The 136,260-nt window shown below is 59.0% G+C and overlaps 2 protein-coding genes and 2 non-coding genes across 9 annotated transcripts; 1 reads left to right on the top strand and 3 right to left on the bottom strand.

Moving 5' to 3' along the window:
• Positions 1–18,029: 18,029 nt before the first annotated feature.
• On the bottom strand, positions 18,030–41,897 carry DNAAF5 (dynein axonemal assembly factor 5). The gene is made up of 13 exons (XM_025274499.3): positions 41,235–41,897; positions 40,379–40,563; positions 36,938–37,062; positions 36,431–36,549; positions 33,216–33,448; positions 32,452–32,664; positions 30,940–31,083; positions 29,598–29,766; positions 28,449–28,596; positions 24,420–24,570; positions 23,444–23,600; positions 21,920–22,111; positions 18,030–19,085 (listed from the first exon to the last, which is right to left on the bottom strand). The coding sequence occupies exons 1-13, from the start codon at positions 41,851–41,853 to the stop codon at positions 18,949–18,951; spliced, it is 2,592 nt and encodes an 863-aa protein (XP_025130284.3). The 5' UTR covers positions 41,854–41,897; the 3' UTR covers positions 18,030–18,948.
• Positions 41,898–50,223: 8,326 nt separating this feature from the next.
• PRKAR1B (protein kinase cAMP-dependent type I regulatory subunit beta) lies at positions 50,224–122,613 on the top strand. The gene is made up of 11 exons (XM_006078700.4): positions 50,224–50,376; positions 51,018–51,212; positions 63,338–63,508; positions 66,535–66,626; positions 91,574–91,635; positions 92,303–92,349; positions 100,059–100,217; positions 104,908–104,968; positions 110,086–110,207; positions 121,213–121,294; positions 121,446–122,613. The coding sequence occupies exons 2-11, from the start codon at positions 51,036–51,038 to the stop codon at positions 121,616–121,618; spliced, it is 1,146 nt and encodes a 381-aa protein (XP_006078762.1). The 5' UTR covers positions 50,224–50,376; positions 51,018–51,035; the 3' UTR covers positions 121,619–122,613.
• LOC102395637 lies at positions 67,955–72,010 on the bottom strand. Of its 6 annotated transcripts, none has more exons than XR_006548423.2 (6): positions 71,880–72,003; positions 71,163–71,340; positions 70,694–70,920; positions 69,500–69,997; positions 68,464–69,361; positions 67,955–68,198 (listed from the first exon to the last, which is right to left on the bottom strand). It is a non-coding gene; the product is annotated as an uncharacterized LOC102395637 (transcript). The 6 variants fall into 6 exon arrangements; XR_006548422.2 differs by having other exon boundaries at positions 68,464–69,797; positions 69,875–69,997; XR_006548420.2 differs by having other exon boundaries at positions 68,464–69,733; positions 69,875–69,997.
• On the bottom strand, positions 84,038–84,109 carry TRNAW-CCA. Its single transcript has one exon. It is a non-coding gene; the product is annotated as a tRNA-Trp (tRNA).
• Positions 122,614–136,260: the final 13,647 nt, after the last annotated feature.

Raw genomic sequence — 136,260 nt, 5'->3', positions numbered from 1 at the left:
CCAGTTGCAAGGGCTATTTTAATGAGAACGTATTTATTACAGTAATGGCAGTGGGCTAATGCAGTGTTAGCTGGCCGTCCTTGTAGGCTTTATTAAGAGAAAAGATGGCCTTTTTCTTCTCTTATTTTACTAACTCAGCACAGGGGCTGTGACTTTAGGTGAGGTCGCAGGAAGTCACATCCCCGGTATAAATTTTACAGATGCCTTTTTATAAGCAGGTTAGGTGGTCAGCAGGAGCAGTGCAGAGAGAGGAGAGAAGGTTGTGTTTTTTGTGTTTTGTTTTGAGTGTCGCCTGGGAGGGCCGAGCGGGAGTGGGGTGTAAAGCAGGGGGAGGAGTGGATTGAGGAGAATAAGTATCCGGATTAAGTCTAGGCCTGCCAGTTGTCCACAGTAGCTACCGGCCACATGTAATTACTATCACTGGAGATGTGGCTAGTTGAAATTGAGGTGAGCTGTGCATTGTATAAAACACTCAGAATTTTGAAGACTGAAGTATGAAAAAGAAGGTAAAATATCTCATTTAAAAATATTGCTTATTTGTCAAGTTGTGATATTTTGGATTTTGCTGTTTAGTCGCTTAGTCGAGTCTGACTCTTTGTGACCCCACAGACTGTAGGCCACCAGGCTCCTCTGTCCATGAGATTCTCCAGGCAAGAGTACTGGAGTGGATTGCTATTTCCTTCTCCAGAGAATCTTCCTGACACAGGGATCAAACCCTTGTCTCCAGCTTGGCAGGTGGATTCTTTACCACTGAGCCACCAGGGAAACCCAATATTTTGGATATGTTGGTTAAATAAAACATCTGTTGTTCACTCACTCAGTCGTGTCCAACTCTTTGGGACACCATGGACTGTAGCACACCAGGCTTCCCTATCCTTCATTATCTCCTGGAGTTTTCTCAAACTCATGTCCATTGAGTCAATGATACTATCCAACCATCTCATTCTCTGTCACAATATCAAATTAATTTCATCTGTTTCTCTGAGTTTTTAGTGCAGCTTCTAGAAGATGCGAGGTGTCATAGGTGGCACGCATGGTGTCCCTAGCGGACAGCGGTGTAGACGTCGGGGGCACTTTTGGATAAGGATTCCACATGGAAGGCAGGCCACAGCATCCATCTTTTTCCTCCCGATAATTACAAAACCACCAAGGCCAATTTACAAGAAGAAAAAATATTTCACCAGCAACAACAGACAGGGAAGGATGCAAACCCACATGCCATAAGGCCAAAGGAGGGGAAAAGGTGCTGGTGGGGCTCTGTGGAACCCCCAGTACCTAATGAAAGGGAGCTCGCAAAATCCTGAGGGTCCTGACAGGTAAGCCCCCACCCGTCAGGTCAGAGGGAGAGAGTAGAAGGCCCTGCTTCCCATCCTGGGCCCCGCCCCTACTGCCCTCAGCCTCGTGCTCACCATGCAGACCTCCAGGCTGGGGAGCGGGGAGCGCAGCGTAGGGGTGGGGGACAGGAAAATGTTCCCAGCCTAAAACAACGGAAACACTCCACAGTGAAAGAGAAAACAGGCGGCCCCTGAGGGCGGAAGCAGCGCTGACAGCCCCCACCTCAGGCCCCAGCGATGGGGGAACGCAGGACTCCGCTCCTTTCTCCTCCAACTGGTGGGGGTGGGCTGTGGAACCAGGGACAGATCCCTGGTGGAAGGAGGCCGAAACCGGGGACAGAGCCCCTGGTGCCAACTCAGGCACACGCCTTGAGGTCTTCCCTGGAGGGACTGTGTCCCCCTTGCGGCTTGTCTAGTTGTGTTTCGGCTGGTGGGTATCAGCCTGTGGGCGTGAGGGAGCCCACCTTGCACCGCAGCTGCCCTGCGCCCTTCAGCGCAGCTGCAGAGGCCTGTAGAGCACCCAGCCCTGCTCCTCGGAGTCGAGGCCCAAGCTGGAGCAGGCTTCTCCGCGGGCGCTGTCGGGGGCCATGGGAGTCCTCCCCTCTCGCTGTGCTGGCCTTGTCTCCCCCGCTTTCCACTTTCCTCTGCAGGCCTCTTCCTCCAAGAAGTCTTCCCCACTCACCCCACCCACCTGTGTCTCCAGTGTGCCCACCTAGACAGCTCCTTGGGTGCTTACCCCCAGTCTCCCTTCTCTTGGGATTGCATTAAGTTAACGTGTTTACTGGGTGCCTACTGTGTGCCCATACTTAGTAGGGGCTGGGATCCACCACTGAAAATCAAATTTGCTGCCCACCTGATACCTATATTCCAGGGGGAAGAGCCATGTGTAACACGTGTGTTTGAGTATGTGTCTTATGCTCACAGAACAAGAATTCACAATTCAAAAAAGCAGAGGAACCAGAGATCAAATTGCCAACATCCACTGGATTATCAAAAAAGCAAGAGAGTTCCAGAAAAACATCTACTTCTCCTTTATTGATTATGCCAAAGCCTTTGACTGTGTGGATCACAACAAAATGTGGAAAATTCTTCAAGAGATGGGAATACCAGACCACCTTATCTGCCTCCTGAGAAATCTGTCTGCAGGTCAGGACGCAACAGTTAGAACTGGACATGGAGCAACAGACGGGTTCCAAATCGGGAAAGGAGTACGTCAAGGCTGTGTATTGTCACCCTGCTTATTTAACTTATATGCAGAGTACATCATGTGAAATGCCGGGCTGGATGAAACACAAGCTGGAATCAAGATTGCCACGAGAAATATCAGTAACCTCAGATATGCAGATGACACCACCATTATGGCAGAAAGTGAAGAAGAACTAAAGAGCCTCTTGATGAAAGAGGAGAGTGAAAAAGTTGGCTTAAAGCTCAACATTCAGAAAACTAAGATCATGGCATCTGGTCCCATCACTTCATGGCAAATAGATGGGGAATCAATGGAAACAGTGTCAGACTTTATTTTTTTGGGCTCCAAAATCACTACAGATGGTGACTGCAGCCATGAAATTAAAAGACGCTTGCTCCTTGGAAGAAAAGCTATGACCAACCTAGACAGCATATTAAAAAGCAGAGACATTACTTTGCCTACAGTGGTCCATTTAGTCAAAGCTATGGTTTTTCCAGTGGTCATGTATGGATGTGAGAGTTGGACTGTGAAGAAAGCTGAGCGCCGAAAGAATTGTTGCTTTTGAACTGTGGTGTTGGAGAAGACTCTTGAGAGTCCCTTGGACTGCAAGGAGATCCAACCAGTCCATCCTAAAGGAAATTGGTTCTGAATATTGACTGGAAGGAATGATGCTGAAGCTGAAACTCCAATACTTTGGCCATGTGATGTGAAGAAGTGACTCCTTTGATGCTGGAAAAGATTGAAGGAAGGAGGAGAAGGGGATGACAGAGGATGAGATGGTTGAGTGGCATCACTGACTCAATGGACATGACCTTGAGCAAGCTCCGGGAGTTGGTGATGGACAGGGAAGCCTGGTGTGCTGCAGTCCATGGGGTCGCAGATTTGGACAGGACTGAGTGACTGAACTGAACTGAAAAAAGCAAAACGGGTGGAAACACTGGTTTCTAGATGGGGAGGGGGGATGCTTCAGTCAGTGTGAGAGGATCACAGTGAGGGAAGTTGACCTGGAACCTTTATTCATTTTGATTTTTGGCCGTGCTGGGTCTTTGTTTCTATGCCGGCTTTCCTCTAGTTGCAGTGTGCGGGCTCCTCATTGCGGTGGCTCCCCTTGCTGCAGAGCGCGGGCTCTGAGGAGCACGGACTTCAGTAGTTGCAGCGTCTGGCTCCAGAGCAGAGGCTTCGTGGTTGTGGCGCTCGGGCTCAGTTGCTTGGGGGAGCTTCCTGGATCAGGGGTTGAACTCGTGTCTCCTGCATTGTCAGGCAGATTCTTTACCACTAAGCCACCAGGGAAGGCCCTGATGTCTTATAGTCAGATTAAGGGAGGGAAGAAACAGCTCCAAAAACAAAGCCAGTTCAGAAAACAGTGTTCACAGGGTCATATCTGTGCAGAGACCAGGGTGTGAAAGGTGCTCAGGAAATGATACACTGTAACTGAAAAAGGCAGCTTCTCTGATTCCATGTGTGTGTAGACACACACAGGACACAGAAAACTGTTGCCAGCGATTCTATCCAAGTAGGGGCATCGGGGCATCGTAGATTGTTTTCCTTTTCTTGCTTGAGTTTACCTGTATTTTGCACAAAATACTGGGAAATTTTTAGAAATTTTAAAAGTTTCTAAATGTTAAACTATGGAAAAAGTACAGACTTGTACTTTTCCAGTTGAGCTATTCCAAATCCTGAAAGATGATGCTGTGAAAGTGCTGCACTCAATATGCCAGCACATTTGGAAAACTCAGCAGTGGCCACAGGACTGGAAAAGGTCCGTTTTCATTCCAATCCCAAAGAAAGGCAATGCCAAAGAATGCTCAAACTACTGCACAATTGCACTCATCTCACATGCTAGAAAAGTAATGCTCAAAATTCTCCAAGCCAGGCTTCAGCAATATGTGAACTGTGAACTTCCTGATGTTCAAGCTGGTTTTAGAAAAGGCAGAGGAACCAGAGATTAAACTGCCAACATCCGCTGGATCATGGTAAAAGCAAGAGAGTTCCAGAAAAACATCTATTTCTGCTTTATTGACTATGTCAAAGCCTTTGACTGTGTGGATCACAATAAACTGTGGAAAATTCTGAAAGAGATGAGAATACCAGAACACCTGATCTGCCTCTTGAGAAATCTGTATGCAGGTCAGGAAGCAACAGTTAGAACTGGACATGGAACAACAAGTGGTTCCAAATAGGAAAAGGAGTACGTCAAGGCTGTATATTGTCACCCTGTTTATTTAACTTATATCCAGAGTACATCATGAGAAATGCTGGGCTGGAAGAAGCACAAGCTGGAATCAAGATTGCCGGGAGAAATATCAATAACCTCAAATATGCAGATGACACCACCCTTATGGCAGAAAGTGAAGAGGAACTCAAAAGCCTCTTGATGAAAGTGAAAGTGGAGAGTGAAAAAGTTGGCTTAAAGCTCAATATTCAGAAAATGAAGATCATGGCATCTGGTCCCACCACTTCATGGGAAATAGATGGGGAAACAGTGGAAACAGAGTCAGACTTTATTTTTTTGGGCTCCAAAATCACTGCAGATGGTGACTGCAGCCATGAAATTAAAAGATGCTTACTCCTTGGAAGGAAAGTTATGACCAACCTAGATAGCATATTGAAAAGCAGAGACATTACTTTGCCAACAAAGGTCCATCTAGTCAAGGCTATGGTTTTTCCTGTGGTCATGTATGGATGTGAGAGTTGGACTGTGAAGAAGGCTGAGTGCCCAAGAATTGATGCTTTTGAAGTGTGTTGGAGAAGACTCTTGAGAGTCCCTTGGACTGCAAGGAGATCCAACCAGTCATTCTGAAGGAGATCAGCCCTGGGATTTCTTTGGAAGGAATGATGCTAAAGCTGAAACTCCAGTACTTTGGCCACCTCATGCGAAGAGTTGACTCATTGGAAAAGACTCTGATGCTGGGAGGGATTGGGGGCAGGAGGAGAAGGGGACAACAGAGGATGAGATGGCTGGATGGCATCACTGACTCGATGGATGTGAGTCTGGGTGAACTCCGGGAGTTGGTGATGGACAGGGAGGCCTGGTGTACTGCGATTCATGGGGTCGCAAAGAGTCGGACACGACTGAGCAACTGATCTGATCTGTACTGTAGGATAATGACTTGTACTTTAGGATAATGACTCCATCCTAAATTAACAACTATGAATATCTTGCCATCCTTCCTCATTGAAATTTCATTTTTAAAGAAAAAATTTTAAAAATAAAACTAGATTCCAGATGAGTGACAACCCAAATGAGAAGGAGCACTAAGACATTGAAAGAAGAGACTGAAGGAAGCTGTTTTCCCAGGGTGGGGCAGCGTTTCTCAAACCTCCAAAGCACAGACCTTATGGCGAAACATTGATGGGTCTGACTCCATCAAAGTGAAAGATGTCTGTTCAGCAAAAGATACCGCGAACAAGTCATCGGTCAGATAACAGGTCAGAAGATATCTGCTGTCTTTAAAACAGACCAGGAGTTATGACTGGTTAGAATATACAAGAACCTCCTGCAACTCAGCAAAGGAAAGAGAAAGGCAAGAGGAAAATGGCAGAGAGTGGGAACAGGCAATGCACAGAGACAGGAACGTCAACGCATGACAGGGACACGAAGAGCTGCTGCAGCCCATTAGTAGCCAGTGAAATGCAAACGCAGGCAACTCCATACCACGCTACCCCCACCACACTGGCAGCAGTCAGACTGGACAGCAGCGAGCACGTGCGGGCCTGTGGAGGGTCCCTGGAGCAGTCAGGGTCCCAGAGACAGGAAGGAGGAGGTTGGGCACCGGGGACTGAGGGAGGGGGTGGGGTTAGTATTTAATGGAGACAGGGTCTCTGGGAAGGCGAGAAAGTTCTGGAGACAGACAGTGGTGATGGTTGCACAACGGCGTGAATGTTGTAGACACCTCTGAACTGGACACTGAGCAGCGGTTGAGATGGCAAATGTTACATGAACTTTAGTACAATTTGTGGCATCTGGAAAGCTACTTCCCATGGAAGAAATCCTCCCATTGATTATAGAATTCACCTGCTTGGGGGCTTCAGCGTGTCCCGAGGGGGAAGGGCAGCTTGAAAATAGGGCCCCGGGAAGCCGAGGCCACTCCAAGTGCGGGCACAGGCATCAGGTGTCCAGGCATCCAGGCTTGGGTGACCAGGCGTGAAGCTCCTGGGAGGTTTCAGCTTCCTGGGGGTCTCTCCTGCACCCTCTGCAGCCCTCACCCCCCTTTCTACCTCTGTACCTGGCCTCTGGAAACCACTAGCCTGCCCTCTTTTTCTAAAATTTTGTCATTTCAAAAATGTATAAATGGTATCCTATGGTGTGTCACCTTTTGAGGTTGGCTTTTTAAGCCCGGCAAAATTCCCTGGAGATTCACCCCTGTTCATGTGTTTATCAGTATCTGTATCGTTTTTAATGTAGAGGAGACTGCAAACGCAGCAGGGCTAATTGATGGGCGAAAACGTGAGTCCTTCTGTCCTGGTGAGCAGGAGGCCTTCCCTCCACCTGTCCCTAACAACATTTCTCTGGACTCGACTCTGCGGATGCCCTTCTTTCTTGCGGCAGGAAAACACACAGATGAACATACACCGCGCGCTGAGCAGCAGCGCTGTTCTGAAGCCATGACACCCCGACTCCAGCCTCACTCGCGTGACAGTGACGCCCCTGTAGCACCAGGGTCAGGACTTGTGGAGGGCTGTAGAAAGCGCCCACCTGCCTGGTAGCTGCAGGCATGTGCTGATGACTGGCTGTTTAGCGTCAGGCCCTTTGCATCTGTGCGTTTATCTCACATGCTCCCATGTCCACATGTCCATTCTTGAACGCCCGAAGCGCACTGGAAGCCATGGCAGGTGAGCCTCTCCTCCTCGGGGACTGAAATGGGGAGTCCCAGCAGGAGTCTTGAGTTCTGTTGTCATACAGCATCTGTTCCCGGGTCACTGTCATGAATTGCAAGGAGCGTCGCGCAGCCAGCTGCAGCCAGTCCATCCGCTTGTGGCCTCGTCAGAGGCCCTTCAAAGGCTGGAGAGAAGCACATAAAGCTCTGTCTTCGGGCAGACTGTCTCTCCGGTCTCATCCCTGATGAATTTCCAGACCAGAGGCGGGCACTCCTCTGTCAGCTCTGAGAGAGAAGCTTTGACGGCAGACCAGCATGCGAATGTCTTTTCTCTGAACACAACAAGGACAGGTTTCTTGTGGGGAGTATCTTAAGAGGCTTCTGCTTCCATTTCTGTAAAGTCAGAAATCTTGTTACTGCACGTTCTGAGGAAAGTGAAAGGCGAGCCAACCTTCCTTATGAAAAGCCCAGTATCAGGTAAGCAGGGCTCACCTTTATTCGCAGGGTTGTGTACACGGGCTCGGAGGCCATTTAGCAGCTAAGGTCTGTTCGTTTCCTTGGAAAGATCACTGACTGATGGAGCTTGCCAGACCCACCTTTGCACTAGCAGCAAACACGCAGACGGAAAGCACAGCTGGGTTTGTCTGTGGGCCAGATCCCAACGGTCTCGTTAAACTTCCCAGACGTCAAGAGGACGATCTGGGACTTCCCTGGTGGTCCAGTGGTTAATAATCTGCCTTCCGATGCAGGGGATGCCAGGGATGCCGGTTTGACCCCTGGTCAGGGAACTAGGACCCCATGTGCCGCGGGGCAGCTAGAGAGATGCCCGAGCACCACAGTGAAGAGCCTGCACGGCGCTCCTAAGACCCGATGCAGACAAAAAGAAAGGAGTAAATAAAAATTCAGAATTAGAAAATAAAAACTAATTAAAATAGGGCTTCCCTGGTGACCTAGTGGTTAAGAACCTGCCTTACAATGCAAGGGACACTGGTTCGATCCCTGGCCTGGAAAGACCCACATGCCACGGAGCAATTAAGCCCCTGTAGCCCAGGGATGGAGCCCACGTGGCTAGAGCCCGTCCCCACCACAAGAGGAGCCTCTGCAATGAGAAATGCACGCATCACAACAGCTGCACTTGACGGAACCAGAGAAAAGCCTGTGCAGCAAGCAGACCTACAGCCAAAAGCAGTGAATCTTAGAAAAAAGATTTGAAACTCCTTACTTCCAATCAAAGTAGCTAAGAGCTGCAACAACAGTGTTTTGGTCCCAAATTGTGCGGTTCTTAGGCAGCCCGTGGAAAGTCTCCTTGGGGTGAGAGGTGAAGGGTCAGCTCTCCTCTGTCAGGGCAGGAGGCACATTTCTTAGCATAGTCTTACTTCTGATCTCAGAATGTGGAAATGTCACTTTACTCAGCTCCATAGGGCATGAAGGGACGTGTCCCCGAGCTCACACAGCGGCCCCAGACTGTCTGTGGTCTTGGGGAGACAATGAAGTTGTGGCTGGTTTACAAGAACTTTCCTGTCACACCCGGGACTTGAGGTCAGTCCCCACCTGTGCCTTCCGCCCTGTCCATCTGAAAATCCAGATCAGATCCATGTGACTCTCCCCTTCAGACACTATACAAGCAGCCACACTGACGACCACAGTTTAGAAAACGTGTTTAAAAATTTTTACAAGCCCATAGGCCACGTTAACCCCATCACCCAGAGAGAGCTCTCACAAACGCTCTCCTGTCTATCCTGTCGCGCCCTGTGCACATGCATGTGTTTTTATTAACATAAAGTGCGCGCCCCGTATATGCCCTTTGGAGGTCTGCTCCTGCACCTCACACGCATGCCCCTGGACATTGGTCTCTGCCCACAGAGGTCTCAGTGCAGAGAAGAACTGAGCACAGGCAGCTTCTCTTCTCACCAAAGGCTTCATTGAAAGGGTTAGCGGAGAAGCACAGAAAGGCAGTGGGTGGGGACAGGAGATGAGAGCATTCAACAAATTTGGGGAAGTGTGGGCACAGGGAGCAGCATCCCAGAATAGGAGCGCTGCGCAGAGGCGGGGGCTTGTCTGTCCTGGTCTCTGAGGCTCAGGGCAGGTGGGGCTGGCACTGGGGATTACCCGAGGTCCAGGGATGAACAACTGTTCCCTCACAAACCCAGGCCACAGAACAGCTGGCAGCTGGCCTGGCGCCTCGGTCCCAAGGCCAGGCTTCTCTTCTTAGAGAAACCAAGCAGACTGCTTTTAGAGAGGGTGGGGCTCTTCCTGATAACACTGACCCTCAGACAGGACACTCCCTCAACCTTTCCATTTAGGAGAGAGGCCTGTCAAGGAAACTAAGTTACCTGGAGTAACTAAGTAAGTTCTGACCCCACTGAGTGATGAGAAAGATTCAGAGGCAATGGAACTCTCGTGCATTTCTGGTGGGACCATCAAGTGGTACAACTACTTTGGGAAAGAGGTCAGCAGTTTATTATAGAGTTAAACATACACTTAACAGGCCATCCAGTGATTCCGCCCTTCGGTATTTACTCAGGCGATATACAGATGTATGTTCACACAGAGGCTTGTAAATGAATGTCTTTAGCCATTATTCCAGAGAAGGCAATGGCAACCCACTCCAGTCCTCTTGCCTGGAAAATCCCATGGACGGAGGAGCCTGGTGGGCTGCAGTTCATGAGGTCGCTAAGAGTCGGACATGACTGAGCAACTTCACTTTCACTTTTCACTTTCATGCATTGGAGAAGGAAATGGCAACCCACTCCAGTGTTCTAGCCTGGAGAATCCCAGGGACGGTGGAGCCTGGTGGGCTGCCGTCTATGGGGTCACGACAGAGTCGGACACGACTGAAGCGACTTAGCAGCAGCAGCCGCTATTATTCAAAACTGAACTGGATAAACCCAAATGTCCCTCAGCTGATGAACAGATAAAAAACTATGATACAATGGGATATGACTCAGCAAGAAAAATGGAATGAACAACTGATACACACAAAAACACGGGTAAGTCTCAAAAACACACGCTGAGCATGACAATAAAGAAATGATACTGTAATCTATAATGACAGAAATCTGATCAGGAACTTCCCAGGACCTGTGTATGGGGTGGGGTTTGACTGGGAAGGGGACCAAGAAAACTTTGGGGAAATGTTCTATACCTTGACTGTGATGTGATTACACAGTTGTATGTATTTGTCAAAACTCATCAAAATACACACTTAAAAATGGGACCATTTCATTATATATAAATTGCTGCTGCTGCTAAGTCGCATCAGTCGTGTCCGACCCTGTGCGACCCCATAGACGGCAGCCCACCAGGCTCCCGCGTCCCTGGGATTCTCCAGGCAAGAACACTGGAGTGGGTTGCCATTTCCTTCTCCATTGTGTGACAGTGAAAAGTGAAAGTGAAGTCGCTCAGTCACATCCGACTCTTCGCAACCCCATGGACTGCAGCCTACCAGGCTCCTCCGTCCATGGGATTTTCCAGGCAAGAGTACTGAAGTGGCTTGCCATTGCCTTCTCCGTATATAAATTAAACCTCAGTAAAGTTTATTTATGGAAAAAGAGACTTAAAAGGTAAATGGTAAAAAATAAAAAGATCAATAAGATACTTAGAAAATAAAGTAAAAAAATTGTCTTAGGACACAGAAGAAATGACCCAAAAAGAAGAGGCAGAGGAGAAAAAATAGGTAAGAAATGATGGAATCGTGGGGGATGTGTCCAGGATGTTTACCTTCACATACACAGAAGTTCCAGAAGAAGAGAATAGAGAAAATGGAAAGAAAGTTCTTAAATACAAACAAAAAACTAGAAAATGGAAGGTCCCCTTGAGCACAGAGAAGGGTGAATGAATAAAAAGATCCCCATTTAGACCTGTTCTTGTGAAATGTCCGAGTATTAGGGATAGAGGTTTCAGAAGCATCTGAAGATAAAACTCGTGACTCCGCCAAAGGAATGACTATCAAACTGTCAACTGTGAGATAATGACAGAGCTGGGCCCTCAAAATGCTGAGGAAAAATTTGGGATCTAGAAACTGATGCCAAGTTATGAGTGCAAATTAAAAGCCTTTTTTAGATACAGAAAGACATCCCCTTCTGAGGACATGGTTAAAATGTACTTCAGCATATGAAGCTGGAACCAAGTACAGGGAAAGCAAGGGACTGGTGGGTCACGCGTGATGTCTGCCCAGACAGCCAGGCAGCAGGTCTGCACAGAGACTGGGGCTCGGAGACGGACAACTCCAGGGGAAAAGACAAGCTTTGGGAGCTTCTACAATCTACAAGCAAAGCACGAAAAAGCATTTTCAACCCATTCAAACTGTAAAGACCAATCCTGACAATACTCAAGCAAAAGTTTGGGTGATGGAAGGTGATGGAGGTGGGAGAGGCAGAGGAAAGGACAGGACCTGTCTTCCGTTGAGGGGAAAGAATACCATGCCATCCAAAGCTCTTGGGACAAGATACAGAGGTTTAAGGATTGTGTATTAATGCCACACAGGTACTCAAGGAAAACGTACAAGAATAACAGAATTATAATAAAAAGGTCATGGGAGGAGACATGAAGGGGTAGGGGAGAATATGTTCCCTACCCTCACCTGCTGTGGTCCTGATGGTCTGACTCACGCTGTATGTCTGATCTCACCTCTTACCGTCCTCCTCTCACTCATCTGTAAGCTCCTGTCCTGCCTCCTTGCTGTTCCTCCAAGTTGCCAAGTTTGTCCCTGCTCACGGCATTCATACCTGCCAAGCCAGTGGAGACAGGTTGGGCAGCAGAGATTCCACAGAAGGCCATCCACCCCAGCCGCTCTGAGACGCCAGGGTTAGCCCCAGTTCTGAAGGTCCCTTGCTCACCTGGCCCACGAGAGCAGTGAGTTCATCTTCACTCCCTGTATTTTGTATGGTATGGGGTTCCCATGTACTCTGTCTCATTTCTCAATGTCAACAGTGTTCTATCTTATACCGTCATCACTTGGTTAAGGTGTTTTGGTCAAGTTTCTCCACCATGAAGTTACTACTAATCCCTTTGTAATTAAAAAATATCTTGGGGGAGTTATTTGAGTAATAAGCTGTCTCAAAACTTTTGGCCGTTAATCTGAGGAATCATCGGTAGCTCTTGTTTGGGACAAGTATTACCGTGGTGTTTGCCTAATGTCGATTTTCTATTTCTCTCATTCCTACTACATCTATCGGAACATTGTTGTCTCCTTCCTCCCTCACTTATTCTTTTTTCTTTTTGGCTGCACCACATGGCTTGTGCGATCTTAGTTCCCCAACCAGGGATTGAACCCAGGCCCTCTGCAGTGCGAGTGTGGAGTTCTAGCCACTGGCCCACCCGAGAATTCTCTCTTTTATTTTTAATGTCACTAGGGACTCGTGGATATTTACATTATTCTGTAACTCACAACCCAACAGTTTTGCTATTAATTTTGCCAGTCACATGGTTCCAGCTTTGGCCACTAGGAGCTCCTCAGGTTGCCTCCTGAGTCCCCATCCTTTTTGGAGCCATTCCTTACTTTTCTGGCAATGCTCGGACTTTCCCTGACCTAGCCCTGGGATCAGTCACTTCTTCAAGAAGCCCAGGTATGTGTGTGGGTGGAGCCCTCTCTACCCCAGGCCCGAAGGCAGGAAAGAGGGTGTGGTGAGAAGGAAGGGCACTCCTGCCTCACCCACTTCTCCCGCCCTCTTTTTCCCTTCAGGAAGGATGCTGCTCACAGGTGCGGCGGGCTCTTCACGGACTGCGCCCCGCGGGCGCCTTGTCAGGACCCGCAGTTGTGTTTGGGTACAGAGCTTGTACTCGGAGGGGCACGGCTGGGTCTCAGCGCGTCACCGGAAGGGGACACTTGCCAGCTGACAACGGCATCCGTGAGCAGCACCGCCGCCCCGTCCCCTCCCAAATCTCGGGTGCTGGAGGACGGTGGGAGGGGAGCCCAGTCGGAGGGCTGGGAGTACAGTCCCTGTCGGCTCGAAGACGTTCTCACTGAGGCACAAACCTAGGACTTGAAGAATGCATTTCCCCCCAGGTCATTCTGGTAGTGCTTGTTTCAGTTCTGACGTTTTATCGGGCAAGTATCAAAACGTGCAGCTCAAACTGGCTTACGCTAAACACGTTTCAGCGACTCAACCGAAAAGACGTGGCTGGACCCCAGGTGCAGTTTGACGAGGCTTCTGGCTCCATTTCTCCTCAGAAAGCAACGGGGACATCATCCCTCCCTAACTGGAAGACCAGCCACTCAACACTGTAGACGTCAGCGCAGTGCGCCGCTAATCTGCAGTGTCCGGGCGGGGCCGCACCCAGGCGGGAGGGGGGGGGGGAGGGAGGGAGCGGCCGGGGTCACGTGATCCAGATACGGCCAATCAGGACTCCAGCCGCCGCCGGAACGCAATGACGCAGACGCCTCTGCGCCGCCGGCGCCCCCGATTGGCAGAGTCCGGGTCACGTGGCCGCGCCCTCGCCGCAAGGGCCGCTGGGAGGACCGCTGGCTGCGACTAGGGTGTCTGAGTCGCGGAGGCATTGGGGCCTTCGGTGCGGCGGGGCCGGGCGCACATGTGCAGGTCACGCGAGTGCGGGCCGGGGGCGCGGCGCCTGGCCGCCGGCGCGGATGCAGCGCCCGTCAGCGGTCGCCGTGTTGGTCGCACTTCTTTTTCAGGCGGCGGAGACGGCGCGCATCTGCCTGACGCGGAGCCGCGAGCGGGGGTGGGGGTGGGGGTGGGAGTGGCCGCGCACCCATCGTGAGGGCTGGGACCGCGGGTCCCAAACCCGTCAGCTCCCGCAGCTGTTCCGCAGCGAGCGTCACAGCGTCGCGTGCCCCGGGGCCGGAGGCCGGCCGTCGGGACCTCTGGGCTAAGGCGCAGCGGGCTGGAGAAACCTTGTCGCTGAGTTGTTGGGCGATACGGTTGTCCTGTAGGGATTTTATATGCCAAAGCGAAATTCCTAACTTTGGTTTCGTCATTAATTGTCATCAAGGATTTTAAGCCATGTGAAATGTTCACCGTTGTTTCTGAAAGGTTAATTCCACCTCGTTAATCACGGGAAGAGGTACAGGCTAAAGCACTTCCATGAGAGCCCATGAGAGGCGTTAGTTGCTAAAGGCGTCATCACACACGAAGACCAAGGTCACCAGGAGGGTCGTTTCCATTGGGTTTGCTTGCCACAGCCTTGGCAACTGGAGCCGGGCGAGCAGCGAGACCCATGTGTGCGCGCTTGTGAAACCCCAGGTACGCAAGGCCTCAGACAATTGATCCGGAGGATGAAGATCCCAACTCAAACGCCTGTCACTGGGAGGCTGGAAAAGGACCAGCGTTCTGCCCCAAACCCAGTCCCCCTACAGCAGTTTAAAAGGCCACTGTTGTCCCGTTTTACATTTGCCAGTCTCACCGCCTTTCTTCACTCTTAGCCAAAACGGTCAACTCAGTTTGTAAAGAATAGAAATATGAAGGAACTAATGTAACCCTAGAGGGTAGAAGCGCCATCAGTTAGGCAGGAGGAAGGCACCTAGGCTTCTGGATGGACTCTTCTGTCTAGCTGCCATTTGTTGTCAGCCAACCAGGGCACTGGTTGCCTCTTCAAATTATACTAAGACATTGAGAAAACTCCTAAGAACAACAGGACAGGTGCTTTTGCATTTGGGTTCCAGACCTGTGTCCCAGCCAGCTCCTGAAGCCATCACTGGGTTATAGGAAGAGTCACAGAAAAGCAGCTTAGACCACTGCGGGTTCAGGGCCAAAGGAGCGGGGCTGAGAGGGTAATGCTTGAATGGAGGCTACAGCCCCCTTGCTGAGATACCAATTGTCATATACTACAGCCCTGCCATTAACATTATAAATGACTCAAGTCTGGGAAACGAGGGGAAAAAGTGTATCCAAAGCCCATCACTCTAAGTACCACCCAGTAATTGCTCCTCTTGTCTGCATCACCCTTCTGGACATCACCGACTGTTTAGAGTTCTGGAAAAATCAGGAAGAAAGATTTATCTTTAGAGAGGATTTAATTTTCCAGGCTGGTTGTAAGGTAACTGGTAGTGGAGAGGCAAGCCTTTGGTAACACAGCACCATACTTCCTGTTCCTGCTTGGAGGCAGCCTCTGAGAGCACTTAGTCTTAAGCTTTTGACTTCCAAACTCAACCAATGATTGTTTCTAAAGTTTTGATACTTTCAGTTATGAAAACGTTCACACAAGATACACACACGTACACACACCAGTAGCGCAGAGAGGAACAGGTACCTAAACATCGGTCACTGATTCGGTGGTTAAGAGAGAACTGTGCAAGGACTTTGCCGTTCTAGAAGTCCAGCAAAAGATGCACTCCTCACACCTGGCTGGCTGCCGACTAAGGTCTGAGTGCGCCACCCGCCTCGCAGTGCTTGGCGCCTTTTGACTGCTGCCTTCTGTTGTGTGGACATACCACAGTTTATCCATTCATAACGTCAATGGACATTGGGTGATTTCCAGTTTGGGGCTGGAATAAAGCAGCTATGAACACTTGGGCACAAGTCTTTGCATTTTCATTTCTCAACGAGACAAGTTTTTGGTAAACGTTTTGCTTCATCCTGAACGTCCTTCCCCGGAATTCGGCTCTTTTTACACAGAAGAAACATGTGCTGACAAGAGCCAAGATAATCACCCACAGTCAATTTGAATTTCTGATTTGGCAGTTAAGTCTCAGCTGAGATATGCTTTCGACTAGTGAACACGTGCATAACAAAAGTAAATCCAAAGGTATCAAAGGGCACAGACCCAATTTCCACTCCAGTCCCTCAGCCCTACAGGTGTCCTCCTCAGATGGCACCACCCTTACCAATTTCTTTTGTAACCTTCTAGAAATGTCTTCTGCACATAAAGCATATATAAGCAGCTCCTTCTCTCGTTTCACATATGGTGCATTCATTTTTTCAAAAAATACTTCTCTGGCTGGCCCGGACCTCAGCTTGGCTCCATCTCTGATACCTGTTGCAGCACGTGGGATCCTGAGGTGCAGCGTGCGATCTCTTGGTTGCAGCACGTGGGATCCTGAGGTGCAGCGTGCGATCTCTTGGTTGCAGCACGTGGGATCCTGAGGTGCAGCGTGCGATCTCTTGGTTGCAGCACGTGGGATCCTGAGGTGCAGCGTGCGATCTCTTGGTTGCAGCACGTGGGATCTTGAGGTGCAGCGTGCGATCTCTTGGTTGCAGCACGTGGGATCTTGAGGTGCAGCGTGCGATCTCTTGGTTGCAGCACGTGGGATCTTGAGGTGCAGCGTGCGATCTCTTGGTTGCAGCACGTGGGGTCTTGAGGTGCAGCGTGCGATCTCTTGGTTGCAGCATGTGGGATCTCGTTCCCTGACCAGAGATTGAACCCAGGCTCTCTGCACTGGGAGTGCGGAGTCTCGGCCACTGGACCACCAGGGAAGTCCCTACATACACTGCGTTCTATACACAGTGTAGTGTTCCTTGCCTGTTACAATTTATTTCAGAAGTTAACCCCATACTGGCACATATTGGGCTGTCTCTGGCTGCTAAAAGGTAAGTGTTTCATCTTCAGCCAACCAACTCACCCCTAGAAGGATGTCGTATTTTCATGTAGGTCATGGAGAGGAGATTTTAAAAGGAAGTAAAACTTGTTTTTGAACCACAGCATGGGTTGAGGCAAATAGAAAAATTACCTTTAAGAAAATAACCTTTTGAACTTCTTAAATTCAGGAAATGAAACCTTGGGTTGAGCAAACATTTCCTAGATACAGCATCACCAGCACAATCCATAAAGGAACAAATATAAAAATGAGACTTCTGGGAATTTCCTGGTGCTCTAGTGGTTAAGCCGGCATTGTCACTGCAGAGGGCCCGGGCTCAATCCCTGGGTGGGGAACTAGAGGCCCACAAGCCATGGGGGGTGTTAGAAAAGGCTGCTGCCCCTTTATAGGCTAAGGCTGTGTCGGGTGTCCCGCCTGGCTGCACTGCTGCCTCTGCATGGTTCCCCGAGGACGCACAGAAGCAGAGGCGCAGCGCTGACGCCGCCACGGCAGCCGGGCTGGACAGCAGTGGGGGGCGCCCAGCCCCGGTGGCCTCATGGGAGGCGAGGGGTGGAGCATGCGGTGTCCTCCTAGCCAAACTCTCTGTTTACTTTTGGCTCCCGTGACACTGACTGACCAGAGCAGAAGATGGGGCTTCTTGCTGGACATCAAAACGTGTGCTCTCACGGCAGGAGTCCCCGGCCTGTCGTCTCTGATTCGGTAGGTCTGGACCGAGGCCAGATAACATGCATCTCTGACAGGTTCCAGGTGGTGCTGAGGAAGGACACGCAGAGGCAGCGGAAGGCAGCCGCAGAGCTGGAGGAAGACCATCCGAGGGACTCCGCCATGCCTGTAGCCATCAACCCAAATGGCCTTCAGAACCTGGGAGGGCACAGGAGCGGGTATCAGGAGTCGTGCTGCCTGGGCCACAGCGACCCCGGTCTGTGCTGCAGGCTCAGCTCTCAGCCGTTCTTCAGGCGGACCCCACTGGAGGGTAAGCCCTTGGAAGCCTTGCCGACGCCCTTGTCTTAACTTGTTTGGAGCGCCCGCCACCTGGTGTCCACACAGGGTACCTCAACGAGCAGTGAGTCCCGCCACCTCCGCCCCCCTCCCCAATCCAAAGGCCCAGGATTCTTGAGGCTGCTGTGAGGTTAAATCTGACGAAGAAATGAGTCTTAATTTCAGTTACCAAAACACACAAAAACAGGCGTACAGAATAATTGTAATAAATATTTTAAGTTATATTTTCAAATACCAAAGCATAAATGTTAATCTTTGATTTTTGGAAAAAATAGAGCATTTTCTTTTCTTGTGTTAACATAAATATTTGGCTTATGGAAATAATGCTTAAAATGAAATCTTTTAGGCACTTGGGGATAGAAAGTGCAGGAAAATATAACACAGTTTTACTGTACTGCTACGTACAAGAGCAACCAAAATTATATTTGATTAAATATCCTATTTTCAACACTGTCAGCATTACTGATCTAAGAGAAAATACTGTGACCAAATACAACCCACATAACATTTTAAAAGGGGAAGATTTTGTTGATAATAGTTCTTAAAGTTTCAAATTCTTTTCAGTCTCGTCACTGAGATATACAGTTTCACTAGACAGAACACAAAGAAGAAACATTTCATCTTCTTTTTTTTTTTTAAACAACATTTCTTTTTAATCACTTTGGCTTTTTCCTTTATAAACACTCAAGAACTTTCTTGGTGGGCATTTAAGCAAGAAAGAACCAATAACCCACAACTAGCAGCGCACATAGCCTAAAAAACACAGCGCGTGGATTAGGCTGCCACAATGAGCAGCTGACATTTCCTTTGAAGGCAGCTGTGGATTTCCGGCAGACCTCTTAATGGCCTGTATGAGTGAGACACAGAGATACAGAAGCCCCTCAGTGAAGCTATTTCACAAACTGCTGGGTGTGAGGAGCTGTCCCAGGGGGCACTGGGCAGGGGCTCGGGGATACATTCTTCCGCTGTCAAGGCTTGCTTGGGGGGGTCCTCCGCTGCGGGCAGACAGTGCCCTGTGACGAGACTCAGAGGCCACGAGTCCCAGCCCAGGTGAGGACGAGGGTTGCATGTCTGCCTCCCTCCAGCTGCTGCGCTGAGGCTCTGCCCCCAGGACTCTGGTCACTGGGCGGGCGGCAGGGCCTGTAGGTGCTGCAGGAGCTGCTCGCAGTAGGTGGGTGAGCGGTGCTTGTGGAGGACAGCCTCTGTCTCTTTCACCAGGAGGTCGGGGAAGAGGACGCTGCCTGCTTTGAGGGCCTCTGCAAAACAGGAACACGCTTTTATGGTGCCAGAAATAAATACTAAGCCAACCTTAGCTTCATATTAAAGTTACAACAGCCATAACGAGCAGGCTGCAGGGAAAGGGAAGTGATCGGGGGTAAGGAGGGCGTCGCATAATGATCATGTCAGTTCTCAAGAAGACGTAACCATCTTTATGTATGAGCCCCACATCAGAGTGTCACAGTATGCAAGGCAAAACTGGCAGCTGTGAGAAGTAGGTGGATCTACTGTTGTGCGGGAGACTCCCACACGCTCCTCTCAGAAAGGGGAGGAGCCAGCAGGCAGTCGGGCAAAGCAGAATCCAAGAGCACCAGTGATCAACTGCTATCTACAGACCGTCTCATCCAACACCAGCAGAACATACATTCCTCTCAGCTCCTACAGAACGTGTACGAAAACAGACCACGGCCAAAGCCGTGAGACACACCTTCACCAGGACTCCTATCATCCCTGCTCTCAGACCTCAGTGAGATTAAACTGAAGTCAGTAACAAAGAGATAACTGAAAAACTCCCAAATAGCTGTAGGTCATACAACACATCTCTAAATACCACAATGGTCAAAGAAGAAGTCTCAAGAGAAAACATATTTTTAACTAAATGAAAATACAACTTATTTGCAAATGATGCAGCCAACAAGGAACTAACTTCTAAAATGTATATATAAACAACCTGTACAAGTCAACTGCAAAACAATAAAATAACCCAATCAAATGTGGGCAGAAATTCTAAATAGACATTTCTCACCAACAAGCACATGAAACAATGCTGAACATCGCTGATTGTCAGAGAAGCAGAATCGAAACTGCAGGGAGGCACCGCATCGCACTGGCCAAATGGCCACCATTAAAAAGCCTTCAAGCAATAAATGCTGGAGAGGGCGTGGAAAAAAGGGAGCCCTCCTGTGCTGCTGTGCATGCGTGCTCAGTCATGTCCTTCTCTCTGCGCGGACCCATGGACTGCAGCCCGCCAGGCTCCTCTGTCCACGGGATTCTCCAGGCCAGAATACTAGAGCGGGTTGCCATTTCCTCCTCCAGGGGATCTTCCTGACCCAGAGATTGAATCTGCATGTCCTGCATTGGCAGGTGGATGCGCGCGCGCACACACATGCACATACACACACGCGCGCGTGCACACAGTGGACTATTATTCAGCCATAAAAAGATGAAATAGTGCCATCTGCAGTGACATGGATGGACCTAGAGACTGTACTATTAAGTCAGAGAAAGATACACATCACATGATATTGCTTACATGTGAAATCTAAAAAAAATTATACAAATGAACTTATTTGCAAATCAGAAACCGTATGGTTACTAGAAGGGAAGTGGGGAGGGATAACTTGGGAGACTGGGACCGACATGTACATGTTTATAGTCTTAAAATTAAAACAACCCAATTAAAAAATGTGCCAAAGACCTTAACAGACACCTCAGCAAAGAAGAGATATAGATGTAAGCATGTGAGAAGATGCCCCACATGGCATGTCCCTAGGGAGATGCAAATTAAAACAAGGAGCCCCAGTACACACCTGTCACAAAGGCCAGAGTCGGCGCGCCACCTGCTGGCAGGGTGTGGAACGACGGGGACTCTCACCTTGCAGGCGGCGCTGCAAAATGGTGCAGCCACTTGGGCGATTTCTTAAAAAACAAGCGTACTCTGGGGCTTCCCTGGTGGCTCAGCTGGTAAAGAGTCCGCCTGCAATGCAGGAGACCCTAGTTTGATTCCTAAGTTGGGAAGATCCGCTGGAGAAGGGGTAGGCTACCCACTCCAGTATTCCTGGGCTTCCCTGGTGGCTCAGCTGGTAAAGCATCTGCCTGCAATGTGGGAGACCTGGGTTCTATCCCTGGATTGGGAAGATCCCCCGCAGAAGGGAACGGCTACCCACTCCAGTATTCTGGCCTGGAAAAGTCCACTGACTATACAGTCCATGGTGTCACAGAGTCGGACACAACTGAATGACTTTCACTTTTCACTTTCAAACCATACTCTTACCATATGAGTCAGCAATCACAATCTTTGATATTTATCCAAAGGAGCTGAAAACTTACATTTGCAAAAAACCTGCACACAGATGTTTAGAGAAGCTTAATAATCATCACAATTTGGAAGCGATGAAGATGCCTCTGTAAAGTGATCAGTGAAGGTATAAATTAACTGGTTCTCTCTCAGACGAGGTATTAGCGCTAAAAAATGAGCCCTCACACCATGAAAAGGAACCTCAAGTGCCTATTGCCAAGTAAGAAGTCAACGTGAAAAGGCTTCATACCACATGATTTCAAGAATATGATGTTCTGGAAAAGGCAAACCACAGAGGCAGTGAAGACGCGTGGCTGCTAAAGTCCAGGAGGGACAGGGAGACAGACGAATGGGGGCGGCACCGAAGGCTTCCAGGGACTACGCGCGGCACCGCCACGTGGGATGCACGTCCAGACCAACACACGCGCGCGCCCAGTGATCCCGCCGCAACTGAGCGCTCGGCGACGGACGAGTCCCTGCAGGCTCGCTGACCGGGACACACATGCTGTCAGGTGGGGTGTCGGCCAGGCTGAGCGCGCGCCTGTGGGCAGTCTCTGCAGCCCTGCTCACGCTGTGGGGTCTGCAGGAACGGGGAGGGTGGCGTCCGGTCAGGAACCCCCGTGAGGACATGCGCTGGCTCCTGGTACAAAGCGAGACCACCGGTCCATTCGCAGCTGCTGCCGCTGTGAGCAGTTTGCAAGTCACCCCAAACAAGTCACCTCTTGTTACCTTGAGAGCTGCAGTGCCGGCCAGTGGCCCCTGTGTGGCCGGCCCATGTGGGGACAAGGCTCTTACCCAGAACCGCGTCCTGGACGGCGCGCTCCGGGTCGTCGAGGTACACGAGGAGCTCGCGGTACAGGTGCCGGACGCTGCTCTGGTAGCAGCACTTCGAGGTCTCGCTCTGGATGCGCTGCAGCCAGGTGACCAGAGTGGAGGTGGCTGCCAGCCTCACGTCGTCAGAAACGTCGTCCAGGCGTTTTATGAGTTCTGGGGGCGGGAGCAGAGACAAGAGCGTGAGCAGAGGTTCCGGAGCCGGTGTGCACAGCTAAGCTCCCAGCACCCATCCCAGGAAACTGACCCGCGGGTGCTGGGGAAGGGGTGTCCTGGGACCCTCAGCTGCTCTGGCCCAGGGGTGGACTCCATGGACACCGTGTGGAGGCATGACTGGCCGGCCTGGGAGTCTGCGCCCTCTGACCCGTAGGGTGGCCTTGAGGTTCGCCCAGCTCCGAGATGCTCAGGCTCAGTCATTCACAGGCGTCATGCCCCAGCTGCCCCATTTTCCCTGCCGCGTAGATGGCACAGGAAGGGCGTGTGCTGACCCTGCTCTCTGCCCACAGTAGCTCTGAGGATGGAGAGGAGGGCTGGTGACATGATGGCCACCATCATGGATGTTTCTATTGAGTCTCCGGGACCAGATGTCCTGGGGGAACAGTTCTTCCCGAGGGGCAGGAACGCTTCCCGTGAACGGGAGAGACTCTTATCAATGGGTGCTTTTCCCTCAGAGCCCACACGAGATGCCGGCCCCACGACCGGCGTCTTCTAGAGACTCAGCTCCGCCCCCCAGGTGCTCCCAGGGTTTCAGTGCTCCCATTTGCACTTTCCTCAACTTGTTTTTTTCACTTTCTATGAAAGTTCATTCTGAAACGTGCAGCAGGTTCCAAGACAACACTGGTTCTAAGCTGTCGGCAGGGAATCAGACGTTCACCCAGCAGTGGATTCAGGGTTACCACAGCCCTGGGCACAGGGACTGCTGACTCCTCTTTCTGCGGGGACGCCTGTCCTCCTCGCCTGCCTCCTGGCACCTTCAGGCACCCTTTCCACAGAGCCCGCAGCTGCAAGCGCTCAGCTTGTTTTGAAGGCTGTTGTCCCTGCAGCCTTCTGTGGACCATGACTGCGCTCAGAGAAGACGGCAGAGGGCCTGCACTGCCACCTCCCTCCAGCGAGGGCACCCACAGGCCCCGAGGTCCTCGGTGGCAGGCCCGCGCCGCACGTGTGTGTCTGGGACTCGCTGGTGCTCAGGCTCCAGGAGGCAGTGGCACAGTGCGCGTGAGGCAGGAGCCCGCACTCCCAGGGCGCGGACGCTGCCCGCTGCGGGGGCCCAGCTCCCGGGGCGTCTCAGCGCCCACCCCGCAATTCCACAGGTGCCTGTCCTGCTCCTCCTGTTACGCTCCTTACTCAGTGATGTCACACCCATCACGGCCATGTTTAGACTCAGCACCAACCTGACGAGAAGTCAAAGGGAGCATTTCCCATTCTTCCTCCGACAGAAACAACTGTCAAACACACACACACACGACCGGGGAAAGAAGAATGTCCTACCCGGATAAATCTTGATGAATTTGTCTGGATCAATCACACCATTAGAGGTCTTTAAAAACAGGTTAATGATCTGGCATGAAATCAATCGAGTCATCTGAGAATCCTCTTCCAGGGTGGTCAGAATTTGAGGCATCAATGTTTCATGCATGTCCTGTATCTGCAATAAGAAACCACGTGAGCTGTGGGTCACGACTGGACAGAGACCGCTACGTACGCACCATGCGCACCGCCTGTAATGGGAGAGACTTGGTTTTAATGCAACCGTCAGAGTCTGGAACGCTGTTCTGAAATTTCTATGTAAGAAGCAGACTTGAGTCTTGATTTTAAATTCAGATAATTTGAACACTGGTCAGCTGATCCTTAAAAAATGTGTTCTTCAGAAAGTCTCAGGCATGGATCCTACACAGCCCACTACTTGCTGGCAGGACCGGGTATCCCGTCCAGTGACGCTTAGGGGCCGTTTCTGTAAACATGGTTACGAAGTAACGTGGCTCTGCCAGCCGCAGCGTGCAGCGCCTTCAGCTGTGGCACGCGGTTCTCAGTTGCAGCACGCTCTCCCGCCAGGGATCGATCCTGGGCCCTGCATTGGGAGCGTGGAGCCTCAGCCCCTGGACCACCAGGGAAGTCCCGAGGCGGACACCTTAACTTAAGTAACAGCCGTTCAGGCATCACCATCTTCCCTGCTTCTACTCTTTCCTCAGTTCCCCCTCTAAATGAGATGCGAATACAACCAACACTCAGGTTAGGCTCCTGTGATAGTCTTTCCTCATAAATGGTAACACTCACCTGAGAAATCCTCCAGGTGACCCAGGGAAACCCAGACCCTCCCCCAGACCTCTGCTCGCCCGCAGCCCCCTGGTCCCGCCCTCGGTCTGCCTGGGACCTCCTGCTGCGGCTGTCAGGACAGGAGACTCAGGCGAGCGCTCTTCCAGGGCACATCCCCTTCCCTCTTGGGCCTGGGACGCACGAGCCCTACCTGCCCGTCCGACAGGACCCCGCTGCTGACAAGCGCCCAGAGGCAGGACACGGCCGCCGTGCGGATGGCTGCGGCCGTCCTCCCGGCATGCCACTGCAGGTTGGGGACGAAGATGTCCTGGACCAGGGTGTCCAGGTAGCCGTGAAGCTGCCTAGAGTGGAAGAAGGAGAGAGCGGGTAAGGGGCATTCAGACTCCCTGAAGGCAGCACTTCTGTCTGGGGAACAGATGGTGCTGAGGGAAAAGGCCAGAGGAAACAGCAGAAACGAAACACTGGACGCTGAGCAAGCGCTTCTCAGGGACACGGTTTCTGAGGGGCGTAGGGCTTCCCCTCGGCTGCCCGGGGGCTCCTGCCACCTCTCCCGGGACTGGGCCCCAGGGCTGCCGTATATTCCAGCCTCCCTCCCGCTTTGTGGCCGAGGGGCTGTCCTATCCACCACCCCTCCTGGAGTATCGTTGGGATGCCGAGTCACTCCAAGGGCAGCACCCTCACAGAGACAGGCCTCGTGGTCCTTGAGATGATGTGAAGTCGCTATGACCACACCCACCACCTCAACAGGAGGGCACCTTGGGGCTGTGCCCACGGTCCCACGTGCCAGGACACCGGGAGACGTGGACATTTCCGCCAACACAGTTGGGGCCCTTCCTCTCAACACGCCGTCAGGTCAGACACAAAGCAAAACGAAACCAGGATCGCAGCCCTGAGCCCCACTGACTGGCTGGGCCACCCTGCCCCGCGGAGCCACAGCTGAGGCCCCACCCAAAGCCCAGGGCAAAGCCTTGACTCTTCTTACAACTCCTCTGCCCTACAGGCCTGCACACCCTATTCCACTGAACACATGACCCATCGATTGTGTCCCAAGGAAGTGAATAGGCTGCACAGAACAGGCTCCAGGGGCAGGTCAGTCTGACCAGCGCCAGGGCCCCAGGACCCCCAGCAGGGGGCGCTCCAGAGCCACCAGCGCCGCCGACCGCGAACCTGGTGCAGGGGGACTCACAGGGTTCCCAGGTCTTCAGTTCAGTTCAGTTCAGTCGCTCAGTCCTGTCCGACTCTTTGTGACCCCATGAGTCGCAGCACGCCAGGCCTCCCTGTCCATCACCAACTCCCGGAGTTCACTCAGACTCACGTCCATCGAGTCAGTGATGCCATCCAGCCATCTCATCCTCTGTCATCCCCTTCTCCTCCTGCCCCCAATCCCTCCCAGCATCAGAGTCTTTTCCAAGGAGTCAACTCTTTGCATGAGGTGGCCAAAGGACTGGAGTTTCAGCTTTAGCATCATTCCTTCCAAAGAAATCCCAGGGCTGATCTCCTTCAGAATGGACTGGTTGGATCTCCTTGCAGTCCAAGGGACTCTCAAGAGTCTTCTCCAACACCACAGTTCAAAAGCATCAATTCTTCGGCGCTCAGCCTTCTTCACAGTCCAACTCTCACATCCATACATGACCACAGGAAAAACCATAGCCTTGACTAGACGGACCTTTGTTGGCAAAGTAATGTCTCTGCTTTTGAATATGCTATCTAGGTTGGTCATAACTTTCCTTCCAAGGAGTAAGCGTCTTTTAATTTCATGGCTGCAGTCACCATCTGCAGTGATTTTGGAGCCCAAAGAAATAAAGTCTGACATTGTTTCCACTGTTTCCCCATCTATTTCCCATGAAGTGATGGGACTGGATGCCATGATCTTCGTTTTCTGAATGTTCAGCTTTAAGTCAACTTTTTCACTCTCCTCTTTTACTTTCATTAAGAGGCTTTTGAGTTCCTCTTCACTTTCTGCCATAAGGGTGGTGTCATCTGCATATCTGAGGTTATTGATATTTCTCCTGGCAATCTTGATTCCAGCTTGTGTTTCTTCCAGCCCAGCATTTCTCATGATGTACTCTGCATATAAGTTAAATAAGCAGGGTGACAATATACAGCCTTGACGTACTCCTTTTCCTATTTGGAACCAGTCTGTGGTTCCATGTCCAGTTCTAACTGTTGCTTCCTGACCTGCATATAGGTTTCTCAAGAGGCAGGTCAGGTGGTCTGGTATTCCCATCTCTTTCAGAATTTTCCACAGTTTATTGTGATCCACACAGTCAAAGGCTTTGGTATAGTCAATAAAGCAGAAATAAATGTTTTTCTGGAACTCTTTTGCTGTTTCCATGATCCAGCGGATGTTGGCAATTTGGTCTCTGGTTCCTCTGCCTTTTCTAAAACCAGCTTGAACATCAGGAAGTTCACGGTTCACATATTGCTGAAGCCTGGCTTGGAGAATTTTGAGCATTACTTTACTAGCGTGTGAACAAGTGCAATTGTGTGGTAGTTTGAGCATTCTTTGGAATTGCCTTTCTTTGGGACTGGAATGAAAACTGACCTTTTCCAGTCCTGTGGCCACTGCTGAGTTTTCCAAATTTGCTGGCATACTGAGTGCAGCACTTTCACAGCATCATCTTTCAGGATTTGAAATAGCTCAACTGGAATTCCATCACCTCCACTAGCTTTGTTCGTAGTGATGCTAACCTGCTTCAGTTCTTTTAGCAAAGAGCTGCTGTTTCCTGAGAAGTGATCCACCGGGGGCTCTGAGAGGTCAGTCTCGGGTCCTGGCTGAGGTGGCCCACACAATGTGGCAACACGGGCCTAGGGGCTGGCCACGAGGGGCAGGCAGCGGCCACCTGAGCTGCTTCTGACTCCAGTGAGGTGCTGGGAGCAGAAAACGCAGCAGATTCCCAAAGGATCAGTCCCACTGCGCGGAGCACACACGTGTATCCGAAGCTGGGTCCTGAGACAAGGAAGCCCAGCCGGGGGGGTCCACAAGCTCGCCCAGACCCACCAGCATCCAGTCTCGCCCTACAGGAGAGGAGTTCCATAACATCTGCGCGAGGGGACTGCTCCATCAATGGCTGGGCGCCCAGAACGGGGAGCAGCCCACTATCACTGGGGATTCCTGCTCCAACCGGCGCCCCGGCCCTCTGTCCTCCGGCTGTGGGGTCCTTACAGGGTGGGGTGGGCCGGGGTGGGGACAGGGGTCCCTTGCTGTCTTAGGCGCCATGATTTTACAATCCTAAAGTTCAAAACCAAGCAGGTGCTGTTTCCCAAAGTCCTTCCTGCCTGGAAAAACAGCTAATACTTTCACTAAATACTTGAAACTGAGTGACTCTCTTTCCACAAGAAGCCTCCGAGCACAGTTTCTTGAGGGAGTTCAGCCCAGCACGGAGGCGTCTTTCCTGGGGAGTCACTGTCCTCAGGGAGCAGGGGCCCGAGGGGCAGCAACTGGGCTGTGGGTCCTCTACTCGGGATGGTGCCAGGGCTGACTCCGTACCGTCTATGGTCTCTCCTAACCCCAGAAGCCTTTGCACACAAGTAGGAAATAAAACTTCCTGCATTACGATGGACTAGCTAGAGGCCCGACAGCAGATCAGAGTAACCTCCAGAGAGGCGAGGTCTGAATGATGACCTGTTATTTCCCTGGGAAAGTCCAGGACAGGCTGACAGCTGAGATCTGCTCTCTCAGATCCCAAACAGCTCACAGCATCTTGCCGCCTGCCGCCCGTCCTGCCAAGGGCTCCGCTCCGACTCGTGTCCTGCCCGGTGCTCCCCTACCCTCCGAAGCCCTGAGTTGGAGGCCTGGGTTTTTACTGCCTCCAGTCCCTCTGGAGAACATGCGTTTCCTAAGCTCTGAACTCCGCGGTCATTCAATCAACTCTGTGAGGCTTGAAAGGCACCAGAAGCCATGTAGAGCTGAGAACAGTCATGGATAAACCATCAGGAGCCAATGTTCCCTGAAACTTCATTTGATGGAATTTTAATGGCCACACGAGCACAACTTTAACTCAGCGTCTCTGTGTGGTACGCTTGTGGCTGGCACCGTGCTGTTTCCCTGGGGCGGTGTGTCGGGGTGGGGCGAGGGAGCCACAGAACAGCAGGGCCTAGAGCTCGGGGTCACTGCAGTCCCCACGAGACCTCAGTGTCAGGGCAGGTGGGGACGACCCAGCCCTAACTCAGCGTGCGGGGTCGGGGGAGGGGCAGCGCGGAGGCAGAGCCGACCTACCCCTGTGAATCCACCGTCTCTGGGGCTCCCAGCAGCACGCCCGTCAGAGTGGAGAAGAGCTTCAGGCGCATGGCTGGGTCCCTGGCCGGCTGAAGGCAGCTCCTGAGGATGGGGACCAGCTGGGGCAGGGCTTCTCCGAGGGCAGGGCCTAGAAGACAGGCGCGGCAGGAGGGTGGGAAGGTGGAGCCCTGCAGCCGCTCTGGCCGCGAGGCGGCGTGTGGGGCACGGCGCGCAGGACGCTCTCGGCACAGGCCGCCATGGGCCCCCTCTGTGCACCGCCACCCCCGCCACGGCTCTAACTGTTCGCCATGTGACCTTTTCCTTCTTCTTACCTCTCACCAAATTCATAAAAACGCTGAAGTCAAGCAGTCTTTTAAAGACCAGTCGAAATCAACTATTCAAGAGTATAAAAACTGCTGGACGTGTGCCCCGAACCTGGCAGCCAACGACGTTCATACCCGTCACCAGACGGAGCGGCGGTGCCCTGGCCCAGAGCCTGGCAGGATCCCAAACGCAGCGATGCTGCTCAGGCCTGAGCCTGCCCGTGACGGGGTGACAGGATCTCTGGGTCTGGATGTGAGTCACACAAGCTGCCTTCCCCACCAGGCCCTGTGCTGACCTGGGACATGTGTGTCAGAAGAGACAATGGCCACCCTCAGGCCCTCCAGGAGTTCAGTCTATCCAGAGGCATTGCCTCAGAGCCCAGGGTCAGAGTGGAACAAGCGTGGCCAGAGGAAGACTGCCCGCCCCCCTCCTGCCTTCTGGTCTCTGTCCCGAGCCCCTAACCCACAGGGCAGGAAGCCACCTGGGCAGAGAGGACAGCATGCAGACGCCACGGAAGAGCTCGGGCCACACAGGCAGCACGCTGAGTCACGCGTTCAAGGCTTAACATCAAAACGTGTGCCTGGGCAGACTTTTAAGACCACGTTACATTAATTCTTCACTGCAACATTCTCAGCACTTTTTGAAATAAGGGTTTAAAATGGCCAGTCCCCACAGGCGACATGATCATGAGTGAATGAAGAAGCGGGCCCCGGTGCGTGGCTGGCTGGGTGGTGAGAGCAGCTCCACCTGTCTGCGCTGGGGCTGCCAGAGCCGCCACGGCAGCAATGCTCTGAACCCAGCTCGGGGCACCCGTCCAGGGCTCACCTGAGTGGGTGAGCACCACGTCCAACTGCAGGAGCTCCACGGAGTGGCCGGTCCAGTCCCGGTGCGAGGCAGCCAGCCACTCCAGGAGGGGGCTCACACGTGCTCGGAAGAGGTCCTGGCTGCCGTGCATGCCCTCCACTGCAGCCAGCTCGGCCAGCGTCTTCTGAACCTGGGGGAGCAAGTCGCCGGCTGAGACAGTCAACCTGAATGTGGGACTCACATACCCACTGGAGACCCCTGTCCTCCCGCCTGAGGGAGAGAGAGCCACTCGGGCACATGCCACGTGGCCTGGGTTCCCACACCCATGGCCCTCCCGTCTGGACAACAAATGAAACGGACAAACGTGACTTACAGGAGGTTCACCCCCTCCCCGCCCCCATTTTGCACAACCCAGGGCGGGGCAGTCCTTGCAGGGTAGAGGGCGGGGGCAGCTGCAGGGACTGAGCTGACAGACTTAAACCGTGGCCAGTAAAGGTGGGTCCAAGGCCCCCTCTGTGAGCTCTGCACCTGACCTGACCAGCGGTGACGGTGCATCTGCTGCTTTGGGGGCAAAGCGGGGAGGGCAGACCGGACCATGGAGCCGGGGCCGCCTCGCAGCCCTGTACCCCGCACGCCCGCCTCGGGCTTGAGGAACCGGACACACTCGGCGCTCTGCGCGGGACCCGAGCCTGGCCTGCAGAGCCTCCTGGAGGAGCAGCTCGGCTTCTCTAATAAGCATTTACGGCCCTGCGCTGACAGAGCGCCAGCTCACGCCCGGGCCCTGCGGGGGGGCTCCAAGGGACGGGGCGAAGCTCACAAAGGCTGCGCAGAGGCAGGCAGCGCGCCCTGCACAGTGTGCGCAGAGGACAAGCGACTGGCGACAAGCCGAGTTCTCAGCTCAGCGAGAAGCGGCCAGATACCTGCCTCCGCTTGGTCCTTACAGTGCTGGGGAGCTAGACGGCAGGAGGTTTCAAGTTAAATACAGAGCCAGGGGAGCGGAAGTGACTGGAAAGCTGGGCTATAGCTAAATAGGGAAAATATGATAATATTTCCTCTCCTGTATCTTTCAACCCCACTTAAACGCAGATTTGTTAACGACCAGGGAGGCCTCCTTTCTTCTGTTTCTCCAAGATTAAGTAGCATCTTTCCTCTGAGATACTGAAGTCAACTTCAGTGGGAAGGAATCTCAAATCCTGGGTCCCCCTGAGGCCGCCTTGAGGAGGACACACCCAAATGGTCTAGATTCTTTCATCTTTGGTCATCAGCTCGGTGGGCAAGCTCAAGACGTGGAGTTTGAGACCAGCGACTACGGACGACAGTCACAGTCCAGGGGCTGCAGCAAAGCAGGAGGCTCCCCGCTCACCTTGTCGCCGAGGCCCATGGGCCCCCACAGCGCCAGGACAGCCACCAGCACCTCCAGGAGCGGCTCGCCGGCCCCTCGGCAGTCCTCCCGGCCCACGGACACCACGGCTTGCACGCACTGCAGCAGGCGCTCGCCGTACAGGCGCTGCAGAGAAAGCGGCACCGTGAGCCACCCCGCGCCCGCCCGGCAGCCCAGACGAGGCCCCGCCGTGGAGCCACGGCGCGCTGGGCCCGGCCTTCCACACATCAGCATCAAGAGGGCGTCCCTCTTCACAGCAGGGAAACCGAGCCCCTGCTGAGCCCAAGGATCTCGGGTTCCATATGCAGTTCAGTGACACACACTGGAGGGGCCGGGGACCCTGGGTCTGCTTCAAAGGCCCCAGGCCTCCCTTGCCCAGTCAAGCCGCAGAGGGATGCGGCCGGGAAGGCGCAGCAGGCACGAGGGGTGCATGCTGCTCCCCTCCGCTCTGTGTACTTCTGAGCTCCTATAATGCTCAGTGAACAAAACCATATAAAATTCTATGACTCAAAAGATGCTTCCAGGTTGATGGGAACACAGGGTTGCACCTTGGGAGGGCCGAGCCCGTCGCTCACCTCCCAGGCTCCAGCCTCATCAATCGTGCAGCGGGGCCAGGGTGGGCGTGGGATGGCCCCACAGGAAGACTCAACACCCCCTACTGTCTGCTTTGCTGTGTTCCACAGAGGACAGAAGATCAGGATGGGAGTCATGCATGCAGGTCACGTGTGCGTCCCCAGCGCGGCAGCTGGGACCCGCTCTGGTCCAGCTCTGTGGGCACGGCTGCCCCTGCTGAGTGTTACCTGGCGCGGGGCCAGCTTCCCGCGGGCCTGCAGAGTGACGGCAGATGCCCAGTGAGGCAGACCCTTGTTGCTCCAGAGACAGACAGAGGGGCCACATTCCAATGCAAAGAGTCAAGGTTTAAGACCATCACAACCAAACAAAAACAAGGGCATTATTTTTCCATCAACAGCAAATAATTATAAATTATTCTGAATGACCAAGTCTAACTACCTAGATTGTTTCAGCTTCAGATGTAATGGAGTTACTGCTCAATTTAAGACAATAAACCTGTAACCAGCAAGCACAGTGCCCAGTGACGGGTGCCAAATCAGGCTGCTTGCTGAGAGCCCTGCTGGAAGGCAAGTGACACGGTGAGGACAAGCCTGCCATGGAGACACGGTGTCCGAGAGGTGTGTGGACCGACAGAGGGTGGACAGACGCCACTGGTCACAAATACTGGGCACTCGAAGTGTGGCCAGTGTGACTGAGGACTGCCTGCGCACCATGTGGGTGGAGCAGAACAGGCCAGGAAGCGCACGGGTCCAAACAGAACATTGGTGGCTGCACCCCAGCCTCCTTGTTGGCTGGCTATCCCCGAGGGCCTGAGGGACGGGTGACCGTCACTGCCTACGCGTGGATGGCCCCAGCAGGGGACGGCATCACCATGGAAACGGGCTGACTCTACGATCCCCACCCTCTCCCCTGCACGCTTACGTTTTCAGACCCTTGGCAGATGTGAGCCTGCGCCAGCTCCGTGGCGATGACCTTCACGTGTGGCTGCAGAGCCTCCCTCGGGCAGCCTTGGATGAGGGAGGCAAGGACCAGGAGGCCGGAGGGCGAGGGTGACTTCCTCAGCGTCGACAGGATCAGCTTCAGAAACACCTCCGGGCCGACGAAGGTGCCAACCAGCTCTGCAGACCTTATGCACTGGGCGGGGAGGGGCGGGAATGGGTGGGGGGCGCTGAGGCTGCTGCCCCTCTCCCTGCCACCCCACCAATACTGCTCGGCATCTGCCTCATACGCTTTCACCCCCAGAAACAGCCCTGCTGGCACATTTCCTCCTGGCACCTGCTCAAATGCTCATGAAAACAAGTGAGTCCTCCTGTGAGCTCAGAACTGCCAGGGGAAGGAAGTCACGCGTCCGGCTCGTGGGACGGCTGTCAGAGCATCCTGAGGCCCGGCTGCCTAAGCTGGACCCCGGGGGGCTGCTCTGCACGTCTGCCTGCCCGCCCGCGGTCCCTGCAAGCTGACCACCGCAGGGCCTGCGGGTGGAGGCTGTGTTTTCATACAGACGCGGGGCCACTCGCCTGCACATGCTTAAGGACAGCCTTCACATGCCACTCCTCGCAGGCCCAGGGCCGCGTGGGGGCCACGGCACATCTACACCTTCACACGGGGCAACCGTGTGTCTGCTGAGGTCCGAGTTCACGGCCGGCAGAGCTGAGAAGGAAGGGCGGGGCCCCGCAGACGCCACTCACGCTGCTGACCACGGCCGCCTCCTCATCGGCGCAGGCGCGGAGCAGGGCGCGCAGCACGGGCTCCAGGTGCTGTGTGACGTGGTCCTCCGCGTGCAGCAGCAACACGGCCAGCAGCTGCGCCGACTTCACCCTGGTGCCCGCCACCCAGTCATCGATGTCGTGACAGACGGCGGGGAGGATCTTGGAGAGGTTTCTGAACACGAGCTCTCGGCAGCCCAGCCCCGGGCGGCTCCCTGCGGGTCGTGAAGGTGGAGGGAGACAGTGAGACTCAGGAACACACACCTCAACGATTCGTGTGGAAAGTCACTCAGCACACGTTCCTCATTTAAGGCGGATCTACAGGTTTTGTTCTGAGGTCTTAAAGAACTCAGCCCGACGCTGAAGACAGAGGGAAATGAGGCCACAGAGTGTCGTTCATTACTTACTTGAAAGTTTTTAGCAATGCTGAGGCGTGACATGCATTAAACTACATGTTCAAAGTGCTAACAAATGGATACACGGCTCTCAAGACAAGACACACGCATCGCCCAGAAGCTCCCTGTGCTCCCGACAACCGCCCACCGCCCACCCCTCCCTCAGGGAGCTCGGTCGGCTTCCGGTCACCGCGGAGGAGCTGCCTCTTCCACCTTCTGTGAGCGCGGCTGCACAGCACACGGCCCTCTCTGCTGGCCTCCCTCCACGCGGAAAGGCACGCTGAGGCCCACCGCGTGCTGGGGCACACGAGACCTTCTCACTGCTGAGTGTGCCCCACTGCACAGACAGATCGCAGTCTGTCCGTCCGGCCGTCCACCTGCTGATGGGTGCCTGATCTGCCCTGGTGCACGCTGCTGCCAACAGCTCTTCTCTCGGGTGGGCGCCGGCAGGGAGGCACGTAACGGTTTAAGAAACGGTTTAAGATGGCTTTTCACAGCAGCAGCGTGTCCTCCCTCTGCTCCGGGCTCCGCCCCCTGCCACGCCAGGGACCTGGGCTCCTCTACACCGCCTGCGGGGCAGGCTTAGGTCGAGCCTCCCGGAGCAGGCGGTGTCTCCTTGCTGCTCTAATGCGCACTCTCCTCAGGACCCATGTGCAACCTGGGGCATTCTCTCAGGGCAGGGGACCCACTGGGACCCACTGGCCAAGCATCAGCGTTCAGAGGGGCGGGCCATCGTGTCTAGCTGCTCTAATGCGCACTCTCCTCAGGACCCATGCGCGACCCGGGGCATTCTCTCAGGGCTTACTTGACGTCTGTGCGTCTTCAGGCAAGTGTCTTTCCAATCTCTTTTTTACCCACTGAAGCTGAATTGTTTGCTGCTGCTGAGCTTGCCGTTCCCTCTGTGCTCTGGAAGCGCGTCCTTTGCATCAGTCTGCAAATATCCCCTCTGTGCCCTCAGCTGTGCTTTCTCAGCGTCTTCCAAAGAGCAGGCGTTTTCATCTTGAGAACTGGTCCACCAGTCGTTTCTCTGTGGACTGTGTGGGTCCTACCCTCAAGCCCACAGGCCACTGGGGGTCAGCCTTGTGCATCCGGAGGAGGGGACCCAGGCCCAGGAGAGCTGGCTTTCTTCCCTGAGCCGTCTCTGCAGCTCATCCAAATCCAGAGGCCACCCGTGTGTCTGTCTTTGGACTCCGCTCTGCCCACAGCCCGTCTGTCTGATGCCAACCCTTCCGTGCCCGCTCACTCTGGCTTTATGTCTCTATGTCTTTATGTCTTGAAGCCAGACATGCTGGTTTTTCAACCTGGGCCTTCGTCTTCAAAGTTTCGACTGCCCTAGGTCCCTTGCATTTCCTTGTGAATTTCAGGATAAGTTTTTCAATTTCTATAAAAAACCCTTCGAGGATTTTGATTACAAGATTTTCATCTTAAAGATTCAAAACAACTCTAGAAATAGAAATGAGACAGTGACAAGTCAGAGTTTAAAGGGTGTTTTAGTAGAAAGAACAGCTTGAGCCGCGAAGCCCCCCTTTGAACGTTTGCTGCTGTGACTCTTCTGTCTCCACAGAAGAGACTATGTTCCAGTCCCCACTATGAGAGACTTAGCTCCAGAGACTCAGATCCTGTCAGCTGTTTCAATGAGCTTGTTGCAATTCTGCAAAAGACAAAAAGCCAAAATGATGCCCTTTTCTTCCTGGTGATACTGGTCCCTTGCGGCGAGTCTGGGGGATGAGGGGCCGTATTAGGACGGTCTGGGGAGGGGTCCACGGGCAGGCGGGCATGTGGCCTCACTCCAACAGTGCTCTGACCTCCGTTCTTGCACGTGATATGGCAGATGTGGTGATTCAGAAGATGGTGAGTCCTCAAGCTTCAGTAACTCAGAAAAAGTCCCTGCTAGCAACTAATTTTTGTACCTTTTCCAAAACATGTGTGATTTCCCCTTATAGCAGCTGCGCGGTATGGGAGGTGACGCTGCCTAAAAGGAGGTGACAGACCAGAAAAAAAGACGACGCAGGCCTCCTGGGTGCAGGGAGGAGCCGCCCGAGGGCCTCACTCGCGCGGCACCAGGTGCCGACACCTGCCCCCTGTAGCATCACGCCCGGGACCCTCGAGGCCCCGACTCCACCCGACCAGGTGTGGCGGGGCCCGCAGGCCCCAGGCTCAGTCGCTCCCACGGCACTGCCCGCCTGACGTGGTGCACGTTTACCAGGCTCTGACTCGGCCAGCGTCACCCATCACGGCTGCATCCTGAGAAAGCACCGGCAGGCAGAATGCACTGACGAAGGCGCCCATCAGGCTCACAGGGGCCTCAGGCTCTGACGGAGAGTGCTTCCTCAACACAGGGAACTGGATGGACGCAAGGCCCTGGTGCAAGAAGCGGGGCTGGGACCTGGCAGGCAGGGCCTTCCTCGGAAATGCAGCTCGGATCTGACTCAGGAGCTAAGGGAAACGTGGGTGCCCGTGTGTGCACGTGCACACACACACACACACACACACACACGTGCACGTGCGGGTGCTCGCAGTCTGGCAGGACCACAGTGAGGGGCAGGACGGGGGTCCACCAATGGAAGCCTCTGTTCTGAGGAGGCATCGCCCCAAACGCTAGGGCTGCATCCCACATGGGGCCCATGTCAGGTGACGCTGACAGAAGAGCTCCGTGAGCTGACAAAGCACCCCGTTTTCAGAACTCCCCCGAGTCCTGCGCTTCTCAGCCGGCGTGTCCTCACGTACCCAGGGAGGCCAGCCTGGGGCCACGAGGGTGCTCCTTCCAATGCCCGCCTCATCAGCCCAAGCCACCGCACTCACCTGGCGATGGGTGGTGGGCTGGGGGAGGGCTGGCAAAGTCCAGCTTGTCCTTGAGGTCTTCCTCGTTCTCCGTCTGCCACTGCAGGCCGACCTGCTCCCAGAGGCTGCTCGCCTCGCACCTGCCGCACGCGACACAGCGCAGGTCAGGGGGCGCCCACGGGGACGGGGCCCCTGCCTGAGAGAGCTTGCCCACGGGGACGGGGGCACTGGGGGGCACCCACGGGGAGGGGGGCCCCTCCCTGAGAGAGCTCGCCCGCGGGTCTGCTGGCCTCAGCCCTGCCTGACGAATTCCTGTCTGTGAGCCGGGCGAGGGGCTGAAGGTGCAAAACGGCCCGGTCAAAGCCCTGGGGCCGCTCAGTAGGCAGGAGGGGCAGCTGCAAGGGGCTCTGGCCCAGAGGAGAAGCCGCTGCCGCGGCAAATGACAACGGAGGAGAGGCCGCGCCTGGGAGGAAAGCGGGCAGGCCTGGGGCGCCTGGAGCCGGCCGTGGCCGCCACGTCGTCACTTACGCGATCTCGGGGATCTCGTCGTGGAAGCCGCTCAGCAGGAGTGGGATGAGCTTGTGGAAGAAGGAGTAGCGGTCCCGCAGGCTCAGCAGCCAGCCCCCTACCACGCGCATCACCGCCTGGCGCACCTGCAGGCCAGAGGCGGTCAGCGGCCTTCCCCGGCGTGGGCACCGCCGGGCCCAGAGCCAGCTTGCTGCGCCAGCAGCTCTGCTGCCCGCATCTTGGGTCTGGGGACAGATCACCAGGATGCCTAGTCTTGCTGGTTTGAGCCCTTGTCCTCCAGGCTCAGGCCAGACCCTCACTGACCACAGCAGGCTCCGTGGCCCTGCCTCAGCCCTGTGGCGTGTCTGCAGCCTTCTGTACGGGAACCTCCTGGGCAGGCTGGGCGCCAGCCGCCTGTGTCTGAGAAGGTGACGTGCGTGCCTACACACACCACGCCCCCTGCAGCGAGGAAGCGAGCTTAACAACACATTTCTTTAACAATGAAACATCAGAAAGAGAATAAAAAAATAAAAAATCCTTTTAAAAGATTGCAACCAAAAAAGTTAAAATACTTGGGCATAAACCTGACCAAGGAGGTGAAAGACTTGCATGCCGAGAACTAGAAACATTAGTAAAGGAAACTGAGGATGACTGAGAGCAGTGGGAAGACACCCACCTTGCTCTCAGGTGGAAGAATACTGTTCAACAGCCGCACCACCCAAAGTAAACTACAGGTTTCATTTGAGGCCTATCAAATTACCATGACATTTTTCATAAAGCGAGAACAAATAATCCTAAAGTTTATATAGAACCATAAAAGATCCAGAGTTGCCAAAACAAACCTGAGGGAAAAGAACAAAGCTGAAGGCATGACTCTCCCAGACTTCAGACAATACTACAAAGCTGCAGTCATCACAAGAGCACGGTGCTGGCACAAAAGCAGACGCGCGGATCAGAGGGGCAGACGAGGAGCCCGGAAACAACCCCCACAGCTACAGCCCCTGCACCTTCAGCGCAGGAGGCAAGACCTGCAGAGCGGCAAGGGCGAGTGGAGTCGGGAGCGCTGGATGCTGCATGGAGACCAACGCAGCCTCACACCACACACAGAGACCCAAAATGTCTTAAAGGCTTAAACTTAAGACATGACACCATAAAACTCCTAGGAGAGAGCAAAGGCAAATCATTCTCTGATATAAACCATACCAATGTTCTCTTAGGTCAGTGTCCCAACATAAGAGAGATAAAAGAAAAGTAAACCACTGGGACCTAATCAAACTCATAAGCTTTTGCTCAGCAAAGGAAACCATAAGCAAAACAAAAAGACAATCTGCAGACTGGGAGAAAATATTTACATGACATGACTGACAAGGGACTAATTCCCCAAATATACAAACACTCATGCAACTCCAGAACAATAAACCAAAAAACCCAAGAAAAAAAAATGGGCAGAAGACCGTGATAGACATGGGGAGAAGACCTTGATAGACATTTCTCCAAAGAAGACATACAGATGGCCAACAAGCACATGAAAAGACATTCAACATGAATAATTACTAAAGAAATGAAAATCAAAAACCACAATGAGATATCTATCACCTCACACTGGTCAGAATGGCTATCATTAAAAAGTCTCCAAATGAACTTTGCTGGTCTTCCAGTGGTTAAGAATCCGCCTGCCAATGCAGGGGACACAGCTTTGACCCCTGGTCTGGAAAGATTCCACAGGCCATCAGACAACCAAGCCTGCCCGTGTAGAGCCTGTGCCGCACAGCAAGAGAGGGCACTGCGGTGGGAAGCCCGCTCGCCACGAGGAAGAACAGCCTCCGCTCCCACAGCTGGAGAAAACAATGACGACCTGGTGCAGCAAAACATTTAAAAATAAAATAAAAAAGGAGAAAAAAATTTTTTTGGGAAAGTCTACAAACAACAAATGGTGTGGAAGGAAGGGACCCCTCCTCCGCTGTTGGCTGGAATATACACTGACGCAGCCAGTAAGGAGGACAGTGCAGAGGCCCCTCAAAAGCTAAACTGGAGCTAATATACGGTCCCGCAGGCCTGCTCCGGGGCAATGTTTGAGAAGAACGGAACTCAGAACGATACATGCACCCCAGCGCACTGCAGATTTCACAACAGCCAGGACATGGAGACAATCTAGACGCCCACGGGCAGATGAACAGAGAAAGAAGATGTGGTGCCTATATATACGGCGGAATATTACTCAGCCATAAAAAGCAAAATAATGCCATTTGCAGCAACATGGATGGACCTAAAGATTATCACACTAAATGAAGGAAGTCAGAGAAAGGCAAATACCATATGACTCCACTTATATTTCGGATCTCAAATATGACACAGCTGAACCTATCTATGAACAGACAGACTCACAGACAGAGAGCAGACTTGGGGTTGCCAAGGGGAGGGGAGTGCAGCGGGAGAGCCTGGGGGCTTGGAGCTGGCAGACGCAAAGCAGCATACACGCGCGGGTACACAGGCCCTCCTGTGCCGCACCGGGGCGCGTGCAGCACCTGTGATAAAGCGTGACGGGGAGGGCTCTGACAGACGCGTGCGTGTGAGCTGAGACTGCTGCACCGCCGAGACCAACACAACCCTGCACAGCAAGCGTGCACTTCAGTCATAAAGAAGAAACAAGCAATATGGCCCAGCGCGGCTGCGGCTGCAGGCCAGCCCCAAGTGGGGCTCTGCGTGCTCATCCCAGCCCCAGCCTCAGACATGGAGGATTTCCGTGGGAAGGAACGCGACGGCATGTAAGTACTGACAGACAGGACACGAGAAGGCTGGCGTTCCCTCTGCCGGGGCACAGGGGCCGCTGTCGCCCGCCCTGCAGGCCCCCACCAGCAACCACCGCTGCTCCTGCCCCGGGACGGGGGCCCTTCACCCACTCTTCCCTGTGGGAGAGTGCCTGCCTTTGTGGCCTTCACTCTGCTCCTCACAGCCTGAGATCCACGACTCTGAGTGGGCTTCTGCCGACAAAATAGCTGTTTCTCTCTCCTCCACCTGCCTGCCTGCCTGTCTTATTTGTCTATCTGTCTCTGCAAGCCCCAAAGCCATGGGAAGGAATTACCCAAACACACCAACCCTGGCTCCAATCCTCCTGGTTTGCCAACCTCTGTGGCTTTTCAATTAAATCATCTTGATGGACAGTATGTTACACATATTTCTACAAACCATGGAAATCCTCAGTTTAGAGTTTCTTCCTAAAAGCAAACAGTCCTCGTCCCCATTCTTTAGAATTAAGTATAACAAATCCACTAAGACAATTCAGTTCTCCCTGAGCCTCTCAAAAATGTGGAACAGGAACACCCTGTGACTGGGAAGGATGGAAGGACATTTTGGTGTCACATATAATATCTTTAATAAAGGACAAAAGTGATTAAGTGACAAATAGCACACTGGCACGCTTCTGGTGGCGAAAAGGGACCGACCGGAGGAAACGCTCCTTACCTGGGGAACGTCGTCAAAGAGCCGCTGAGCAAAGTGCGGAAGGACATCATCCACTGACTTCCCGCTGCCGAACTGGATTGCCGTGCCCGTGGCCTCGATGACGGCCACGCGCACCTTCCAGTGCTGGTGGGAGATGGACTGCATCAGGGGGCCGATCAGGGACTCCGACTGCATGTGGAAGTGGTCTGTGGGGCGGGGAGGCCACCAGTCACCAGGGGAGCCTGTGGGCCTCCACTCTGGCCTGGCTCCGCTGGGAGCTTTGCACCCTCAGCACTGGGAGAGGCACAGGGACAGGACGAGCGACTCAAACAGCACCTCTCTCGCAGGCCTGGGGCTGGAACCCATGTCAGCTGAACACAGCAGCTGGGAGGGGAGAGCCTGAAGCTGCCAGTGGCTGCGACAGGTGCCCGAAAGGGACGCCGAGTGGGGAGAGACCGCGCCTTCCCAGGTCCTGCCGAGCCAGACTCGCAGCACAGAGCAGGAAACCGCACCAGCATCGCCTCAGGCAAAGCCACCCCGCTTCTACGGGCCTCACAGAAAGTCAGGACCGGGGGGGTCTTCGTGGGACCCAGATGGACCCTCCAGCTTTGCAGTTCTGCCGCTGCTTAAGACCTGTATGAGGTCGCTATTTCAGTGGTACTTCCAGCGAATTCTCTCAGCGCTCAAGTCCTAAGATCAAGGCAGGCTCTGGCTCACTGCTGCCCAGGGTGAGGGAGCCCAGAGGAGAGGCCCGGCGCGCAGGAGCGGAGCTGAGACCGGGAGATGTGGCGCTCGCTGCGGGCAGGCGCTGCGCTTGGGATGGGGCCGCAGAAGGGCGCGGGGAGGGGGCCACCGGGGAGGGGACGGGGGCTGGCACCTGGCGTGGCGCGCGCCAGGCCGGCGGCGCACTCGCAGCTCTCGCGGCGCACGGCGGCGAAGGGGTCAAGCAGCGTGCAGCGGAGCACGCGCACCGCGTCGTCCAGGTGGGGCGCGAACGCGGCGCCGGTGAGGCGCACGGCCAGGCCGAGCAGCTGCACGAGCGCCAGGCGCAGCTCCTCACAGGCCTCGGGCGGCGGGCGGCGCGCGGGCTCGGGGCTGGCCAACCGCGCGACGAGCGCTGGTAGCAGGTGCGGGAGGGCGTCGCGGGGCCGCGCGGCGCGCCGCAGGCCCAGCCCCAGCAGGTGCACGGCCAGCGCGCGGCAGCCCTCGGCCGGGTCAGTCAGGCGGCGCAGCAGGCGCGGCAGCAGCAGGTGCACCCACGGGCCCTGGAAGGCCGCGGCCGCGGCGTCGGGGTCGGCGTTGGGCGCCTCGGGCTGCGCCGCCTCCAGCACCCGCTGCAGAGCCTCCAGAGCGCGCCGCCGGCCCAGCTTGCTGTCGGCCTCCAGCCCGGGCAGCAGGCGGCTCAGGGAGCGGCTCAGCTCCGCCGCCTCGGTCGTCTCCCCAGTTTCTGTCGGGCCCTGGGGCGCCGCGGCCTCAGGCGCTACCAGCGCCGCCATCTTCCGCGCGTTGCTAGTCACCAGGGGAGACCGGCGCTTTTACGACGGTTGCGGTGCGGATTACGGCACGTTTTCCGGTCAGCTCCGAGCGCAACTTTATTGGCAGCTCGGGCGCGGACAGGACACGGCCGGGGGCGGGGCGGGGCCTTGGGGAACTGAAGGGACACTGGCCAGGGCCGGGGTCCCGGTCTGCTGGCTGCTGCGGACCTGTGTTCGGTGAGGCGTGGTGGTCGTGCCCTTTCGTATTCTCAAGTGGCTTCTGTGACCCTCGTCTCCTGCAGGCCCGGGTCGGGCCAGCCTGGTCTTGCCGACTCGGGTCTTGGTCTAGTTGGGTGGCAGGTTAATCAGCGTGAGGGATGAATGGCAAGGAACTTTGTGTAGGCTGGGAAGGCTTCCTGGCGTGACGGCCGTGGTAGTATTATAAGGGGTGAATAATAGTTAACTCTCATAAAAGTTAACTTCCCTGGTGGCTGAAATGGTAAAGAATCCACCTGCCGTGCAGGAGACCTGGGTTCGATCCCTGGGTCAGGAAGATCCCCTGGAGAAGGGCATGGCAACCCACCCCAGTATTCTTGCCTGGAGAATCCCATGGACAGAGGAGCCTAGCAGACTACAGTCCACGGGGAGAAAGAGCTGGACTCGACTGAACGACTGAGCACAGAGCACACGATAGTTAACTAGGTGAAGGGGCGGGAAGCAGAGGGGACAAGATGCAAGAGGCCTGTGGTGGGAGTGTGGCCACGCAGTTGTGTTGTGCCCCGCAAAGTTCGTGTGATGGAGTCCTGACCCTCCCTCCCCGCCCCGAACATCAAAAGGGGATAGGGCCATAGAGACTCATCAAGTTAGGACCATGTCTTTAGGGTGGGCCCTAATCCGTTTGACTGTGTCCTTATGAAAAGGGGAAATGAGACAGACAAGCACACAGGGAGAAGCGCGTGAAGGCAGGGTGGCTGTCTGCAGGCCCAGGAGAGGGCCTGGGACACACGTCCTCACAGCTCTCAGGGGAACCAGGCTCCGGCACTGTGATCTTGGACTTGGCTTCCAGGACGTTGAGATAAATTTCTCTTGTTTAAGCTGCCAGGTTTATACTACTGTGTTTCCGCAGCCACGGGAACAGATACGGGGATGGGGCCTGACACCGTTCGACCCTGCGACGGGAGCCAGGGCATCCAGGGGGAGCAGGGTCCTCTGGGTCCCAGTGGGGGACGCAAGGGAGGGTTTGAGGTGGGAGGGTTTCACTAGGAGGTTTGTGTTTGTAGGAGACTACTCTGGCTGTCAGAGAATGGGTTGGAAGGGAGCCAGGCAGGCGCCACGTGAGGCTGCTGGGAAGGCCTTGACTGTCATCGAGACGAGAGCGTCAGCACTGAAGTGAGGGTGCTGGGCTCCCCTGCTCCAGAGGTGGGGCAGACTTCACTTTCCCGGCTACTCCCCCGCCCAGTTACAACTGAACACCTTGCAGCTAGTTCAGCAGACAACAGGGAAAGGATCTGAGCTGAAAGGAAGGGGGCAAGCTGACCAGGGACACCACACTAGAGGAACAGCTGTGGGGTGACCCAGGGGTTTCTCTTCTGGCTTCCAGGTTCCTGGAACAGGCGCTAGAGGGGGCTGTAACCCAGACCTGCTGGCAGGCCATGGGAGGAGTAGCTCGGCCACTGCCAGAGGCCGGATCGCTGCCTGGCGGCATCTGTTCTCGGTGGCCTGGTGCCTGCGGGGCCTTGAACAGGAGCCTCTGCAGTGCGTGCCCTAGATGACAGCCTGCAGGGTCACGAGTAAACTGATGTTCCCAACAGGACGCCCCCACCCAATGCCAAGTGAAAATTATAGAACTGGAAAGCACAGTAGCCATAATAGCGTTGTGTCCATCACCGGACACGGTGATCACTGTCCGCTACTGGATGGACGTGATAACAAAGTGGAGATGACAGGAGAGAATCAGGAAGTTCACAGATAAAGCAGTAGAGTCTGCGCAATCTAAGCAACAGAGAGAGAAGAGACTGAAAAGAGACACATAGCCTCAGATCTGCAGGAGAGACCCGGAGCAAGAGGAGGGAGCATGTTGTCTGCAAAGTGTTGCAAGGAATGATGGCTGAAAACTTCCTGAATTTGGTGAAAGACAAACCCATAGATGCAACAGACTAACAAAGCCCTCTGTAGGCCAGTGTGCCGTGTTCATCGGTCAGTCGTGTCGACCCTGTGACACCATGGATGTAACCCCCCAGGCTCCTCTGTCCATGGAATTCTCCTGGCAAGAATACTGGAGCGGGTAGCTCTTCCCTTCTCCAGGGGATCTTCCCGACCCAGGGATTGAACCCGAGTCTCCTGCATTGCAGGCGGGTTCTTTACCATCTGAGCCACCAGGGAAGAGCTAAGTCCTCTAAAAATCCACACTAAGACACATCATGATTAAATCTCTGAAAAAGAATCACAGAAAAAAAAAAGTGAAAACAGAGAGAGATCCGGTATCGCCTCGAAAGGGACACGAGTGTGAATGAGAGATTTCTTCTTGGAAATCACAGCGGCCAGAAGGAAGTGGCACATTTTTTAACATCTGATGGTTGCAGCAAAGCAGGGGACTCTGTGCGCGTGAGAGAAGTGAGAGGGGTGAGGGAGGATTCTGCGCCACACAATGTGGCGGAACGTTGGTGCCGTGGACTGATTACTGCGTGTGTACACGGGTGTGTGCAGAGCGCGGAAGTCAACTCACAGAAGTCGACAGCGATGCCCTCAGCACGCCATCCAGTGGAATTCTGACGGATATCCAGGTTCCCGACGCTGTGGCACGAGAGAGGACAAGCACCACTTGAGCACTAATTATCCGTAGTTGCTGCAGATGTGAATGGCGTGTACACACCAGTGAGAAGGCAAAAAATGAAAACCCATGACCCAACTTTACGTTTTCTGTCATACGCTGAGACTCACTTCAAACATGATAACGGGGGAGGCTGAAAGAAAAAGGATGGAAAAAGATCTATCATGTAAACATTCCTTTTGAAAAAGTAGGATGATGACTATCGGCCAAGCTAGACGTCAGAGCAAGGGGGATTTCCAGGGGAAAAAACAGGTTGATTGTATAACAATAAAAGGGTCAGTCCACCGGGCAGATATATAGCAATCGCAAATGTTTATGACCCAAACAGATCTTTAAGATACACAAAGCAAACACTGGTGGAGCTGAAATGAGAAAGACAAACCCCCCAGTTTTAGGTGAGGACCTCAGCTCCCACTCTTCACAGCTGCTGGAGCTACTGGACATTCAGAAAGGACATAGAACAGTGTTGATCGGAGGGATCAGTGGACATTCAAGGAACCCTCCACCCAACAGGCATGAAGTGCACGCTGTTCACAGGTGCCCAGGGACATGCCAGGAGAGACCGTATATATCCTGGGCCATAAAACAGACCTCGACAAATGTAAAGGAAGTGAAGTCGGAGCATAAAAATCAGTGACAGAAAGACAGACTCCAAACGTGGACGCTAAGTCAGTTCTACTCAGAAACGAAGGGGAAGGACCGTTGATACAGGCAGAGACTCGGGCACACCTCCAGGCGGTGTGCCGAGTAAAGGACAGTCGTGACGAGACACTGTGCGAGTCACTGTAGACAGTCCCGAGATGACATTTACGGGAGTGGAGGACCCGGAAGCGTCTCCGAGGGGCTGGGTGTGAACGCACGGGCGTGGCGGGGGAGCCTCCCAAGTGTCCTGATTGAGGTGAGGCTCTGTGAGCACTCGGGGGGCCCGCCTCCTGTCCCGTCCCCAGACACCCTTCCAGACTGAATAAACAGGAGCGTAGGACAGAGAGACCAGTGCTTAGACAGACGGCACCTAGAAAGGAGCAGGAAGCTGCATAAAAGAGCGTGAGAGACGGGGATGGCAGAAGCAGAAATGCTCGAGTCAGGTGAGTAGACATCTGGAAGGATGTGGAGAGTTAGGACCCTGAGTCTCACGGGTGGGAATGTAAGACAGTGCAGCCACTGAGGAGCCCTGTGGTTCCTGAAAAAATTAAGCAGGATTCACAAGTGACCTGCCAGTTCCACACGCGCGTGCGAGAAGGGGAAGGCAGGGAAGGAGGGGAGGGGAGGGCTCTCGGGTCTGCCCTCCTTGTTCACAGTGGCCAGAAGGTGAGCCCGGGATGTGCTGGGTACACACCACCCGAGGCGTGTGCGTGAGCATCGGCCGTGGCGCAACGCCGGCCCCGGCTGGTGTGGACGAGTCGCAGCCGCGCTCCGCGTGGCGAGAGGAGCCCTCGTGCGGGGCCGTGAGTCTGGGTCCTGCTTCCCTGAGGCACTGAGGCTGGCATGGTGGCTGGGGCTGGGCATCCTAGCTACCAGAGGCTGTCCTGATGCGGTAGGTGGCGAAGTCCAGTTGGCAAGTTTGTGGGGGGTGGCTGCTCGAGGAAGAGGAAGAAAGCCCGGTCCCTGGCCTCGGCCCAGCCGGACAAGGGGAAACACTTTAAATCAGGTTGCAGTTTTGACCGTTCCAGAGCACTGGACACTTAAAGTGACTGAGTTGACACTGGGTATATATGTTGACATAACGGTAGAACTTTGAAATTCTCTACGTTTGAGCTGAAATGTGATGGAATTGCCCCAGTTGTATAGGCAGGAGTCAGGAAGGAACCTCCTCCTCCGAATGGAGTTTAGAGACCCGGCCAGGGTGGGAAGGAGTGACTTCAGGTCTGTTCCAGGAGCCCCCGTTCCGTGTCCTGGTGACGAACGTCGTGAACTGTGTCATTTCAGCAGCACAATAAACCGCCACGAGCTGGTGCGCTTGGTCGGTCTGTTCATTGTCTCCTCTAGCCAGTTCTCGTGGGACACTCGGGGTCCCGGCATCCACAGCAGCCCCTCCTGACAAAGCTGAGGGCAGAAAGCCTGTGGATGGTGGGGATGAAGAGAAAAGACCGCAGCTGGTGCAGATGAGGGGTGATGGGGCCGGGGCCTGGGCACTGGGGACAGGCAACCCTTGCTGCCTGCGGGCATCACTGCCTTTGTCTTCTGCAGACGTTGTTGGAGTCACCACAGACGCAGTGCCTCACACTCCTGATCATCTCACGTCAGTGGGTCAGGAGTCCAGCAGGGCTCGGGTGTGTCCACTGAAGGCAACCCTGGAGGCCTGGGCCGGTCCTCCGCTGGGGGCCCCGCGCCTTGGGTGGGCTGCTGCCTCTCGGAGTCCCGCCCTGACCTCCAGGCCGGGTCCCTCCCCTCTGGCCCCTGCTTGGGCTCCTCTTCTGCACCCTCACAGGCCCTGACGGCTCTGCTCTGTGTGGGGGGCTTAGCTTGCCCTCCCCCCCCGCCCTGCCTGGAGGGTTGTGGCTGGATGAGCTGTAACTGGTAGCCTTGCGGTCACTGGGTCCCTTTGGTTCCCCGTCAGCAGGTGCGAGGAGCCAAGCCCATCTCCACGCCCACAGGTGGGAGACTGGAGGGTTTTCCAGGTGAAGCTCCCCCAGCTCCCACGCTGTTGCTGGTTGGGAAGCAGGACGCACCTAGGAGTCCGCCTGCCAAGCCCAGCTCAGCACCCTTGCGTGGGGGGACGGTGCTGAGATCTCCCTCGCCTGGGCAGGTACCCATGTCTGTCTCCTTGCCCCTCAGGGTCTAACGCAGCTTCCATGCTCCCTGGGGCGCTTGGCACAGCAGGGGGCAGAGAAGGGGGCAGGTTCAAAAATCGGCCTTTGGCACGCTTCATACAGAGCCAGGGCTGCAGGGAGACCCCGGAGGCACCCCCAAGGGCCCAAGCTGGCCTGTAGGTGTGAGGGCCCCAGGCAGGGAGGGTTCCTTGCAGAAGCAATGTCCCTGTTGAATCCTGGCGGGTGAACTGGACTTGGCACCGCCAGGAGTCTGGGGCAGGGAAGAGGGTGCTTGGAAAATAAGGTGGTTTTGAAGCTGGACCTTTGCAAGACTTGGAGACTCAGGTTCCAGGGTGGGGTGAGGATCCCGGGCTGTGGCACGTGCAGCCCCTCTGGGGAAAGCAGGAGGGCTGCGCTGGGGGGCCCTTCCCTGTGGGTGGAGGGGACATTTGCCTGACGACATGATCCCCGCCTCACGTCTTCAGGACGCCTGCTCAACCAGGGCTCGTCACTGTCCAGCCCAGCAAGGTAAGGGACCTTGACCCAGCTGCGCATGGCGACACTGGCCCACACAGCTCCCTGACCCTGCCCCAGGAGGGGCATCCCTGCTGCGCCCCCACGTGAGGCCACTGGCCACCCGCAGTCTAGTCGTCTTCCCTGATGGACCCTGTGCTCACCCCCCGTCTGGGGGAAGGGGCATAGGTCGTGTAATTCGGGTGGAGTCACTTGGATCAGCTGCAAGGAACCAGTGTGCCATCAATGGGAACATTAACTGGGCTGCCCTGTGGCTCAGCGATAAAGTCCAGGAGATGTGGGTTCACTTCCCGGGGTTGGGAAGATCCCTGAGGGGGAAGTGGCACCCCACTCCGTACTCTTGCCTGGAGAATCCCATGGACAGAGGGGCCTGCCGGCTACAGCCCATGTGGTCGCAAGAGTCTGACATGATTTAGCCTCTAAACAACAACAGCTGGTCTGTGCCGCCCGGTTCTGGACACGGGGAGGCTGGGCCTGGTTTGAGGGCCCCTGGCTCCCTGCCTCAAAGCAGTGAGTGCCTGGATGAATGGGAAGCATTTCCCTTCCACCCAAACGGCCAGCAAAGGGGGCTGGGGCCCAAGGAGAAATGAGGGGGCTTGCCAGCAGGTTGGACTGTGGGCAGGAGGGCTGGCCCTGCACTGTGGCTGGGGGGGCGGTTCTTAGGGCGGCCCACCTGCAGGCCCTGGACGTGGGGACCCTGAGATAGGTGCCCGAGGGGCCTGGAAGGGTCTGCAGGGGAAAGGCTGGTGGGAGCTGCCCCCGTGGTGGCTGGAGGACGGGGCTCATTCAGTCCCAACTGAGACAGGCCGGGGAGCAAGGTTCTGGGGGGCTGGGCACCCAGCGACTGCCAGCCACTGCTCCCGGACCTGTCCTGGTCTGCCAGCCATGGTCCAGGGGGCTCTCTGCCAGGGCAAAGCATCCAGCAAGATAAGGGTGTGTGTGTGTGTGTGTGGGTACTGGGATCCGAAGGCCATTCTCAGAGAGGGTCCCCCTCTCGTGGGCCGTGCAGGGGGAGGGGCCCGCACAGATCTCGAGGAGACCCAGGAGACCATGAGAACAGAAGCCTGCCTTGGAGTGTACACCTCCCCCCAGAAGTCTGTCATGTGAAACCTGGCCCCCGTTTTTGTCACCCTCCTCACCAGGCCACTCTCCTCTGTCCGTAGGATTCTCAGGCAAGAATACTGAAGTGGGCTGCCTGCTCTCCTCCAAGGGATCTTGCCAACCCAGGGATTGAACCAGCGTCTGTTAGATCTCCTGCATTGGCAGGAGAGTTCTTTACCACTAGCACCATCTGGGAAGTCTCCAGGTAAAGGGTGGGACCCCCCAACTGCCTGAAATGACGTTTCTGCCACTACCCAGGCAGAATGGGGGCAAAATGTGATGGTGGTGGTGGTTTAGTTGCTGAGTTGTGTCCAATTCTTGCAACCCCCGGCAGGAGTCCCGCCAGGCCCCTCTGTCCATGGGATTCTCCAGGCAAGAACACTGGAGTGGGTTGCTATTTCAATCTCCAAAACGTGCTGTTGCTGCTGCTGCTGCTAAGTCGCTTCAGTTGTGTCCGACTCTGTGCGACCCCATAGATGGCAGGCCACCAGGCTCCCCCGTCCCTGGGATTCTCCAGGCAAGAACACTGGAGAGGGTTGCCATTTCCTTCTCCAATGCATGAAAGTGAAAGTGAAGTCGCTCAGTCGTGTCCGACTCTTGGCGACCCGGTAGACTGCAGCCTACCAGGCTCCTCAGTCCACGGGATTTTCCAGGCAAGAGTACTGGAGTGGGGTGCCATTAAACGTGCTGTCAGGCAACTGGAAAACATGGGTGACTGACTCCCATTGCTGCCAGCCTAGCAGGTTAGGGGCTGTGCTGGCCTCTGACTTCCTGGACCCCTGGGCTGGGGGAAGAATTTAGGGTGATCCTGTGAAGACCTCCCCCCTCTGCTGGGTATCGGGGTGAAGCTGGTACCCCTGACTACTGGCCACCAGTGCAGGCCCAGGGGCCCAGAGGTGACACCCAGGTGTGAAGGTTGTGTGGGGGGGTCCTCACCACCACCCCCAAGGCCCCAGGGGGCTGCCACCAGCCAGGTGGGCAATCTGGGGGTGGAGGTGTGCGGAGGGTGCGTGGGGCGGTCGTGGAGGTCCTCCTGGCAGGGCAGCCGCGCACTGATGTGTGTCGGTGTGTCAAACGTGGGGCTAGTCAGCCTGCACGTCTGGGGCGGGGGTGAGGAGGCGGGGACGGGAAGGGGAGGGGGGCAGGGGTAGTTTGCCCAGGCGGGAGATCTGGGCGGCGGGGAGAGGGGGTTGGGGGTGGGCCGGTAGGAGGGTGGACCGCGCGGCGAGGGGGCGGGCGGAGGGCGGCGCCGCTGCAGTGCGGGACCGCTCGCCCGCCGTGCCCGCGTCCCCGCGCAGCCGCCTCAGGCCTCAGGCGCCTTGCATCCAGGTACGCGGGGCTGGGGAGGGTCAGCGATGGAGCCCTCGGCTGCCCGGAGGCCCCGAGAAGCGTGGGCCCTTGGGGAGCCCCCGCCCCTTAGCCCGACCCGGGCCGACGTGCCGCGGTGGTCTGGGCGCGGGGGCCGGGGTCGCCGAGCTGCGTGCAGCGCGGGCCGGCAGGCCGGGTTCCGGGCGGGTTCCGAGCTGTCATTGTGACCTAGCCGAGCGCGGGCCGGACGCGCGGCCCTGCCATTGTTTTCCGGGTTCGTCTTCCCGGGAGGCCCGGCTCCGGGCATCATTCCTTTCCCGTTTCCCTTCCTTTTCCTGTGGATCGTGTAACCGCGCCCCGCCCCCATCGTCTCCCCGGGAGCTCGCGGAAAGCCCTCCAGCCAGGAAGGTCCCGGGAGGGGAGGGATGGTCGCACGTGAGACCCCTTACTGGCCGGCTGCGCACACAGGCCGGCCGCCCCGCTTCCCTGCTTCCTCCCGGGCCCTGGCGGGCCCCTCTGCGCCCGCGCGAGTATCTGCCTAGAGGTGAGCTTTGCCTCGAGGACGAGAGGCCTCTGGCAGGACAGACACCCCGGTCGTCAGGCCGGGTCGGGCCCCGGCGCTTGCCGGACGCGCGCGGCCCGCGGACTCGCTTCTCTCGCAGGACGCGCCTCGCGTCGCCATGGCCGCGCCGGGGGCACAGCAGCTGGACGAGGACGACGGCCTCAGGGCCTGCGAGCTCTACGTGCAGAGGCGCGGCATCCAGCAGGTGCTCAAGGACTGCATCGTGCAGCTCTGCTTGGCCAAGCCCGAGCGCCCCATGCGGTTCCTGCGCGAGCACTTCGAGAGGCTGGAGAAGGTCAGTGGCTGCGCACCTGGTCCCTGCGGGCAGGGGTGGCGGGGGAGGGGGGGGCGCCGGCCCGGCAGGCCTCCCACCCCAGCGTGCTCAGCTCGGGCGGGCTTGGCGGCTTCACGCCCCCACAGGACCCGGTCTTCTCCCGCGGCTCAGGCTCTCAGCGCCCCCCACCCCCGGAAGGCTTGGGGTCGTTTGGGAGGTGGTGGCTGTGACCGTCGCTTGTGGGGTCACCAGCAGTTCTCAACTCAGGGACCGCCAGAGATGGCGCTCTGCCCTCAGGGGGAAAGCCAATGGCTTACGGGGAGCGTGGTGGAGCCGCAGAGGTCCCCCTTAGGAGGGTCCTTAGTCCTGAGACCAGGCCAGTGTGGGCCCCTCAGACCCACGGCTGCCCACCCCGCTCCCTCCTGCCTGGATGACCCCCCTCACCCCTCCTGGTTCCTGGTGTGGGCAGGGGCTGGGAGCAGGAGATGGGCAGGAGCCCCCAGAGGACCCCAGAGCAGCTTCCCTCACCCCTCATCCCCCCCACCTTCCCCCTCATCCCCCCCACCTTCCCCCTTGTCCCCTGTCTCTTCCCCCTCATCCCCCTGCTCATCCCCTGTCTCTTCCCCCTCATCCCCCTGCTCATCCCGTCTCTTCCCCCTCATCCCCCTGCTCATCCCCTGTCTCTTCCCCCTCATCCCCCTGCTCATCCCCTGTCTCTTCCCCCTCATCCCCCTGCTCATCCCGTCTCTTCCCCCCATCCCCCTGCTCACCACGTCTCTTCCCCCTCATCCCCCTGCTCATCCCGTCTCTTCCCCCTCACTGCCCACCCCCTGCCCCCGGCACTCCCTCTGGGGTCACCCCAGGCTCCTCCTTGAGGTCCTTGTGTCAGGACCTGACACTGCCCGCCCCTCTTGGGGACTGAACGGGACCTCAGTTGGGGCCCAGCTCTGTTTTAAGCACCTCTGTGTCCCTGAGCCCCACAGGGTTTAACTTCTGACGGGGGCCCCTGTGGACGCAGAGCCTTAACCCAGAGGAATGGATTTATTTCTTTCCTTTGAAACAACCCGCTAAAGCACATTTTTAAGTAATACATGCCTTTTAAAGAAAATCTGGAAAGTTCAGAAGTGGAAAGAAGAAGTAGAAATCACCTGGAGCCCTTCACACCTGTCCCTACCCCCGCCATTGTGGTTTTGAAACAAAGCTGGAATCGTGTTGTGGACGCAGGTTCACGTTCTGCATTTATTACACATCCCTCGTAGTCCTCACTGTGAATGGTTGTGTAGTGTTGTGTGGAGAAGATTCACCAGTTTTCTCAACATTTTCCTCACGATTGGACAGTTGTTCCCAGTTTTTTTTTTTTTTTTTGGGAAGTAATGCCATATGAACATACTCATACATAGATTTTTTTTTTCTTTCTGCATGTAGCATTGTTTAGAGGTGGAATTACTGAAATTCCAGGTGGACTTACTGGGTTACAGAGATCTTGTTGGTGTGGGTGGTCAGGGTCTCTCCAAAGGGAGCATCAATTCAAGACCCACCAGCAGATGGTGTGGTTGTGGCCACCCACTCTAGCCAGCTTTCACTGTGCTTGCCTGTGTGCACATGCGTGCTAGCAAAGTTGCTTAGTCGTGTCTGACTCTTTTTGACGCCATAGACTCTATCCTGCCAGGCTTCTCTGTCCAAGGGATTCTCCAGGCAAGAACACTGGAGTGGGTTGCCATGCCCTTCTCCATGGCTTTGGCTGATTTAATGTGAGGAGCTGTTTTTCAGTTGATAGCTGAACATGGGCATGTGGCTTTCATCTGTTTTTCTTTGGTCCCTTTCGAGATCACTGTGTAGGAGAGGCATCTGGTGTCCAGCCGGTGCCCAGCTGGTGCCCAGAGGACGGGCCGGGGCTGTGCCCATCTTCCTGCATGTGTGAGGGGGAGAGTCGGGCGCTGACAGTGCGTCTTGACTCACCTTGTTCACAACGACCCCAGCCGGGTGACAGGTCCCATGGGATGTGCGCTCTCAGCACGACGGACGCAGGCAGCCTGCTTGGAGGCCAGAGGCAGCGTCCGGCCAGACCTGAGGCCTCAGAGTGAGACCCGAACAGAGGGTCCTGGCGGGGGCGGTGGGGTGCCCTCTTGCCCCCAGGGGACATCTGCAGTGGCCGGAGACGCTTGAGGTTGTTACACCTGGCAGGAGAGGGGGTGCTTCTGTCCCCTGGGGGGAGTGGACGTGGAATGAGAGGCTCGGGGGGCCTTCCTGGTCCTGCTGGGGGATGGGGGTAGGGTGAGGAGCGAGGACTGGCCCATGACTCCTAGGACTGGCCCGAGTCCCTAGTGAAGGGGTGCCTCTCGCCAAGAAGGGGGTGGTGGGGAGAGGCAGTGTTGGACAGAAAGACAAGAGAAGTGCCTTGGAGGGTCTGAGTCATCAAAGAGACTGCAGGTTTGGAGCCTGCGGGGGAGAGGCCGGGGCGGGCACAGAGGTTTAGGAGGATTAATTGATGGCTCTCACCTGGAGGGGCAGTTTCCTACCTGCCTTTGACAGGTGAGGACTGAGGTTTGGAGAAGGTGGGTGACCTGAAGGCCGGGTTCCCGGCTTCAGGCTGACTGGGTGGAGTCTCTGAAATCGCCTGTGAGCTTTTATAAGCGGGTACGTTTTCCTGGGGAGAATCCCCGAGATTTGCAGTGGGCGCTCAGATGGACCTGAGATCCCCAAACGCGAAGCGCCCTGAGGTGTCCTCACACCCACGAGCGTCTCACTCCCTGCTGCACCTGCAGACCAGGGTGATGGGGGGCAGGAGAGGCTCTTGCTTTGGGGCCTGGTCCCGGGCCCTTTTCCGCAGGAGGCCGGCAGGCCGGAAGCCTGGGGAGGAACACGTTTCTCCCCTTGTGTGGTGAGGAGGAAGCATACGTCCATGGCCTTGATAAGCGCAGAGGTGGCAGCTGTCACACAGGCTGGCGGGGATGGCCTAGCTCCTGGGGTGCTGTCCTGGCTGGGGTGCGGTGCCCTGCGCCCAGGCCTCAGTGAGGGAGCCAGTGAGGAGGCAGACGTGTTCTCAGGTGGAATCTTGAGAAAGCAGAATAGTCCATGCTACTGCTGCTGCTAAGTCGCTTCAGTTGTGTCCGACTCTGTGCAACCCCATAGATGGCAGCCCACCAGGCTCCTCCGTCCCTGGGATTCTCCAGGCAAGAACACTGGAGTGGGTTTCCATTTCCTTCTCCAGTGCATGAAAGCGAAACGTGAAAGTGAAGTCGCTCAGTCGTGTCCGACTCTTCGCGACCCCATGGACTGCAGCCTACCAGGCTCCTCCGCCCATGGGATTTTCCACGCAAGAGTACTGGAGTGGGGTGCCATTGCCTTCTCCGAGAATAGTCCATATCCCCCAGCAAAGCACAGCCCCCGAGCCGCTCAGGGATTCGGTGCGTTTAAATAGAGCAGGAGAGATTGTGGAGTCGCACCCGTGTGCCAACCCGACGTTTCCCCCGGGACTTCCCTTGCTTGCAGGATGCACTTACATACAGATGTGGATAATTGTGTATGTGTGCATTTTTTGTTTGATTTTTCTTTCTTTTTTTCAAACTTGTCATTTATTTATTTCCGGCTGTGCCGTGTCCTTGTTTTGTGCGCGGGCTTCCTGCGGGGGCGGCGGCAGGCTGCCCTCTAGCGCGGTGCACAGGGTCCGGGCCTCGGTGGCTGGCGCGCTTGCCTCTTCGCCCCGCGGCACGTAGACTCTTTCCGGGTCAGGGATCGAACCCACGTCCCCCGCGCCAGCAGGAGGATCCCTCACCACCGGCTACCACGGAAGCCCTGATGTTTTTCTCCCTAGTGGCGCTTTTTATTGTGGTAAATCACGCAGGACGTAGAAGCCACCGTCCTGGCCCTTCTCAGCGAGCGCCTCGGCGGCGTCCGATGCGCCGCTGCGTCCGCATTAGCAGCGTCTTGGTGGCTTCTCGCGGGTTCAGTCTTCCGTCCTGTGGGTGTGTCCCTGCTCTACTTTCTTTCCAACATTTCCTGTTTGATGGCTTTCAGTTTGGTGTTTTTTTTTTTTTTTCCCCTCCAGAAAGCACCTTTATGCCCAGGAAATGATTTCAGAGAAATAAGCAGGTTTGTAGCAGGCTTATCAGGGAGGACTTGGGGCTGCCCGTCTGCTCCCGGAGGGCCGGGTCAGCCTGTGGGCGGAGCCCGCACCCTGTCCCGAGCCCTCGCTGACACTGCTCTGTGCTGCCTTGCGGCCCTGGACGCCTCATCCGGCCGCTCCTGGTCCTGGGGCGGTGGTGGCTTCCCTCTGGTCTGCTGGTCAACTGCCCGCTGACCCAGGCTTGCTCTGTGCCTTTGATGAGACGAGCAGTCACACGGGCTTTCCCTTGTGATGTGCGGGCACTGCTTTCGGAGAGCCGGCGGTGGCTTCTATGGAAGTGAATCCTGTCGGGGCGCAGAAGGCCGTTCCTGAGACGAGGGCCGTGGTCTGCGCTGGGCATCTGAGGTGTCTGGTGACTCTGTGGGGAGGGTCACCCTATGTTTGCTGGTGGCCAATGCTGCCCGTGCCAGACAGACGTGTCCATCCGCTGGTCCAGCGTTGACCTCTTGGAGGGGCCATCCACCCCCTGGCACATCAATGCTCTGGGCCCTCCCTTGCAGGGGACCACCGGGGAAGCCAATGTGGGGGGCATGTCCACGTGCAGCCTGGGGGCCGACAGTGGGCTGCATCTGGTTGGGGGTGGCTGGGGTGTTGTGGGGCAGCACGCTCTCCGTTCTGCAGAGTCGGGGGGACGCTGTGCCTGCATGGGGAGTCTCTGTGCCTCCCTGCGATGTTCGATGTGAACCTGTGACGAGTTGGTGATGGACAGGGAGGCCTGGCGTGCTGCGGTTCATGGGGGTCGCAAAGAGTCGGACACTGACGGAGCGACTGAACTGAACTGTGACAGCTTAAAAAAAAAAGTCTCTGAAATTAAAAAGAAAGTGGGGCCCTCGTGTCTTTGGCCCTGATGATTTCTCCCCTGCTCTGCTGAGATGTCTGCTTAGCTGCGTGGAGGGGCTCTGGGGGGTGGGGCTGAGAAGATGGAATAAAGAGGGTGTGGAGACCAGTTAGAGGTGGAGGAGAGGGGCTGGGCTGGGTCCCCAGGCTTCTGGCTGGGTGTGGGAGGGTCCTGGGCCCTGTTAGCACCAGACAGCTGGCCCCAAGGTCTGGAGGAAGGCGGTGGAGGCAGCAGGCTTTGGGGGAGGCTGAGGTTGGGGTGCAGGTGTGTCTGGCAGCACAGGTGTGTCTGGGTGGCCATGTGCCTGGGCTGAGACGGGCCTTGGAGCAGCAGCGGGTCAAGGGAGTGACCAGCAGTCCTGCTACATTATTACTGACCAGAGCCCACAGTTCACCTGAAGGTTCCCTCATGGTGCACGTTCTGTGGGTTTAGACAAACCCGTGGAGTGTCTCCATCGTCACAGCGTCATGCAGAGTTGCCACGGCCCTAGAAACCCCTGTGCTCCACCTGTCCACCACGCCCTCCCCCAACCCTGGTGGCCCTGTCCTTTCCCGGTCTCCAGTTTCCAGAAGGTCACGAAGGTCACAGTGCATAGTCTTTCAGACCGGCTTCCTTCACTTAGTGATTCGCGCTGAAGCGTTCTCTGGGTCTTGTCATGACTTAATAGCCCATTTCTTTTTATTATCTAATAACATTCTATTGTCGGGATGGAGCCCAGTTTCTTCATCACCGGCTGAACGGCTGTTTCCAGGTTTCAGCAGTTGGGACGAGAGCCGCTGTAGGTGTCTGTAGATGTCTGTAGATGTCTGTAGGTGTCTGTAGGTGTCTGTAGGTGTCTGTGTGTGGGGTTTTATGTGACGTAGGCTTACCTCGTTTGATAAGCACCAGGACTGCACTTGCTGTGTGGCGTGGAGACAGACACCACAGTGTCTTCCCGAGCGGCTGCCCCATTTTGCATCCAGGCATTCTGCGGCCGTGGGTGCGGGTTCCTGTCGCTCTGTCTCCTGGCCAGCATTTGGTGTTGCCACTGTCCTGGGTTCCGGTCACCCCGCAGGCCTGCAGCGGCAGCTCTTTGCGTTTCCTAGATGACACGTGAGGAGAAGCAGCTTTCCTATGCTTGGTTGCCGTCAGCAGAACTTCCTTACAAGGGGTCTGTTCAGATCTTTGGCCTGTTTTCCATTCGGGTTTGTTTTCTTACTATTGAGTTTTAAGAGCTCCTAGGTGGCGCTAGTGGTAAAGAACTAGCCGGCAAATGCCAGAGACGTGAGAGAGTCTGGTTTGATCCCTGGGTCGGGAAGATCCCTTGGGGGAGGAAATGTCAACCCACTCCAGTCTTCTTGCCTGGAAAATCCCATGGACAGAGGAGCCTGGTGGGCTGCACTCCATGGGGTCGCACAGAGTCGGACACAACTGAAGCAACTCAGCACGCACGCACAGAGCTTTTTGTACATTTTGCATACGAATCCTGTCTGAGATATATCTGTTTTGCAAATATTTTCTCCTAGTCCATGTCTTGTCTTTTCATTCTCTTGATTATATACAATTTTTTTTTCTTTGGCCTCGCCATGTAACTTGTAGGATCTTAGTCCTCTGACCAGGGGCAGAACCCAGGCTCTGGTGTGAAAGTATGGAGTCCTAACCGCTGCACTGCCATGGAATTCCCTGACTGTGCATAATTCTGAGTCCTGCTTTTCGGCGTTTTAAACCAAACTTTACACAATTACTAAATTCATTAAAAGTATGATTTAATGGTGCAGTGTATTCTATTATATAGATGTTTCTAACTGGATTTAAGCAGGCTCTTATTATTGTTGGTTGAAGTGAAACATTTTTCTGCCCTGCAAGGACGTTCTGGCACAGATACCTTGTTGACGCCTCTCACTGTTTCCTTAGGATGTGTTTTAAGAAATAGAATTAGGAAGCTCAGAAGCACCCACTGATAATAAAGCCACTTCTCCCAAAAGGTTTCACTCATTCATTCCGCCAGTTTTTATCGAACAGCTCTAAGCGCCGGGCACTGTCCCAGGTGCTGAGGATGCGCTGGTGAGCCCCCTGGGAAGCAGTGATTCCACGTGGGTGTGTGCGACGGAGGGCCGCGACTCAGGGGGACACGGGACCTGCTTCGCGTTGTCACTGAGCTCGGTTTCCTTTTCCGGTCTCTGTCTCTCGAGACCACGATCGGATTACATCAGAGACCCTAGAAAGATGTGCATGAATCAGAACTTTAGAATTTGAGAGTGAAGTACCAGTGTGACTTGTTATCTCAAGGGACCCCAGGACGAGTTTGTCTTTTTCTCACTCAGAAACCAAATTATTTTACTGTAATCCAGTCAAGTTACAAATTATTAATAAAAAGCCAGAAAAAAGAGACGGAGCCAGAAGCCCCTGCGTATGTTTGGAAATGAGCAATGAGCTTTTGTCTGTTCATCAGTAAAAGAAGATTGTCGTGGTGAGAAAGTTGTGAACATTTCAGTCGCGTGGCAGCGCCAGCATTGCGTATCACAGCGTGTGGACTCAGCAGAGCTGGTGCTCAGAGGGAAATGCGAGATAGATAAGAAATAAGATGGGAAACTAATGAGCTGTGTGTCTGAGTTTCCTCGGGTGCCATAGCACATTGACAAGAAATTGGGCAGCTTAGAACAGGTATTTATTACCTCAGTTGTGGAACCCAGAAACCCCAAATCACGGCTTTGGCAAAGGCAGTTACTTCTGGGGGCTCTGACGGGGTTCCATCCTGGGTCTCCCCTGCTTCTCGGGGCTCTGATGGGGGGTCCTCCCTGGGCCCCCCCAATTTCTGGGGGCTGCCCTTGACTGGCAGACCCATCACCAGACGGTCCCGTGTTCGTCCCTGTGTGTCTGTGTCCAGACTTCCTCCTAAAAGGATGCGTGTCGCTGGATTAGGGCCACTCCGATGCAGGATGACCTCATCTTGACTTGATTGTTTCTGCGAAGAGTTATTTCCAAATTAAGCCACACTCTGCAGTTCTTGATGGGCATGAGTTTTTGAGGGGCCCTTTCAACCCACTGCCAGGTGCTACCTGAGAAGCCAGGAGGAGAGAAAGAAAGCAAGACAGAAACACGGGAAATCAACAAGGATAAAAGCAGAAGTCCGTCTAGCGGAAATCGAAGAAACAGCAGCAGACAACAAAGTCAGAGCCTGACTCTGACGAGACGGGCGAAGCCAGCGTCCCAGGGGGCCGCCACACTGAGCTGCGCGCACTGTAATTTGCCACACGCGGGGGAGGACAGGGTTGAGGAGGAGGAGGGTGGTGGGGGTGGACTCAGCTCTGCACATCTGGGTGGACTCAGAAGGCACCTCCTCCAGGAAGCCCCCCTTGACTCCTTGCTGAGGACGGTCCAAGAGCCGGCTACTGCTGGCACAGCCCCTGTACGTGGCTCTTTAGTGGAGCTCACCCGCCGTCTTGCTGAGCCCTCTCACCGTCTGTCCTTTTTGAGCTCTGACAGTAACCTCCTTTATGACAGAACCACGCCCTTTGCCCCTGTTGCATTTTGTGTATGAAGCCTCGTATACAGAAGGTGCCCAATAAATGATCGAAGCCCTGTGTTTCTCTTCTTGCCCTGCAGCTGAGTGACCGGGTGCCCTGGACACACCCCTTACCTGGGACTCTCCTGCAAGGGAGGGGGCGGGCGGTGTTCCCGCCCAGTGAGTGGGGGGTGGGGGGAGGGGTTCCACTGTCCCAGGGTCCCGGGCGTGCAGGGTGTTGGGGGGTCAGCTCAGTTATGCAGTGTCTCCTTAGACTCCCCCCCCGTCATTGTCTCCCCTCGGGCTGGAAGCCTGCACTTTGCCCCCTCGTGTGGGAAAAACCCGGTCAGAAGATGAGCTGCCCACGCTGCGGCCCAGGGAGCCCCTGGCCCCCGGGGCAGGACAGACGGTCCCTGGAGCTGTCTCTGCATTAGGGGCAGATTCCGCAGCTTTCTGGGAAGGCTGTTCCCACACTCTGGTTATGAAGATGCCTTTGGCCTGGATTGCATGTCCTGACCCTGAGTCCTCCACCATTCTGCAGCCCAGACAGCTCATCAGCCCGGAAATGGGAGACAGGAAGGGGAGCTCCGAGAGCCAGAGGGTTTCCTGGAATCTCCCGGGTGGGGGGGGTGTCATCCAGGAATAACGGTCTGGCGTGGCAGAGCCCTGGGGGACCATAGCTCCCGGGAACACCCCTGGGTCCTCTTAACCCCCCCGAAGCGGCTCCATGCTTGGAACCACCAGTATCCTGCTTCATTTGACTCTTTGCTGCCAAAGATGGAAAATCATCTCTGTGCCCAGCCGGAGCTGCTCACAGCTCCAAGAAAGCGAGGGCTGGACCTCAGCTTCCTGGAAGAAAAGTGGCTTCTCGCGGCTTCCATGGGGAGTCCCGGGTCCTGGCCGTGACCGTGGACCTGAGTCAGCCTCTGTCCACAGTGTTGTGGGCCACTCCCAAGGCCAGGTCGCTCATTACCTCAAAGTCAGTGTGTCCGAAACCCATTCAGGTTAACCAGATCGAAACCAAACGAACACACAGAAAGTGGCAAGGGTGCCCGGGGACTGCACTGCTGCTGGGAGCGTGGAACGGGGCGCCTGGTGGAGAGGGCTTAGAGGTTCTTCACTGCGCTAAGTGTGACGCCTGGGGGTGTCCCCAGGAATGGCACACAGTGCTGAGACACACACCCACACACTCAACAGCCACGGTGGTTGAGGGGTGGACCCAGCCTGTGTCGACCAGCCATGAACGGGCCGTCGAGATGTGATAGGATGGAGTCTGACTCAGCCACGGAAAGGAGGGGCGAGCTGGCACCTCAGCAACACATGCACCTTGGAGACCATCGGAGAGGGAGGGGCCTGGCACGCACCGTGGGACTGCTCCTGTGAAACGCCCAGAAGGGGCACGTCCACGGACACGGAGGGACACGTACTGTGTGGCTGCTCCTGTGAAACGTCCAGAAGGGGCACGTCCACGGACACGGAGGGACACGTACTGTGTGGCTGCTCCTGTGAAACGCCCAGGAGGGGCATGTTCGTGGGCATGGCAGGTGGGCTGGTGGGGGCCAGGCCTGGTGGAGGGTGCAGGGGCTGCCGGGTGTTTGGCGGTGATGAGATGCCTGGCTCCACGTGCCAGTGATGGTTGTGTGACGTTACGAATGCACTGAAGACCACAGAACCGCACACTTTAGGATGATGGTCTGTTATTTTTATGTTGTGTGAGTTTCACTTCAATGAAAGAAAAGGCCCCTCATTTGCTCAATCACTTCTCCGGCCCCTTGCTTCTGTGGGAAGCCTGTGGGCATTTCCTCCTGACCTGCTCCCACCTCTCTGCCCCGGGTCACCACCACCACGGAGCCCGGTCACTTCTGCATGGCCTAACTCTGTGGACCTTCTGCGGTGGCCAGGGGCCTCTGCTGGCTCTTCTCTTCTGGATGCTGGCAGAGCCTGGAGTCACTGTAGACAGTCTACACTGCAGTGTGGGGGCCTTTCCACGGTGTCGCTTCAGTCTCCCACTGACTCACTTCTGCCTGTAGCACTGTTTTCTCTTTTCGGCCACGTGGCTTGTGGGATCTTGGTCCCCCCAACCAGGGATCAAACCCGGGCCCTCGTCAGTGCGCGTGTGGGGGCCTAACCACTGGACCCCAGGGAATTCCCGTGTTCTTGTCTTTAATAATTTCTAAGAGCAAAGGCCCAGAGTGTCTCACTTAAGATGCAGCTGACATTTCTAGTCAAAATTCATGGCTTATAGGAACAGTCGGTTTCATTTGTAATGATTTCTGTAAAAGTGGGACAGTCTTACTGACAGTTTTTTAAATTCATCTTCGCTGCTGTGTGTGGGCTCTCCCTAGTTGGGGCATGGGGGCTGCTCTCCAGCTGTGGCTTCTCACTGCAGAGAACGGGCTCAGTAGCTGCGGTGCATGGGTTTAGTTGCCTCGAGGCACATGGGATCTTCCCAGGCCAGGGATTGAACCCATGTCCCCTGCGTTGGCAGGTGGGTTCTTCACCACTGGACCACCAGGGAGGCCCTTACTGACAATCGTAATGTTGAGTAGGAAAATGACATTTCCCTGGTGGCTTCGTGGTAAAGAATCTGCCTGCCAATGCAGGAAACTTGGTTTTGATCCCTGGGTTGGAACGATCGCCTGGAGAAGGAAATGGCAACCCACTCCGGTTTTCTTGCCTGGGAAATCCCATGGACAGAGGAGCCTGGTGGGTTGTGAGAGAGTCGCACATGACTAGTGACTAAAGAACGGCAGCACACTCTAGTGTGTTGGCATTCACCTCTCACCCAGTGAATTGCAAATGGCACATAACCCAGGGACTCCTGGCACCAGGGAGATATTGATGCCAGTCTCAGGGAGGATGGGATGGTTGTCGTCATGGTAGCAGAACAGCGGCAAGGGGTGACCTCGGAAGGCAGTTCCGGAGCCGTCGGTGGTGGCTGGTGTGTCCATGGCTGCCCTTCCGGGAACCCCTCTCTCCCACGAGGCACCGGGGCTGCTGCTCAGCCTTGCAGACCCTGGGTTTTGGATGGACACCATTTACGGTAGCATGAGTAAAGCATCTGTCCTGCTTTGGCTGTCCTTTGGGTCTCTGTAGATGCAGAGCTTGTATGGAGTCAGTCATGCTGCTCAGCCTGTGCTGCTGTGACCGCCCTGGGCCATGTGCTGGGAAGCCCCATCTCCATCTGGGGACTGACTGGTCACCAGGTTGCTCTGGGGCTGAGGGGCTGCGGGGTCGGCCACGGGAGACCTCCACGTCCCTTTGCATGTTTTGGATTTGGGGCCCTCTGTGTGTAAACCTAGTTTTTAAAAAGCAGTGGCTTTTGGGTCTGTCTCCCTGCTATGCACCCGACTCCCATCTCCTGTGCCTCAGGGAGCAGAGCGCGGGCACTGCTGCCCTCAAGGTGAAGCCCGGGGCCTGGGGGCGCCCCACGTGCTTGCTGGGGGCTTGGGTTGACTCGGTTCTAGGACACGTTGCTCAAAGTGTGAATGAGCAGAGAGCCTTCCAGAGCCAGGGTGCTATGGCTGCCAGAGCTGTGGGCTGGGAGTCCGGGCCGGGGCGGGGTCCGGGACAGGAGCCCGGCCAGGGTGCGCTGGGTCCCCTGCCTTCCCGGGACCCCATGGCCTCCTGGACGACTCTGGAGTTCTGCCAGGACGGCCTCTCCTCTCACCCCTCCCCGTTGCCCCCCTGCCCCCCAGGAAGAAAACAGACAGATCCTGGCTCAGCAGAAGTCTGCCTCGCAGTCGGACTTGCAGGATGAGGATGTGTCTCCGTTGCCGCCCAATCCCGTGGTGAAGGCCCGGCACCGGCGCGGGGGCGTGAGCGCGGAGGTGTACACGGAGGAGGATGCGGTGTCCTACGTGCGGAAGGTGGGCCCGGTCCGGCCAGCACCCTGCTCCGCCCCGCCCACATCCTGGCCCACGCCGCGCCCCGCCCATGCCCCACCCCCGCCCACGCTGCACCCACGCCCACCCCCCTCCCGCCCGCTCCACGCCGCGCCCCGCCCCACCCCCGCCCCGCCCCCACCCCGCCCACGCCCCGCCCCACGCACACCCCCGTCCACGCCCCGCCCCGCCCACACCCCGGCCCACCCACACCACCGCCCCACCCCCGCCCACACCCTGGCCCACGCCCCGCCCCACCCACACCCCGCTGCACCGCACCCATGCCGCGCCCCCGCCCCACCCCCGCCCACGCTGCACCCACGCCCACCCCCCTCCCGCCCGCTCCACGCCGCGCCCCGCCCCACCCCCGCCCCGCCCACACCCCGCCCCCCGTCCCCCTGCCCACGCCCCGCCCCGCCCACACCCCCTGTCCACACCCCCGCCCACACCCTGGCCCACCCACACCCCGCTGCACCGCACCCATGCCGCGCCCCCGCCCCACCCCCGCCCACGCCGCGCCCACACCCCGGCCCACGCCCCGCCCCAGCCCACGCCGCGCCCTGCCCCCGCCCCGCCCACAGCCCCCCACGCCCCGGTGCTCCGCTGACCTCCCTGCTTCCGGGGGGGTCCTTGTGGTCCAGGCTGGCCTGAGCCTGGTGCTGCACTTACCTGAGCTCCCATGGGGCCCCTGCAGCCCACGGTTCTTGACGCAGATAGGCTGGGGACAGGGTGGGTCACCCAGGTTGTGGGGTGTAGGGGGAGGAGCCCCGGGTCTGTGGCCACGGTTTCCTGGCTTCCTGGCTTCATCCTGGAGGCTAGACCCCGACCTCGGAGCCTTGTGGAGGGAGCCTGCCGCACCCTGGCCGTCAGCCTCCCTTCCTCACCCGCGGAGCAGGGCCCCCCTCTGCCTTGTCAGGGCCTGACTGGTGAGCCCGCGCTGGTGGCCACGTGGCACCCAAGGCCCCCTTGGACCTGTCCGTCCATCTTAGGCATTTCTACAGCCAGCTTTGCTTAAAAAATTTTTTTTAAATAGTTTATGGCCATTAAAATTTTTTAAAAATTATAGGAAAATGTGAGTAACATAAGGTGTTACTGCCTGTGTCTGTGCTGGTCGCTATAACAAGAGGCTGGGGGCTTACCCAGCAGACATGTACTGTCACGTGGGGGCTCAGGGCCCCAGACCACGGTGCCGGCAGGCCGCCCTGTGAGGACCCTCAGGCCGCCCTGTGAGGACCCTCAGGCCAGCCTGTGAGGACCCTCAGGCCAGCCTGTGAGGACCCTCAGGCCAGCCTGTGAGGACCCTCAGGCCAGCCTGTGAGGACCCTCCCGTGTCCCCAGACAGCTGTTACCTTCGCACGCGTTCTCACGTGTTGGGGGGCGTGTGTGCAGTGAGCTCTCGGGGTCTCGACTTACAAGGGCACTGATCACATCCTGGGGACCCTGCCCCCACGACCTCTCCTGAAGCCCCATCACCGAACCCCGTAACCCAGGGACCATCCCTAGGCCATGGTCCTCGGGCTTCGACACAGGAATCTGGGGACAGAGTGGCCGCAGCACTTCAGCCACCGTCATGCCGCAGTCCCCACCATCCTCTCCAGGATGTTTGCATCTCACAAAACTGAACCCTGTCCGCATGAGACCACCCCCACCCCCAGCCCGCCCCTATAATCAGGGCGTGAAACCCGTGAAAGTGCAGTTGAGAAGCCCACCAGGACACTTCACGCTCGTGGCCTTTCTCCTAAAGCCCAGGACTCCTGTCTAATGGGGAGTTCCCCAGACATACCCAGAGGGAGGGACGCTCTGCAGAGTAACTGGCCAGCCCTCCTCCGAGGAACTGTCCCCAACCAGAGGGGCTGAGGGGTGGTGAGGCCTGTGTGTGGCCCAGGTGGGGTCTGAGGAGGGGGGACAGACGTGTGAGTTCAGTTCCTGGGAAGGGACTGGCTGGTGGGGGGTGCTCCGGGGCAACTCCGGGTGTCACAGGAGGGCCGAGGTGCCTTCGGTGGTTGGGCCTGGGGCAGCTTTTCCGGAGGCTCCGTCCCGCCCCCAAGGGTCTCCTTGGTTCCATGGTTTCAGGAGACATAGTCTGCCCACCTGGGGTCCTGACGTCCCCCCCCCCGCTCCACCTCCGCCCCAGCCTGGAAGAGACTGAAGGGCAGCTGAGCCGAGGCGGGGCCGTGTCACGGCACAGTCAGCCTTCCCCTCGGTGTCCTTTTTAAAGACAACGTTTCTTTATTGAGCTGCTTCGGGCTGTAGTTGCCACGCATGGACTCAGTAGCTGTGGCATCAGGATTCAGCTGCTCCTTGGCTTGTGGGACGTTAATCCCCTGACCAGGGATCAAACCCACTTCCCTGCATTGTGAGGCGGGTTCTTAACTATTGGACCACCGGGGAAGTTCCCCTTGGTGTCTTTAAGGGAAGAACCTTGGCGTTGGAGATGCTGGTGCTGGTCACCAACGGGACACATCGTGAGCTCCGTGGGCTGGTCCTGGAGGGCATGGGGATGGGTTTTTACCCACATTTTGGCCAACTGGGTCCAGACCCCCACCGGGCCCCTCCATCACCACCTGGAAGTGTGGAGCCAGTCTTGGGTCAAGTTATCTTTTGTTCCCCCAGTTTTCAAATATTTCAGTAAGTACTTATTACCTGAAAAAAGCCAAAGAAATAAAGAAAATTTAAAAAGGCATCATAATCCAGGGACCTGGAGGTCTGTAGTGTCTTTTAGAGGCTCTGACGGCCGCCAGCGCCTGTCCACCAAGATCCTGAGTTCACGGTCTTAGGCCAACTTTGAGTCACTCTCAGCTCCTTGTGTCTTCTTTACTTTTTAAATTTCAAAAAGTTGTGGCACTCAGCTAGCATTTCAAGTTTTCTGTCCACCATCACTGGTAGACACATTTTGAAGGCTGGGCAGCAGCATTTCTCGGGGTCTAGCAGGTACCTGGAGGCTGGCAGGTTCAGGCCCTGGGCTCGGCCCTGGGATGCTGCCGGTCTGACTTCACCTGGCCTCCCCGCAGGTCATCCCCAAGGACTATAAGACCATGACGGCACTGGCCAAGGCCATCTCCAAGAACGTGCTCTTCTCTCACCTGGACGACAACGAGCGGAGGTAGGAGTTGGGGGTGCTGGCAGAATGCCGGTTTTGGGAGCACAGGCTCACGGGTGGGGGTGGCCTCCAGAAATGAAGTGCCGTTTGCACCTGGGCTGCCTCCCAAATCTGGGTCAGGATCGGAAGTGCCTGCAGGCCAGCCTTGTCACAGAAAGACGCCTTGTCTGCTTGCAGAGGCCCAAATGCACTGTCTCCTGGGGCTGCGGGCGGAAAGCACGTCTGTGCACGCGGCATGGGGGCCTGAGAGGGTGTGGCTGAGCTGGGAGACGGGCAGCACTGGTGGGAAGGGCCTCGGGGGCGGACGTGGGGCGAGGGTGCAGGTGACCCCAGGGGGCGGACATGGGGTGAGAGTGCAGGTGACCCCAGGGGGCAGATGTAGAGCAAGGGTGCGAGTGACCCCAGGGGGCGGGTGGGGGTGCGGTTACCCCAGGTGGTGGGTGTGGGGGTGCGGGTGACCCAGGGGGTGGGTGTGGGGGTGCGGGTGACCCAGGGGGTGGGTGTGGGGGTACAGGTGACCCCAGGGGGTGGGTGTGGGGTGGTGGTGCAGGTTATTTCAGGGAGGGGTCCAAGAGTCCTGAAGGCGCTGGGGTGCTTTGCCTGAGAATTGAGACCATGTAAGTAAGTAAGTAAGTAAGTGAAGTTGCTCAGTTGTGTCTGACTGTTTGCGACCCGGTGGACTGTAGCTTACCAGGCTTCTCCGTCCATGGGATTCTCCAGGCAAGAATACCGGAGTGGGTTACCATTTCCTTCTCCAGGGGATCTTCCCGACCCAGGGATCGAACCCAGGTCTCCTGCATTGGGAGCAGATGCTTTAACCTCTGAGCCACCAGGGAAGATGTAAATAGTAGGGAAAGCTGGGACGTTTTGCGCCCCGGCGCCCGGGTGAGAGGGTCCCTGGGGTATTGGGCGCAATCCTTCAGGGTTGACTCTGCACACAGCTGACCCTGCGCAGAGTGGGAGGATGCCCCGGCGGAGCCTCACACCCACGAGGAGAGCAGCATCTGCTTGCACAGCTTCTGCTAGGCATGCTCTGGGGGCCGCGTCACGTGGCTGCTCTCCTTCCCTGGCTCCTGCATTTTTTAGGACATGCAGTGTTTTGATGACGTGCCTGTCCTCAGAGGCTCGTTGAAAGTATTTGCCTGTTTTTTTAAGATAAACTCCATAATGTGAATCAAAGAGTGAATGATGTTTAGAAATTTCCTTTTTCTAAAAAATATTCCTTTTCCCCCCATTCTTGGCAAACTGATTCATTAGACTCATTGAGCACATTTTGAGAACAGTCCATGAAGGACGTACAAACGGTGAACAGAATGAAGGGAGAAGACCTCTTTGTTTTTTTAATAATGACAGCTTTTGAAAAACTGATTTTATTTGTTCATCTTTGATTGCACTGGGCCTTCGTGCTGTGCACAGGTTTTCCTGTAGTTGCGCAGAGCGGGGGTCCTCGGGGCAGAGCGTCTGGGCTTCTCACCGCTGTGGCTCTCCCTGGTACGGAGCTTGGGGTCTACGTCCATGAATCAGTTGTCCGTGGAATGTGGACTCTTCCCAGACCAGGGACTGAAGCCGTGTCCCCTGCATCGGCAGGCAGATGCTTATCCACTGTGGCACTAGGGAAATCCTAAGAAGGCCTCTTTGCAACCCCCTCCCCACAGTGACCACTTGCTGCAGCCTGGGGGGGTCCCTGCAGGCCACTGCCCGTGTGCGTGTTGTGTGGAGCTGGACGGGACACATGGATGTTCTGTGACACGGGCCTGGGGGCCTCCCCTGTGACCCCTGTCTGGTTGTGGGCCTATTGCTCCACCGAGGGGTGGGTTGGTTTGTCCACCACTGTCCTCACCAAGGTCGCTGGGACTTCTCTCTGTGTTAAGGGCTTCGGTGGAGACCGAGGTCGCTGGGCCGTCTCTCCTGTGTCAGGGGTGGAGCCTGAGGAGTGGTCTTCTGCAGGGTCGGCTCCCAGAGGAGTGTGGCGGCACTAGCCAGGTGCCAGGCTGGGTTTTCAGGCTTGTGGTACGTTGTGCTGGCTGGTTGCCCAGGAAGGCGGTCGGAGTGTCCAGGAGACCTGAGTTTGGGGTTGGTCCCTCCTGGCCCCCAGCATGGGGACGAGGCCGCTTCCCAGAGCAGGTGGGAGGTTGGCATTGGAGAGGCTCGGTCTTCAGACACCCATGGGGCCAGTCCCCCCTCCCGGGACTGCCCGCCCCACTCAGTCCTCCCTAGTGTTGTGGGCTGCCCTCTCACTCTGCTCTGTGGCTCCTCGCAGACCCGTGGAGGGTGGACGCGGGGGTGGACCTCATAGTCAACCCCAAACCCCCTCTCCCTCCGCTGAGTCGACTTCCCTGTGCCAGGCACCCCGGGTGCGATGACCTGATACCACGTTTGAGATGAGAGGGCGTCATTTCTCTGATAACTGCTGACACCTGGGCTCAGTTCACCGGCTTCCCTGGTAGCTGCTGAGCAGCTCTGCAGCCTGGACTCTTCTGCCCAGAACAGAAGGGTTTGGGCTCAGAATTGCAAGGCTTCTCTGCAGGTCCTGCCCTTTCACGGCCCTGCCAGCCCAAGGCAGCGGCTGGTGCAGCGAAGCCTTAAGCTTAGGGCCGAGGCAGTTGAGCGGGACTCCTCCGGGCGGTTTCTGGCAGCGTATGTCTGGGAAGCATCTGGGTGGGTGGGGGTGGGTCCTTTGCTCTTGACCCTAAATTTCCAGAGCCGCGAGTGTCCCTCTGCCTCTGACTTTTCTGTGTCTGAGAGCCAGGTGGACAAGAAGTGGAGGAAGCAGATGGTTGGATTAAAATTCCTCTTTGCGAGGCTGGCTTGGAAAGAAAGCTTTCCACAGGGTGTGTCTGCTTCAGATCTTTTGTTTTGCTCAGAGGAAAACTCACTTTCCAGATCAGAGCCCGCATGGGCCCCCGTTTCTGGCCACGGCCTCGAGGACATGAGTCGACAGCTCAGGAAGCAGGTCCAGGGGGCGTGGGTGGGAAAGGTACGTTTCCTGACCTTCCCCGTGATGGCTCCTCGTGCAGTGCCCAGCGTCTTTGCTCTTCCCAGCTTGGTGGACGTGGGGCTTCACGGCTCCGTCTCTGCTCGCCCGTGGCCTGGCGCGTGCCGCCCGTACCCTGAAGTGCGCGGAGCGTCTGGAGAGCCCTGATGAGCAGGCGGCCTGCCGCTCCCTCTTCTTCCCTGGGGAGAGAGCCACTGGCACATCCCTGAAGGCAGACCCTGGGGGGACGCTGCTGCTCCGCAGCCCCCCCGCTGACCTCAGAGGTGACACAGGCCACCCCATGGTCGTGGGCTGGGCGTCGTGGCTCCCACCGGCGATTCCAGCTTGTGTGGAGGTCCACCCACGGGGAGAGCAGGGAAGGCTGTGTGCAGGCTTCGGTCTAAGAGAAGGAGAGTGTCTCTTGGTCAAACCACAGCACCCGCCAGAGCTGGGTCCCGGCGCACGCCTCGGGGGCTCCGCAGCCCTGCCCTGCCCTGTCCTGGGTGATGGCTCACAGGGTCACGCGCCTGTGACGAGAGGAAGGTGGTGGCCCAGGCGCTGCCCTGTGATCGGGGGGCTGCTGTCCCGGGGCCCTGGGGGCGCAGGGAGCTGGCCCTGCCCTGCTAGGTCTTGGGAGCACCAGAGAGAACCAGGAAGCCCTGTGTGCTTGTGCTGGGGGCAGGGGTCCGGCCGCGGCCTCTGTGTATCGGGCCCCGGGTGAGGGCCTCCTCATCCCTGGAGCCCCCAGACGGGCGGATGAGCCTCTGACCGTGGGGCGGCCGCGCTGGCGGCGGGGTGTGCTCTCTGCAGCTCTCATCAAGGCCGGCCTCCGCCTGCGCTCCCGGCCACGCAGCCGTGTGTCTCCCGCCCACCTGCGCATCTCTGCAGCTTGTTTGTCTGCAGACTGGCCTGGCCCCCAGGTGATGGGAAAAGCACACGCGCGGCCACGTTGCCAGGCGGCACAGCGCGGGGCGGGCTGTGCTGCTGTGTCCCCCGCCCCCAGCCTGGCTCCAGCTCGGGCTGTGCGCTGCCTCCCAGTCAGGCGACCTTAAAAACAAAACTGAAAAACAACGCTAGCATCTCGAGGAGGCAGGACCTTGTCCGAGAAGCTGCTTGACGGCTTTAACACGCGAGGCCGGGCTCTGGGCCGAGGACACCTCCAGGCAGCACATCCGGGCCGTGTGGCCCAGCGCGTGGGTCCGTGGTCTGTGGGCCTGGGCCCAGGGCTCTGGCGCCCGTGTCCCGGGGTGCTCCGAGCCAGACGGCAGGCGGCAGGCGTCATGGGCGCATCTTTTAAGGGCCGCACCGGCAGTGATATGGGCCCTGGGGACGGCAAGCAGGCTGCCCACGGCCCCCCACGACCCCACGCCCCCCCATGCCCCCATGGCCCCCCACACCCCCACGCACCCCCATGGACCCCACACCCCCCACGTCCCCAACGCCCCCACGCCCCCCAATGCCCCCACACCCCACCCCCACGGCCCCCACACCCCCCACACCCCCACGGCCCCCCACGGCCTGGGGGGTGATTCGGGCCGTGGGTGCGGTGAGACCGCCGGGCTGACCTGCTTCCTGCCGTGAGCGCACTGCCGGCCCTGACCTTCTGCTGGCCTCGCCCGTGGTCTCCTTGCCCGGCGCCGCCGTGACAGCTGCTGGAGTCCGATGGCGAGAGGCCTCCAGGACGCGGCCACGGGCCTGCGCACGCCCGCCAGGCCACTGTGGACGTCCCCTGACAGTCGCCCCCTAACGTGATTTGAAGTGCCAGCAGGCCATGGGTCCCCAAGGCCCAGAGAGGTGCGGAGTAGGGCCATCTGTCTGGAAAGGAGGGGCCCTGCGGGGTGCGCCTGCTGGGGAGCTGGCCCCGGCCCCCCCACAGTGATGACGCAATCCCTGGACTTAGGGACCCCGGGGCCCTGGCTCCACTCCTGAGCCCTGTCACTGCACAGGGAGCACCTGAGCCGGCCGTGGGATCACCGGCCGCCCGGGGCCTGTCTCGCCTCTGCAGACGCAGACCGCCTGCCCCGTTTGTCAGGTGGGGGTGCGGGCACACGGCCCTGTCCACATCCCTGAGGCGAGGGTCCCCGAGCGCATGAGGCCCTCTGAGGCCACGTCCGCCCACCCCCAGAGCAGCCCCCGAGAGTCCTGCACCTGGAGGGTAGGGCAGCTCCTGTCCCCCGGGCCTGGCCCACCCCCTGACCCCACTCCCCAGCCCTGCCGGCTCAGCCTTGCCACGTTCATGGACTTGGGTCCACAGTCAAGCTGCAAGGAACCCAGGACATTACCGGGGCAGGAAGACCCCAGGGCGCCAAAGAGTTAAAGCGCTCCGTTTCCGACGGCGTGAAAATCAGGGGCGAGCAGCTGATGGACACGGTGCGTCCTCCCCACAGCTGTTCCCGGAGTCACAGCGTCTCTTTGTTTGCCCGACTCTTAGCAACTGTTGCTTTTTCTGAAGGACACGTGTGAACCAGCTGTCCCCTCCCAAGATGCAGCCAGGCGAGGTAGCCTAGATCCTCAGTGGACCAAGAGGAAAGCGCAGCTTGTCCGGGGGATGGGGGCTCCCGGCTGTTCCCAGCCTCTCCCTCGAGTGCCGTGAAGGGGCCCCACCCTGAAGGCGGCTGGTCGAGCGCAGACGGCACACGGCTGGGCCCGTGGGCGGGACCCACGTCAGAGCCAGGGCTGCACACGATGGCCACAGAGCAGGCCTAGGGGCGACCCTGGGAGCCCCTCAGGTTTTCGGCTGGGCCCCCAGCTCAGCCTCTCGAGGTGGTGGGGGGGTGGCGCTGCGAGCCCCATGCCGGGACCTTAGTGTGGCGGGGGTGCCTCCTGCAAGCGCTCTGGAGGGGTGTTCTATGGGGGTGTTTGTGGGACCCCTGAGGGGCCCACAGAGCCAAGGGCTCTGCAAAGGGTTCGGTGTCTTGGGTCCCTGCGAGGGGGATGCGGCTGGTGTTGACCCTGTGTGCGCCAGACCTTCATTCACGCCACCCTCTGGTACCTGACACCCTGATTCCATCCAGGTCTCACGGTGACCCTGTGCGTGTTGATTTCTGTCCATTTTATAGGTGGGGAGGCCCAGGGCTCAGGGTGAAGCAGCCGGCACATGGTCCTCACTTGGCCAGGCCAGCTGGCCCACAGGGCTGTTCCCCGCTCCCCACTGGGGACCCCCAATGTGGCCACACGCAAGTCCAGGGGGGCCGCTTGGGGGAGGAGCCCAGGGAGGCAGCAGGGCCTGTGTGGGCTGTGAGCCCCGGCCCCTGAGCTCCTGGCCCAGACACGTGGTGATGCTCAGGGCTGCTCTGCCAACCGGAGGCAGCTAAGACCTCCGGCAGCAGGGGTGGGGAGCGCGGCTGGGCCCGGTGACCTTGGATTTCTCCTGGCCTTGCTGTTTGCCAGCCAGCGACGTAACCTCTGGAGCTTCAGGAATGTTCTGCCTGCCCTTGAAGGCAGGAAAGCGTTGGTCCCGAGGCAGGAGCTCACTCCCACGCGCCCGTCCGTCCAGCAGGTGTCCAGCGCTGTCCTAGGGTGGTGAGCAGGCGGCAGGGGAGAAGGGTGCTCGGGAGATGCGCCTGAGTGGGGTGGGAGCGGTCTCTGCGGGGCCTAGCGGCTGGTGCGGGGCTCTTGGAGGAGGGGCTGCGTAACCCAAACCTGGAAAGTGCACGGGTCAGAGGGACAGTCAGGGCCGTGGTCCTGGCCCGCTGGCCCCTGTGCGAGCCTTCTGGGGCTGCTCAGACACGGTGTTGGTCTCTGGCTCCGAGCTCTGGGACTGGCCTGCCGGGGGGCCAGTCTCTCCCTGTCCTCCTTAAGATCAGCCTCTGTCATTCGGGGGCGGGGGACGCCCAGCTCCCATCCCAGGTTTCCCCTGACTGCAGTGTGCCCCGGGGCCTTGGGCTGCCGAACATCGGGACAAGCAGGTTGCTTGTAATGAGGCGCTGTGAACCAGCATCATCCCAATATTTTAAATGCTGCATTTCAGAAGCAGTTCTATCTTTTCAATGTAATATTTATCATAATCTAATGTATTTATTTTTAATCAGCTCCATGCCAATAATTAAAAAAAACCCTCAATCTTGAAGGAGGATTTTAATACTTAAAGTCTTCGAGTCACGTGTTTCTCTCAGGACAGCATGTCAGGGAGGTCGATGAAATATCTTTAAATGTAGATGTTTTTACACTAAGGTAAGTTCTAGGGAAAAGAGTAGAAATGTCCATTCAAGGGGAGAGGAACAGTGCAGCACTCCCAGCCAAGAGGCCTTTTTATATCTATTTCCTATTTAAAGAGCTGGCGGGTGTGCAGTCCGCGTGGTACACCAGGCTCCCCCAGAGACACGGAACCAGGAAGACATAGACGCGTCTGAGGACGCTTAATGCTGGGGGCTCTTGGGGTTGTGAAGGCTGGGGAGCTCTGTGTGCCGTTGTCCACCCGTGGAGTGCAGGGAGCTGGTCCAAGGCTTGAGAGCCAGGAGGCAGGGGTCCGAGAGCCGGAAGGTGGACGGCCAGCTCAAGCAGAGCGCGGGTCTCCCATCATCTGCATTTCTCCCCTGCTGGGCCCACGAGGGGCAGCGCTGCCCTCCCTGGGGAGGGCCATCCTCATGCTTTCTGGATTCAAACACTGGTCTCGTCCCAGACGCGCCTAGAAATCAGCTCTCACAGTGGAGTGGGCGTCCCTTTGCCCAGACAAGACGGCACACTTGAAGCTATGGATTTTTATTTCACGGTCTGTGCTTAAAAGAATGACACAGCAGTTTCAGCTGTTACAGTAGGCCAGAAATTCTTCCCTGTGGAGACATTTGAAGTGTTTCCTATGTTTAAGGACAGTGTGTGCAGCTGCATTGAAGGACCTTATCGTTAGGGGACCAGGTCGGGGCCGCCGGGGTGGCTGGTCAGGTAGGCCGCAGGGGAGGACGGTGGACGGCTGCTGGAGGGCACAGTGGGCACGTCGGTGTGGTCCAGCTGGGCTGATGGACTGGGGGGGCGGAGCTGGGGGCGGCGGAGCGGGGATGGCGGAGCGGGGTGGCAGAGCGGTGGGGAGGAGCAGGGGGCGCTGCAGGCTCCAAGCTTGTGTGGTCTCAAGGGCACAGGTGCTGGTGGGCAGGTGGGATCCGGCCTCATGAGCTTGACTGACCCGGCCTGCTGGGTGTCCGGGGGGAGCTGTCAGGAGACTGGGGCGGCCCTTCACCGCAAGCTCATATTCTCCCCTCATCTGTCCGGAAGCACTGGAACTATTCCTTTCACATTCCCGTGAGCTGGGCTCGTGGTGATGAAGGGTCCCTTGAGCCAGGCCTCGGGCCCCAGTCTTGTCTGTCCAGTGTGAACCTGGGCTCCACTGGCCCATTCTGTCCTTCCCTAGACATGTGTCTGCTCGCAGATGGCCTGGTGCCTACCCAGGGTTGAGTCCGGAGCCTGGATTGGAGCCTGGATTGGCGGCGGGAGCAGGACTTAGAGCTTCCTTGTCAGATCAGGGCTGTCTTGGACTCCAGAGCCGTCGTCTCAGTCCTGTTGAGCATCTCCGTGCCCTGGTCCATCCCCTGCATGCCCCCCTGGTCGGCCCCGTGCGGACCCGAGGCCAATTGGGCTGGGTGACAGCCTCCCAGGGCTGCTGGAGTTGGGCAGGGGCTCACGGGCCTGTGAACACATGTGTACGCGTCTGTGTGCAAACACGTGTCCACCCTCTTGGGTAGATTCCTAACGGGATGTCTGGGCCAGGCTGCTGCACTTGCCCCTCTAGCTGTGGAGAGCGGGGCTCTCTCTGCTTCTGTCGTTCGGGCTTCTCACTGCGGTGGTTCCTCCCTTTGCAGAGCACGAGCTGTCGGGCGCAGGGGCTTCAGTAGTCGCGGCCTGTGGGCTCAGCACCGGTGCTGCTCGGGCTCTAGAGCACAGGCTTGGTTGCTCCGAAGTTTGTGGGATCTTCCTGGACCAGGACTGGAGCCTGTGTCCCCTGTGTTGGCAGGCAGAGTCTACCCCTGAGCCACCGGGGAAGCCCAACGAGTCTTTTAAAGTCCAGTTTATCTGTCTTTTCTTTCAAGAATCGAGCTTCTGTTGTTTTCAATCTAAGAACTTTGCCTAAAGCACATTAACAAAGACTTACGTTTTCTTCTAAAAGTTTTGTCTTTTTAGCCCTCCCATTGAGGTCTGTGACCCACTCTGAGTTACCATGTGTGCCGTGAGGTCAGGGTCTGAGGCTGGGTGGTTGGTTATGTGGATGTCCGGGTGTCCAGCTCCACTCGCCAAAGACATTGTTACTTCCTCATGGACGTGTCTTGGCGCCTTGTTGATAATCAACTGGCCATCAGGGTGAGGGTTCATTTCTGGGCTCTGGGTTCTGTCCCACGATCCGTGTGCCATGTCATCACACCAGCCCCACATTCTTGACGGGCATGGCTCCACAGTGAGTTTGGAAATCAGGTCATGTAAATCCTCTCACTTCATTCTTCCTTTGCAGAATCGTCTGGGCTATTTTAGGGCCTTTGCGTTTCCATATGAATTTTAGATAACTTTCTATTTTGAAAGCCCGCGTTGAATTTGTAGATCGGTTTGACACAGAACTGGCATCTTGTCGGCATCGAGGCTTCTCAGTGACGGACAGGAGTGTGTCTCCGTTTCTCCGGATCTGCACCTTCGTGGCAGGCTCCTGCAGTTCTCGGTGGACAAGTTCTCACTTCTCTTGGCAAACAGATCCTGCAGTGTTCATCCTTTTCCATGCTCTCGTGAAGAAGACTGGGTTCCCAGCGGCGTGGACTGGCTGTGGAGGCCCCGGGGCTCCGGTGGGCAGCGGAGGCGGGTGGCAGGGCGGGGCTGGCCAGGAGGGGCCAGGGGTCCTACCCCTGGACACCCCTGCGGCAGAGGGGCACAGAGGGCTCTGGGCTTCAGGCCGGGGCTTGCCAGCCCTGACCCCCGGGGGACAGCCTGTCGGTCACAGCTCAGCGTGTGCCCCCCCAGGAGCAGGACAAGAGCTCCAGATGGTCTCTGTTATGTGAGCCGTGTTCTCCGACCTCTGCTGGTGCCTCTGGGACTAGTTAGGGGAAGAGTTCCTTTGCGCCTAAGCACACAAGGGGCTCTTTATCTGGGTGTAGGAGTGAAGTTTAAATGAAAGTGGGCCACGCCAAGGAACTCAGGGCTTTCTGGAGATAACCGCCCCAAGGCTTTTATCCTGTGTCTGCTTGGGGCCTGTATGCACTCGGGTGCTGCCCGCGATGCAGGGTCAGTGGATACACCATCTCCAGTGACCTTCTCCTCTGGAGGGGCCAGCATGAGGCACGAGGGATGAAGGACAAGCTGCCGATTCACATCTAAATGAGGACTGGTATCTAGAACATGTAAAGATCTCTGTCTATTCAACAACACAAAAACCAAGGAGTCCAGTTAGAAATTGGACAGAGAGTCGAAGAGACGCTCGACCAGAGGACCCTGGGATAGAGAACGAGCCCTGGGAGATGCCCAGCTCCTCGGGCAGCAGGGAAATGCAGAGCAGACCCCAGGAGACCGTCGGTCCACGCCCATCGGGAAGGTCAGAGTGAAATCCGCAGGTGCGGACGCGGAGGAGCTGGGCCCTCGTCCGTTGCTGCTGGGAATGGCAGCCATAACAGCCTGGAAAACATGAGTAGGTTCTTAGAAAACTGACCATGTAACTGCCGTGTGACCAGAAATTGCACTCTTGGGCATTTATCCCAGAGAAATGGAAAATTATGTTCACGTGAAAACCTGTACATTAACTTGTCATAGCAGCTTTCTTTGTAAAAGCCCGAAACTGGAAACAACCCAGGTATCCCTCAGCGGGTGAGTGGATAAATAAGCTTGGGCACCGTGCCGTGGGAGAGCGGCCGGCCAAAAAAGGGGACGAGCTGCTCGCACACACGGCGGGCGGGGTGAGCCTCCAGGGAGCTTGCTGAGGAGTGAAGCCAGCCCTCGAGCTTCCATCCTGCGGGACACCGTTTAAGTGACATTCTCACGGTGGCAGAGTTATGGAAGTGGAGGGCCAGTTAGTGGCCCCCAGGGCTTAGGGGCTGGGTGGGGTCCTGGGGGTCTTCATGGCGTCACCACTGGCACCCTGGGTGGCCTCTGAGATGCCCTCTCTGGGGAGGTGCTGACCACCACAAGGGCGTCCCCGTGGGCAGGGCCGGCCACCTGGGGTCACTGTGCTCCAGCGTTGGCGAGGGCGGGTGTCGGCTCAGCTTAGAGCCTGCTGCAGGTGGGGTGGGGGGCCAGCCACAGCCCCCAGCCCCCCGGAGGAGCCTGGGCCTCGGTGAGTGTGCTGCCACCGCGGCTGGACGTGGCGCTCAGGGCCGGCGGGGCTGTGCCGCCTGCTGGGTCCAGTGCTGGCGCCTCGCGTCTGTCTGTTGCCCCGTTTGCAGGTGATGGGATGAGGCCCAGCGGTTGGCTGGCCAGGCCCTCGGCTGGTCAGAGAGCCATGAGGTGGACCCTCTGCCTGGCTCCCAGGCCCATCCACCTCCCATGTTGCCTCATTGTGCCCCAGAAGACCGAGGGTCCTCTCTTTATGCTCGTCCCTCTGTCCACCTGCTCCCAGGGCCCCTGCAGCCATCACGGGGTGGGGGAGAGGCTGTTTCTCTGAAGCTGTTCGTAGGACAGCATCCCGGGGGGTCCCAGTGCCCCAGGGAGCAGCCCACGGGGTCAGGGGTCAGGGGGCAGCGGGGTCGGGTCCTCAGTGTGGCGGCCCCTCTCGGGTCCCTGTTCTCTGAGGGTATTGGGGCCCCTGGTTTGTCCACATACGTCTGGCCCAGCGCCTCCGTGGACCGTGGCCTCTGTGGACCGCAGCCTCCGTGGGCCATGGCCTCTGTGGACCACGTCCTAAGTGGGCTGTCCCCTCCGTGGGCTGTGGCCTCAGTGGTCTGTGGACCATGCCTTCTGTGGACCACGCCCTGTGTGAGTGTCCATTCTGTGGACTGTGGCTCAGTGGTCTGTGGACAGTGGCCTCTGTGATCTGTGGACCGTGCCTCTGTGACTGTCGTCTCTGTGGACTGTGGCCTCCGTGGACTGTGACCTCTGTGGACTGTGACCTCTGTGGTGGGAGTGAGAACGTCATGGAGGAGGAAGCCTTTGAAATGGGAGGCAGAGGCCAGAGGCTGGCCGCTCCGCACGCTCTGTGCTGATGGCCTTGGAGCCTGGCCAGGGCGTGGGTGGAAATGGTGGGGCTTTGAGTGGGGTGACTCTGGTGTGGCTGCACTTGGGGTGGGGAGAGGAGAGCCTTGGGGCCTGGGAGAGGCTGGGGTATCCTGTCCCTGCCCTGAGGCACCTGCCTCGGGCTCCCTCCTTGCCTGCAGCCATCCAGAGGCCACGGGGACTTGTGGACAAAGCCCACGAGGGAGGACGGGCCCCACAGTGCCCAGGCGCAGATCTGTCCACTCAGGAAAGAGCACATTCGGGTTTCAGCACAGCTTAGGAAGATCCATGGGCCATGGAACCCAGCACACGATCTCTGGCCATGGACCGTGGGGATACAGAGCGTGGAACCCAGCACATCTGCAGGTCTGTGGCTGTGACAGGGCAGGGCGTGGATGGCCAGACCCCGGGCCGGGTCAGCGGCACGCCTTGAGCCCCCTTGCGGACCCTCATCACTTCAGCCCTGCCCCTTGTGGACCCTCGTCACTTCTGGCTCCTGGAGCCGCGTCCACCCTGCTCACCGTCCCTCCCCAGGCCCCCGGCTTGAGTCCACGCAGGTGTTTCGTCCACTGCAGATGTTATCCGCGGCGCCCGAACAGCCGCTCTGTGGCCGTCGCTCCCTCTTCGTGAAGCTCCAGCGTCCTCTGGTGCGACCGCGTCGTTTTTCTCATTTTCCTTGCTTTCTGGTACTTCGCGAGGTGGCTGGCTCGTCTTGTACGTTTTCTTCCTCTTGGTGGGAGGTTCTGTGTAGAGACCACGTTCTGGGGGGAGTCACTGCTTTGCTCTGTCCTTGTTGCTGGGCTTTTTCTGCAGACAGAACCAGGACTGTTTTTAAGATAAAGTATTTCATGCGTTCATATTGATTCTTCCAATTTCAATTCAGGGCTACAGGGTGGCTTCCTTCCTTCCTTCCTGTTAAAGTAATGAGATTAACTTTGTCTTTATCTCTTTTCCCACATGCTGACTATCTCAGCTGTCCATGATACCAGCGAAGGAACTCTTTGTTTCATTTCGCCACAGGGGCGCACGCACACGCACACCCCCGGCCTTGGAATGACAGCCGGTGAGGTCGGCGGAAGCACTGAAAGTTCACTGCTGGCTCCGTCTGCCCCGAGGCGTCTGCAGCTTGGGGGCTGATGCTGTCAGTTGGGCACACATTTCACTTCCTTTTTTCTCTTTTCCCTTGGATTTGTAAGTATTATTTTTCAAATCTCAGGCTTGCTTTTAGAACCATGTGAAATATTAACATAGTTCATGGTTTCAAGGTCGTCGCCACCAGCATGGTGTGTCCTGGAGCCTCACGTGCCTCGCGTCCCCACCGGACACTCAGCTTCCTTCCTATGGCCTGAGGGGGCTCTTTGCGCTCCGGTTCGCCTGTGGCTGGAGCAGCAGACGAGTGGGCCTGTCGGTCCACGTGCACAGGTTCACGCCCTCCCCCCTTCATTACACACACACCTTTCTGTCTGACCTGTGTCCTGGAGCTCATGCTGCGGCTCTTTTTAGATGGTCTGGAAAGCTCTAGGTCTTGGGCCATCCTAGAGCTGGGCTGGTAGGTGGGGAGGGGGGTACATAAATCTCCTCACGTTGTCTCCTTGGTTGCAACTCGGCCCCTTTCATGGAGGAGAAAGCCGCTGGCCAGGCCTGAGGCGGGTGGGCATCAAGGCGGGACTGAACGTGGCGCCAAGCCCAGTCCTGCACCCCAGGTGGCCCACAGGGTCCAGGTTGAGATCCGCCCAGGGCTGAGGCCTGTGGCTCCCAGGCCTGACGGGGTGGCCGTGGCCCCCCGATGGCCCCGGTCCTCATGGCGCTGCTGAGTATGCCGAGGCGTGGCTGCTGGGCTGGGCGAGTCAGGCGAACCCAGCCCCGGCACTTTCACGGGAGAGCCAGCGTGACTCAGCCGTGCCCTGGGCCTTATTACCTTGTGGGAGAAAAGCAAGTGTGGGCGGACACAGTGAGATTCTGGCAGGGAAGGGGCTGGCGTGTCCCGGGCCTGACCTCGTGTGGACCGAGGTGGCTTCACCTTGAGCACCTGGCCCTTGGATCCCAGGGCCACTGGGGGCCTGGGGCTGTTGGTGGGGGTGGACACAGGTGGCCGTGATGGACTTGAGCCGGGGCATGGAAACAGCCTTTCCAGGGGTGCTGGGTGTGGGATGGGGGGGCAGCCATAAGGCTGGGCCTCGTCTGCTGCCATGTCTCTGTGGGGCTAACGCTGCCCACGCAGGGACAGAGTCTTGAGCGGCACCCGGAAGGAGAGGGGAGGGGGACCTTTGCAAACGCGGGGCTCCAGGTGCGCCTGTGTGCTCACCTGTTCACTCAGTGGTTTGTGATGGCGTCGTGTGCGGCGGGGTGCGTGCTGGCCAGGCCTCCGGCAGGCGCGGGCTGCTGCCTAATGAAGCTGCTCTGGGGCTGCACCCTGTGCCAGGGGTCCCACGTGCTCTGCCCCATGAGTGGCTCTCATTCTACAGTTGTCCCTGGGACCGTCTCCGTTGGTGACAGAGCCTCCCTGCCCTTTCTGTGCTGGGCCCCGGGGCGTGTGTGGAGGGCACCCCAGTGAAGGGCAGGCCCATGCTTCTGTGGCTGTTGGGTGTGGTGCTGTCTTGGGTTCCATTGGTGCCGTGACCGGCTGGGTTCTCTGCCCTCTCTGCCCTCCAGCCTCCAGCCCTGCAGGTTGCTCACCTGTGGTTGCCAGCTTCACCCTCACTGTTCCTGCCCCACTGCCCCCTGGCCAGCCTGGCTAGGGGCGTCCGCGGTGCCTGCTGCAGGCCTGCGTCTGGCCCTTTGAGGCCGCCCCTGACTGGTTCAGCAGCCGTAGAAAGGACACGTGTCCCCCGCCCATGAGGCCTGGGGGGTGTCCTGGAGCTGGCGGGCCACCACGGTCTGGAGGCTGCAGTTGCCTGGGCCGCCTGGGTCTCGTGATTGATCCCCAGGCCTGCTGTATTAATAAGCGAGATGCCACTTATCCTGGGAAACATTTCCTGTCTTGGGAGGTGAGGAGGAAGGAGGAGGGAGCCAGGACCCTGTCTTCCATGCCTGACCTTGGACGTGGCCTGCACGGGGTGGGGGTCACAGGGACGGGGCTTCATGGTTGCCAGGGTTCACACAGGGTCTCACTGGGGATGGGGCTTCGTGGCTGTCAGGGTCCACACGGGGTCTCACTGGGGACGGGGCTTCGTGGGTATCAGCGTTCATGTGGGGTCTCACTGGGGACAGGGCTTCGTGGCTGTCAGGGTCCACACGGGGTCTCACTGGGGACGGGGCTTCGTGGCTGTCAGGGTCCACACGGGTTCTCACTGGGGACGGGGCTTCGTGGCTGTCAGGGTCCACACGGGGTCTCACTGGGGACGGGGCTTCGTGGCTGTCAGGGTCCACACGGGGTCTCACTGGGGACGGGGCTTCGTGGCTGTCAGGGTCCACACGGGGTCTCACTGGGGACGGGGCTTCGTGGCTGTCAGGGTCCACATGGGGTCTCACTGGGGACGGGGCTTTGTGGCTGTCAGGGTCCACACGGGGTCTCACTGGGGATGGGGTCCTGGCTGTCAGGGTCCACACGGGGTCTCAGTGGGGACGGGGCTCCGTGGCTGTCAGCGTTCATGTGGGGTCTCGGTGCACTGTTGGTGATGGCGTCCTGAGCCCACGCCGACCTGGGGTTCCCAGGGCGCGGCGTCCATGCAGGCCGGCTGGGCCCTCAGGAGTCATCCCGGGGGGGTGGGACCCCATGGAGGTGATAGGAGGAGCCGGGGGTCCCTAGTGGTGGGTGCAGGGATGCTGGGGAGAAGCAGCTAAGGCTGCAGAGCTTGGGGCACCTCTGCAGTGCTCGGCGAGGACACCCCACTGTGTAGCTGAGGATTCTCAGCCTGCAGGGTGGCCATGCCTGCCTCTCTCCAGATGGTGGGGAGGCTGCGTGACCTCAGCCTGGGCCTCAGATGGGCCCCAGCGCCCTCCCGTGTGCGCCTCTCCCTGGTCTGGGGGCCGCTGCCTGCCTTGGGCCCTGCTGGACGACCGTTGGCTGCAGCTCTTCTGGAAAGAAATCCTCGAGGAAGGGTCTAGACCCCAAGCGTCGTGACGCCCAACGTGGCAGAGTGGGCCTTTGTAGAGGTGGAGCTGCATGCAGGGTTCCCCTGGGCCCAGGGGAACTGGGTTCTGAGCGGGGTGTGGGGCTCCTCTGGGCCCTGGGTTCTGAGCCGCGTGCAGGGCTCCCCAGGCCCTGGGTTCTGAGCCGCGTGCGGGGCTCCCGGGCCCTGGGTTCTGAGCCGCGTGCGGGGCTCCCCGGGCCCTGGGTTCTGAGCCGCGTGCGGGGCTCCCCGGGCCCTGGGTTCTGAGCCGCGTGCGGGGCTCCCCGGGCCCTGGGTTCTGAGCCGCGTGCGGGGCTCCCCGGGCCCTGGGTTCTGAGCCGCGTGCGGGGCTCCCCGGGCCCTGGGTTCTGAGCCGCGTGCGGGGCTCCCCTGGGCCCTGGGTTCTGAGCCGCGTGCGGGGCTCCCCTGGGCCCTGGGTTCTGAGCCGCGTGTGGGGCTCCCCGGGCCCTGGGTTCTGAGCCGCATGCGGGGCTCCTCTGGGCCCTGGGTTCTGAGCCGCATGCGGGGCTCCTCTGGGCCCTGGGTTCTGAGCCGCGTGTGGGGCTCCCCGGGCCCTGGGTTCTGAGCCGCGTGTGGGGCTCCCCGGGCCCTGAGTTCTGAGCCGCGTGTGGGGCTCCCCGGCCCTGGGTTCTGAGCCGTGCAGAGGCGGTGGTGGTGTTTGCAGCCCTGCTCAGCTGCAGTGTGGGCGCAGCCCTGACGGGGCCTCCGTGCACCTTCCCTCCATCAGAACCGTGGCTGCCACGGGGGTTCTGGCCGCTGGCTCTGGGGCCAGGGGGCCACAACCCTAGGATGGCCGTCGGTCAGGAGGCAGGGGCCTTTCCACGCAGTCTTTGCTGGGGGCGAGAGGGGAGGTGGCTTTCTCCCTCTGGCTCTGACCAGAGCTGTTGTGCGGGCTGGGGAGGGGACTGCACGATGCTTGTTTAGTTTAAATTTTGTTCGTCGGTGTGGTAGCTCCTCATGCAGATCTGGTACACATTTTGTTAGGGTTACACCTCTGTTTTATTCTTGTGGTGTGCTAACGTAAATGGTGTAGTAATTTTTTTTTCCATTTTAAATACTGGAAAGTGATTGACTTTTGCACATTGACTTTGCATCCCACAGCCTTGCTGTAATGACATTAATTCCAAAGGTTTTGTTTTGTTGTTGGTTCTTCAAGATGTTTTTACATAGTCATATTTTCTGCAAACAGTTTTATTCCTCCTTTCCAGTCTGTAGCTTTTTTTTTTCGCTGCACGACACCGCTTGCAGAATTTTAGTTCCCTGACCAGGGATTGATCCCAGGCCCCTGGCAGTGGAAGCCAGAGTCCTAACCACTGGACTACCAGGGAATTCCCTCCAGTCTCTATACCTTTTATTTCCTCTTCTTATCCTATTATCTTATTGCATTAGCTAGGGATTTTCCAATATGATGTTAATGAAGAGTAGTGAGGGAAATATATTTGGCCTGAGTCCCCACCTAGAGGGAAAGCATCCCGGTTTTCACCACCAGGTTGGTGTGAACTGTAGGGTCTCTGGAGCTCTTTGTTAAGTTGAGGGAGATCTCCATATTCTTATTTTTCTGAGAGTTTTTTTTTTTTTTTGAATCATAAATGGATATTCAGTTTTGTCAAATGCTCCTTATGCATTTCTTGATATGATTTTTCTTCTTTACTCCTGGTATGTGATGCATTATCTTTGATTTTTGAATACTGAGCCCACCTTACATGCCTGGAATAAAGCCCACTTATCTGTGGTGTATAAATCTTTTAATACAGGGTTGCATTTGATTTGCCTGTGTTTTGCTGAGCATTTTTACATCCATGTTCATGAGACAATGGTCTGTAATTTTCCTTTCTTGTAGCATCTTTGGTTTTGGTATGAGGGTAATTCTGGCCTCACAGAATGAGTTAGAAAGTGTTGCCTCTGCTTCTGTGTCTGGAAGAGGTTGCAGAGAATTGGTGTAATTTCTAACTTAAAGGTTTGGTGGAATTCACTAGTGAGTCCGCCTGGGCCTGCTGCTTTCTGTCTGGATAGTTGAGTGTTTATTGATTCAGTTTCTTTCACAGGTCATGTTATCTGTTTCTTTGGGTGTGTTTTGGCAGGTTGTATCTTTCAAAGAACTGATCTCTTTCCTATAAGTTGTCAGATCTGTGGACACGCAGTTGTCTGTAGTCTCCCTTTATGATCCTTGTCAGTCCACGGGGTCTGTAGTGACGCCTTCTCTCTGGTTTGTGACGTTGGCTTTCCGTGTATTCTCTCTGTCTCAATTTCTCCTGCCCACCTTTTTTGGTTACCATGGCGAGGGGTTTATAGGTCTTTATCAATCTTTCCAGAGAACCGGCTTTGATTTCGTTGATTTTCTCTGTTAATTCCCTATTTTAAACTCTGCTCTAATTCTCTCTTTTGCCTGCTCTGGGCTTGGCTCACTCTGCTTCTTCTATTAATAGTGTCCTTAGGTGTTTCCCCTTTTCAGACGTGCACTTTCAATGCTGCATGTTCCCCTCCAAGCGCAGCTCTTGCTGCCTCCCACAGATTTTGTTAAGTTGCCTTTTCATTTTCATTTAAATACATTTTCAATTTCTCCGAAACCTTCTTTTAACCATGTGTTATTTAGAAGTGTGTTGCTTCGTCTCCAGGACTTAGGGATTTGAAGTTACCTTTCTGTTATTGATTTCTAGCTTAGTTCCACTGTGGTCTGAGGAAGGGTTGGGTGTGGTTCGCTGCATTAATTTGCGCAGGTGTCCCAGGTGCAGTGGGACTCACCTGGTCGTCCCGGGGCTCCGTGAATGTGCTCCCCATGGAGTCACGCGTTCGTGTGCATCTCTGAAGTGCCCAGCATCGTGGCTGAGGAGGCAGCCACAGACACGGTGGCTCCGGTCCCCGGAGGCGGAGGCTCCCGGGGTTTTATAAACACCATGCTCTCGGCCCTCCGGCAGGGAGCAGGAGCCCTGTATCCACTCCGTGAACAGCTATGCCTGAGTTATTGCTGCTTAGAGAGAATTATTTGGAAACTTGCAGTCAGTTTAGCCCAAACAGTGGAAAAGCCTAAACACAAGCCAGGCACCCTGTCAGGGCGCTGGCTCCAGTGGACAAGAGCCCCCCATCCCCGGGGCTGCGACAGGCGGCAGAAAGCAGGGCGTCCGGCGGTATCGGTGCCCGGGGCTCTGCCTGTGGGCCTGGCTCCTGGAGCGTGAGCGACGCTGACATGAGCCCAGGGAAGCCGCGGCTTCCAGGTCAGGTGTGCCCCTCCCCTTTCTGGCATCATTTCGACGTTGGAAAAAAACACGCCATACCTCGAACGGGCTTTCTGCACCCACGGGGCCTTTTTCAATTAGCGTTGCGCTGGCGCCCGTCCCGCACGCGTGCGCCCTGTGCACGCCCGTCCCGCACGCGTGCGCCCTGTGCACGCCCGTGGCAGGAGCGTCTGTGCCCTGTTCTGCGCTGCTCTTGTGACCTCAGCAGCGGGGGGCAGAAACACACATCCTGACTCTGACACCCCCACCCCCGTGCTTTGGAAAGTTGGACATTTTTCAGAATAAAGTGTTTAAAGAAATAAAGACACAGAAATGTTGGAACTGCTGATGCAGGTTTTCCCTTTAGGACGGGAGGTGGTCCCGTGGCCACTGTCAGAGCGCTTTTGCTCAAAGTCACAAGGATTCCCCTCCCCACGTTTGCAGAATGATGGACGAAGGGCAGATTTTTGGGGTTTGGGATTTTCCTCCCCACGTTTGCAGAATGATGGACGAAGGGCAGATTTTTGGCGTTCAGAGGACTCCCCTCCCCACGTTTACAGAATGCTGGAGGAAGGGCAGATTGTTGGGGTTCAGGGGACTCCCCCCTCCCCACGTATACAGAATGCTGGAGGAAGGGCAGATTGTTGGGGTTCGGGATTCCCCTCCCCACGTTTACAGAATGCTGGACGAAGGGCAGATTGTTGGGGTTCAGAGGACTCCTCCCCCCACGTTTACAGAATGCTGGAGGAAGGGCAGATTGTTGGGGCTCAGGGGACTCCCCTCCCCATGTATACAGAATGCTGGAGGAAGGGCAGATTTTTGGGGTTCGGGATTTTCCTCCCCACGTTTACAGAATGCTGGAGGAAGGGCAGATTGTTGGGGTCCAGGGCGGGGTGCAGGGGTTCTCACCACCCCACCTGCCGAGTCCACCTTGGAAGGGGGCAGGCGCGGCTCCGTTGGCAGTGGGCGTCTCCCTCCGGTCTGGGTGGCCTCTGGCCTTGCTCGGAGAACTGGTCCAACCTGTTTGCTTCCACAGGTTTCTTTGCAGGGGTTGGGGGTGGGGGTGTTTACCTGTCAGGCCACCTGCAGCAGCAGTTCGGCAGTATATCAGAAATGTCAGCCAATAAAAGGGAATAAGAAGGCCATAACCGGATCACGAGACTGGCTGAGCTCCAGGGGTGGAGCGCGCCGCTGGCGTCCCTCCTGGGACTGGGCGAAGGAGCCCCCGTGTGCTCAGGGTTTGGAGCCAGCAGGAATTGCCGTGGTGGCTCCCGGTCGGACGGACAGGGCTGTTGCCATCTTGGGTGCTCTTCTACGGTGCCCAGGGCTGTGCCCGATGCCCTGCGGGCTAGCTCCTTGGATGCTCAGCCCCCGGGTTCCTTCAGGCCCCTTGGTTGCCATCGAGGGAGCACTCGTCACAGGGACGACCCCGCCTGGTGAAGGCCACACGTACAGCCGTGACCCGCTCTGCACAGGGAGCCCCTAGGGCAGGGGCTGCAAACAGAGGCTGGGCTCCGGCCCGGAGACGGGTCGTGCAGACACAGCCTGTGCTCCTGCCAGGTGGGGAGGGGGCCTGGTTCTTGCTTCATGAGAACAAAGGCCCCATGTTGCTAGATATTCCTTTTTTCTTCCATCCAAAGAAAAAACAAAAATTATGGTATTTATAGATCTCTCAATTTTTAGATATTGGGAGCTAACTTTGAAAATGGGGCACCATTGACCCATGAACAATCAATAGAGCACTCAGAAATTTCAGTGGTGACCTCCCTTCACAAAGAGGCCCAGGTCGCAGAGGTTTTATGGATGAATTCTGTTAAAACTTCAGCAAACCGTCCATCCTTTTACAAGTGGCTCCAGAAAATAGAGAATGAGAAAGCTGCCCCACTCATTGTGTGAATTTCAAATGAGTTTGGAGGGGCACGCCCATCAGGCCGTAAACCCCGGATGGAGTGATCAGTGCATGTTGTTGGGAACATCGGCTGACCCTCAGGGAAAACAAGCTGGACCCCCTTCCTATGAACAGAAGGCCTGAATGTGTTCATGGAAATATCTGGCAGGGGATGCTCTGGACCCAACCGTGTGCCCCGGATTCACCTGCTGAAGTAATGCCTCCCTGGAGGCATTTGGGGGGCGGTGGGGTTTAGGTGAGGTGGGACTCCAACGATGGGATAAGAAGACACGAGGGGCTCCCCTGTGGCCCAGAGGCTGAGACTCCGCCCTCTCAGTGCAGGGGCTCGGGTTCAGTCCCTTGTCAGGAAACTAGACACCACATCTCGCAACTAAAGATCCAAGTAAGACCCGGCACAGCAAGTAAATAAGTATATATGTTCTTTAAAGAAGACATCAGAGAGCCTCTCTCCCTGCCCACGTGAGGGTACAGCGAGAAGCAGCCAGATGTGCTCCTGAAAAACACAGAAGAAACAGGATGGGCTCCGTGGCATGATGCCGCCTGGGGTTTGAGGCGCACACACACCTCCGGGTTCCTTGTTGTAAGAGAAAACGTGCAAAGGAAAGGTGGTGGTGGTGGTCTAGTCACTCAGTCGTGTCTGACTCTCACCACCCCACAGACTGTAGCCCGCCAGCCTCCTCTGTCCATCGCATTCTCCAGGCAAGAATACTGGGGTGGGCTGCCATTTCCTTCTCCAGGAGATCTTCCTGACCCAGGGATCGAAACCACTTCTCCTGCATTGCAGGCAGTTTCTTTACCAACTGAGCCATCAGGGAAGCCTACAACCAAAAGGAAACCTCTCAAATCTCAGTACAAGCCCCAGAGCTCAGGGAAGAAGGGAGAAGGGGGAGGACTCTTCAACAAGAGCGATCCCCACTGCTGTGAACTCAGGGCCGTTAATCTGCATCTGGGCTTTAAGACGCCCGTGGCTCCCAGCGGTGCTTGCGTGCCCGTCGGAGGCAGTGGGAGCCACGGCACCGCCCAGGCTGGTCCGGGCCACCACAGAGCCCCTCTGCTGGGCCCTGGGGTTTGGGGCCACGCCAAGCCCCCAGCTCCACGTGGTCGAATCTGGGAGGCTAGCTGTCCTGAGAGCAGGTTTGAAGTCAGATCACAGAGGCTGGAAGGACTTGGCTGATATTTCACCCCAGGAGTGGGGGCTCTCCGACCATCAGAGAGAACGTGTCTCGTCTGCAGAGGTGGCCCTCCAGAAAGGCCTGGTTTCCATGGCAGAGTGCTTTCACCCCAGGGCTGCAGGGCCAGGGTCTGGCTTCTGCCAGGATGGGGACAGCAGGTGGCAGGGAACCCTTCATGGCCCGGGAGGTGTCAGCATGGTGCGGCCCTCCCGGGGGTGGATGTTCTGGGAGCTGGGACTAGGCATACCCGGTGCCCACCCTCCAGGCCGGGGGCCTCTCAGGGCTGAGGCCCACCCCCGCCCCAGACAGCTTCTTCCTGCCTCGTCTCAGGATTGTTTTCCCAGGCACCTTGCTCGGTGGCCTTGGCCACTGGCTTGACCATAGTGGCTTCGGACGTCTGGTTTCCAAGGTCAAAACAAGTAACTTACCAGCAGGATGTGCTCTAAACATTTACTTGCAAGTCAAGAATTAGCCTTATTTTAAAATGGCGATTGGGCAGTGGGGTTTAGATTTAAAATAAACAAAAGCCAAAATGTCTGTGCTGTTGGAATTAGCTGTGACGAACATTTAAACTACTTTTGGGCTGAGAATAACAAGCCCAAGATGGAACGGCTCTGTTTGCATGATTCTTTTTTTTTTTTCCAGAAATGTATCGAGTTGGGATTCATCAGTGCTGTTTATTTAATTGAGTTCTAGTTGATTTATAATATGTGTTCCAGGTGTACAGCATAGTGACTCATAATTTTTAAAGGTGACCTTCCATTTGTAGTTACTGCGAACACTGGCTGCTCTCCCTGCGCTGTGCATCCCTGTGGCTGACTCATTCTTACAGAGTCGTCTGCGCCCCTTTCTTCTCTCCCCAGCACTGCCCCCTCCTCCCACGGGCAGCCACTACCCTCTGTATCTCTGAGTGTGCTGCTTTCTCGATATATTCACTAGCGTGTTGTATTTTCTAGGTTCCATATATAAGTAAGATTATATGGTATTTTTTTTAACCTGACTTAGCCTAAAGCTCTCCAAATCCATCCATGTTGCTGCAAATGGCAGGCTTTCCTTCTTTTTTATGGCTGTGTAATATTCCAGGGTAGAAAAGACCCTGATGCTGGGAAAGATTGAAGGCAGGAGGAGAAGGGGACAACAGAGGATGAGAGGGTTGGATGGCATCACTGACTCAGTGGACGTGAGTCTGAGCTCTGGGAGGTGGTGAAGGACAGGGAGGCCTGGCGTGCCGCAGTCCATGCGGTCGCCAAGAGTCGGACACGACTGAGCAACTGAACAACAAAAACAACAACAATACTCCATCGTGTAGATGCGCCAGGCCTTGCTCACCCGTCCCTCTGCTGATGGGCACCGAGGTTGCCTCCACGTCCTGGCTGTTGTAAACACTGCTTCTGTGAATGTTGGGCTGCACGTGTCTTTTTGAATAAGAATTTTCTCCAGTCCCGCTCTCAGGAGTAAGATTGCAGGATCATATGGCAGCTCTATTTTTATTCTTTTTCGGGAACCTCCCTACCGTTCTCATAGTGGCTGCACCAGTTTGCATCCCCACCGACAGAGCCGGGGAGGCGGGGCTCGTGGGCTGAGGTGTGTCTGGAGGCAGGAGCGAGACTCCGTGCGGGTCGGTCTCCGGGCTCCCGCACCCCACCCTCCCTCACCCGCTCCCTCCACCCCCTCCTCCAGGGAGACAAAGAAGCGTTTAAATAGACGAAGCAACGGCTTTCAAACGTGTTTATGTTTCCTGGGCCCGGGGAGCGGGCGGGCGCAGGCCGTTTGGGCCTCTGGCCCTGTGTTTGTTTCCTGGGGGCTCCTCCACTGACCCGTTTCCAAGACCCCTGAGAACCCCCTGCCCAAGGGGCCCAGCGTCTCACTTCTCTTCTGGGGAGACGTGTGCCCGGGAGTGGGTGGCCTCCCCAGGGATGGTGGTTGGTGGTTGGATTCCGGTGTCCGGACCCTGGCCTTTGCACCTGGTTGCTGTCCAGAGCAGATAAAGGCTCCTCGGCAGACGTGGGTGCTCCCCCGGCCGGCAGGGCGTCCCCGGCTCCCTGCACCCTCATCCTGCTTGAGGGTCCGTCTCACAGCAGACTTGGGAGACAAAACAGCCAGGCTGCCTGCTGGGCACACCCTGTGCCAGCCTCAAGCCTCTGTGCCCGTTGAGCGAGCAGTCAAGAGAGTCTGCTTTCTTCCCGTTTCTGTGTCAAGCATCTCAACTCCCTTAGATGGAAAGGGTTTCCCTGGAAAAAGGTAGAAAAGGAGTCAGGACTGGTTGCTGTGTCCTCGTGGGAACGTCCCCATCTGCTTTGTCTTCTGTGAGTGGAGTCTGTCCCGAATGATTCCCATCTTCATGAATCCTCAGGCTGTGCAGGGCAGGGGGTCTTGAGCCCAGGGCCAGCGGGTCCCTGGGGTCTTCATCTGCTCCGAGCCAGGGAGCAGGAGCCATGTGGAGGGCAGGGTGGCCCCCAGCGCCCCCACGGCCCCCACACGTCGTGCTTTCTTTTGCAGCGACATATTCGACGCCATGTTCCCTGTCACACACATCGCCGGGGAGACCGTCATACAGCAAGGTACGCCGCCAGGAGCCCCTGCAAAGGGCTGGTTATTTAGTTACGGATATATTTATCACGACACTCTTACTGTCTGTCCTTGAGACAGGTCACTATGAGCCTGCGTAACAGTCCACTTCACAAGTCAGTGTGTGTGAATGTGGTCTGACAGCCTCGGCGCTCAGTCATGTCTGATTCTTTACAACCCCACGGGCTGCAGCCCGCCAGGCTCCTCCGTCCATGGCATTATCCAGGCAAATACTGGAGTGGGCTGGCATCTCCTCCTCCAGGGGATCTTCCTGACCCAGGGATCGAGCTCGCGTCTCTCCTGCATTGGCAGGCGGATTCTTTTTACCGCTGAGCCACGGGATAACCTTCTCATCGTTAAAAAAATTGAAGAGCTGTGCTGAGTCCTGGCAGCTCGACAGCCGTGGACTTCAGGTGGCAGTGGTGTGAGGAGAGGGCGCTCTGCAAGCCTGACTGTGGTACCCGTTTCCCGACGAGTGTGAAGTAGGTCACTGTGTCCACCACCTTCGTACACACAGCTTCCACTTAGGTGTTTTTAAAGATGGGTGAGACTCGGCCTTGCTTGGCAGAGGTCTAGGAAGCAGCATCGTAAGATGGTTCGTTACCAGAAAGACGACAGCCCGCCTCCTCGCATCACACGTCTGTTTTTCTTCCCTCGCAGGGGACGAAGGGGACAACTTCTACGTGATCGACCAGGGAGAGGTGGACGTGAGTATCCCTGATGTTCTCTGGACGGCAGCGCCTGTCTGTGCCCACACTCAGGCCTAGAAGGCCGTTCTGGGCGGTGTGTTTCCGGTTTTTCAGCCCAGAAGCCACAGAGTTCACGTAAAAGGTACTGCAGGCACATCCAAGCGAGAGTGGGGTGAGGGCGGCCGGTGTCAGCCCGGCCACGGCCCCTGCCGTCAGTTCCCGCTGAGCTGACCGTGGCCCTGGGGGCCCGACCCGGCAGGCTGGTGCGCCTCACGTGCTTCGGACGGCCAGGAGCCCCGTGGCTCTGGCTTTGTGGTGGAACCAGGCTGCGTCCGTCCCAGGATGCTGTGCCCTCAGATTCTGTTCGCGTCCTCTCTTTACTGCCCAGTCTCCGGCGGGGGGGCCCAGGCCCTGTGTGGAGAACCACCTCCTCCATCACCTGACCACAGGCTGAGCCTCGACCTCCCCCGGGCCCCCCACACAGGCTCCTCCGAGCGTGCGGCTCAGCCTGTGCTGCCGTCTGCCCTCCCGCGCCCCCTCCCGCCTCCCCGTCGGCTCGATGAGCGTGTCCCCCACGTGGGCTGCCAGCCGTCCGCCTCCCCTGAGGTTCTGCCTGTGGCCCTGATGCAGTCCAGCTTGCGCACCTGATCTTGGGGTGTCTGTTTAAGCCTGGCTCCACATGTACTGGAGCCCCCTGGCCCCAAACACAGGGTGAGTCTGTCCCGGGGTCCCGCAGAGTCAGGACGTGTCCTCAAGGACCCTGTGTTGGACTCGGGCCCCGGGCGCCAGTGCTGGGGTAGCGGCCCCCACACCCCCGTCCGAGCCTCCACGAGACGGAGCCCCCTGGCTCCCACCACCTGCCCATCCTCAGGGCAGCGGCCAGCCGGGCATCCCAGGTGGGGGGGCACTTTCTCCCCATGTCCCCAGCAGCAAGCCTGTGTCCACGTGGCTGTGGCCCTCATCTTCTGGAGCCACAGGAGGTGACAGTGTGGGGACCTCTGGGCGAGCCGCACGGGCTCGGGGTTTCTCTCGTCCCGGGCTCAGGCCTGGAGCAGTCCTCAGGCAGGGGCCATCCTGTCTCCCCCGACAGAGGAAACTGAGGTGGGAACCGGAGGGAGGGCCCCAGGGGAGGCGGTGGGGGAGGCCGCAGGCTGGCCGACCCCAGCTGCCACCCAGTCACAGAGCCAGCCTCAGAGAGATAGACGGGCTGCAGCGCCTCGGACCGGGCCGCCGGGGCCCCTGCAGGGGTGCGGACTCGCGGCCCGGGCCCAGGTCACTCTGCTGGTTTCTCCCGCTCCTCGGCCTCTGCCCTCCGTCTGGCCCTCGTTTTCTGGCTCAGATGTCGAGCGAGCGCTTGTTTTCTGCTGGGCGCTTGCAGAGCCCTGAGGATACACTCCTGGGGACATGGCCTGCCTCGGGGTGCGTGGGGGGAGGGGGGGACTGCTGAGAAGGCAGTTTCCAGTGAGCCGCTGGCCGCCCTGTCCTGTTCTTGTCCCTGCTCTGCCTTGCAAACTCCTACCCATCCTTTAAGACCCCACCCAGGCAGAGCCACTGGGCTCCCCCAGAGCATGGGGCTCCCTGAGAGTTGAGACGATCAAGCCTGGGTTCTCCCTGGCCAGCAGACACGGGCACGGCCTCCCTGTGGCCCAGAGTCCCGTCCTTGTCTTTCTAGCAACCTGAAGGGTGTTGTGGTCCCGTGAGACATGCCCCCCGGCCTGCATCCTCCACGCAGACCTGGGCCCACATGCCTGAGCCACGGCATCTCTATGTCAGCCCCGAAGGTTAGCATGGAACCCCACCCCCGGCTCCTGGAGCCCAGATGCTCAGGCCGGTGGGCGGATGCCGCCTCCTGGCTGTGGTCTCCAGCTCGGGCTGTCGGCCCAGATGGGGCAAGGTGGTGACTGCAAGGCTGTCCCTGCGTTGGCCTCAGCGGCTCCTGCAGTGGCCGGTGGGTGCGGGGTGGCTGGGAGCCTGAGGTGTGGGCCGTGGGGGCGGCCACGTGCAGAGGAGCAGAGGTGCTCCATCAGGAGCCGGGGGGAGAGTGGCCGGGTGCGCCCTAACCCTGGCTGTCGCCCCTGCCCCGGGCCTGCAAGTGCGGCTTCTCCTGGCCTGGCGCTGTGCTTCTGGCCCTGCCTTCAGGGGCGGGGAAGTGACCACGGACCACGGACCGGCCGCGTGTGAGGGTCCCGGGGGCTCTGTAGGGGCCTCTGGGGAGCAGAGGCCAGGCCCACTGCATAGTGACCCTGAGGCCCTCCAGACACCCTGGGGCCCCCTCAGAGGCCGCACTCTGCCTCTAACAGGAGGGCTTGGGGGGCATCCAGAGCCCCCTTCTGCTGAAAGCTGCCCCCTCGCCAGCAGTGCCCGGGGGCAGTGGCCGGCTGACCGGATGCCAGAAGCACCAGCTCGGTTTAAATTACGGTTTTCCAGGGAGATGCGGACAGTGTCGGCCGCAGCGTGTGTACCGCTGAGAGCTATAATCCGTCTTCCTAAGTATAAAAATATCTCCCAATTTGTTTTATTCATGGAACATAGCATTTCCACTTGGAAGGGCGCTCCATGGCCAGCTTCGTGGCTCAGGAGCACTGTTCCTTCCCGCCCGGCCGTCCGCGCACTTGGTGCTTTGGGGCCTCCTGGGGGGAGCCTGCCGTACCCGGGCCCTGCCCTGGCCCGGGCCCCTCCCACCTCACCAGACGTCTGTGGGCACGGCCGCGTCCAGCCTCCACAGGTGGGGGGGCCTCGGGGGACAGGGCATCCCAGGCCGTCTGGCTCCGTGGGTCACGGCCGGTCAGTCTGCTCGCCTGGTGTTCTGGTTTTTATTTTTCAGTTGGTAAAGTACACACACCGTAAAAGCTGCCATCTCAACCTTTAGGTGTCCAGTTTGGGGCCGTGAACACATTCACGTTGTTACATGGCCCTCCCACCACCATCTCCAGAACGTTCTCGTCTTCCCAAACTGAGACCCTGTCCGTGTTAAAGTCTAACCCTGGGTCCTCCCCCAGCCCCTGCCCGCTGTGTTCCATCATCTCCGTGAGCCTGATGCCTCCAGGGGCCTCGCAGAGGCGGAACCACACAGCGTCTGCCCTGGGGGGTCATCCCACTGAGCGTCGCCTCCCAAGGTTGGTCCATGTTGCAGCAGGTGGCAGAGCTCCGGGCCTGTCCACCGAGTCAAGGAGAGGACCCCTGTCTTGTTCATCAGCGATCGTGCCCACCACGTGGCTGCTGCCGCGACCAGCGCTGCTGTGGAAGACGGGCCGTGTGGGGACCTGGGCATCCTGCTCTGGGTGCTGTCTGCTGGCTGGTCACTTCCTAGGTGCAGGGCGGCCGTGGCCCCCAACTGGCTGTGAAGCTTTCCTGCAGTGTCTCACCCACAGAGGGCGACTGGGGGCCCTTCACCCTCTCGGGTCTCTGAGGAGGCCCTGGAGACCCCACTGTGGCCAGAGGCCGCTCTGGAATGGGGGAACAGGTGACCCAGAGCCCCTGTGGTGCTCGTGACATGACGAGAGCTTGGGGAGGGCGTCGGCCCTTATGCACTCCCCACACTGGGCCCCTGACAGGCTGCCCGGTCACCCTGGAGCACGTGGCCCTCCAGACGGGACAGGGGCCTGATGGGGTCCTGCCTGTGGACCCCTGGGGAGTGTGAGGTTTGCGGGGGAGGGCCGAGAGCGTGGCGGGTCCACAGAGTAGACCAAGCTGGTGGCCGGTCACCGGGGAGAGGACGCTGACCCCATGTCGTTACCCACGTGGCTCGGGCTCCACAGACGGGGTCCAGCAGAGAGACTTGGGGGAGCTGCTCTCAGGCGAAACGGGTCAGTCAGCCCCTCAATCCCTCCAGGCTCTTGGACTAAAGAGGCCTTAGGCTCGCAACCCAGTTTACCCTGGAAGAGTGGCTGTGGACCTGGGCTCACCTGCCCAGACGCCCCCACTCTTTGTGGCTGGAGCCCGGGACGCGGAGGAGCTGGGCCATTAACTTTTCTCATCGCCTGTGGAACCAAAAACAACAGCGGCTGGCACGCCCGGCTTGCTTCCTCGCCCGGGCGGCTCCGGGTTACGTGGGAAATACCTGCAGGCGGGGGCAGGTCTGAGGTCGTGGGACACCATCCCCTCCAGTGAGTGGGTCACTCGGTGACTGTCTCCAGTTACCCAGTTGCTTCAGTGGATTTTCTATTTTCTGTGGCATTGCATGTTGAACTGAAGTGTCCTTGTGGGTGAGAGCAGGCGGGCAGGCAGCCTCGTGTGTTCCAGCTGTCTGGATCGGTGGGGCTGGGACTGTGGTTCTGCTTTGGGGGTGTCATCAAGCAGATTCCTGTGTCTTTAGTCACCACCTCCACCTCTGTCCAAAGTTGGAACAAGAGCTGGTCCATGGTGGGTGGGCATCAGCGTCACCTGCCGACATCCTGGGCCGCACCCCCGGGGCTCTGGATCGGTAGGTCGTTGCTGGGGGGCAGGTTCCCAGGTGATGCTGTGCACCTGGTCTGCAGACCACCTGTCAAGGAACCTGGTCAAAGTCTGGGACACCCCTCATTGACCCTTGCTCTCCTCGGGTGCCCCGAGCTGGGCTCCAGCTGTAGCAGGGGGTGCGTCCTGGCTGTGAGCTGGCCTCAGCCCTGCCAGAACCTTCAGTGGTCCCGAGACACACCTCTCCCTGCGTGGCCCCCATAGCCTCCCCATCATGGCCTCCCCGCTTGGCCCCTTGTGGTCTCCCCCTCGTGGCCTCCCCGTGTGCCCCCTTGTGGCCTCCCCTCGTGGCCCCCATGTGCCCCCTCATGGCCCCCACATGCCCCCTCGTGGCCTCCCCATATGGCCCCCCCTCGTGGCCTCCACCTCGTGGCCCCCCATGTGGCCTCTCTGCATGGCCTTCCCACATGGTCTTGCTGCATACGGATCCTCCGAGTCCAGTCCTGCCTCGGGCTTTTTGCACGTCCTGTCCCATCTGCCTCCAACTCTCTTCACCCCTGGTCTTTGCACAGGACCCCTTGGGCTGGGCTCGAGTTTGCCCCTCGAAAGTCTCGTATGGTGGCTCTTCCCTGAATCATCTTCCTCCTTTCTCTCCGGTGCCTGCAGCTTGTTTTAAGGACAATTGAAAGTGAAAAAGTCACTCAGTCGTGTCCAACTCTTCGCGACCCCATGGACTATAGTCTGTGGACTTCTCCAGGCCAGAATACTGGAGTGGGTAGCCTTTCCCTTCTCCAGGGGATCTTCCCATCCCAGGGATGGAACCCAGGTCTCCCGCATTGCGGGCAGATTCTTTACCAGCTGAGCCACCAGGGGAGCCCTTAAGAACGGTCACATCTGGATAATCATTGCCGAGCCGCTGGCCAGTGAGTCCCTGTGAACTGGAATCCACGTGCTTTCTGCTGCTGAAGCCAGCGGTGAGAACACGCAGGGCACCCCGGGCGCTGGGGTGACCCGGGGTGACAGCGACTGAATGAGCCTACGGGAACAGCGGCTGGGGTGCCTGGAGACCTGCAGTGGCGCCGGGAGCGTGGGTGCACCCAGTGCGGCCTCCCACCCCTCCCCTACGCAAGAAGGGACAGCAAAAATGAAACAAAGCCTGAGGGAGCCCCTTTGCGTGCCAGCCGGGTGGGGCCGGGCGCTGCGCGGCCGTGCTGACAGCGGCCAGTGTCCCGAGAAGGATGGGCCTTTGTGCTCAGGGGGCGGCCTGGCCCCTCCTTGGTTCCACACAATGCTTTTCTCTGACGTCTCTGAGGATGCGGTCGGGGCTCAGTGAGGAAAGGGGTCCTCATGGCCCCCAGGGACGCACTCTGGCCAAGTTGCCCTCGCTGGGGTGCGCCCTGCAGTGGCAGCCACCTGCCCGCTCTTCGGGGCACCATGGGGGAGCGGGGCTGCTGAGCGCCTGCCCTGCTCCCGGGGCCCTGTCTCTTCAGAGGGTGATGGGGCGGCCGGCCTGCCCCACAGGCACCCGAGGCCGCGGCGCTGTGGTGACCCGGCGCCAAGGGGGAGGGTGAGCTGGTGCAGACTGGGGGTGCTGCTCAGCGGACCAGGGGTCCCCACCTTGCCTCACGCGTGAGAGAGGAGGGCGTTGAGTCACCCGCGGGGAGCTTCGCGGCCGCATCAGAGCTGAGGCTGGGCGGCGTCCATCACCCATGGGTAGTGCTGGTGTGGCCGTGAGAACCGTGGGCCAAGCCCAGCACTCGGCGTGCAGCGTGGGGGCCCAGGCCAGCTGCCCCACGGGCACCCTCGGGCACGGAGCGCGGGAGGGCCCTGGGAGATCCTGGCACCCAGAGATGTTCAGCGCCTGACCTGGGTGGCGGGACAGCTCAGCGCTGCACACATGGGGTCGTGTCCAGGCAGAAAGGGTGCTACAGACACGTGAGCCCCGCGCACGCTCTGCGGACACACGAGCCCCATATGTGGAGGGCCGGCCGGGCCGGGCTCCGGCGCCATGCCTGCCCCTCTGTGGACTCTGGTCCCTTTGGGACAACCGGAGGCTCCGGGGACGTGCCGGTGGAGAGTGTCTCGGGGCAGAGCCTGGCAGATAAGCGCCCTGCCTGTGGGAGGTCGGGCCTCGCCCTGGCCCCAGGGCCTCGCCGCGTGGGAGTTGCTGTGTCTCCTCTGGCTCCTGGCGGGGCTGTGCGGGCTGGCGGGACGGGCCGGCGCTTGTGGGAGGAGGTCCCCGCCTGGGGGGCTCCCCAAAGGGTTGCGTGTTGTATCGTCCCCCGACGCCCTGTGCTCAGAGGCCGGCCCTTCTCCCCACCCTGCTCACACCGCACACAGTATCACCGGCGTGGCGCCCACAGACTGGCGATTCTGAGCCTCAGTCATGGTCAAGATAATGCGTCATTGAGTCTATAAGAATTGCTTCCATGATTCGTCGCAACCCATTCTTCCCCGACACACACGCTTTTTGCCAATGGGAGCCATTCTTTAAGCTCATTGACACCGAGGCAATGAACAGAGGTTGTGTTAGTTGATAGTAAGCGAATCCACATAATGAACAATCCGGGCCATTCTGGCAGGACGTGGACCTGTGGTCAATGCATAGTCGCGACACTGTACGAGGCCACCGCCCTCACGAGCTGAAAGGGAACCTTGTCCGCCTCTGGGTTCAGCCCTGGGCGCTGGCCTCCACTCCCATTGACCGCAGGCCTGGGCGCTTGGGTGCTGCCCGAGGGATGGGGGGTTCCCGGGGGATTTGGGGGCCTGGCTCCTCCTGGGCCGCGGGGCCTGCTGGTGGAGGTGAGTGAGGGCCCAGCTGCTACATGGAGCCTTTACGGACAGGAGGGTAGCTTGTGAACGAGGCGGCTGGGTTGGAGGGGTCGCCTGGGTGGGGCGTGAGTATCCCGGCAGGGTGATGCCTGGTGCGGTGGCCTGGCTGGTGAGGAGAGGAGTGCGGCCTGGCCTGGGAGGTGGGGGTCCTGAGTGGTGCGTCCCCTGGGGCCTGACCGGGGTCGGCACGGACAGCACCTCCACCTTTGTGCCTGTCCAGCCTCAGTCCAGGCGGGGCTGGGCATGAGGTGGGCACCTTGGCTGGTCCTGGGCAGGGCAGAGCACAGCTGAGTCCCATCACCTGTGAGGCATTGGGGGTGCAGGGACCTCCTGCCCCCCTGGGGGTGCTGTGGAGGGTTCCCCATGCAACTAGTGGCAGTGTGGCCCCAGGCCCAGTCCCCATGCCCTGCAGGTGTGTGTGGACAGAGGGTGGGTGACCTCAGGCCCCCGACACTGTCCCCTGACCCCTGGCCCCCGACACTGTCCCCTGATCCTTGCAGGTGTACGTGAACGGAGAGTGGGTGACAAGCATCAGTGAAGGCGGGAGCTTTGGGGAGCTGGCCCTCATCTATGGCACCCCCAGGGCAGCAACCGTGAAGGCCAAGACGGACCTCAAGCTCTGGGGCATCGACCGGGACAGCTACCGGCGTATCCTCATGGTGAGCAAGCGAGCGGCGCCTCAGGGGTGCCCTACCAGGGCCGGGAGGGCACCAGTTGAGTCTGACACCTGCCAAGCATCTCATAGGAGCCCTGGTTGTGTCCGGGTGGGATGAGGTGGGATGAGATAGGGGGGCGAGTGTTGGGGGGTGGTTCTGGAAATTTACCCAAAAGACAGGCAGGCAGCTGGGGCGGCCCCTTTGCTCTCCTTCCCCTTACAGCAGTCTGGAGTGTGGTTGTGATGACTGGAGCTCCAGCTGCCTTTCTGTGCCATAAGGTAACTTTCCTCAAGGGGGTGGAGTAAGCTCCCGGGAGGAGCCCAGCGTCTGCGGGGGCAGCAGGAGGGCTGCAGCCCGGGGCCGGCTGCAGGCCTCTCTGCTTCCTTACTGGGCGACAGCCGTTCTAGGTTTCCTTACATGCAGCACCTCCTCTCTTCGCGTTTTGGGTGTAGCCGCGCACGCCTGTGCATGTGGGGCTGTTGGGAACAACAGGGTCAGTGTTCACCAAGGGCTCTGGAGATGAGTTCCTGGGCGGAGGGGGCCCTTCCCAGGCAGAGGTGGCTGGGCCTTCCCCTGCCCACTTGGTGTTCATCCTGCACACTCACTGCCTGGCCCTCGTGCAGCGACCCGCCAGGGGACAGGGAGGCTGGCGTGCTGGTGGAGGAGACGACTGACTGAGCAGGCATGTCTCCTGGCGACAGTTTCCAAACAGGGAGACAGAGCAGAAGGGGCAGGTGGGGCCAGGGCCCGCTGTTTCAGGGAAAGCCCTGAAGCCCCCTCCCCAAGGTCCCCCGTGACATGGTGGTGTTGAGAGAGGCCTGCAGCAGGGAGCCCTTGGCTGTCCAGGAGGAGAGTGTCTGAGCAATGTGAGCAGCCGCTGCAGAGGCCCTGGGGTGCAGGCCTGGCTGGTGTGTGTGTGGACCAGTAGGGAGATGGCCAGGATGCTGGATCTCAGGGAGGGGGTGGTGGTGGGAGGGCTGGGTCCTTGGGCCCTCAGCCCCCAGGGGTCTTGGACTCAGACTCCCACTGCACCAGGCGCCCCTGCAGGAGTGTGGCCAGAGGAGTGGCAGGGGCCTTTCCGGGCCTTCCGGGTGAGGGTGGAGAGCCTTCTGGATTGGGCAGGGTGAGGGGAGCCGCACTGGTCTCGGAGAGTCCCCTCATGGCCCAGGTCCCTGGCCCGAGGCCCCTGAGAGCTGAGTGCTGGCTCATTGAGGGAGTCACGCTCCTTGCCTGCATCTTCGCCCGGGGTGACTGCTGGCTCAGGTGCTTTTCTGAGCTGGTGGCACTGGAGGGCCTGGGCTGAGGGCAGCCCCCAGTGGGCCTGCCGGCCTGGAGGGAGGTCACCGAGGGGATGTGTTGCCGGGAGACCCGGGGGCTGCACGTGCCCTTGCCATGGGCCCTCAGGCCTCGGTTGTCTCCCAAAGACAAGCTGGGCCCTGCAGCTTCCAGGGGGCTGTGGTTGGGGCAGCTCCAGGATGTTTAGGACAGGCCCTGTGCGCTCAGTCTCGTCTGAGCCTGCACAGCGGTCTGGTCCCGGGGGCCCCTCTGGAGGGTCCCACTGTCGCGCCTGGTCCTTTGTGATGCGCTGGGGTCCAGTTCAGTCCTGGAGGCCTCTGTTTCGTGCAGCTCCTCGTCCACACACTCTGGGGTCATCCGCTGGCCGCCCGCCGTGTGCCCGGAGGCCCTGCCCTGCCCAGCGAGGCGCGTCCTCGTGGAATGCGGCCCCCTCTCTTTGGTCTCAAACCTGCCCGGTCCTGCCTCCCCCGGAGGGCACCCTCCCCCGTGCTGGCTGCTCCTGCACACCTGGGCCCGTTGCATAAGCCATTGTTCCTTTACCGCTGTCCACACCAAGTCGTTCTTGGCTGTGGGATTTCTGTGCCTGGAACCTTATATTCAGGGAAGTTCCCAAACCACCAAGGCAGCCGGCGCTTCCTCTGTTTTAATTCTGGATCCCTGGGCACTAAGAATAGCCGCGGCCGTGCCCGGAGCCGGCAGAGCCCTGTGTTTCGGGAGGACAATGACAGTGTGGCCCACTCAGAAGGGAGTGTCCGTGACGGCGGCTGTTTCTGCATCAGACTGTGGCCTGGGCGGACACGGGTGTGCCTGCTGCGCGATGAATGGACCCTGAGCTGGACACGCGTGGGGGATGCCGGGTGGGGGCTGGTGTCCCCAGGGAGAGGACCACCCACCTCTGAACCCCAGCACGCCCATCCGGGACGTGCCCCCGCTCTGCGTGGTACAGATGGATGGATGGAGCTCGGTGAGACCAACCACACCAGCCACTTCCGAGCAGAGTGGGGCCTTCCCCCCGAGGCCCCGGACAGGGCCCAGCGCCCCGAGCCTTCTCTCCTTCCAGTGTCAGGACCGTTTGTTCACCCTGACTTTTTTACATGAGGCCCCCAGTTGGAGCTGATGCGTGTAGGATCCTGTTGCAGAGGCTGGGCTAGGGGCTCCAGAGCCCCGCTTGCCTGGGGTGACCCGAGACCCTTGGAACCGTGTCCTGAGCCCCCACTCCTCGTGCTTCGGCCCCTGCTCCCACCCGTGACGTGGGGCGGCGGGGCCTGGGGCCCACTCCTCGTGCTTCGGCCCCTGCTCCCACCCGTGACGTGGGGCGGCGGGGCCTCGGCCCACTCCTCATGGGACCTGGCCAGGTGGTGGGGGCTTCGTTTCGCACTGCAGGGCTGGCTGGGCCTTCGTGTACAGGGGACAGGGTGCTCGGGGCAGTCGGTCCAGCTTGGAGAGTCACCTTAGCTGCCGTAGACGTCTCCTCAGCCTGGCGGGTCCACACCATCCCCCGAGCTGCGCCCCGAGTGCCCGGCAGCAGGAGCGCTGTGAACGCTCTGGACTCAGGCGTCAGGGGTTGGGGGTCAGGAGCCTCCAGGGGCCTCGGGCGGCGCTGCCCAGGGTGTGTGCGCTTTGACCAGAGCCCTGCTGCCCCCCAGGACCCGGGTTCCCTGCCCATCCTTAGGGCCAGCTCAGACCGTGCGGCTGGGACAGGGCAGGGGGCCTGCCTGGATGTTTTAGGTTCCCGTCTTACGACAGGCCTGCTCCTGGGCCCGCGGGGTGCAGCAGCAGGAGCCTCTCGCTGGGCAGTGGGTTCGGGGTGGCCTCGGGCTGTGCCAGGCGGTCGGGGCTGGGGGGGCGTGCCCCTTGCTGACAGTGGAGCGGGCCGCCAGGAAGCGCGGTCTGACCCCCGTCTGTCTGTCAGGGTCAGTGGGGGTCTGGCTGGGCTGTGCTGGGGGGCGGGCGTGTGATGGATGGGGCGGGAGGAGTGGCAGGGGCCTCGAGGTGTAGGTGCCAGGTGGGGGATGTAGGTGGTCTTGGCCCGACGGGACCGCAGCAGAGACTTGGGACCAGGCCGAGGCCGCAGGTACCAGGGAGGCAGAGCTGAGAGGGGCCGGGGCCCGCTCCTCCCGATGGCCTGGGTCCTGTGAGCAGCACTCAGGACGCGGGTCCGGGCCCCTCTGGCGTCTCCCGCATGGCCTCGGGCAGGCCCCGTCCCGGCGCTGGGGGTCCGTGTAGCGCCATCTCACCAGGCATGAAGCCCCCTGCACTGCTGGCAGACAAGCCCCCAGGTGTGGGTCCTGGCTGGCCCCCGCCTCACCCTGGAGGAGAGCTCCAACGGAGGCGCCTTGGTCAGCCTGGGAGGCGGGTCTCCCCATCCGCGGGTCCCGGGCGGCCGCCTCCAGCTGTCGTCCTGCGGCGGGAGACGGATGGGCCGGTTGTGGCGGCTTTAATGTCTGGAGTTGCCGGGCAAACACGCCTGCATTCCAGCGGGCGGGCGTAGCTGCCGGGAGGTCAGCGGGAATATAAATTATCCTTCAAAGAAACGCCTTTCTCTGGGCCGGCGGGGTCTGAGATGGCTCAGCTCCGGCTGGGGGCTGTGCTGAGCTGAGCAAGCCGCCCCCGTGAGCATCCAGACCTGCCGGCCGTGGACACGCAGGGCCCCACTAGCCCTGGGTTCTGCCGCTGACCTCCTGGACGCCGTATCCCCCGCATGGCCACCACCGAGCGCTTCAGAAGCCTGGTCCCTGCCCTCTTGGTCAGCTATGAGGGAGTCTTGGATCCCAGGCCTGTGGGGGCTCTGCTGCATGAAGGGGCCCCAGGGAGTCTCTGGTCTTCTTGGGGGCAGGCCGGGAACCTCCAGAATTCTGAAATCGAGACGCTGCCTTTGCAGTGCTGGTCTGGCCCTGAACCACAGAGTCACGGGAGCTGACGGGGAGGTGGGGCCCCAGGGCTGGGAGGCTGGGGTTCCCCCACCAGGCCGGTTGACTGATGTTTGCTCACCTAGCGTTCACGGAGTCCTGTGGGGACAGGAATTAGGATACCCCGTTGTCCAGATGAGGAAACCGAGGCTCAGGGTGGGCAGCTGGTCAGGGCGTCCAGATATCTAGTGAGGGGTGGGCTTTGGGCCCAGCCCTTCTGAAGCCCCTTGAGGATCGGCCTCGTGGCACCCCTTCCCGCATAAATCTGGGTGAGGCTGTGCGTCGTGTGAGACCCCGGGGGGAGCGGGCGGTCTGGGCCCCATGGCAGCAGCCCCTCAGACCCTTGCTCGCTTGAGGGGCTTGTGGGACATGGAACGCCCCAAGGGCCTCCTTTCAGGGGTTCAGGGTCACTTGGGGATTTGGAGAACGTGGGAGGGATTGGGGCGTGAAGCCTTCTGAACACCTGCTTCTCTGTCTCCTCCCCGCAGGGCAGCACGCTGAGGAAGCGCAGGATGTACGAGGAATTTCTCAGCAAGGTCTCCATCCTGGGTGTGTGCCTGCCCACGCACCACGCACGCCTGGGACCCACACACGTGCACACACACACGTGTGCTCACACACACGTGCACAGATGTGCTCACGCGCGTGTACACACATACACGTGTGCTCACAGGCGTGCAGTGCCACCCCACACCATACACATGCTCATTATGCACGCAGGCGTGTGGGTTCCTGTGAACACGCACACGCACTGTCGTGTGTCTGCCTCTATCCGTCCGTGCTGTGTGTGTCTGTCTGTCCACCGTCGGAGCCGCTCTCCCCACGCTGGTCTGTCTGGAGGTCTCGCATGGGCCCCTCTGTTGAGTGTCTTTCCCGACCCCTCTGGGAGTTTCCTCTGTGGGTGTTCCCCCTGCTCTTCTCGTCCTGGGGTCTGACAGACATGTCGACCGCGTCCCCACTGACAGTGGGGAGTGTCACAAAGGCCCCCAGCAGCGTGTTTTTGCTGTTTGGCCCTTGCTCTGAGGTTCAGAATGGAGCGCTGTCGTCCCGGCCCAGGCGCCCAGCAGTGCGGAGTCTCCACGCCTGTGTGGGGCACTTGGGAATTCCGTGTCGGGGTGTGAGTGTGTGTTGAGCAGCTCCGGTTAAGGGCCAGGAGAGCGACCTGCTGGGCAGAGTGTCAGCTCAGAGCTGAGACCTGGGAAACCACGGGGAATAACCATCCAGAAACAGTTCCTCGGGGAACGTCTCAGCCTTCAGCCCCAGGCTGTTCGTAGGCTTGTGGGTGCAGTTGGCAAATGGGGCTCAGCCTCCTTGTCTAAGACCCTGTGGGCTGAGGAGGAGGAAGGTGCGGATTCTGGGGCTCTAGGGCGGCACGGAGGCAAGGACACACGATGAGGAAAAGGCAGTCTCTTCAATAAGTGGTGCTGGGAAAAGTGGACAGCTGCCTGTAAAAGAGTGAAGTTAGGGCTTCCCTGGCGGCTCAGTGGTAAAGAATCTGCCTGCCAATGCAGGAGACACAGGTTCGATCCCTGGTCCAGGAGGATCCCACACACCACAGGACAACCAAGCCTGTGCGCCACAGCCCCTGAGCCTGTGTCCAGAGCCGGCAGCCCCTGAGCCTGTGTCCGGAGCCGGCAGCCACTGAGCCTGTGTCCAGAGCCGGCAGCCCCTGAGCCTGTGTCCGGAGCCGGCAGCCAGGAGGACTGAAGCCCGAGAGCCGTGGAGCCGGAGCCGGAGCCTGCTCTCCCCAACGAGAGGAGTTACAGTGAGAAGCCTGCTCGCTGCAGCAGAGAAAAGCCAAGCAAAAGCAGCAGAGACCCAGCCAGCCAAAGATGCATAAACAGACAAGTCCTAAAAAAAGAATGACATCAAAACATTCTCTAACACCACCTACCAAACCCCTCAAAATCGATTAAAGACCCACATGTCAGGCTAGATACAATAGAACTCCAAGAGGAAAACATAGGCAGAATACTCTCTGACATAAATCTGAGCAATATCTTTTTGGCTTCATCTGCTAGAGTAATGGAAATAAAAACAAGAATGAACAAATGGGACCTAATTAAACTTAAAAGCTTTTGCATAGCAAAGGAGACCATAAACAAAATAAAAAGACAACCTACAGACTGGGAGAAGATATTTGTAAATGATGCAATAGACTAGGGATGAATTTCCAAAATATGCAGACAGCTCATAGAGCTCAATATAAAAAATAACAACCAACCCAATCAAAAATGGGCAGAAGATCTAAATAGACGTTTCTTCAAAGAAGATACAGAGATGGCCAACAGGCACATGAAAAAGATGCTTCCAACTTTGCTAATTATTAGACAACGCAAAGCAAAACTACAGGGAGGACCACCTCACGCTGGTCAGAGTGGCCGTCATCAAAAGTCTACAAATAAACGTAGGGGAGGATGTGAGAAGGGAGCCGTCCTGCACTGTGGGTGGGACTGTATGCCGCTGCACCCACTATAGAAAACACTGCGAGATTCCTCAATGAACCCAAAATAGAGCTGCCACAGGATCAGCAGCCTCACTCCCGGGCGTGCATCCAGACAGAGCTCCAGTAGAAAAGGTGGGCCTGCCCCTGCTCACAGCAGCATGAGTCACGACAGCAAAGACATGTCCATCGACAGATGAATGGATAAAGAAGATGTGGTGTGTACACACACAGGCACACACACACAATGGAGTATTACTCAGCCATAAAAAGAATGCAATAGTGGCATTTGCAGCAACATGCATGGACCTGGAGATTATCATACCGAGTGAAGAAAGGCAGAAAGAGAAAGAAAAATAACATATGATATCACGTATATGTGGAATCTAAAAAAACGAACTTACTTGCAAAACAGAAAGATGTTCACAGACATAGGAAACGAACTTATGGTTACCAGAGGGTATAGCAGGGGTGGGGTGGGAGGGGAAATTAGGAGTTTGGGATTAGCAGATACACATCACTATATATAAACTAGATAACCAGCAGGTCCTACTGGAGAGCACAGGGAACTATATTCAGTATCTTGTAATAACCTATTCGGGAAAGATTTTGAAAAAGACTACGTAGGTGTAACTGAATCGCTCTGCTGTGCGCCTGAAACTCACCGCATTGTAAGTCGAGTATGAAAGGAGAGTGTTAGTCGCTCAGTCGTGCCCAACTCTTTGCGACCCCATGGACTATACAGTCCATGGAATTCTCCAGGCAAGAATACTGGAGTGGCTAGCCTCTCCCTTTTCCAGGGGATCTTCGCCACCCAGGGATCAAACCCAGGTCTCCTGCATTGCAGGCAGATTCTTTGCCATCTGAGCTACCAGGGAAGATGGATAAAAATAAACTATGCTTTGGTTTTAAAAATGGTTAATAAAAAAACAAGGACATGGATGCGGATGGTCCTTTCAGCAATTCCCACGATGACAAGATGGGAAGAACCTAAAATCTGCCACCACAGGAAGGGACTCGCGCCCGGGTGCCTCCAGCGAGGCGCGTGGACGAGGCCTCTGCATGCCAACACGTGTCGGGACGGGTCGGCGACCCGCGTGTGTGTGCACAGTTTTGGCAACGCTGCGTTGTGTTTACAAAGCCGGGTTACGGTAAAGGTGTGAGACCACCGATGGGAAGAAACCAACCAAACCCTTTAAGATTAAAAAAAGAATTCCACCAAGTCCTTAACAGTCGCAGCCTCCGGGGGAGGAGAGCGAGCTCAGGCTGAGCCGGAGGGACTGGGCCCTGTCGGTGCCCAGCATGTCTGTGAGGAGCAGCTCCGAAGCGATCGCGGCCAAGTGGTTCTGCGCTTCCATTCAGGATAGATGCTGCCTGTGTCGTCCGTTCCAACGTTCTGATTATTTTTTCCACATTACAACGGGAAGGGCACGACTGTGGAGTCAGGGCCCTGGGCGCTATGAGCGGTGGAGGCAGGCGGGTCCCTGCCGGGGGTGGCGGTGGCAGGCCTGCCCGGGGCAGCCCTGCAGCTCCTCGAGCTTCACGGGGGGAGCAGAGGCGCCCCGACCCCATTTCCCGGGGAAGAAGCAAACTGCAGGCCGGGGCAGGAACGTGAGGTCTCCTGGGAGGGGAGCGGGTCAGGCTCAGAGCTGGAGGGCAGTAGCCGGAAGTGGGGCTGGAGGGCCGTGTCCTCCTGAAGCGTGGCCCCGGCAGGTCCCTTCCCAGCAGATGTGCCTGCCGCTCGCTTGGCTGCGCCTGGGGGTGCCTTTGGGGCACCTCTGGCGTCTCCTGTGGGGTTTCCACCATGTTCCCCAGCAGCACCGAGACTCCCCCAGAAGGGTTGCTTTGGGGTGATCCCATGTGGGCTGACTGTCCGCACCTGGAGCCCAGGGAGCTGAGCGTAGCAAAAGTGCTCTGAAGCGTCCACCTCGGAGGTCAGGGCCAAGGAGTCGCCCACCGGCTTCTCCCGACACTTCTCTCCTGGGATTTGCATCGTCCGGGAGGAAGCCCTGATCCTCCGACCTCGGGATGTTCAAGGTCTCAAGCGTAATAGAAAAACCTGCTGATCAAACACGAGGAAGTGAGCTTCCTGAGCCAGAGGCTGTAAAGTCAGAGGCTCTCATCGCCTTGGAAGGAGACCAAGCGCCAGTCATGCATTTACCGGCACCGGTTTCCTCGTGGGGACAAACCGTGATCCCCGCCAGAGTTGCCTGCGGTCACGCGGTGGCCCCGCCACCTCCTGCGGGTGTGGGGCGTAGATGGCGGGGCAGGTCCTGCCCGGGGTGGTGGCTGGCGGGCAGCCTGCTGCCAGGGGCTCCCCACCTTCCCTCCCCCCACAACACAGAAGCCGCTCCAGCCCGGGCTCGGTCAGAAGCCTGTCCTTTGTGACGTACGGCCCTGGCAGGAGTTTTCAAGCCGAGAAATCCTGCTCCTAGGTGAGACCTAAGATAGGTGGTCTGCTCTGGGTTTTAGCGGCTGATACGTAAGTGCGTCTGGTGAGCACAGGCCAGAGAAGTTTCCTTGACCAAGAAAGAACCGATCAGGCAATCATTAATTTCTTATAAAAGGAGCTGGTTATTATGCTTTTCCTTCCAGAGGCCTGAGAGCGGATGATGATGGGGAGGGAAGGTGTGGGGGAGCGGGTACAGGTACAGAACTTGCAAGCGTTAAGCTTGCCATTGGAATGAAGCCCCTTGACCTAAAATAATGGAAGGTAGTCCATGCCTCTGTCACAACGTAAACTCAGTTGTGTGCTCTTTGGGGGTGCTGAACGGTGTTCTATAAACAGCGAATTGCTTCGGCCTCTGAATTATTTAAACCCCTGAGCAGCCTGAGTGCTGAGCTGCAATGATATCGTTTGCAAAACTCCAGGCAGCTCTGTTCTCTTGAAGACAAAAGCATCTCAGCCCACGTTGCGCTGGACTCGTGCCCGCTGCCCGTGCTCATGGTGTTTGCGTTGTGCCTGTGGTTGACGTGGGCTAGGGTTGGTCCGGGTTCTGCCTCCTCGCCCACCTGCTGGGCCGTGGCCGCCTCCTGGCCCGGCGCACTCGTGGAGATGCCTGCGCCTCCTGCACAGAGACGTGCTGTCTTGTTCGTCCCTGTGAATTAGCAAAGCCTCGTCACCCCAGGCCTGGCCATGTAGGCGTTTCCTGAGGTGGTCTGGGGAGGGGCGCTGCTCCCCGGGACCTCACGGCCTCCCATGACCCCCCGTGTCCCCCCTCAGCGTCCCTGGAGAAGTGGGAGCGTCTGACGGTGGCCGACGCCCTGGAGCCCGTGCAGTTTGAAGACGGAGAGAAGATTGTGGTCCAGGGGGAGGCCGGGGACGACTTCTTCATCATCACGGAGGTGAGTCCAGCTCAGGCAGGCGGGGGGCTCTGTGCGAGGGCCCCAGAAGGGGGCGTGCTGTGGGGTCAGGGGTGAGGCCTGGTCTGCACGTGCCCCCCCCGAGGCCTGCTGCCCCCTGGCCCGGTGCTCCATGCCCACCGCCTCCATCGGCCGTATGGACAGCGGCCTTGGGCCCCAACCGGTGTCCTTGCCCTGGGACCCCTGGGGTCTCCCCTGGCCCCTGGGCCCACCCTGTGCCGATGTTGCAGAGACCAGACACACCAGCCATACGTGTGAAGCTGGAGGGCCAGGCTTGGTCGAGGGAGGGGAGGGATTGCCCCAAATGGGACCTGGGGCGGGGCATGTGCATCCTTCCGGGGGGAGCGTGTAAGCTGGGGGCCCGAGGGGTCTCCCCGCGCGGCTTCTCACAACCGTGTGAACCGGCCGTGGTCCCTGGTCGAGTTTGGTGTGAGAGGTGGGCGCCACCTTCCCCCACCTGGGCCCGCGTGAGTCACCGGCCGGTGGCCCCCACCCCCCAGCCCCGCTGTGGCGACAGCTGGCTCCGCCGTAATCCGTGGCGGCCACGCTCAGCCTGCCGCTGACGGGCACGGGCAGCTGCGGGGCCGCGCGTTCCCCCACCTGGGGCTGGGCTCGGCCGTGGTCCCCGGAGAGGAGCCACAGCCGCCCCGGGGTGGACGGGGGGGCGCTTGGCCATGGGGCCCTCCCCGTGACGCAGGCCGAAAGCTATGTGAGTCTGGCTCCCTTCCTGCTGCGCCGGGCCTCCTGGTGGGAAGAGTTTCTGTTGCCCGCCCGCCGGGAAAGCACGTGCTCCAGCCCCGCGCACTGCCCTCGGAGATCAGGCGCTCGCAGCACCGCGGAGGTCAAAAGAGGGTCCCTGAGCCATCCAGGGAGAGCTGGCCCCGCCTGGGGGCAGTGCAGAGAAGGCACAACCTGGGGACAGGGGGCTGGCACCCCTGGACTTGGAGCCACCGTCTCAGTTTGAAACAGTGGAAGGGGGCTCCCCGGATGCTGTGGGTGAGCATGTGTCCTCCTGCGGGCAGTCCCCTTCTGTGCCTCGGGCCACATGCTCGCCCCGTGACCAGGGGGTCCTGGGGGGCTTGCCCCGGCCTCCTGCAGAAGCCCCTCCTGGGAGAGTGCCTGCGGTTCTTCCCTTCTGCCTGCCTGGCTGCTCCCACGGGAGCCGTCGGAAGGGTGAGGGATCAGGAGAACCACCACGGGAGGGTCTCGAGGGGGCAGACACGAGCTTCACAGTGTGCACTTGGGAACCGGGGCCCCGGCCGCCTCCCCGTCCACGCGCCGGGCACACCAGAGCCCCCGGGCTGGGGAGCCGTCCACAGGAAGGCTTCCTGTCCTGGGCGGGCGACTCATTCGACAATCATGTTTCTTGAAGGAAAGGGAAAGAACCCCAGACAGAACAAATTACAATTCCTGCCAGCGAGGTCTCCGCTCCATAGACCGAGAAGTGGCACCCCGCGTGTCGGCCCCAGCCCCAGCTGTGGCCTCACAGGAGGCTCCCGCCTGCTGGCGCCAGAGGTGAGCCCACGAGTGGAGACCTCGGCGTCACTCGGAGCACTTCCAGGGCCTTCCTCGCAGGACTCAGGCTGCTGCGGCCCCTGCAGGTCCCTGTTCCACTCTGAGATCCTCCTGCAAGTCCGCAGACACACTGGGGTCTGGCTCGTGGTTTCTGGAGGACGTTCCAGCCGAAAGTTGCTCATGTTTTCTGAACATAGCCGAGGAGGGTGTGGTGTGCACTGGCCTGCACTGTGAGCTTCCTTTTTTAAACATTTAAATTGTCAATATTTAAAAATCAGGCTGAGCGCCAACGAATTGATGCTTTTGAACTGTGGTGTTGGAGAAGACTCTTGAGAGTCCCTTGGACTGTGAGGAGATCCAACCAGTCCATTCTAAAGGAGATCAGTCCTGGGTGCTCATTGGAAGGACTGATGCCGCAGCTACAATACTTTGGCCACCTGATGGGAAGAGCTGACTCATTGGAGAAGACCCTGATGCTGGGAAAGATTGAGGGCAGGAGGAGAAGGGGACGACAGAGGATGAGATGGCTGGATGCCATCACCGACTTGATGGACATGGGTTTGTGCAAGTTCCCGGAGACAGAGAAGGACAGATGAGCCTGGCATGCTGCAGTCACGGGGTCACAGAGTCAGACACGACTGAGCGACGAGGAGCAACACAGTCCGGTGTCTCACGTGAGAGCTCGGATCGGGCTCTGGACCGGCGTCCCTGCCTGGGCGCCGTGCTCCTTGCCGCGCCCGCTCCCCGCCCGCCACCTTGCTTTGCTCTGGGCTCTGCACCCACTGGCAAGCTGTTGAGTTTGCAGCCGTGGTTCTTATGGTCTTGAGGCTGAGGGGATGAGAGCGATTCTCTGGGGCCAAGGGCTGCCTGTCGGGTCCAAGGCCACGGGTAGAGAAACCACAAAGCTGTGACAGCTGGAGTTGAGGGGGTCCTCACGGAGCCATGGGGACCATGGCAACGGGGGCTTCCAGGGTGCGCCCCGCGGGTGGGCAGTCTGACCTCACCCATGAGGGGCCGTCCTTCCCCAGGGACATGCGGAGAGCAGGTGGCAGGCCCCAGAGGCTCCACTGTGCGGGACCCTCACTGTGGGGTGCGGTTGTGTGTGTGCACACATGTGTGCAAATGAGCAGTGTGAGTAGTGTGCGCACTGCTTCCTGTGTTTCCCGGTGTCCCTTGGGTTGATGCCCTTCAGCTGGAGATGCGGGTGGGTACTGACCGCTTGTCTCAGCTGCTCTGGGGCCAGATGTTTCTTGGCGTTTCCATTAGAGGCCGTGAGGGCCGAGTTCCGTGGTCGTCCTTGGGGCTCACCTGGCTCCACAGTGTGGTCTGTGTTCCGGGCAGCGGGGGGTGGGGCAGGGGCATCCCCGGGGTCCCTGACGCCTCCTGCGCAAAAGCTGTCCAAGAGGGCCTTGGGAGAGCGACTCCAGGCTCTGTGGGAGGTCGGCTGTGTGACTGAGGGCCCCCCTGCTGACTTGGGTGGTGGAGGTCGGGGGAGGCGTGGGAGACTGACTCCCAGGAACCGCAGTGGTGCTGGCCCCGGAGGGTAACCCAACCCCCTCGGAAGGCACAGCTTTCACGGCGTTGTGCGATGTATTTGAAGTGGTCTCCTTGGCAACTTGGGTATTTTTCGCTTTTCTTCTGTGATCCACCAAACTGGGGAAGTCACGGTGGGGCCTCAGGGTTCACAGGCGTCACGGGCTCAGAGCTGAAAGGCGGGCTGAGCGTCCACAGCCTCACGCCGTGTTTCCTGCCTGTGGCCCCGGCTACCTCTGAGGGGGCGCGGTGTCTCCCCACGCCAGCCCTGCGCTGCCCCGAGCCCCCCGTGGCCCTGATTCCTCTGGAGGATGTGCTGGAGCATCTGAGTAGATTCATTATGCAGTTTGTTTGCTCGTTTGTACGATTCAGTGCAGCGTTGGCCCAGAAAGCAGACAGCCAGACAGGAAAGGACGTTCGCCCTGTGGGTGTGCCAGGAAGGACCCAGGCTGCCGGACCCAGGGGCCTGGTCCAACGTGCGTCTCCAGGTGTTTCTGCAAAAGTGTTTCTCTGATGCAGTTGACACCGACATCCGCTGACCTTGAGGCCAGGCCCCCAGCTCCCCAAGGACCAGGGAGTGTGGACTGGTGGGACCCTGCCCCTCGGGGTGGACCTGGGGCCGTGCCGGGTGCAGGCTGCCCCTGGCGCCGCTGCTGCTCAGCCCCGCCTTCCGCCAGGCCTTTTTCTGCCCCCTGCTCTTCGGGTGGGTGTGGGCTGCTTTGGGGGCTGCATCCCAGGTGTGAGGGGCTGACAGGGACCCCCACCTGCACAGACGTGAGGACCAGCCCTTGCACACGCTGGACGCGACATTACCAACGCCTGCTGGGTGCCCGCCGGGGCTCAGCGGGCCCTGGGGCCTCTGCCAGGCCTGCAGTGGGCACTCCTTGTCTCTGGGCTCTGCATCACACCAGCCGCCTCTGAGGCTGTGGGGGCCTGCCAGCCCCTTGAACAGTGGACCCCAGCGCTCCAGGAGTGTGTTCTCTGGTGGCCAGAGCAGGCATGTGGCCGTCAACCTGGGGCCGCTCGGACACGAGGACAGAAGGCACAGCGGGTCTCCCGGGGCCTGGCCGGCAGCTGAACGTGGTGTCCGAGGCAGCCCGGCCGCTCTGGGACACCCTCTAGTCACCGAAGCCCTGAAGCGCCTGGCGGCCCGAGGGGTCTTGGCCGCCACCGACAGCGGGAGCTGCGGGGCTCCTGGCAGAGTCTGCAGGACAGAGCCCAGGGGGCTGCCCAGGGAGGGGTCTGGCAGGCAGGGCCCTGTGAGGAGCATGGGCCGCCCGAAGCCCTGAGACTCAGTTTACCCCAGGAAGGCTCTGGGCGCAGGGTGGGGCCCAGCCTGGGTCTCAGTCCTTAGTCCTGGCACAGCCCGCCCTGTGGGTGACTCCACACGGCAGCACCTCGGGGGCCTGCGGGCAGCTGGGCAGAGCCGGTTCCCTCCAGCCTGCTCCTGCGGCCAGGAGGCACTGCCATGGAAGCCCGAGGTTGGACATGGCTCCTCTCTTTGCAAATCACTTTTGTGAACGTCCCTGACGTTGACATGACTGCTGAGCGACCACTTCGAAGCCACCTCTGGAGGGGTCCCTGCGTTCACCGTCACCTCGGGAACTTTTAGGGAGACCCCTGAAAGCCCCCACTGTGCGCCGGGCCGAGGCTCAGTGGACTTGCGGGGGCGATGCCACCACTGGGCCAGGTGCGGGGTGTTCACTGAGGTGCGAGAACGCCTTGCTGCAGACCCGCCCTGGTCCCGTGCGGAGATGGGGAGGCTGGGGCGGAGCCGGGCCCCGGGTTTCGGTGGGCTGTGTGCGGACGTGTGAGTGGAAGTCCTCCAATGGGGGAGGTGGGCAGGATGTCCAGAGGAACCTCGGGCCCAAGGCCATGGCAGGCAGGCGTTAGGGACAGGCCGGACCAGACCCCTGCCCTACAGACAAGGGCTTTGGATGCCCCCCGAGACCCCCTGCAAGGGCAGGGACATTGTGTCCAATGCCCAGGCTTCTTATGAGCCGGACAATGGGGGTCCCGCCTGGGACTCCCAGCTCCTGAGGGGCCTCCTGTGGGCCTGGGGGTCTGCCTGTTCTGGACCGCCCCCCCACCATGGGCCTGTCTGACGGCTCACCCTGGGCCTCCCCCACCAGGTGATGTCCTTCGCGGCTCAGCCGCAGGGGCCCCACAGGGAGGTGCCCGAGGGTGGCTCACATCTGCGTGGTCCCGCCGCGGTCGGTGCCAGACGCTCATGTCCGGGAGAGCGGAGCCCGAGGTTGGTGTCAGAGCACGGCTGTCTCGGTCCAGAGGCAGCAGGAAGACACTCTCTGCTTCCGGGCTGAACCAGACGAGTGCTTTTCCAGAAGCCCGCTGGACCGAGCGCCGTCTGCCCGCACGTCCACCCGCCCTGCCCTCTCAGCTGACTGTCCTCCCTGCCGGCTTGGTCACCAGCACCCTGAGGGCTCCCATTTGGGCTGCATCCTTTCTGCGTCTCTGAAGGGTGGCTTCCGTTCACAGCAAAGTGGAGGGAATGTACGGAGGTCTGCCCCGCATGGCCTCCCCACCAGGCAGCCCTACCCGGCGGTGGGCCTCCCTGCACGCGGCCCCGCGGCCCAGCCCAGGCACTCAGGCCCTCATCGGCCGCCACCGCATCACACGAGTGGCCTCCCTGCCGGGAAAGGCCTCACACTGTCCCTGCCCGCCTGGCGCTCCTACGCCGGCGCCCAGCTCTTCAGCGTCCCCGGCTCCCCTTTTCCAGGTGGTCCAGTAGCTGGGATCACGGGGTCTGAGGCCCTCTCTTGCCGGTGCCTTTCACTGCATGATCTGCGTGCGCATCTCCGCCGGGGCTCTTCTGGTGCCTTTCACCCTGTGACCTGCATGCGCGTCTCTGCCAGGGCTCTTCAGGGCTGGACGGCTCTCTTGTTTCTAGTGCTGAATACAGTCTGCCGTCTGGACGTCGGTGGTGTTCAGTCGCTCAGCTGTGTCTGAGTCTGGAGCCCGCAGACGGCCGCACACCAGGCTTCCCCGTCCTTCGCTACTCTACGTATCTGTCACCTACAGGAGGGCACCTTGGTTGCTTCCAGCTCTTGACACTTAAGAAGGAAGCTGCTCCAAGCATCTCTGCAGGTTTTTGTGGCCTCATGACTTCAGCCTCACCTCTGGGTAGAGCCCAAGGAGCTCCACGCACGGCCGAATCTCAGAGGTGGGGACCCCCTGTGTGGTGCCTGCTTGCTGCTCGTGCATGCCTCTGCTGACCGTCTGTGGGGCTCTCACACCCAGATGGCACAGCCCCATCTTGGGCGGCTCTGGTGTCCCCTGCGAGGGTCCTAATTCATTGCCCAGTGGCCTCGTCCTCTGGGGGCAGTCTTCTGGGAACCCCTCTTTTATAGGCCCTAACCTGTGCACCTCAGTCGCCCTTTCCTTGGGGAGGACAGCTCCCAGTGCCAGCTACATGGGCACTCCTAGGCTCCACATGACCTGACCACATCCCCTTGTGAGCCGCCCGGCTCTGCTCTCCTGGTCCTTGATGCAGTGGCGTTCCCAGACCACAGACATGGACCCCGAGGTCCCGTTTCCTCCCCAGCACCGGGGTGCGGGGGGGCAGAGATAAGCAGCGTGCACAAACCGTGGCCGTACAGATACCTGTTTTGGCTGAGGAAGATCCCGCAGATGCGCCGTCCTGGACTAATCAGCCTGTGGGAGTGTCATCCCCCACCCCCGCCGCTGCCTGCTGGCCAGGAGGGGGGCGGCCCGAGGGCGGCTGCCCCCCCAGTCGCAGCCAGGCTGCCCTGGGCCTGCACGCCTGGCTCCCCGTGTCTGGCAGTGGCCGGAAGCCTGCCCGTCCTGCAGATGAGGAAACTGAGGCTTGGGCGGTGCCTGGCTCTCCCCAGACGGTGGCCAGCACGCGGAGGAGCCAGGCCTGAACCGCGGGAGCCGTGCGGAGCTGGCCCAGGCTGCATCGGGGGCGTTTCAGGTGGGGCTAGTGCGTCTTCATGCCTCCCTGTACCCACAGCCCATGTTCCTTCTCAGTTGCCCTTTAATTTATGGGAAGTGATGCCGGTTCCAGTTTATGGCCGTGACGTTGTTTCTTTTAAAATATATATTTGTTGAAATAAGTGCGTTTCCCTGGTGGCTCAGAAGATAAAGAATCCGCTTGCAATGCAAGAGACCCGATTCAATCCCTGGGTTGGGAAGATCCCCTGGAGAAGGGAATGGCCACCCACTCCAGTGTTGTGGCCTGGAGAATCCCAGGGACCGAGGAGCCTAGCAGTCTATAGTCCATGGGGTCATAAAGAATCAGATGCGACCGAGCAACTGACACTTTCACACTTTCTTTTTGTTTAAATAGCGTTTCCTCTCCCTGAACTTGGTGTCAGTGGGCCCTGAGCCCGAGTGCTCGCTGCAAGGCGGGCCGGGGCTCAGGTTCACCCCTGTGTACTGACAGGCGCGTGTGTCCCTTTCCTCGCCGGGCTGGAGGGATTGTGACAGACTCCGGTCTGTGCCCAGCGGCTGGGAGCCCGGGCGGGGGCGTCTCTCTCCCTGGATGCTGTCTGCCCAGCCCCTAACCCTGACCCCCTGGGGCTGCGCCTCGGGCACTGACCCGTCTGCTCTGTCGCCCCAGAGTTCTGGGGGTGCCTGTGGGTTCCGGGGGGTGTCTGTGTCTGCCGGTCCTCGCTCGTCAGTTTTCTTAGTCCTTAAGCAGCATCTGACTCATAAGTCAGAGGCCTGGGTGACGGCCTGCAGGATGGGAGGTCCCTCAGGGGGCGAGGCTGCCCTCCCTGCCTCGCGGCCAGAACCGCGACTCCCGATGGCCATCACCTGCACTGTTGGGGGCTCTGGGCTGGGCTCGGGGGCAGTTTTGGGGAGCCAGAAGCCCAAGGCACTGCTTCAACAAGCGCGTCCCCCTCGACCTTGGCATGCGTGCCCATTGTCGAAACCAGAGTTGATTTGAGTTTTGCCTCTGTAGAAAAATTTTAAAGTGAAAAATGTTTTAAGGAAAACAGGTCTCTTATAATAACCCCATCTCCCCCAGGCTCTGGCAGGGACATTTTTATCGTGCGTCCTCCCGGGCCAACTCCTATGTGACCTGGTTTATTTTTAGAGCTGGGCAAGAATCAATGAGTGAGAAGTTTGGGGAATATGATCTGGATCCTGGCAAGTATGTTTTTCCAGCCCCCATAGTTCCGGTGCTCAGTCCCTGGAGGACGTCTATGCTGCCTTCTCTGCCGTCTGGGAAAGGAGCTCAGACAGGCCGGCTGCTCCGGGCCCACGATGGTCTCTCTGGGGTGGGAAGAGCCAGGCGTGTGCTGGGCACGCCGGGGCCCATGTCGTGGGAACGCCGGGCCCTGCTGGCCGAGGCCCCACCCTTTCCGAGTTCATCTGTGCGTTTCCCTCGCTCCCGCCCTGGGCTTGCTGGTTGTGCCTTCCCAGGACAGGGACCGCCTGCCTTTGCATCAGGGCCCGGGGGTGGTGGCTGGTCAGCCTTGGCTGCTGGAACGGAGACCCCCGGGTCTGCTGCGGAGCTTCCCTGCCTCGTGAAGCAGTGACCCAGGGTCGTCACAGGCACCCTGGGGCGTGTGGCCCTGTCCCGCGGCCCAGCCGTCCCGGCACCTGTGGCAGACATTCCCTGGTGGAGGCGGGGCTGCGGCAGTGGGAAGAGAGTTGGTGCAGTGCACGCCCCGCCGGGGACACGCGGTCCGTGGCCACGTGCCTGCAGCCCGGACGTGCAAGGACCTCGCTGGGGCAGGCCTGTCCCCTGTTGGTTCTGCTCGTTCAGGGCTCCTCCGAGGGCCTTTCTGTGTGTCCATGCTCCCACCGTCCAGCATGGAGGGTCTGTTATGACCTCGGTCTTCTGAGCCTCCACGTCAAGGCCCTGGTGGGAAAGCTCTGTCCATCTGTCCCAGTGGAAACCGATTTCATCTCATCAGCCTACGTGGATCATAAGACGGGCTGGTCCATGCATGACCGGGAGAGATGCTGTGGTGACCGTGGGGGACTCGCAGGTTCCAGAGAAGACAGGGATCTGGGAGGGGTCTGCACAAAGTTGGGGGGCTGCATGGGGAGAGACAGGTGAGAAACAGAACGGTGGCCAAACTGAGCCCATCCCTGTTTTCTGTGCCCCAGACCTCACCCCTGTCCCAAGTGGGCAGGGCAGAACGTGGGGAGGGGAGCCAATCACATTGGCTGCAGGTGAACTCATGACCTGCTCTGACCAGTGAGGTGTGAGGGGACGGTGCCCGGAGCTTCCAGAAGGTTTTCCTATGGATGGCATGGGGGAGGCATTTGGTGACTCCTGGAACCGTGGCAGCCATGGTCGCACCATGAGGGTCTGACTGAGCCCACCAGACAGGCGGCAAGGCCAAGCCTAGGTGCACACATGCCTGCGGGCCTCTGAGTCGGCCAGCCCTGAAGCCCTCCTGCATCTTCTGGTCTGGGGACAGCGGTTACCCTTAGTAGCCTTCAGACACGTTGAGTTGGGTTTTCTCTTGTTTGGGGCTTGAAGCCTCCCGGGTGCTCTAAGCCTTGAGTAAACCAGAAAACTTCAGATCCATCCTGGGGTCCTGATGAGGACAATGATCCTCCTGTAAAGTGGAAAATTGTCTAAAATGGGAACGTAAGTTGTGTAAGTGAAAAGGCATGAGTGTAAATGATAATTAGCTAAATGCAGCATCATCTCCAGAGAGTCGCTGCGGTCCCTGTGGGGTTGTCAGCCCTGCACTGACTGCCCTCCCATCCAGGGGAGCAGGTCTCTGCTCCTCTCCGTGGCATCAGCGCGAGACCATGTGTCCTGCCGGCCCTGCCCCTCAGCCCGTCTGGCCCAGGGAGCACTGGCGGGTGGGCGGGCGTCTGGCCCAGGGAGCACTCCCGGGTGGGCGGGCGTCTGGCCCAGGGAGCACTCCTGGTTCTGTGGGCGTCTGGCCCAGGGAGCACTCCCGGGTGGGAGGAGAAGCCTGCCTCTTCCAGGTCCCTCTGTCTGTTCACCAGCGTCGTAAGCACCCCAGACACCTGGGAGCCGAGAGGCCCCAGGGCCGGAGGGGGCCCATCATGGGGCTGCCCAGGGCCGGAGGTCCAAGGCCTGGTGGGCGCGGGCAGGGTCTTCTGATTGTGTCTCTCGCAGCCCAGGCAGAGGGGTTCACTCGTTAACCCAGCTTTGGCCGGGCCGGCACGCATGTTTCTGGGTCCTGGTGAGCCAAGTCCACAGGGAGACAGACTGTGCTCGTCTGTGTGGCCGGGGTGTTGGTACTGGCTGTTCAGACTGGGGACACGCATGAGCAGCGGGTAGCCGAGGGCCCGGTGGGCACGAGAGGACCCCGGTGCCACAGGAACCCTGTCCTGGGGCCCCAGCTGCTCGGCTGTGATGTGCCCTGCTGGGGGCCAGCATGGATACAGAGGGCGCTGTGCCCGTCTGCGTGGCTCACAGCTTCTGGAGGCCATGCAGGCCTGTGGGGCGGCTGGGGAGGCCTCGCTCTGACTCCTCAGGTGCGTGGGGAAGACACCAGTTTGGACGAGGCTCCAGCCCCTGACCCCAGGTGACAGGCCAGGGTCTCTGCATTTGGAAGCCCCCGGGGCCGGCTGCGGCTACTGAAGCTGTGTCTCAGGTGTGGACTGTGGCCTCATTCATCACTGAGCCCCGGGGTCTGCAGGCGCCCCATCACTTAGAGGGGGGAGTGCGACTCCCAGGCCACACTGCTCCTGTTCTTGAGACTTAGGCCAAGGTCGGCTGGGAGGAGTGCTGCCCAAGAGATGGCTCTAGATTCTGCTGGTGCCCGGCCCTGGGGGTGGCCGGGGTGTGCCCTGTGCCGAGCATGGCTCCCGGCGCCCGCACCTTGTTCCAGGTCGGGCTGTGCGGAGCTGGTAGGAGGGGGGTGTGGAAAGCACCCTCAGGGGTGAGCCCAGGAACCCCTGCCCTGGCCTGCTGGGCCCTGGCTGGCCGACCCTCACACGCCCTTGGCCTCTGCAGGGCACAGCTTCGGTCCTGCAGCGCCGGTCTCCCAGCGAGGAGTACGTGGAGGTCGGGCGCCTTGGGCCCTCTGACTACTTTGGTGAGTGTGGGGCTCTGTCCTCGGTGGGGTGGCCGGCTTGCGGGGCCCCAGCAGGGCCTGGGCGGGGGCGTGGGAGTCCCGGGAGGCCTGGGCGCTGTCCCCCTGGGGAGGGCACCCCGATGCCCGCAGCCCTGACTCCCCTCGCCCTCAGGGGAGATTGCGCTTCTCCTGAATCGGCCCCGGGCGGCCACGGTGGTGGCGCGGGGGCCCCTCAAGTGCGTGAAGCTGGACCGGCCCCGCTTTGAGCGCGTGCTGGGGCCCTGCTCCGAGATCCTCAAGAGGAACATCCAGCGCTACAACAGCTTCATCTCGCTCACCGTCTGAGCCCCCTCCCGCCTTCCGGGAATAAACGCGGTGCCTCCTGGAAGGCAGCCCTCTGCCCGCCTCCCTGCCCGGTCTCCCCTCGCGGCCCCTCTCAGGGAGCCCACCCCACTCCCCCATCTCCTGGGGCACAGGCAGCTCCCCGGCCCAGGCCTGGTAACATGACGCCGCTGGGCTGCAGTTGGTCTGGGGCGATGACGTCCCTGTTCTTGGAGCTGGAAGCTGAGGCTGCAAAGCTCAGGCCCCTCCCTCAGACACGTGCCTCCCCTGGGGCCCCCCAAGATGCCAGGGCTGGGGATGCTCTGGTGGCTTCAGCCAGGCTTGGCCTCGGGGCAGGCTGCGGGGTGTGAACGTCCCCTTTCCTGGAAAGCCCGGCACAACGGCCGGTTTGCCTGACCGTCAGGGTGGGGGCCGCCTCGCTGGGCTGGGATGCCCAGCAGAGAAGGCCCCGCTGTTTGAGTCTGGGGCTTCCCTGGGCACGGGAGCCCTGCCCCCTGGGTCAGGAGGAGCCCCGTTGCCCCCACTGTTCCACAAAGCACCCTCTTGGAGACTTGGAGGGAGTGCAGGGACCTTCTGAGCACGCTCTGGATGCAGCTGTGAGCCACCCTCCCGCAAACAGGCCTCTGTTATCGGGAGCATCGCCCTGGGAAGGCGGGTATCCGAGCCTCTCCCCGAGCAGGAGCATGTGCCAGGCCAGCCCGTGGCCCGCACACCTAGATCATCCATCGATTGACTGCCCCCTGGAAGTGCTGCCAGGCCTGCTCCCAGCGGAGCTGGAGCGACTGGGGCCTGTGCGCATGGGACTCCCAGTGACCTGAAGTACCAGTGAAACAGCATGGTTACCCCGGTTGGCTCCCGCCCGTGCAGCCCAGGGAGGCTGCCCGGTCTAAGGGGACCCCTGCCTTTGCCTCTGAGTGTTTCTGTGATGTGTGAACCCCACCCTGTTTATCACGATGTTCTGAATGCTGCATGTGCTATTAAATGTGCAATGAAATACATCTTCCTGACTCCAGGTTTTGGTCTAAAATTTTTAGAGAAGATTTTCTTCCTTTTGTTTGTCTCTAGTGTGGTCAAATAGTCATAAAACTTAGCGTCTTAACCATTTGTAACTTCAGGGGCGTTAAGCGCATTCATACCGTTGCTCAGCCGTCGCCACCCTCCGTCTCAAGAACTTTCTCATCTTCCCAGACTGAGACCCTGTCCCCATGGACGTTGACGCCCCTCCCCCAGCCGCAGCCTCCTCCTCTCCGTCACCGTGGCCCTGACTCCTCTGGGGAGCTCAGAACTGGGGTCAGACAGTGTCTGTCCTTCCGTGTCTGGCTCATTTCATGGCTATGTCCTCCAGGTGGAGCCGGGTCAGCATTTCCTTCCTTCTTAAGGTTGAATCATAACCCGTGTGAGCGTGTAGCACGTCTTGTCTCCATTCACCCACTGATGGCGATGGTCCCTGGGGCTTTCAGCCGTCTGTGACCATCATAGCTGACGAGCTGGCTGCGGCCCCCAGGGGGCGGGGTGCTGGCAGCTTTCAGGGTGTGAAGCTATGCGGCAGGAGGCAGGCCCCAGGCCCACCCTGGGGGACCACGCTCTGACGGCTTCGGGGCAAGTTTCTGAGCAGCGGCTCGGGAAGGGGGTGACGCTGGGGAGCATGTGCCGCCTGGTCCTCCTGTCCAGACTTCGGGGAGCAGCAGGCCTGTGCCTCCCCTAGGACGGCTGGCTTGAGACCACCATCCACCCCCCTCCCACGCGGGGGTGCACGTCGGCCGCGCCATTCCCAGAGGGCCCTCAGGCCAGCTTTCAGGCTCCTGCTGTGAGGGTGCGAAGGGCCCACCGCCCAGGGCCTCCCAGACAGGCTCCCCGGGAGAGTTGGGCACAGCTCCAGGATGAAATCTGAGCCGGGCCGGGGTCTTGACCCGCAGAGTTGCTGCTGCTGGACTAGGCAGCGGCTTCTGGGTCGAGGACAGGCATGCGGCCTGTGGGCACCTGCCCTGGGCCTTGTCTTGAGGGCTGTGAGCGGTGGTCCCTGGAGCCAGGATGGGAGCTTTGGCTCAACAAGCCCTGGGGGAGCTGTCGTGAGCCCTGTCCGTCCAGTGGCCAGGCGTCCGCTGTGCACTGCGCGTAGACGGCCCTGTTCGCTGAGGCCCGGCTCGGGGCCTACTCCACACGCTCCGGGAAGCTCTCCCAGACCCCGGGGCTGGGGGGCTGTCCTGCTCTGGGCTCCCACTGCTGCCACGTGCTTCCCAAGGACAGAGAGCGGCCACCTAAGACCCCCGCTCCTCCCGAGGGCCGGGGGCACGCTGTCCAGGACGCAGGGAGGGCGGAGGCCGCGGCTTCTCTGCAGCAGGAGTGAGGTCAACGCGCGCACCCTTCAGTTTCCTTTGAAGGACGTCTGCTGAGTAATCAAAACCACCGCGCACCGCAAAGCACCACACACAATCACACGTGAGCCACGCGTGTAAAACAGGCGGGGCTCTGTGTCCCCCGGTTTAAGCACTTCATGGATATGAAACAAGCGGGGTTCTCTGTTGTGTCCCCTGGCTCTAAGCTGCCCGTGCCTGGGGGGCCCGATGTCATCATGAAGGACCCTCTGGGAGGAGGTGGGGGCCCCGGGTCAGAGAGAGGATGGGGGAGGAGGCAGTCGGGGAGGGAGAAGCCACCAGCTCAGGACGAGGACGGGCCACGGATTGCGGCCTCCGGGAGCTGGGAGAGGAGGAAGCGGACCCTGCCCAGCGCCTCCGGAAGGAGCCAGGTCATGGGAGCTTTTCAGACCGCCCTCTGGGTTGTAGGGTTGAGTAACGGTTGAGCTGCTGCGTTTGGGGCATTTTGTTACAGCAGCTGCAGGGCTGGCATGCGAGGCCCCGCTGGGGCTGGACTGCAGCTCCGCCACCGCGAGGGCAGCTTCCTCCCCAGCCTTGGGGTGTGCTCCTGAGGCCCAGGGTCTCCCTGGACTGGGGCGCAGAGGGGTGTGGCCTGCCCGCCTGGGTGCGGGCACCCAGGCGGGCAGTTGCAGGAAGCCTCTGCCTGCCGCCCGCTGCGGGGGTGGCCGGAGCAGCATCTTCCCCAGCTGGGCACTGGGCCTGCTCCCTCTGGCGCCAGGCGGCACAAACCCTGGGCTGTGGGCTTGTGAAAGCGGGCTTGTGTCCTCCTGAGACTACAAGCCGGGCGATTGTTCCTGCCCCGTCGCGTTCCCCAGGGTGGTGCCAGGGGCGCAGGGCAGAAGGGGCCAGCAGGATGAGGGTCCAGGGGGACGGCCCCCGGGTGGCTTGCTCCCCTTGGCCGCTCTGGGGCCTGACGTGGACACCCCCACTCTGTCCCGAGGCTGTATCTGGGAGGGTCAGGCTGTGGCCAGTTGAGGCCCGACAGTGGGCTCTGGAGGGCAGCTGGGGGTCTCACACACTCACCTGTGGGCCCCAGGACCCCACGGCGCTGGGCACCCAGTTGGCAGCAGCAAATATTTGAATAATGAATAGAAGTGGATAAAGTATGTATCATTGGGGGGGAGGTTGGGGAAATTCAGGCTCTGGCTTCTACAGGCCAAAAAATCGGAACCTTTGTTCGAAGTATCATATTTTCTACAAAAATGAACTCAGAATGGCTCAGCGATTCACACACAAACATAAAACCATAAAACTTGCAGGAGAAAGAAGAAGACATCCTGGGGCTCGTGGGCCAGACAGCCTGTCCCGCACAAGCCCTGCAAGGAGAGCTGGACCAGCTGGAAGTCCTGACAGTCGAGAACACTGCCCGGAGAAGGACCCGAGACGAGGTGGAGGGGACAGTGTCCCCCTCAGGGCCGCACCAGGACGATGAAGCTCAGCAGCAAACATGCACGGAGAGGACATGCACACCGCGGAGGAGAGGGCGACCCCGGGAGCCGGGGTGAGACATGCGGCCACACCCGGCGCTGGTGAGGAGGCGGGGGACGGGGGTGCAAGCCCATGTGGCTTGGTTTCTGCGAGAAAAGAAGGACACAGAGCTAGGACCCCCCTGGTGGTCAGTGGATAGGAATCTGCCTGCCAGCGCAGGGGACATGGGTTCGATCCCTGGTCTGGGAAGACCCCACGTGCCTCGGAGCAGCTAAGCCCGTGTACCACAGCTACTGAGGCCCGTGTGCCCAGAGCCTGTGCTCTGCGGCAAGAGAAGCCCCCACAGCGAGAAGCCTGCGCTCACCACGACTAGAGAATGTCCACATGGCAATGAAGACCCAGCACTGCCACCAAAAATAAATTAGTTAATTAAAAAAAAGGCAAGCTACAAAATGATATAAAACCCCCCACAAACCTGAAGCAAACAGAGAGCTCCGCAGGTTGCAGCCAGGACAGCTTGGGCACTTAGCCCAGAGAAATGCGGACCTGCTCACCCGGACACCCGCACAGGGAGCTTCATGAGGCCTCATCCTCAGAGCTGGAAATGCCTGGACGTGCTAGCGGGCAAGTGGCTGAGCACGAGGCCCCCACACCCCACTGCAACTCGGGTACAAGGAGCAGCCCATGGATTTAGCGGCTGCCTGGGCCGGTCTCCAGGGAATGGAGCTAAGAGGAAACGCCGACCCCCAGGGGTGACCCGCCGTATGAGGCCAGGTACACAACAGCCTCGAAGTGACAAACCCCCAGGACGCAGGGCTCAGGCGGGGGCGGGAGGGCCTCACGGCCTCACCCCGGAGTCTCACGAGACGTCACTGCGGCGGCGGCCGGGTGCAGGTGCCCCCACCGCCCGCTGCACCTCTCTCAGGAGGGACGGAGCCTGGGTGTCCGAGGGTGTGGGGAGGGTGGGGCGGCAGCATGTGGGAAGGGGTCTGCGCCCCCAGGAGGCTGGGAGGGGCCGCTGCAGAACTTGGGGCTGGGGGAGTCTGATATGTGCTGTCGGAGGACCTGGGACTGAGTGGCCAAGGCGACCTTCGGGCTTCCCTTCCCTGGTGGTGTTCCCGGGATAGGAGAGGCAGGCAGAGGGGGCACCCAGGCCTCAGCAAGCTTTCTTCCTCCCAGCACCCCTCCCTGCCCTGCCTCGGCCCTTGTCCCCACAGAGCAAGAGCTCTGCCACTCTCTGTGTGGCCTTGGACAAGTCCTTGACGTCTCTGGGCCCCACCCACCCCTCCTCTAAACCCCCTAGGAATGCACTCCCCATGTTTCTGGAAGACAGAGTGGTCCCAAAGCCCCTCCCTGACCTGGGCTCAGGTGGGGCCAGGGCTGGCATGGGTGGGGTGGCCTGGGGGGCTGCCCTGGCCAGGAGGACAGCAGGCTCGCCCATCTGCTTGGCATCAGTGTGGCCTGTGCCCGGCAATCCTGGTGGTGGGTGCCAGCCTGTTTCCTGCAGAGCTGGGAATCCTGGCAGGAGGACCTGAGGACAGGAGCCCACAGGAGGCTGTTGGGTGCCAGCACTCAGGGCTGCCCCAGGCTCCCTGTGCAGCTCTGCCCTTCAGGTCTCAGGACTGGGCACTGTCCTGACCTCCCCGTCTGTCAAAGGGGGGCAATTGCCCCCAAAGTGCCAAGAAATGAGGTCCTAGCTGTCAAGAGGGGCCCTGCAGGGTGTGTCCAGCCCACACACCCTGCTGGGTGAGCTGGGCCTTCAGTGATGGCCGTGCCGTGGCCAGGCCTGGCCTCACCCTGCTCATGGGTGAATCAGCCAGGCGGGTGATGAGTCACTTTGGGGTCGGGTACTTCCCTCCCAGCCCACCACTGCCAGGCTGGGGAGAGCCTGGCACCCCCCTCCAATGTGCAGGGCCTGGGGGAGGGGTGGCCCCTGGGAGCAGCCTTCCGCAGGGGCCAGCGCGTCTGGGCGACTAGGGGGTCCTGAGGGCCACAGGGGTTCAGACCCAGCTGGGTCCCTGGGGTCTGCCTTTTCCCGTCTGAGCGTGGGAAGACAGCCCACGTCCTGCCAGGAAGACTGTCCCGATGCCACCGACCGCAGCGACCTCTCGCTCCCCTCTGGACCTCTCTCGCCTCCTGGGTTGTGACCGCTCTGGGAAGTCGATGACTCACGACTCTGCTGCAGCCCCACCTCCTGTTGTGCCGAGCAGCTCCCCTCTTCCAGGGGTCATCTGGTCTGTTCAAACTGGACTCCACCGGCAGGAGGGCCTTCTTAGTGTCTTAACCTGGGCCTGGAGACTCAAGGCCGGTGGTGCTTGTGGGGGCCACCGAGGGCCTCAGAGCTTTTCATGGGTGCTGCCTAGCGAAGGCAGCTCCTACCTGCGTGCAGCGCGCTTTCAAGCCCACACGTGGGACTTGAATTCAGCCATTTGGAGGGCCGCTGGGTCACTCTGCTGCTCCCAGCAGGGCCCACTCCAGCCTGGTATCAGGTCTGCCTCGAGGACACAGCCTGGTGGCATTCCAGTGGAGACCTCTCTTCCAGTGCAGACCGGAGCTCCCTCACCAACCTCGCTGGCCAAACATTCCTTTTTTTGGCAGCTGGAAAAATAAATCAGGCTGGAGTATTTCAGGAACGCACCGGACAATGAGCCAGGCAATCCCAGGCCCGCCCCCAGTGTGACGCCCTGGGGCTGGCACTCGAAGCACTGGTCCTATTTCGTGGGAGCTCTGTGGCATCGGGCAGCTCCTTCAGCTCCCCGGGGCTAGGCCGGCTCGTCTGTAACGTGGGAGTGGCGATGCGCGCTTCCCGGGATTAGCTGTGCCCGAGAGACGGGCTCATGCGTGTGAAGGCCTCAGCGCGGGGTCAGGTTTGGAGCTGCTGTGATACAGGACATCTCACCGTGTCACCCACGCTCTCGATGACGGCCAGGCCCCAGCTGTGCCCAGACACGTGGGGCTCAAGCCCCGCCGTGGGGTCCTCGGGCTCCACCTGGGCCCCCTCTTGGCCACGCTTGGCTGGAGGCTCCTTCCCCACCCCCCTCACCCCGCCCCGTCTGCCCTCAAGGCAGCTGCAGTGCCCCCTCCCCAGTAAGCCAGCGGGTGGTGCGTCCCCGTGCCCCCTCTTCCCGCCCCTGGGGCCGGGCTTCAGTTCTGTGCAGGCGATGAGCGTGTCTTCTCCAGCACATGCGGCTTGCCCGGGGCGTTTGCAGTTGCTTCGTGAAGTCACCCCAAATCCTGGAGCTTGAGACGACTGCTCTGGCCCCTGCTGGTGGGGAGGGGGGCTCCTCCCAGCTCCAGAGCCAGGGCTCCGGCTGCAAACACTGAGCGCTGGCAGTGGCTCGGCACTGACACCCCACGTTCCCTGGAAGCCCAGGTCCCTCCGCGTGGCTGGGTTTCTGTGCCGCGTGGTGGCCTCAGCAGTAAGACCCTCTACAGGGCCCTGAAGCCTCCAAGAGCAGCTCTTCCAACCAAGCGGGAGCGGGCTGCTCCCTCCTGGTACCTGGCATCCCAAGTCACCCAGGATCACCTCCACCAGCCTACCTGAACTCAGGGAGGGGATGTAGACCCCACCACCCCACAGGAGAGTCATCAGAGAACTGGCAGCCTTGTTGTGAAATTGCCGCCATCTCCCAGTTTCCAGAACTCCGTCCCCACCTGAACAGGCTTCGGTTCGCGTTGGTTGAGCATGTGATGCTGAACCTTGTCTCTGCGTCCTACTGGCTGGGGTCCCTTCTGGTCCAGGCCAGCTCCTCCAGGAGGTGTGTCTCCCCTGTGGGCTCTGTTCCACGCTGTCCCCCAGCCACAGACATACAGCAGGCACACAAACGTTTGTTGAATGAATGTGTGATTAACTAAACCTGCACAAAAGCCCTTGCAAAGAGCAGAATGAATTGGATTGGTCACTAGGGAGCCCAGGAACCTTAGATGGGGTAGCAATACTGAGACCCAGAGGCAGAGGTTGGGTGGGGAGGCCAGAGCCCAGATTGGAGGCCCCCTGTCCCCTGCAACTCCTCCAAGCTGCTCCAGTCAGAAGAAAACTTGTTATTTTGCTTTTGGTAAGATTTTCATCGTTTCCAAAGCTGGAATTTTTCACTCCAGCTGAATTTTTCATGCTTCAGAAGGAAAAGCCCCTGAGTGTGCATGGGAACTCCTAGGAACTCCTGCTTCAGTTTTTCTGTAGACTAAATAAACCGTGAAAGGAAAACTTCACGAATTTAGATAATCCCAGTGTAAATGCTCCAATTAGCCAGAGTCCATGGATTCCCGCCCGAGTCTCTGTAGCACCTGCCTGGAGGGGTCACTGCGGGCAGGGGCAGATCCTGGTCCCCTCACCCCCGCCCAAGGCCGCAGCTGCTCCCTGGGGTCTGGGTCAGGGATGCCCTGGGCCAAGAGACTTGGCCTGAGGGCTGGTTGGGAGGTGGGGCCAAGGGAGCAGTGGCCAGAGTCTGGCTACCCTGGGCTGGAGAGGGGTTTTCTTGAGGTCACGTCCTCTCTCACTGTGCGGAGAAGCCCAGCCCTCTCTGCTCGCCACCCCCATGGGTGCTGGCCCCAGACTGGCTGGCTCTGCCTCCCTGCTCTCCCCTCTGCGCCCTCCCAGAGTCCAGGCCCCGTGGTCGTCGGTCACTGGCTTCCCGCTGTCTCCTGGCCCCCGCTTCCCTCCCTAGAGCCCCACTCCAGGGAGCCTACAGCCCTGCCCCTTTGTGCCCACTGCAGCCTCCCGGGTCCTGGACCCCCAGGCTGGGGAATCCCAGCTCCTCCCGCTCCCTGGATCCCTGCCCCCCAAAGCGGTGGGTCTCGGGCCTTCCTGGTGGGGGTGATCCCAGGACCACTGGTGGGAGTGGGGGGCGGGTCTCAAGCTTCTGTGGCCTCTGCAGGGGGCTTCCTGCATGATGTCCTAGCGGCTGGGGCTGCAGAGGGAGCTCTAGGGACTCAGAGCACAGAATGGAACCGTGGGGCCACAGCCTTCTGGAAGCGGATGCCTCGCCTGTTGGTGTGGACGCCATCCTGCACAGAACCTTCACAGGCGGTCACGCTGAGGTCCTGAGGTGGGCCGTCCTGAAGACACTGAGTGTCTGTGGTGCTGGGAGGGGGCCAGGGTCACCGGCCCCAGTCCTGGACATGCACTGTCCCCGTGACCCAGGCTGTGGGTGCCAGGGCAGGGGACCCTGGGTCTGGACTCCTGGTCCAGCGAGGAGGAGGATCTGATTATCCCCGATGGGGAGCCAGCGCCCTAGTGCTGGGGCCCCAGGCCCTTCTGGGACCCTCAGGCATCTGCCTCTGTGTCCTGGCAGGGTTGCCCTTGGACCAGCGCTGAGGGGCTCAGTGGACCCGTCAGAACCCAGCTCCCAGGAGGCCACCGGGAGGGCAGGCTGGTGCCTTCACTGCTTCGCTCACTCACCAACCCCCTCTCTCAGCCCTTAGTGAGCACCCCAGGGCCTGGCCAGGGTTGAGAGGGTCTCTGGAGTGGACTGCTCCCCACCCCCACTGCCTGGCTTCCGCCCCGCAGGCCCAGGGGCCTCTCAGAAGTGTCCTTCCTCTCAGGGAGTCTGGTCTTGAGGGGGCAGAATGTCGGCACAGAACGGCCACCTGAGCACAGCAGCCCATGTGCTGAGCCCCTAAGGCCCTGCCTGCCGCCCTGAACCCCCCAGCTCCCCATACGAGGGAGCCGCTCAGAGAAGGAAGTAAGGGCGGCTGCTCAGCAGTGAGCGCTGACCTGCTAGGGACGAGCCTTTGGGCCAGGTGAGGCCTTGGGGAGTCATATGGCTCGGGGGGAGCCTCCCAGGTGTGATCTCCCCCACCAGGAGCCTGGAGTGGGATCTGGACCTGTGACCCCTCCAACTTCCTGCCCCTGGTCACCGACCATCCTGTTCTGGGCCGGCTCCCACCTAGGACAGCTGCCCAGGCCCCCCTGGGGAACCCCTTGCCACCATGAAGGCCACATGCTGAGCAGGGAGGCTGGGTGGTAGTGGGCAGCAGGCAAGGACCTCCCAGGCCTGCAAGCCCTCCTCCCTACCGACCTGGCTCCCCCATGAACACCCCTCACAGGTGCGGTCTCCCCTCCCCCATAAGAACCCCCTGCAGGTACGGTCTCCTCTCCTCCATGAGGACCCCCCGCAGGTACGGTCACCTCTCCTCCATGAGGACCCCCCACAGGTGCGGTCACCTCTCCTCCATGAGGACCCCCCACAGGTGCGGTCTCCTCTCCTCCATGAGGACCCCCCGCAGGTACGGTCTCCTCTCCTCCATGAGGACCCCCCGCAGGTACGGTCTCCTCTCCTCCATGAGGACCCCCCGCAGGTACGGTCTCCTCCATGGGAGCCAGAATCCCATGAAGAAAGAGGACCGGAGGTGCAGGGGCCGTGGGGTCTTCTGCCTGGCTGGCTGAGCTGAGTGAGCGGCCTTGCATTGGGCCCAGGCTAATAGAGGGTACTGACTCTGCCCTTCGGGCTGGAGGGAGGCCTGTGGGGACATCCTCCCCTGACTGGGAAGGTGCCCCTGCCTCTGCCCGGTGCCTGGTTGGGGTGGGGCGGTGGTCTGCAGATCCCCAGACCCAGTCTCTGGGCCAGGTGGCCGCCCTGGCACGGCTGGGTCAGGTGACGCGGGGGGGGAGGGGCAGGTGGGGGGACAGGGGAGGGGAGGGGGAGCCGGGGGAGAAAGGGAGCTGAGGAGAAGGGGAGGGGAGGCGGCATGGGGGCGGGGGAGGCGGAGGAATGGAGAGCACATTCCAGACGGGTGACACAGCTCTGCAGTGTGGGGCAGAGAGGCTGCGGCTCTGCTGCCCTTCACAGGAAGGTCCCTGGGATCCAGCTCCCCTGAGAGGAAGATAAGATGGGTGGAACACGGCTGGAAGGAGAATTCCTGGCAGAGGCGCCCTGCTACTGGCTGCCATCCTTCAAGGCTCCACTCAAATGCCACCTCCTCCTTAAAGCCTTCTTGGATTCATCCTTGGCTCCCTGGATCAAGAGGCGCTCCTGGGGAGCCTGGCTACATCCTCCTGCTAATAGACCTGGGCTGGCGGGGAGCTCGGGGTCACGTGCAGGCTGCCCTTCTCTGGCCCTCACGGTGGCTGAGTGCCAGAAGCAGCCTGGCTGCGGTGTCCACTGTCAAGGATGGCCTTCGGGGCCCCTGGGGACACCCTGGGCTGGGAGATGCTGCCCAGAGCCTGAGGAGCACTGGCTATTTCAGTGCCTCCCAGCACCCAACTCATACCGCCCACACCCTTGGATGTTGGCATGTCCCCCAGTCTCCTCCTTGCGGGAGTCCCGTCCCAGGCAGGTGGCAGGTAGGACAGATGTGTGGGCTGCTCCCACCTCAAACCTACAGGTAACCAGGGGATCAGAGGTGGGTGGGTGGGCATCTTGGGGACTTCAGGAGAGTATAAGCCAGCTCTCCCTCTGGATATTAGCCTGCCCACCCCAGCCAGACTGCTGGTCACTGCTTCCCTTGGTCTGGAAGATGAGTTGCCCACTTCTCAGGCCTGGTGTTTGTAACCCCCGTGCTTCTCCTGAGAGGCTGAGGGGGCCCAGTGCTGGGGCTCCCCCATGTGCCAGGGCCAGTGGGCACCTCTGAGTCAAGGGGGGGCCTGATGATGCCCTCTGGGTGGAGTAGGGCTGGCCTGAGTCACCGGTGGCGACAGCGGCAGGGCCTTCCCAGGGTCAGCCGTGGGGCTGCCTCGGCCCTGCCCAGCTGCCGTCACTCGCTCTGCAGGAAGCGGAACTGAGGCCTCCAGCTCACAGCCGCAGAGCCCCCACTTCCTGTCAGGCTGATGGATGGGAGAAGCCCCCAGTCCCTGTCAGGCTGGTGGATGAAGGAGCCCCCACTTCCTGTCAGGCTGGTGGATGAAGGAGCCCCCACTCCGTGTCAGGCTGGTGGATGAAGGAGCCCCCACTCCGTGTCAGGCTGGTGGATGAAGGAGCCCCCACTCCGTGTCAGGCTGGTGGATGAAGGAGCCCCCACTTCCTGTCAGGCTGGTGGATGAAGGAGCCTCGACTCCATGTCAGGCTGATGGACAGGAGGAGCCCGGACGGGAGGAGCCCCCACTTCCTGTCAGGCTGGTGGATGAAGGAGCCCCCACTCCCTGTCAGGCTGGTGGACAGAACCACCAGCCCCGTGCTCAGAGCCCGGACCTCCAGGAGCTCACCTCTCTGGGCTGTGGCTTCACTGTCTGTCTTGGGATCACTCGCTTTGTGGGAATAGGGAGCTACAGCGGACTATCCTCCTGGGATACTGAGACCAGGGCTGGGGAGACCTGACTCACACTCCGCACACGCTAGGAAGAGTCAGGCCGGATTCGGGCGGGGTCTCCCGGGGGCTGAGCTGCCCTTGCCCAGGACCCCGCAGCTGCTCTGGAGTTCAGGGTCCTAGTCAGACCCTCAGTGACATTGGAGGCCTCTTCCCGGCCATGTTGGGCCCAGTGGCCTAGTTGTGGTCAGAAGGCGTGAGGCTCCCTGAGGTGTGTGGAAGAGCTGTGTGCGGTGGGGTCAGGCTGCCTTCAGAATCCGGGTGGTCCTGACTCCCGGGATCTCTCGGGAGACAGAGCGGGGTCAGGCTGGGCCGGACCCCGACATCTGCGGATGGAACACATTGCTGGACTCCGGGGCGGCTTTCTCATGGCCTGCATCTGCCTCTGCCTGTCAGCTTTGGCAGAGGGAGCTGGTGGGGAGTACAGACTTATCTATAACCTGTTATCTGCCGGGGAAAACGCTTTGTAGTTCCGGGGAGGGCCCTGTTGGTGGTGAGGGAGCCTGCTGGCAGAGCCCTCTCTCCATCATCAAGGCTGGACTCGCCTGCAGCCTGACCCTGCTCTCATCTCGCACGAGGGTGGGCGTCATTTAAGCATCTCCTGGTGGGTTTCTCCAGCCCAGAGTTTATTAGGGTAACTTCGGAGCAGAAGTGACCTGGGCGGATTCGCCTCTGAAAGGATCACTGACTGTGCAGTCTGGGGGTGCATGGGATAAAGGGAAGGGGTAGGGCTGCGGCTGGCTCGCAGGCGAGGACTGGAGACTAGTCAAGTTTCAGAGAGTCAGTTGACAAGGCTTCCTGCCTGCTCAGAGGTACAGAGTAAGAGAGAGTTCACGGTTGGCTCTGAGACTCCTGGGCCTAGCAGTAGGGATGGGGGGATGGTGTCCTCAGAACTCAGAGGTAGGTCTGGGGGTTCGTCTTGGTTGGGGAGGTGCTGGCCTGAAGAGCCCTGGGGTTCAGAAGGGAGCTCTGGGCTGGAGACCCCACTGCAGGATGGTCAGCGTGGAGGCCATGTGGGAGCCTGCAAGGCTGGGGGGTGGCAGACTGTCCAGGGAGGGGAGACGGGAACAGCCCTGGACCCAGCAGTGTGCAGACGCTGAGACTCGGCCTCCAGGGAGGACGGCCGTCCCAGGACCGGCCTGGTCTCCTGCCGGAGGACACAGGAAGGGGGCTCCTGTCCAGGTAAACGCGAGCTCAGTGGCCCCAGCCCAGAGGGAACCAAGGGACTGCCACTGTCCCCAGGCCCAGGGCTCCTTTCGTAGGGCTGCTGAGCTGGGGGTGGGACACTCTGTGCTGTTACTGAGCACCTGCTGTTTACCAGGCTTGGTGTCTCTGCAGATAGCACCCTGTGCAAGCTGTCCGTCACCGGCCACAGAACATCAGCTGTATTCAGACACACACCCAGCTCTGCACTGAGCACTTACCTCTCGGGCATTACTACAAACATCACGAGTCTACTTCTGCTGCCTTGCCCACGCTGTCTTGAGGCCAGTGAGGGAAGCATTTGCTAAAGGCTGCCCAACTGGCGGGAGCGGAAATGCCCTTAAACCCAGAACTGGCTCCTCGGGCCCGGGCCCTGTCCTGCCCACACTGGGGTGGGCCCCTGAGCCCCCACAGGGATGTGCAGAGGTGTCCAGAGGTTGCAGGGCCTCCCTTGCCCCAGGGGTGCCTGCAGGTCACAGCAGGACAGGGATAAGACTATCTGACGCACTTTGCTCTCTCCTGCTGAGAAAAACAACTTGGAGGCAGAGGCTGTCTCTGGCAGTCACACCCGGGCCTCAGCTCACTCCTCCAAAGGGCAGCTAAGAGTCCCCAGGGATACAGATGTGAGCCCTGAATTCCAGGGTGCTCCAGGGGGCTGCAGTCAGAGGCTGCCAGTCAGGGCAGGGCAGCCTCTCAGGGAGGCCGGGTGCAAGGAGGGGCTGTGTGGTCTCATCAACCTGGGGGCTGAGGGCGACCCAAGGAGTCCTGGGCACTGGGTCCGCACCCTCCGGACACAGTCAGCCCCAGGCGTGGCAGTGAGACACAGTCCTGAGAAGTCCAGGGCTGCACGGGGGTCAGGCTGGGCTGCTGGGCGCTGCCTCCCACTACAGAGCGAGTTTGAGACGAGGCCCTGATCCAGCCGTACCTGACGCCGCTCACCCTGGCCCAGCCGTCCCCTGTCTCCTTGGGCACCGTGAGCTGGGTCCTTGTCACAAGAGTTCTGATCCAAAAACTGGATTGTGGGGCTGGGCTGGTCTGGAAGCTGTCACGTTCTGGGAGATGACAGGGAATGGGGGGGCCTCCTGTCAGTTCTCTGACCCAGGACTTGACTGACAAGGACAAAGGCAGCCTGCCCACCCACCCTTCCCCTCTGAGCCCCCAGGCCGGATCTCTGTGCACGGGGGTGTTCATGCATGAAGGTGTTTGGGGGCCCCCTGTGATTGGGGTCCGACGTGTGCAGGCGCGTCCCTGTGTGGCTGCTGAGAAGGGTGGGATCTTCACGTCCCACAGGCGCACATGGGCCCCCTGCGGAGGGGACGCCATCGTGACAGCGACTGGCACCGCCGTCCTGCTCAGGCTGACGCAGGACACCCTCCTGTGACCACAGATGCGGGCAAG

This window comes from Bubalus bubalis, chromosome 24 (genome assembly GCF_019923935.1).
Source record: "Bubalus bubalis isolate 160015118507 breed Murrah chromosome 24, NDDB_SH_1, whole genome shotgun sequence".
Classification (NCBI taxonomy): Eukaryota; Metazoa; Chordata; class Mammalia; order Artiodactyla; family Bovidae; genus Bubalus; species Bubalus bubalis.
This window is presented reverse-complemented; position numbering and strand designations above follow the sequence as displayed.

Excerpts from the sequence above, each read along its gene's own strand:
- DNAAF5 (XM_025274499.3), bottom strand. The coding sequence starts at position 41,853 with ATGGCGGCGCTGGTAGCGCCTGAGGCCGCGGCGCCCCAGGGCCCGACA. Across the intron at positions 36,550-36,937 it reads GACGAGATCCCCGAGATCGC|GTGCGAGGCGAGCAGCCTCT; the intron begins GTAAGTGACGAC and ends CGCGTGCGGCAG. Across the intron at positions 33,449-36,430 it reads AGCCCACCACCCATCGCCAG|GGAGCCGCCCGGGGCTGGGC; the intron begins GTGAGTGCGGTG and ends CACGACCCGCAG.
- PRKAR1B (XM_006078700.4), top strand. The coding sequence starts at position 51,036 with ATGGCCGCGCCGGGGGCACAGCAGCTGGACGAGGACGACGGCCTCAGG. Across the intron at positions 66,627-91,573 it reads CTGGACGACAACGAGCGGAG|CGACATATTCGACGCCATGT; the intron begins GTAGGAGTTGGG and ends TTTCTTTTGCAG. Across the intron at positions 121,295-121,445 it reads TGGGCCCTCTGACTACTTTG|GGGAGATTGCGCTTCTCCTG; the intron begins GTGAGTGTGGGG and ends CCTCGCCCTCAG.